Here is a 116693-nt window from a genome sequence, read left to right as displayed (position 1 = left end):
AACTGATCTCCAGGCCACAAAGATCAGTTCCCCTGCAGAAAATGGCTGCTTTCGAGGGTGGACTCTATGGTGGCAGACCATGCTGAGGTCCTTTCCCTCCCCAAACCCTGCCGTCTCCAGGCTTCACCCCTCAAATCTCCAGTAATTTCCCAATTTGGCCCTGGTAACCCTAACCTCGTCCTGTCCCTGAGGAGACCTTTCTTTCGAAAAGAGCAACACCAACCCCACAGTGTAGGACGTCCCAAATCTTCGAGGTTTTAAAGACCAACTTGGTCCGATATCTGGCTGGCTCACTGGGGGATCAGTGGCAGAGGCTGCGAGTGAGCTGGGGCCGTACATCTGAAGGAAGGAGCTGAAAGAAATGCCTACCTTTAAGGTATCATGGCTTGTTTTATTTTGATCATATAGACCAACACAAGTACCCTCTCCTAAGCAGGCAAATCCCAATTTTGGGGCCCATGAGAGGGATGTCACTGATACCCTCTAACATTTATTTATTTTATGTCATTTAGTACAATCAGTATCAAGGACATTTCCATAAACAATGCCGTAGGGTAAATAAATGTTAAGTTTAACAAAAACGTAACAATGTCATCCCCAGAAGTTGATGCTGTTGTTGGATTCTGTCCCATTCCATAGATCCAGAGGAGTTAACCGTGTTAGTCTGTAGTTGCAAATTGTAAAGAGTCCAGTAGCACCTTTAAGACTAACCAACTTGGAGGATGCATGGAGGATCTGACGAAGAGAGCTGTGGTTCTCGAAAGCTTATGCTACAATAAAGTTGATTAGTCTTAAAGGTGCTACTGGTCTCTTTAGTATTTTGTCCCATTCCAGGCTCCCTGCACATGACCTAGTGATCAACGGGCCCCTCGCCCTGATACATTGATACAATGGAAGCGAGGGGTGGGGGAAGTTACCATTTGAAAAGCGCAACCACCACTCAGCTGTGTAGACCTGACCGAGCTCAAAGGCTTGGTTCTTTGGGTTGTTCTATGACTTGGGGTTGTAGATGCTTTTTAAAAAACATACATGCACATACAAATACTGCTCAGACTCATACCCGTTCTTTCTTTAAAAAAAAAAAATCGATCCTATAAAATACAGATATAATAAATTCGGATAAACAAACACACCACCGTCAATAACCTATATGATTAATAAGGCTAAAAATTGCCTATCAGATCTGATTTGCCCAGACTCACACCCGTTCTTTCTCTGCCAGGCAGGTATGTGCCACTGGGCCACAACTGCCCTTTGAAATTTGCTCAGGAAAGTGGGGGTTCATATCTGGGTTTCTCAGATTCCAGTCCTACACGGGAAGGACATCTCAGCCCTTTCCTGGGGGTATTAAACGGGGGGGAAACCTGACAATTTGGACACATTTTCCACTTCTCCGTGAAGTAGAACAATACATTATGTGGACCTGTACAAATGGTAGCGCTGCAGAGAGGCATCTGAAAAAGGCAAGGTCTCTTGACATGTAAAGGGAACATCTATTTCCTAGGAAAAGGGGAGGGCAGAGCCACACCCACAGAAGGCCAGGGTGATTCTGTGTGACTCCCACTCCACGCCAGAGGCCAGCCTCTCTTGAAGACCTCAGGTGGCTGAGGCCCCTCCTCAAAGACAGGAGGGGGCAAAACTTGGGCTCACCTCCTGTGGGTGTAGCGGGGTTAGCCCATGCTGTTGGTGGCTCCCCTCCACTGGGGTAGGAGGGGGAGCCAGGACAGAGGCCTCTCCCCTCAGGTTAGAGGAGCAGGCTGATGGGGGGCTCCCCTCTGCTGAGGTGGGAGGGTAAGCCAGGATGGAGGCCTCTCTCATCTGGAGTTAGAGGAGCAGGCTGACGGGGCTCCCCTCTGCTGGGGTGGGAGGGCAAGCCTAGTTACAGACCATATGGCAGCCCCTTTAGGGTTGTCAGGTCCAGGTTGCGAAATTCCTGGATATTTGGGGGATGGAACCTAGAGGAGGGTGGGGTTTGGGGAGGGGAGGTGCCTGAATGGGGTATAATGCCATAAAGTTTACCCTTCATAGCAGCCACTTTCTCCAGAACTGATCTGTTGCCTGGAGATTGATTGTAATTCCAGGAGCTCTCCAGCTACCACCTGGAGGTTGGCAACTCTAGCCCCTCTCTGCTGACGTTAGGCGAGCAGGCTGGTTGTGGCTCCCCCCACCCCTGGGTGCAGGGGGGCAAGCCGGCTCTTCATACTGGCTGTGTCCCCAGATGTGCGCTACATAAATGTGTCGGGACCACTGTATGGTGTCAGATACCATAATCCTACACATCAGCTTGGTGTAGCGGCTTCCGACGCCACAGGCTTGCAGTACTGGTTTTGGAAAGCAAGCTGCTTCTCAACTCACCAACAAAAGGCTATACCTGAATCTCTGTGAAGAAATTAGGCAAGGAGCAAACGTCATACCCGTCCTCCATCTGAAGCCCTACAGAGTAAGGGTTTGGGCGGGGTCTCCACTTACTCAATTCAAACAGGGACTCAACCAATTTCCTTATTCGTGATAGATCCAGAGGAGTTAGCCGTGTTACTGTAGCTGCAAAATAGTAAAGAGTCCAGTAGCACATTTAAGACTAACCAACTTTATTGTAGCATAAGCTTTTGAGAACCACAGCTCTCTTCATCAGATGCATCTTACGAAGAGAGCTGTGGTTCTCGAAGGCTTATGCTATAATAAAGTTGGTTAGTCTTAAAGGTGCTACTGGACTCCTTACTCATTCAAGTGTGCACTTTTCAAAATTTTCTGGTCTACCCAGACAAGGAGCTCTTTCCTTTGGAGAAGATCGATGAAATGCCCAAATCTCCCAGCGTGCCATCCACTCCGTCTCCATCTTGTGCGGGAGCGATTGCAGCCAACTCTGTATGATGCATATCTTTAGACACGCAAGTGGCAAACTGGGAGGTACTAGCAGCAGCCAAGAGAATAAGCTGTGATCCAGGAGGGAGATTCAAATCTCCCCTCTGTCTCCTATTTCCTGGTGGGAGGAGAGCAGCAATTCTGTTATGCTCCTTTTAGATCCTCTTCTTTCTTGGAACATGCGAAAATCATGCTCTGTTCTGCTCTACACGCAGCAACCCTCACCAGGTCAGCCCAGAAGCTTTTGCGGTTAAGCCTCTTCTCTTTCGGGCTTCTTCTCCCTCTTTCTGTCATTTGTCCCTTTCCCCCACCTTTAAAATGTTAATGCAAAATGGGGGAGATAGTTTTGACCAGGAATGCAAAAGCAGGTTGAAGGAAGGGTTGTCTCAGATGAATTAGGGACCACAGACTTCACCACTATGTTGCCTTACATATTATGTGTGCTTTAAATATGTACTCCTATGTACTACCTGTGTTTCATGTTGTCTAATGTCAGTCCTAGCATTGATTATGTTCTGTTTCAGCATTTATGCAGCTCTGTATTGGATCCTTGCTAATGCTATGTCTTTATAACCTTGTATTTATTTACCCGATGGTACTGCTTACGAAAACGTCCTCGACACTGTATGGAAATGTCCTTGATACTGATTGCACTAATCCGACACTATGTAATCCGCCTTGAGTCCCAGTGAGAAAGGCGGACTATAAACGACATAAATAAATAACAGAATTCCCTTCCCTGCATGCCCCCCAAGGCAAACTGAGGCTTCAGAAATCTGCAAACTGCAATCCAAGATGTGTGAGCCTGTAATCGGTTGGAGCCCCACCACGTGTCACACTAGACTGACAGTTTCTTCAGTGCTTTTGTGCATCAGGAGTCCCAAGAATGGGAGTTCTTCTTCAAACTTGAAAGAGAATTCTTCTTCACACTGCTTCAGCTCGGACTCAAGCCCCGTGTACGTGCGCGCTGCAAGAAAATTCCACAAAATAAGGAGGCCATTGGCATGGTGGCTATAGAAAAAGTGACACTGCTGGTTTATTGGTTTAGAAGCCTCTAGCATTGGTAGTGGGAACATTTAACATACAAAGTAAAAAGGACGAGAAGAGGGACCTGGGTCACTGACGACGTAGAGTCCACAATAGGGAAGCCAGCCCTATCCCTCCACCTGCCAATCTCCCGGGTTTCTGACCCTGAAAACCACAATTGTAACGACAGCCCTATTCGATTTCATTCAGATCAGGAACCACTTCAGATGCGCTCCCTCTTTCGAACATGCTCTGCCATCTTTATTTCTACAGATCTTCTGGGATACCACTGCTTGCATTGAACACCTACTCTGCCTTCCCATCTCCTATTCAGCTGTTTCGCGCACGATTCCCTCCCACCCCTCGTGGCTCCCAGAAAGGTCAATACAGCTGGACAGAAGCTCTCCAGGTCTCTGCTCCTCCTCCAAGGCACCCCTTTCGCCCTCCAAGTCACCCCTTGCAAGACACCCAAACACCGGACAGTCTTTCGAAAGGACTGCTCCAGGACGACCGTATCTGTTTGGGAGCATTTGTGCAGCAGGCAGCATTGTGAGCCATATATGACAGTCCACGTGATTGTCTCTGCGGCAGAGGGTCTACCAGCACCCTCACACTCAACAATGTGTTACTAGCAAAGTCAACAAACTGTACTCGTTCTCTGCGTGTTTCACCTAAAGTCCACTTATGCATAAAATCCTTTAAATAAATCTTTGATTATTAGTTTATCAGAAAAACAAGAGAGGTGGCAATTCCGCCCCCTCCCTCCTACACTGCAGCCCTACGGAGAGTGAGACCAGTGTTAACCTTCTGAAACCGTCCATGGGTCTGGACTGGAATAACTGCACAGGAACGCACTGTCCGATTACCACAAGAGCAGGCACTAGGGACACGTTTCGCTGCTGCTTTTCTCCTTCCACTTCCCCCACATTTGCCCAAAGAAATGATGGACATCAAGGCTGAACTGCAGGAAAGAACAGAACAATAACGTAAAAATTTAAAGTGCCCGGCTAGTGAAACCTTGAACCCTTCTTTCTTGTCTAAATCAATGAAAGGACAAGATTTATAATAAAAAGTCCCGTATCTATATAAAATAAAGCTCATTTACAAAAAGGAAAAAAAACAAAGGGGCTCTGAGCGACAGAAGTCAGCTTTACAGAGGAACGCTCCCTCCCCCTTGATCCCCCCCCCCAGTGATATACAGGAAAGGTGCAAGAAAATAAAGCGAGGGCAATTGTGAATGACACACTTCGCACACAGTGTTAAAGATATGCCTTGTGAAAAGGCAGGCTTAGGAAATGCACAAACCCACGATGCCTCCCACCCCACAGTTTCTGAGCTTGAGGGTGGAATAGATTCAGCCCCTCTCCACTTCACGATAGGAAAACACGTTTCCGCTGCTTCGGAAAATTATATCCACCTCCCTTGGAGAAGGGGCAAAGGGTGAACCCAGCAAGGCAAAGAAAGACGGAATGTTGGGGAAAGAAGGCGGTGCTGCAGAAGGAGCACAGCCAATAGCAGCAGCGGGGAGGGGCCTCCAAAATTGGGGGGTGGGTAAGAGGAAGAGTGGGGGGGGGGCGTGAAGGGGTAGAGCCTCCTTTCCCACGGCCAAGTGTCCAACTGCAACCATCATGAGTCGTCTTCCATGCTGAAGCTGGAACGGCGGCTGCTGCCCTTGGAGGCGCCGGGCGAGACGGACGAGAGCAACGGATCCGAGGCGCCAAGCGGGGACAGAGTCGCCCCCTCATCCATGAGCACGTCCTGCAGGCCTCCCCCGTCCGAGCCCAGCGCAAGACCCAGCCCCAGTTCCTCGGCTGTGAAGGGCAGATCCAGGGACTCTGCAAATGGTGGAGCCAGGTCCGCCCCCAAGGGCTGAGTCAGGAGCCCTTGGGTGGAAGTCAAAGGCAGCCCGTGCATCTGGACCTGGAGTTCCAGCTCCTAGGGAAGAGATCGGAGGCAGGCCCCCGTGAGATCCAGCTGTGCGCTTGAAGCAAGTCTTGCCACCTTCGCCACGCCCACTCCTTAATGCGCAACCCCCCTCCACTCTCGCCTACCTGAACGCGCAGCTGCAAACTGTGATTCGCCTGCTCCAGCTTGCGCTGCCTGATTTCCATTTCTTTCGAGCGCTGCTGCTCCTTCTGCAGCTTCCGGATGTAATCCACCGAAGCCTTGAGGATGGTTCCTTTATTCCAGCGCATCTCCCTGTGAAGACCGGGGCGGGCTGGAGTTAGACGGCCTTTAGGTTTTCTCCACCTACGCACCGGGAAGTGCCTCCCAGGACTGAACCAAGGTTCAGCAATTCCACAGTAGCCAATCAGGCGCCTCTAGGCACTCACAAGCAGGGTAATGGCCTTCTTCTGAACTGGGGTGCGTGTGTGTCAATTTACTTTCACAGACCTGCCCACAGGTTGAAAATCCTGCCCTCAAGTCACAGCTGACTCATGGCGACCCCTGGTGGAGTTTTTCATGGCATGAGACCAACAGAGTTAGTTTGCCATTGCCTGCCTCTGCAACCCTGGTCTTCGTTGGAGGTCTCCCATCCAATTACTAACCAAGGCTGACCCTACTTAGCTTCTGAGATCTGATGAGATCAGGGTCACCTGAGCTGTCCAGGTGAGGGCGACCTTGGGCTAGCCTTGTTTTAAAGAGCCTGTCTAAGGTGCGACTAGAAAGTTCCATCAGTTGAGGTTGTTCCTTCATTTACTCAATGTAATTTGACTTCGGAACTTGTTTCATTTCACATTCAGTTCCAAAGCACCGAGCTACAAGGCACAGGGGGTTGATTCTCATTTATCCACTGAAGAAAGTTTAAAATTGCTCTCTTCTCCTCAGCCCACACACTTCCGTATCACAATCCGTACACTTCTGGTATGTCAAACTGAGTTTCCCAAATATCGGGCATATGCAGAAACCGAGAATTTGAGCCGCAAGTCTCACAAATGTAAACTCGCTAGGTGGCTTTGAGCAAGCCACTGATTCTCAATTTCTTTTACATTTTTAAAATAATTCATTCCCAATTTCAGGCCAGGGCAACATGCAGTAAAAAAGAAAAACAAAATTGAAGTGCAATCCAAACTCGGTACTAAGAAAAGCCGATTAAGCAGGATTTAACTTCATTTTGATATTTTTAAAATTTATTCTGCTAATTTATCCTGTGTTTGCTATTCAGAACAAGGGCAAGGCCACTGGAAGCTATATCCCTAACTAAAACACATATTATTCAGCCAGCTTTCTTCACATTTTATTCCATGCACTTTCAAACATCCCTTTTTAACAACAGGGGCTAGAAACTTGATCTTTTAAAATATAACCTGAGATTCTCAGAAAGTAGGTATTTATGCCTAGCCTACATTCTGGAAGGTTTTGTTATTGTTGTTTGTATGTATGAAGACATACATAGGTTACACTTCAGATGCCAGTAAACCTGAGGCAGGCCCAGTTTATCCCACACATCTCCAGAATTACAGCCCTGCTCTTTGAGATATGCAACATAAATGCTTCCCGATGAATATATTCTACTCAGACCTCGGAATGCACTGACTAAATTGCTAAAGACGGCCTGACGGAAGCAACTCGGGCATTTTGCTTTTCAAACAGGTGAATGTGAGCATTCGGAACATATTAGCAATTTGAAGATTAAAGCCCAGTAGCACCTTCAAAACCAGCAAGATTTCCAGGGGAGAAGCTTTCGAGAGTCAAGGGCACATGACCCTCGAAAGCTTATACCTTGAAAATAATGTTGGTCTTTAAGGAGCTGCTGGACTCCGTTCTTGCTGTTCTACTGCAGACCAACGCAGCTATCCACCTGCAAATATCAGCAATTAGAACACACCTATGAGGTTCTCAAGAGAGGGTGAAAAATATGTTATTATATATTTTACCTAGTAATATTATAAAAACACAGAGTGAACTTTTTAAATATATGGGGATGGCAGCGAGAGCAGTATATGCAGCAAAATGGAAGACAGAATCTTGCCCAAATGTGACCGAGTAGATGAACAAATTGTATGAATATGCATGTATGGCCAAATTAATTTCTTATATACATAATAGACCGATTTTAGAATTTCAGAAAAAATGAAGACTTTTTGGACTACGCAGCTGAAAATTAAGAAAAACTAAGAATCGCTATTATTAAAGTAGACCGACTGTAAAATTGACATTTTAAAATGTTGATTATAAATTTTGAGTGTATGTAAGGGGATGGAGAGGAGAAATAGTTTTGTAGTATAATAGGCTGTTATATAATCTATTTTTGTGTATTGTTATATATCTTGCTTATATTATTTTATCCACTGCTTATTATCTTTGTTTATTGTTTTTCTTTACTTTCAAATAAAAATTCTTAGAGAGGGTGAAAAATTCAGACATCCCTCCCTCCCGCAATAGCACAGGATTTTTTGTCTTGTTCTGGTGAGCCCTGCCAGACTTACGGGTCATTTGATTTTGGGATAAGGGTCCCCAGCTCTTTGATTCGGTCGTTGATGTTGAACCGTCGCCGACGCTCGACTGCAAAGGGAGAGAGAGAATCGTAAATGCCCCTGGGGAGGGTAGATAGAATAGCCTCTTTTCTGATTATAGTCATTTCTGTAGGACTTTGAAAGTTAAATGTTTTACTCTCATCTCATTTGATCTCTCACCCGCACAGGAGGGAAGGATATACCAGCTTTATGGCCAAGCAGGGAATTCCATCGACCTGCCATCCATCCAAAGTCCCAAACTGCTTCCTTCTGGCCCTGGATCTCAGCTATATTTGGATCTGTGAGAATACTGAGAGCTAAACTACAAGAGATGAATTACAGGAGGGCGCTCACGTGAAGGGAGCCGCAATGCTAGCCGGGAAAGTGAGTATTAGAAGAGATCGGAAGGCTTTGTCAATTTCCCCTCTCTACAGAGCTGCAAAGATCATCCTTCAGAGGGTTTATTTCCTCTTCACCTCCTAGAAGGGGAGGTAAAACTATCAGAGCCTTCGGGAGGGAAACTTTTAATTAACAAACCCTTTGAGGAGCCATCTTTGCTGGCTCTGTAGAGAGGGGAAATTGACAAAGCCTTCCGATCTGTCTTTTAAAATTCATCTTCCCGGCTAACATTGCTACTCCCTTCACGTGCGTGTCCTCGTGCAATTCGTCTCTTGTAGCTTAGCTCTAAGATACCACAAAAGCACAAAATATAACACGGAGCATAGCATTCAAGAATCTTTATATTCATTCACATGCATGTGTTTCTAATCCTCATGACCCAAAGATCCGTTTGAAACTGTGTGGGTAATATTTGGAGATATCTCAAAAGCCAAAAGGTTGGTGAGATTTCCAGTAATCAGTCAGTGTGGCTTCAGAATTAAACAAAAAGAATTATAGAATTACACAAACACAGAATTATACAGACACAGAAGGTAACAGAATTATACAAACATAGAAAGTAACAACATATGCCTAAATTTATACAGAAGACCACAGAATTTAGCCATCCTTGGCCCAGAATATGGGTTACCAGTTCAGGCACCTCACCCATACCAGAGTGGCACAAGTAGTTGGTCCAACCAGTTTGACTTTCCTAATTGGAACAACTGATTGCATTATTCTTGCATCTCACCCTTCCTCCCTACATCAGATAAATGGGTTAAGCCATCCGCCCCCAATTTCTTCCTTTGGTTCAGGCCAACAGGCTCAGCTGCTCTGCCATTCCCAACCTCCGGCCAGACACACACCCAAGCTGATAGGATCAGAGCGTCCCAAGTCAACCCGCTGCCCTTAAACTTCCACAATAATATTTATCACCTCGGCAACATTCCTTGGCTGTGACCGCTCTACATTTTTGCACCTCCAGAGAAGTCTTTTGAGGTCACTTGGGCTAGCTCAAGGCCAACCCAACAAGCTTCATTGCTAGACAAGAAGCTAAATCAGGGGTGGACAAGAAGTTAAACCAGGGGTGGCCAGGGGTAATTAGAGGAGCTTTCGGTGGCCAATCCTGTGTGTTTTATTTAATTACGTTTACATACAAATAAAAAGGATGCTTCTGCAGAAAGAACATGCGTTCAGGCTCACACGAGGCCTGCATCTACCTAGCACCCTTTAACCTACTATTACTCAAGGGTAGGATAGAGTGTCCGCCCTTCCCCGTTCTATACTACAATAGTGCTTGTTCATATGTTAAAGTGAATGCATTTACCTCCTGCATGTTAAGAAAGAGCCAATGCGCATTCGCTTCACAATTTGAAGTGGAAAACCATTGGCTGGTTCAACATGGGATTTAAAAATCACATGCTGAACTGGGCCGTTTCCACACGTCTTACCGACCTCCAGAATGTTGTGCAAAACGCTCGGAAGATAGCATCTTCTTGCACGAAATCGGGCCAGGAAGACGCTATCATCCGGGAGTTTTGCGCGACATCGCGTCTTCCTGGCGCAATTTCGTGCAAGAAGACGCTATCTTCCGAGCGTTTTGCACAACATTCTGGAGGCCGGTAAGACGTGTGGAAACAGCCCTGTTACATGTGTTGAATGAAACATGAGAATTACTCGATGGGCATGAAAAATCACAGCTGTGCCCTGAGTAAGGGTAAGAAGAATATGATCTCTATGCTACTTGCGACAACAAGGTTGGCCATAGCCTCTTCTTGGAAAGCCAAGGAAGTGCCAACTTTGGAAGTATGGTTGGATATACTATGGACACAGTTTGAGAGGGGAAAGATCACTGAGGGTCTAAACTTTGAATAGCACTTTTGTATGTACCTGGCTCCCGATTTTGCAACACTTAGCAGAGAATGAAATCATTCCATCTAAGGTACACTGCCAAGACTGGAGTTATATATGAGTGTACGGTTGTTAATAATTTCTCTCATGGGGTTATGGTTAGCCCTAATGCCCTTAACAGTAGGCGCATGGCACTGGTTGGTCTGTCTTTTACCACTTTGGCGTTGTTGATGTGATTTTTTGTTTGTGATTCTCTGTTTGTTCTTAACAAAAATTTAATAAAATCAAAACATATATATATGTTTATATAGAAGAGCCCCGTGGCGCAGAGTGGTAAGCTGCAGTACTGCAGTCCAAGCTCTGCTCACGACCTGAGTTCGATCCTGGCGGAAGCCGGGTTCAGATAGCCGGCTCAAGGTTGACTCAGCCTTCCATCCTTCCGAGGTCGGTAAAATGAGTGTGTGTGTGTATATAGACAGATAAATCGATCGATCAAGTGTACTCTATACACAGATTGTACATGCATTCACTAACGTGAACAGGGCTAGTGTGTGCATCCGCAATGAAAAAGGGAGGGCCGTGGCTTAGTGGCACAGCCTCTGTTTCACATACAGAAGGTCATAGGTTCGATCCCTGGCACCTCCAGTCAGAAGAATTAAATAGTACATGATATGAAAGACCTCTACCTAAAGATTTGGAGAGCTGCTGCTACCCACAGTAAATACTGGCCGTTATGGAGATACAGGACAAGGCAGCTTCATATACACTCTCTTCTAAAATAGCACAGAAGTACCAAAATGAACAAAAGGCTAATTTCCAGCAAAGAATGCTGCAAAACGTGGTCTGATTCGGCCAGGCACTGCCGATTTTCTGAAGCATTAGGGCAGACGCAGGATCACACCACAGATGATTTATTCCAAGAGATTCCACAGCTGCGTTCTTGCTTTTCAATTGAGAAGCAGCAAGCAGAGGGATTCTAATTCATAAAGTCGACCACAACATATTGGGCAGCCCCTCCCCAGCTGGGATAAGCTCAGAACCCTACAGCAGACCTTCCCCTTGGCTTCCGAGGAACTGGGGAGTGGTCAGCCTCTTGACTTGCTCAGGGTCGAAGACCTCTCCCTGCCCTTGGATGGACGGTGATCAGAAAATGAGTCGTAAATCCAATTATCGTTTCTCAGAAGTCACTTCCTCAACCTCTATAGCTGGACAAGGGCCATGTCCACACAAGTTGAATAATGCACTTTCAATGCACTTTAGCAATCCTTTGGAAGTGGATTTTTTGTTCCACACATGGAAAATCAGTTCCAAATGTTCTCTAAAGAGTATTGAAAGTGGATTATCCAACGTGTGTGGAAGCAGCCACAGAAAAACAGTTCCAAATGTTCACTAAAGAGTATTGAAAGTGGATTATCCAACGTGTGTGGAAGCAGCCACAGAAAAACAGTTCCAAATGTTCACTAAAGAGTATTGAAAGTGGATTATCCAACGTGTGTGGAAGCAGCCACAGAAAAACAGTTCCAAATGTTCACTAAAGAGTATTGAAAGTGGATTATCCAACGTGTGTGGAAGCAGCCACAGAAAAACAGTTCCAAATGTTCACTAAAGAGTATTGAAAGTGGATTATCCAACGTGTGTGGAAGCAGCCACAGAAAAACAGTTCCAAATGTTCACTAAAGAGTATTGAAAGTGGATTATCCAACGTGTGTGGAAGCAGCCACAGAAAAACAGTTCCAAATGTTCACTAAAGAGTATTGAAAGTGGATTATCCAACGTGTGTGGAAGCAGCCACAGAAAAACAGTTCCAAATGTTCACTAAAGAGTATTGAAAGTGGATTATCCAACGTGTGTGGAAGCAGCCACAGAAAAACAGTTCCAAATGTTCACTAAAGAGTATTGAAAGTGGATTATCCAACGTGTGTGGAAGCAGCCACAGAAAAACAGTTCCAAATGTTCACTAAAGAGTATTGAAAGTGGATTATCCAACGTGTGTGGAAGCAGCCACAGAAAAACAGTTCCAAATGTTCACTAAAGAGTATTGAAAGTGGATTATCCAACGTGTGTGGAAGCAGCCACAGAAAAACAGTTCCAAATGTTCACTAAAGAGTATTGAAAGTGGATTATCCAATGTGTGTGGAAGCAGCCACAGAAAAACAGTTCCAAATGTTCACTAAAGAGTATTGAAAGTGGATTATCCAACGTGTGTGGAAGCAGCCACAGAAAAACAGTTCCAAATGTTCACTAAAGAGTATTGAAAGTGGATTATCCAACATGTGTGGAAGCAGCCACAGAAAAACAGTTCCAAATGTTCACTAAAGAGTATTGAAAGTGGATTATCCAACGTGTGTGGAAGCAGCCACAGAAAAACAGTTCCAAATGTTCACTAAAGAGTATTGAAAGTGGATTATCCAACATGTGTGGAAGCAGCCACAGAAAAACAGTTCCAAATGTTCACTAAAGAGTATTGAAAGTGGATTATCCAATGTGTGTGGAAGCAGCCAAAGTTAGCTCACAAGTTGGTTGGGCATGGCTTTCCAGCAGGAATCACGCAGAGAGGCCGATGCCTTCGCAACATCACCCTGTGTTTATTTTTCTGTTCGAACAGAGTGCAGCTGCTCGGTTGCTAATGGGAGGTATCAAATTCAGCCACATTACTGAGATTTCGGAACATCCATACTGGCTGCCGGATTGTCTCCAAGTTCAATCCAAAGTGCTAGTTTTCACCCTTTAATGCTCTTAACAGCCCGGGACCCAATACCTGCCGGACTGCCTCTCATGGTATAAGCCCCTGAGAGCACTGCAGAGCTGCTTACAGTCCTAATGACAAATGAGGTTAGGGTGGTTTCAGCTCTCACTCCAGCCTCTTCAGCAGCAGCCTGGTCTTGGCATTGTAGTTCCTGACGTTGCGCCAGCAGCTGTGGCTGGCATCTTCAGAGGTGTAGCACCAAAAGACAGAGATCTCTCAGTGTCACAGTGTGGAGAAGATGTTGGCAGGTAATTTATATCAACTCAGGCAAGTGGGTTTGGGCTGAGTCATCCTGTAGGAGTTTCCCAGGATGCATATCGTTCTCTTTCATTTTTAAAAAAGGAATATAAATCACTGGTTGCCCGCTGTAAGGAAGAACATACCTGAAAACTGTGGGCCAATTTAATTGAAGCAGCTAAGAGCAAAAACTCAGCGGTGTTCTGGAAACTAGTGTCAAACCGCGCCTCCACAGCCGCCTCCTCCTTGGCTTCCTGTATCCCCCAAGATAAATGGACTTCTTTTTTCCAAAAAATGTATGATGATCCTATTCGACCCCTCCCCCTGCCCTAACAATAGAAAATCTGGCCAAATGGCCCCCAGTTCATGCCGAAGAGGTAAAAGCTTATATTAGCCAGTTAAAGAATGCAAAAGCCCCTGGGCTTGATGGATTATCTCCAGAATTACTAGAAGCAAATAAGGACTGGTGGGCAACTTTCCTAGCCTCCCTGTTTACTTATACTGATGAAACCGGCCACATCCCCAAAGATTGGGGAATGGCTATAGTAGTCCCCTTCCATAAGAAGGGAAAGAAGGAGGATCCGTCCAATTATAGTCCATTGTAAGCAAGTTATATACAAAACATCTGCTGGAGAAATTTTTAGACTGGCTAGAACAGGAGGATATAATTGCTGATGAATTTAGTGGAAAACTTAGTTTGGATCCAACCCCTGGTGATCTTCAGAGGTTGAGACATTAAGGCTGTGTGCTGATGGTTTCCATCTACTGGTGCTGGTTTAAACTTTTTGATGCTTATGATATCAGGTGTCTGTTTAGAAACCACCATGAGCGACTGTCAAAAAAGTGGAACATTTTAAATGAACACATTCTGAAGAACGTCCCACCAATTTCAGTTGGATTTACTGTAGGATTCGGGCTTGCAATCTTGAAGAACACACTCCTGTCCCACGTTCTTCCACTCTGTACTGGAGCAAACTGAAAGCCAGTTTGGTGTCGTGGTTAAGAGCAGCAGGACTCTAATCTGGAGAGCCAGGTTTGATTCCCCATTCCTCTGCTTCCCATTGATCAGCGTATATGTATCTGTGGAACCTCAATTGAAGATTGACCACACTATGTTTTACACTGTCCCCTATACCAGGAACCAAGGGGAAAATTTCTCGCGAATATTTTATCTGGTCTCCATCTTCTGTCTGATTTTGATAAACTAAATTTTATACTTTCAGATACAGACCCTTTTATTTCAAACAGGATGACCCTCTATGCCCTGGCTGCTAGAAAAAAAGGGCAAATGTAGCAACCAGGAGAGTAAACATCTGATATAGATTGTCTTATAAGCTGCTAGAAACCATTTGGTTTTAATGTTGTTAACTTTTACATTTTAAGTAAAATGCAATTTATAATAATTTTATTTATATGTATGTAACTATATCTGTATTCTTGTATTTTTTTTGTTTTTAATGGTTTTAGATTGTGAAGGCCTATGGCAATATACAAGAAATTCATTCACTCCTCCACTTGAAGCCAGCTGGGTGATGTTGGGTCAGTCACAGCTCTCTCAGAACTCTCTCAGCCCTACCCACCTCACAGGGTGATTGTCGTAAGGATAATAATAACACACTTTGTAAACCGCTCTGAGTGGGCATTAAGTTGTCCTGAAGGGCAGTACATAAATCAAAAGTTATTATTATATTATTACTATTAATCACTTCCCACTTCACAGAGAAAAATGCCCACCTGCCCCCCATCAAAGTGGAGCACTCACTTAGATTATGGTTGTCTTTCTTCTGTCTCTCCTTCAACATCGCCTTAGCTTCGTTTTCTAGAAAGTGGGGCAGGGAGGCACACAAGATGAGCGTTGACTCCAAAACTGTTACCACCCCCGTTCAGAACAGCATCTTTCAACCCCGAGCCCCCACTGACTGCATCTCTACAGTCTGGTACCTGACATCTCCCTCTTGATGTTCGGCAGGTCAGCCGGGCAGGAGTTGCTCACGGGTATCGCTGGCTCCATCATCCCTTGGTTGTTGTACATGTCCAGCAGGTTTCCAGAGACTGGCAGCTACACAGAACATAAAGGAGTTCAGGCTAGGTTCACCCTAACCCACGACCACCAAGATAGCCCCTGGTAAACAAAGATACTGGGCTGGAAGACAGGACCTTTGAGTTTCACTTGGCCATCTTCTGAACTTTAATGCACAGCCACAACATAAAAACAAAAAACATGCTGTTCTTAAGATGCTGCTATTAAAACTCTCTCCCAAACACTCACTTTGACAAAAAATTTGGAGCTCAAATTTTAATCTCATCAGTTTTTCCACTGCATCAGTTGAGTCACTGGGATTCGTTGTTAATTCAATCAGAATCCACGTCATTAACTGGAGATGTAGATGTGGCTGTTATAGAAACATAGCGTTGGAAGGGACCTCTAGGGTCGTCTAGTTCAACCGCTGCACAATGCAGGAAATTCACAACTACCCCCTAACACACACACACACACACAACACACACACAACACACACACACGCGCGCACCCTCAGGTTAGAAATGCAAAAAACAAGGACAAAAGTCCAACCCAAATAACCACTCACTGTAATTCCTATATTCAATATTACAGTTACAGTGCTAAGTTCTAATGATGTCTTATACAAAGTAACAAGCTAAATGCAATGATCACATATAAGATTTTTAACCTAAGCCGTGCAACCCACTCACTGATGCAAAGTCAGCAGCAACACTCATAACCTGGTGCCGAAACTCAAAATATTCTGAAATGTGCAAAACAACTGCTACAGTGACCACCCCCCCGGGTTACCCCTGCTCCGTGCCCAGATGGCAAAACACCGTTAGGATCCCTGGCCAAATGGGCCTGGGGAAAATTGCTTTCTGACCTCAGAGTGGCAATCGGCATTACCCTGGGCGTGTAAGAAGAGGCCACAGGAACTAAGCACTGAGGTAACCCTTCCTGCCCTCCCTCTCATGATCTGCCCAGTTTCACAGAATCAGCATTGCTGTCAGATGGCCATCTAGCCTCTGCTTAAAAACCTCCAAACAAGGAGATCTGGTCCCCGTTAAGGCTCTGATCCTGATCCGAACAGGCGACAATAGAAGGCCTAACAGGTCCCACAGGAGAAAATGGCAATGCCCCATGGCATGAACGCCAGGCACGAAGTCTCTGACTGGCCACGTCGCCCTTTTCAGTCCAATCACAGCACTTTTCTTCTACCTCCCCGCAAAGGCAGCTCTCAAAACCAAAAACTCACAGTGCTTGGCATCTGCAGGCCTCCGTAGTTCAGGATTTCATCATTGTAGCTGGATTCCAGGCTAATGATCTCATCAATGACGTCATCGATCTAAGGGCAGAGGGAAAGAGAAGGGTCAAACCAGGACAAAACAGCCACAACTGTTAAGTGGGGAAGAAAAAGAGGGATGGTGGTGGCTCTACTCACTTCTTTCTCAGAGCTGGAGCCAATGTTGAGCAGAGCCATGGGGCTATTGGGAGCGCTGCCCGTGCCCCCGGCCACGGCCTGCTGCTGAGTCAAGCTATGCTGGGCTTCAGGAGCTGATGCAGCCTGTGGGGAGCAAGTGGGCGGTGCCCCCGGGCTAGCACCGGCTAAAGTCTGTGTCGCCATCTTGCTGCCCATGGCTGTCGAGAGGTACTGCTTGACCTGTTGCCGCTGGGCCTGCTGGATGTGATACTTGGTGGGGTTTTCCAGGTGAGTTTGAACCTAAGGGTGAAAGGGCGGAGGAGAGAGAGAGAGAGAGAAGGAGGTTGTGAATGAGAGAAATCACGTTGGCTGTAGGTCAGGGGCACACTTCAACCTCTACGCTTACAAAAGACCGAGCGTCACACTTTGAAGAACAGGCATTTCTCTTGGTCTAACATTTGGGCAAACTTAGAATCCTGCAGGCACTCAAGCTTGAAGGCAATATGAACAAAGAGAATGTTTCATCAACAAACTACCACCCAACGACGCTCCCGGCGCATTACAAGAACAAAATCAGCAGAACCATCCTTGAGTTACGCCCTCTGGATCGGAAGGCAATCGCCACCAAGTCGCCGTGCGCTGGCAGAACCCAGAATTAGCCGAGTTGCTCCAGTTCATTTACGCTGATGTAATGGTCTCCATTGTACATGCAGGGAGATGCCAGCACAATAGAGGAAATGAAAAGAAGTGCACCCCACTGAGCTCAAACCCAATAGCCCCTCAAGGGTCACCAACACTTCCTTGTTGAGTGTAATGCGTTGCAACCTATGCAGTATGAGCAGACCTGGACTGCATAAACAGCTATTTTCCTGCCTCCCCTTTCCCTCTCCAGTCTTCTTGGAGCCTCAAAATCATGCCCTTGTGGGTCACTGGACCAGAACACAAGTTGGGGGGAGGGCTGCAGAGAGAGGGAGAAAAATCAACCCAAACACCCTCCCCATCTTTTGTGAGTGGAAATGCCTACTGCAAACAGAAAGTAAATAGTACAAATTGCAGCTCCCGAATTGATCCTGGAGGGAAAAGACCCGTAAGGGTTCTGAGCGCACAAGCAATGTTTGTCTGCCTTTCCGTCATTGCTGTTTTGTCCAAAGTGCTTCCTCTGTGCGGAGCGCCATATGGCCCAGCTCCTGCTTGCGCTCAGGCTTCCACAGGCCTGGGAGACGGAGCTCCTTGCCATGTGAACTGCGCTCCATTCTGTGGCTCCTAATCCTGTGATGGGCTACCAAGCTATACTGGTGGCAGGGTGGCCCTTGAGTCGGCTCCAGCGGAAGTGTGTTCATTCAGGCTGCCTATTTTATAAGCTAAAACTTTCTGCAAGGATAAAACCGTCAAAGGGAGGTCCTTCCAGGAGGAGGATCCAAGCGTGAACAAAATACCTTAATATCTGCATATTTGAAGGTCCGCTTACTCCCTTACAAACCTACCCAGCTGCTACAATCATCTCCCAAGGCCCTGCTTAGGGTGCCACACTTTCTGAGATTAGGCAGGTGGCAACCCGGGACAGGGCCTTCTCGGTCACGGCACTAAAACTCTGCAACTCTCTCGCAACGGAGACTCATCTGTTCCCCTCGATCACTGTTTTCCTGAAGCAGGAGAAGACTTCTCTTGTTTCATCTGGTGTTCCCTTACTGACTTTCCTTTTTGTTTCAGGTGGGTAGCTGTGTTGGTCCGTAGCAGAAGAGCAAGAGCAGAAGAGCAGGACTCGAATCTTGCTCTCCTTTTTGTTTGTTTTTAATTGCACTGTTAAAAACATTTATTTTAATGTCTTTTTTAATTGTTCACCAGCTTGGGGACCCCACTTAGGCAGAAAGGTTGAATGCCCATGTTTTAAATAAAGAAATTTTTAAAAAGGCATTATTTGCATTTTACTTATTGTTGTTTGTTGAACTGTTATCTGTTGATTGTTGTAGTTGATTTTGTTATGAAACATAAAAACCACTTTTATAAATAAAAAGTTTTTTGAAAAAGACATCTCTCCTATGGAAGCGTTCCAAGCTACAGAGCAATCAAGCATCTTTTGCCACCGGTTACTTGCCCCCTGGAATATGGGGAGGAGAGAAAGAAACTGTACTAGCAGCCCTGCCATTAGTCAACTGACTGTCTTCTGTAAGAGAGACAGCTATAAGGTCTAAGGAGGCCTTTTGCATGAAGGGAATCAGAGGCCAACAGATCCACAAAAGGCCAACACGCTCCCATAATGCAAAGGGACAGACAGCCACTTTGGTTGCTGAAACACGAAAACATTCCACCTAACAACAACAACAACATTCGATTTATATACCGCCCTTCAGGACAACTTAATGCCCACTCAGAGCGGTTTACAAAGTATGTTATTATTATCCCCACAACAAAACACCCTGTGAGGTGGGTGGGGCTGAGAGAGCTCTGAGAGAGCTGTGACTGACCCAAGGTCACCCAGCTGGCTTCAAGCGGAGGAGAGGGGAATCAAACCTGGCTCTCCAGATTAAGAGTCCTGCTGTTCTTAAGTGACTTACTCAAGGCCATCCAGCCGGCTTCAAGTGGAGGAGTGGGGAATCAAACCCGGTTCTCCAGATTAGAGTCCTGCTGCTCTTAACCACTACACCAAACTGGCCTACTGGTACTACTCACCAAACAGTCCCAACCTTATTCATTCTTGCAGAATCGAAGAGCTGGAGACAGAATTCCAAAGCCGTTCCCTATAGCAGCCCAGCAGCCATCGCCTTCATGGCGACTGCACGTTTCCGACCACTCAGGTTCACTGGAAGCATCGCTTAAGGGGCAGGAGCTCACAAGCCACGTTTGACTCACGCCCATCTTGGATACCATATAGAACCACCCCGAACCAGCCAGTCCCAAACTACAGACATTGCGATCTCTCCCCACTTAGCCCTCTCGGGCAGGATCGAAGCTGATACTCTTCTCCTTCCTGCACCCCAACCAGGTCTTACCTTTAGTACTTCCACAGGTACCTGGGCAGGCGCGGGGCGTGCCAGGGGGCTCACAGAAATGGCAGGAGTGGAAGGCGCAGAGACGGCGGGACTGAACTGAGCGGCCTGCTGCTGCTCCCGGCGTTCTTGCTCCTGGGTCTGTGCCCGCATCAGCTGTTGCCGCAGAAGGACCCGTGACGACATGGTGGAACCTTGGGCTGGAGCCGCTGGAGGGCTGTGGGAACAAGAGAGAGAGAGATCGGAAGGCCCGGGTTATTGTAACACATCAGGAAGGTGGTGCTTAATTATATTGCTAGATTACAGTGATACAATCTAGGCACAGCCTTGGCCAGGGATGCAAGACAGTTACCAAAAAGCCGGGTAAATATCAAACAGTATTACAACACCGAACAATGCACTTTCAATCCACGTTCAATGCACTTTAATTATCGTTTGCAACTGGATTTTCCCGTTTCACACTGTAAAACCCAGTCACAAAGTGCACTGAAAGTGCATTACCCAGCTTGTGTGAAGGCAGCCAAATTATGTAATGTTTTTTCTCTCCCAGCAAGAAGTATACATGTTTTAAAAATAAGATAAGCCAGGAGAGGAGTTTGCTGAGAAATCTAAGTAAGGGCAGCAGGCCAGGGAGAGGGGGCACAAGGGCAGCTTTTCGTTGGTCCTGTGCCTGCATCCCAGCGCAGCAGGATATGTTCAACCAGCAAAACGGGGGTCACCAGTCTCTCCTTTAAAGAGAGCTACTTCTGAGTAAGGAAAACCATTCTGAGCTACTCTGCTGCTCATCTACCCCAGCACATTATCGAGTTTTGTTCTGTCCTAGAGTGTAGAATAGGAAAAGCACCAGAAATGAGCAGTCCCAAGATCTCTTTGAAATAGATCAAGATGGGTAGCCGTGTTAGTCTTGTCTGTAGCAGTGGAAAAGAGCAAGAGTCCAGTAGCACCTACGAGACTAACAAAATTAGTGGTAGGGTAGAAGCTTCCGTGAGCCACGGCTCACTTCTTCAGATACAACTAGAATTCTAGCTGTGGCTCACAAAAGCTCATACCCTACCACTAATTTTTCAGTCTTATAGGTGCTACTGGACTCTTGCTCTTTTTCAAAGCTCCCTTTGTAAGATATAAAACAATGAAGGGAACTTTGGCTCTCAAAAGCTTATACCCTGGAAACTTTGTTAGTCTTTAAGAGGCTTCTGGATTCGAATCTTGCTGTCCTATGAAATCCAGATAAATTTTTTTAAAAGCCTAGAATAGATTTTTGGGCAATTTTTTCTTGGGCCTTCTGGGGCAGTTAAAAGTGGGCTGTGAAGTTTGAGTCCTGGGCTTTTGTGGTTTTTAAAAAAATTGTGCAGGCTCTTTTCTTTTTTTAAGTGGGTCATCGTTCCAAATAAATAAATAAATTTTTTTAAGTGGGTCACTGTACCAAATACATTTCGACATGGGTCACCATACCGAATAGGTTCAGAACCATTGCTCTAGGGGAAGCACAAGCTACTTTGCAGCAACTGATGAGCTACTGGGTTGTTTAAGAACTACCTGTCTTGAACGAATGAGACAGACAATTGGTGACTCTTTTATAAATGTATTTCTAAATTTCAGGCCGTTTGCATCTAATGTGCCGCCAAGGGAAATGCCTTTGTTTGCCAGCTGTGCAATACCCAATCCCATCTTTCCTCTTTTACTCCTTACTAGCCAAGGAGAGGAAGTTGTGGATTTAGTTTCACTGTACACAGTCCTCCAGCCACCGAAGGAAGAAAAGGGAGTCTTCCCCTAGGGCCAGCCTTTACAGCAGACAGTTTTGCCAAGGGCTAAGCATGATAAGAGCCCCATGGCGCAGAATGGTAAGCGGCAGTACTGCAGCCCAAGCTCTGCTCACAACCTGAGTTCAATCCTGGTGGAAGCCGGGCTCACGTAGCCAGCTCCAGTTTGACTCAGCCTTCCATCCTTCCGAGGTCAGTAAAATGAGTACCCAGTTTCCTGGGGGTAAAGTATAGATGACTGGGGAAGGCAATGGCAAACCACCCCATAAGAAGTCTGCCAAGAAAACGTCGGGATGCGACGTCCCCCCATGGGTCAGTAATAACTCAGTGCTTGCACAGGGGACTACCTTTACCTTTAAGCATAATTTAAGCCCAGGTGATAGCCCAGGTGAGCCTGATCTCATCAGATCTCAGCAGCTAAGCAGGGTCGGCCTTGGTTAGTAACTGGATGGGAGACCTCCAACATAGACCAAGGTTGCAGAGGCAGGCAATGACAAACCACCTCTGTCAGTCTCTTGCCATGAAAACTCCACTGGGGGTGGGGGGTCGCCATAAGTCAGCTATGACGAGGGCCGGATTTCATTTCAAGCATGATTTAAATTGGCTATGGTGCCACCCCTATTGCACAGCACCTGTTCTGAGAGCATTAACAAAGTCAAGCGCAATCTTCAATTTCTCCAGAGATAGGAGACACGGGGAAAGAAGGCTTCTGTCCTATAACCTTAGGAAAAGCCTCTGCAAACCAGAACAGAGAACTCTGAGATGGACTAAGGGCCCAGAGGCACTAACGGCTGCTTCACAGGCTCAAATTCAACAACGGAAGGTGTGGACAGTCTTGTTGTTTAATTCATTGTTGTTACAAACATGGCTATCTTGATTACAGTGAATGGGTTCATCACTGTGGATTTACTTACTAACCAAGTCAGGAGAGAGCAGGGGGCTTTACAAAGGTGCTGAAAGATCCTTAAAGGCTTTCAGAAAGCTGACAGCCATTAGAGTTTGTGGGGGAATAGCTGGAATTCGGACAGAGACAGCAAGAGTGGGACAGAAATGGTGGAAGCAGAAGCCACTTTGGTGCCAGTTGCTTCCTTTGGGAACCCAAGGGAGGCTTAGTGGTTGTGGATCCAGAGGAGGTAGCCGTGTTAGTCTGTAGTAGCAAAATAGAAAAGAGTCCAGTAGCACCTTTAAGACTAACCAACTTTACTGTAGCATAAGCTTTCGAGAACCACAGCTCTCTTCATCAGATGCATAAGCTTTCGAGAACCACGGCTCTGTGAGAACTGTAGCATAAGCTTTCGAGAACCACAGCTCTCTTCATCAGATGCATAAGATTTCAAGAACCACAGCTCTGTGAGAACTGTGATTCTCGAAAGCTTCTGCTACAGTAAAGTTGGTTAGTCTCAAAGGTGCTACTGGACTCTTTTCTATTTGTGGTTGTGTTGTCTGTCTAAGGAGTCTGCTTGCTCCCAAAGAGCTCTGCTTGTTTATTTGTACACATTATAAAGATGCTGTCGGCCTCCAGGGGAACTAAACTCTGTAGCACTAACCCTGGACTTTTCACTGAAGTGGAGAACATTTAAATGTTTTTCATATGGCAGAATAAAACAAAAGTCCAGTGCTGTAGCATAGTGGCTTAGTGGTTGGGTGGAGAATCAGCACTCTGCTGGTTCGACTTCCATTCCTGCCATGAGCTCAGCAGGTGGCCTTGGGTAAACTGCTCCTCTCAACCCCAGCTCCCTAGCTGCATTGTGTGGATAATAACAAAACATTGACTTTGTTCATCACTCTAAGTGGGCACTAAAATGTCTAGAAGAGCGGTACATTATTATTACCCTGAAGACTAACCACATTTATTTCAATACGACTTTATGTGAGTCACCGATCTCTTCTTTAGGGAAGAACTTACAGGTAAGATTTGTATGGGTAAGATTACAGGCCGGGGGGGGGGGGGGCGTGTAGAATTGCTGCAGACGTTTGGTGCTAATCCCATCCATGTGGTGGGGCATTGTTTACATTTAATGACTAGTACGAGTATTAGATTAACATCTGATAAACTGTATTACATGGAATGTGTTCTTGCTTTTGGATTTTCCATGGTACCGACACAGCTACCAACAGCTATTTTCTTTCGCCTGTTCCATAAACTCCTAATCCCTGGCGGGGATAGAATTATACATACATATCAATTATACACTGATATTGGGTGGGGTCGAGGAAGAGTTGAAGAAGAAAGGTTTGGTATGGAAACCAGTCATAAATCTTTCGAACGTTCTCTGTGTAAGGGACTGGAATAACAGTAGTCCTTATACATGGTGGATGATGAGAGAGGTCCGAGATTCCAGCCTCTCTTACTATATAAATAAATTCAACTGATCAGGAAGACACTTTCTGGTGCAATAAAATTAACTGATACCAATACAAGGTTAAAGCTTAATAAAACAGTCAATTAAAGTCTGTAAAATGTGGGTCCTGTAGAACTGTTGGGAATTGTAGGGAAATCCAAGTCTCTGTTTAAGCCAGGATGACAGGCAGCATTGGTCTTCTTGGTAAGTTCCACTAGCAGCCACTTTTTTTTTTTAAAGGAATGCTTGTGGCACCTTGAAAATGAAACAAATTTACAATGGCATCAGTGAGCAGTGAGCTTCCAAGAGCTGGGTACAGGAAGCTGTCCTGAGTTCACAGGGAACGAATGGGAATTTTCCCATGTTATTTGCTTCCCTTCTCACTGTTTACACTGTATCAGAGAACTGGCTGTCTTCGTTCTTTAAGTACAAAGGTTACCATGGGTCAAAGAGCAAACACTGGCCTCTATGGCCAAGGCCACAAACCCCCATTTACACCCCACACCTAGGCCTCTAACCTTCAGCTCCTTGACCCACAATCATAACCAATCCCTCCACTAGGAAAGGCCTCAAACCCATTAATCTGCTGCAGAAGATTCTTTTCAAAGTCCCCAGAGGGTAGAAGTGTTGCAAGAAACACAGTAGAGAAAAGAATGAGAGACGAGGTGCAAATCCCACCGTTGGTTCTAAATGCATCTCGACAATTGCCAGGATTTTGGGGACCTTTATGAAAATTCAGGGCTCACCACTGTAAAAAATGTTTGGGTGTTTGCTCTTCTTAAAGCCTGCACCAACATGTGCAAACACGAAAAAGCAGCGGCCTAGACTTCCCTCTGCTTCCCTTCTGGGCGTAAGTGTTACTGCTGTTCAAAGTTCCCAGCACGGTCAAGAGGGATCCCTCTTTCTTGGGCTGCAAAGACATCAAGAATACCAGTAGCGAAAGTGGCGTCTACCTTGGCAGTTCTTCGAAAGGCACAATATGCAATTTAAAGATGAGAGAGGGAGAGGGAGAGAGGGAGGGGGAGAGGGAGGGAGGAGAGGGAGAGAGGGAGAGGGATTCATAACTGCCCTGGGCCTCCTGCTTACATGTCTCTGACACAGAGCAGTGGAGAATAGGTAAAGGCTGCAGGGTCTAAAAAGGGCGGCAATTAGCCTTTGAATCACACAGCAGTGATAGCTAAGGCCTAGAGGTGTGAAGGCCTGGGAAGAAACACAGACATTTTCAGGAAAAGGAAGTGAGTGTGCTAGAGTTGCCAACTTTGGGTTGGGAAATTCCTGGAGATTTGAGGTGGTGGGACCTGCGGAGGGAAGGGACCGCAGGGGGTAGAATGCCATACAATCCACCCTCTGAAGCTGCCATTTTCTCCAGGGGAACTGATCTCTGTGGTCTGGAGATCAGCTGTCATTCTGGGACATCTCCAGGCCCCACATGGAGGCTGGAAATCCCAGAGAGCCCCTCAATTTTGTTTCTACTTTTCCTGTGAAGAAGTTGAGAAGTTTTAGGGAGTGCTGAAAACAAAACAAAAAACCTCCTATGAAATACGTTGATTTCAGCAAAGCTTTCCACTCTGCGGATCATGCACAGCTATGGATGGTGTTAAAAGAAATGGGTGTGCCACAATATCTGATTGTTTTGATGTACAACCTCTACTCTGGACGAGAGGCTACTGTTAGGGACAGAATATGGGGAAACAGAACGGTTTCCAGTTGGCAAGGGTGTCAGACAAGGATGTATACTATTTCCTTATCTGTTCAACCTACACGCAGAACATGCCATAAGGAAAGTTGGATTAGATTTAGATGAAAGTTGGATTAGATTTACAGCTGAATATTACAAATGTAATGACTACTGAGGAATTACACAAGTTTAAAGTTGACAATAAAGAAATTGGAATTATTAAAAGATTTTCTATTCTGTACCTCGATCATCAACCAAATGGGAGACTTTAACCAAGAAATCAGAAGGAGATAGGGCAGCCGTGAAGGAACTAGAAAAGATCCTTAAGGCTACAGATGAGTCGCTGGAGACCAAGATTAAGATAATCTACACTGTGGTATTCCCCATTATTATGTACATATGTGAAGGTTGGACAATGAAGAAAGCTGACTAGAAGAAAATTGATTCATCTGAAATGTGATGCTGGAGACAAATTTTACAGATACCATGGAAGGCCAAAAAGACAAAAAAGTGGGTTCCAGATCAACTCAAGCCTGAATTCTCCCTAGCAGCTTAAATTATGAAATTGAGGCTATCGTACTTTGGTCACATGAGAAGACCAGATTCTCTGGAAAAGGCAATAATGCTAGGAAAAGTGGAAGGCAGGAGGAAAAGAGGAAGACCCAAAATAAAATGGATGGACTCAAGAAAGCCATGGCCTTCAGTTTGCAAGAGCTGAGCAGGGCTGTTAATTATAGGATGTTTTGGAGGTTGTTAACTTATCGGGGTTCCATAAATCAGAAGCAACTTGAGGGAATATAACACACACACACACACACACACACACACACACACACACACACACACACACACACACACACACACAGAGGGTTTTTTCTGTTTGGACAGAGTGAAATGCTTTTTAAGACAAAGTTTTACTCTTTCAAAACACAAAGCATTCCTACATGTGCTGTAGACTTCAAGGATATGTTTACTGTTTAAATGTGAATAATTCTGGCAACAATTAATACGCTATAATGTGTTTGATCTCAATTTCAGAAGGATCTCAGATGCAGAGGAGTTAGCCGTGTTAGTCTGTGGTAGCAAAATCAAAAAGAGTCCAGTAGCACCTTTAAGACTAACCAATTTTATTGTAGCATAAGCTTTCGAGAATCAAGTTCTCTTCGTCAGATGCATGGATCTCAGTTTCAGGAAGTTTAACCTGATATTTAAATATGCTGATAGTCCGACCTACTTGCAACTGTATGGGACTGTTTCTGTCCCAATGGTACTATTTCTTTTGTTACTACAAAATTTTTCCTACCTCTCATCAAAAATTAACATAAGTCCATTAGAGTGTAGGCCTCCACTCCGGCTACTTGTCTAGAACTATGCTGAATTTCTGGTTTTTATAAATTTTGAAAGATACGTTTTAAATCGTACATATTCATATGTTCCATGTTTTAATGGACGTAAAATATGTATTTTACTTTTTATGATCAATGTATTGGCTAAGTGCTGTAATAATAAAAAAAAATTAACATACACGCACTCAGGTAGCAGAAAGTACAGCATTTTATAGCGCATGCTATCTCTCAAGTATAGGACATATTTGCAATTTTGTTGCAGAAAACAAAGACATTTATATTTACAATTCCATAAACATACAGATTACTACACTTTTACATGGAGCTCTGTGGCGCAGAGTGGTAAGCTGCAGTACTGCAGCCCAAGCTCTGCTCACGACCTGAGTTCGATCCTGGCGGAAGCCGGGTTCAGGAAGCCAGCTCAAGGTTAACTTAGTCTTCCATCCTTCCAAGATCGGTAAAATGAGTACCCAGTTTCCTGGGAGTAAAGTGTAGATGACTGGGGAAGGCAATGGCAAACCACCCCGTAACAAAAGTCTGCCAAGAAAACGTCCTGATGCGACGTCCCCCCATGGGTCAGTAATGACTCGGTGCTTGCACAGGGGGACTACCTTTACCTACTACACTTTTACATACTAAATTATAAATGATACATTTCATGCTTTTAAAGCAACAAAGTAAGTTCAGGTTTTGGAGGAAAGTAAGCATTACATAATGATACAGGAGTCCAGTAGCACCTTAAAGAAGAACAAACATTTATTTCAGTATAAGCTTTTGTCAATCCGAGCTCACTTCCTCAGAGGCTTGGGAGTTTGCATCCATTAGGCTCAATTGCATATCCAACAGAAAAGGGGAGAGGGAATGTTACAAAGGGAAGCTAGCATAAAACAAGATCCAATCAAAGGAGAAAATCATATCACCCAGAGTGGGTGTGAGACACTCCCAGCCACAGCCAACAACAGCAGACCAGAATAAACATGAAACTGAATGCAACAGGAAATGAGATAATAGCAGAAATGTGAGATGAGGAATATGCAAGAAAAAAGTAACGTCTGTAAAGTGTGGGATATGCTGCAGGAAGCGAAGGTCCACGTTAATCCCCAGGGAGCAACATTGTCTTGAATTTGTTAAAGAATTCTAATTCAACACTTTCAGAGTTGGATCCTCCTTGTGAAATCCTTTGGAAGGAGAACAATGAATGTACCCCCGCACAGGGATTAACAGCAGCCTTAGACGCCTAATGCTCTAGAAGTAGGGGTGCCAGGCCCCCGGTGCAGGCAGGGGACCCCCTGCTCCCAGCCTCTGCCCCCCACCTGCCACTCACCTGGCCAGCAGCTGGGGGAAGGTCCGCGGACTGGAACTGGGAGGCAAAAAACCTCCCAGTCTAGTGTACAGCGGGCATGTGCCCACTCTTCACATGGCCCCTGTGAAACACAGGAGCATGCCCTCCACCAGGCGTGATGACATCACTTCCAGAAGTGATGCCATCGCACCTGCTGGGAGAGCACATGTACATGCAAGAAGATAGGGTTGCCAGCCTCCAGGTGGTGGCTGGCGATCTCCTGGAATTACAACTGATCTCCAGGTGGCAAAGATCAGTTCCCCTGGAGAAAATGGCTGCTTTGGATGGTTCAGTCTATGGCATTATCAGGGCCAGCGTGTCCATTGAGGCGTTGGGGGCAGCCGCCACAAGCGCCGAACTTAGAAGGAGGCACCATCCCCACTCGCCTCTCCGCCCCTTCGCAGCTGCTGCCCGCCTCGGTTTGGCTCCCGGTGAGCCGAATGCCCTGGCGGTGCGGCAGCAAGCGGGGAGGCAAGTGGGGAAGCGGGCCGCTCCACTCACCTCTCCGCCCCTTCGCCACTGCTGCCCCCTCAGCTCGGCTCCCAGTGAGCCAGGCGCCCTGGCAGCGTGGCAGCAAGTGGGGAAGCAGGCCACCCTGCTCGCCTCTCTGCCCCTTCGCCACTGCTGCCTGCCTCGCCTCGGCTCCCGGCGAGCTGGGCGGCGCGGCAGCAAGCGCCAGGAAGATGCTCTCGTTCTGTGAGTTTAACGCTATGCCAGGACGTGTGGAAACGGCCTTGTTCTTCTCAACTTGTCCAACAACAGAGGCTAACAGTTGAGGGGAAATTATCTGAGAAGCCACATTTGCTATTGGTGTATTTCGGTCTCCTCAGCCCAAAACTGAGAAGGAAGTAGGTTGATAGATGAAATAGATGATAGATAAAATAGATGGTAGATACATGAAAAAGAGCCTCAGGTGGTGGCTGCTTCAGAATCCAAGGTGGACCCAAAATGGCTTCCTTCTTTTTTCCCTTACCTCACGCCAATGGGCTGACTCTTCAGCTCGTAGAAGCTGTCGCTGTTCAATGAGAGAATGTTCTCCAAGTCAATGTCGGCCACGATCCCAGATTCTGGGAGCAGAGAGTTGAGGCTGTTTGAAGAAATACATTGGTCATGAGTCACAATTCTGTGTTCTTCTTTAAGCATTAATGGTCACAATCTCAGTCTGTAGACTTATACTCGGTCCCTCTGAATCTCTCTCTTTACAGAAGACAAAGCCTCTTTACTTTCCTGGGCACCGTCTTCTCCCACAACGGTCTCCACATTTTAAACGAACGAGAAAAAGTCTGTCCCCACATCTGTGTTTTGTGTCCCACTCCATCTTGCCCTTTCAGAAAATAAGTTAGAGGTGCTCCATATAGCCAAATTGATACTGTGAGGGGGGAAATGTGAGTTAAGCATACCTGGGCCAAATTGTATCCATGGTGAAGAGATCGTGTATCTATGACAGTGAGATCACTGCATGTCACAGCAGTGACAAATACTGCCCCACTGGAGTTGGAAAGGACCCATAAATACAAGTAAATTTCCCAGTAGGCCGTTCCCCTGGAAGGCCACTGCTGGACAAGAGCAAGCCAGGTCCCAGGAGCACTGGCTCAGCCTTCTAGCAGGTAATAGATCCAGAGGGGTTAGCTGTGTTAGTCTGTAGTAGCAAAATAGAAAAGAGTCCAGTAGCACCTTTAAGACTAACCAACTTTACTGTAGCATAAGCTTTCGAGAACCACAGCTCTCTTCATCAGATGCATCTGACGAAGAGAGCTGTGGTTCTCGAAGGCTTATGCTACAGTAAAGTTGGTTCGTCTTAAAGGTGCTACTGGACTCTTTACTATTTTCCTTCTATCAGGTGAATTAGAATAGTTAAAATGAGGTGTGTGAATCTTTTTAGTGCCCCTGATCACGTGCAGACCTCTTCCATTTTTGTTTCTTTCTGCTAAAAAAGGGTAAAAGGTAATTCAGTGTGTACCTCTCGTGTGAAAGGAAGCAGTTATTGAAAGCAATCAATGTCGAGACTGAAAGTCCTCACTCAACCTTGGGAACAATCTTAGAAAAGTGGGAAAATTCGAAAAGAAGTAAAAAATATAGCCCCCTGCCCTCCAGCTACATATGCTTTTCTAAAAAACTGCCAAGGATGAAATACTGGGCTGATCAGTGGAATATTGCAATTGAGAATCCAAAAAATAAAGATGGCTTCTGAGCATAAGCAAAGTACACCTGCCTATTTATCACAATCCGTTAGGGAGGGTCTGGGGTCAGGGGTAGAGAATGTGCTTGGCATGCAAAAGGCCCCAGTTACAAGGATCAGGTTGCAAAGTTATTAAAGACCTCCATCTGAGATCCTAGACAGCCTCTGCCAGTCAAAGGAAACTAAGCTGACCTTGGTAAACAAATGGGTTGACTCAGCGCATGTTTGTCTGGAGAAAGAGCCTCCACTAAAGCATGCAGTGGGCGGATGTTATTTACCAGCAAAACCAAAAGAAGTTGTAAACAAAGGATTCTCACTTCCCCGACCACAACTTTCTACTATTGCAAATCAATCTCTTTTTCATCGGCTCTTTCTGAATTTATTTGCCAGCAAAACCGAAAGAAGTTGTAAACAAAAGTTTCTCGCTTCTCCAACCACAACTTCCTACTGTTGCAAATCAATCTAGTTTTCATACGGCAAACAAGGAGATTCTCTGCTTCCAATTCCATCTTGATGGAACAAGCAGTACTGATCATAGTTTAGATAAGGAGAACAACAGGGCTTTTTTTTCTGGGAAAAGAGGTGGTGGAACTCAGTGGTGGAACTCAGGACCGCACAATGATGTCACTTTGGGTCAGCTGGAACAAGGGGGGAGTTTTTTAAAGTTTAAATCACCCTTGGCGAAAATGGTCACATGGCAGGTGGCTCCGCCCTCTGATCTCCAGGCAGAGGGGAGTTTAGATGGCCCTCTGCACTGCTGCTGCTGCGCGGAGGGCAATCTAAACTCCCCTCTGTCTGGAGATCAGGGGGCGGGGCCACCGGCCACGTGACCATTTTCAAGAGGTGCCGGAACTCCATTCCACCGCGTTCCTGCTGAAAAAAAGCCCTGGAGAACAATAAAACCCAACCCACCATATTGCTGTAGCTGACTCTGTCTCTCTTCTTGCCACGGTTTTGCTTGCATTCAGACAACCCATTACTTCCACACTGCCTTTGATGAGTGCAAAGTTTTCACCAGTACAATCCTGTGCAGCGTTACTCCGTTCTATTTCCACTGAAGTCAATGGGCTTAGATTGGGGTAACTGCATAGGATTATATTGGGCTCCTCAGCCACTCCGCACTTTGGACAAGATGCAAAATCTTTTTTTAAAAAAAATCAAAACTTTGTAATTTACCATGTTAGACTCTTTTACATAAAGGTACACATTAGGTTAAAGGAAAATCCCTATACAAAATAAGGGAAGGTCTCCACTAGCAACAACACAACCAGAGCAAAAGAAGACCAAAAACACTACCTGGTGTTATACAACATACAATTATATTATTTAAAGTGCAAGTGCTCCATATTTTGTGAAAAGTTATAAAGGAATTCATTTCAGTCGATCTAGTTCAGTCCATAGGCTCAAGGTAAGCCCGTAATTACAACCACGAGTCCATATATATAATATTATTACTATTTGGGTTTTCTTCCAGGTGGATGCTGATAAGGTTCTGGTTCCTACTGCGGTAGCCGGAGGCTCCTGTCAGTTGGCAACGAGCCCGCCGGCTTGTGATCTTGCTCGTTTCGATGTCTCTTCTTCCCAGCCAATAATTTCTTTCTAAAAACATAATTATCCGTTCATCAAGCAACCCGCATCCAATTATAAATAAAGCATTTCTTACATATTAAATGTACCAGACTTACAATTTCCCTCAAAGTTGTCCATTTCACACGGCAATATAGCAACCCAATTTCCTCTCGTGTGCGGTCCTCATTAGCTACTCCGTATTTAACAAACTCGCAAGCTGCTCATTACCATTTAAAGGGTGATGTTTACCTTGAGCATATAGACTGAACTAGATCAACTGAAACGAATTCCTTTATAACTTTGCACAAAATATAAAGGAAAATCCCACCGTCATGTATACAGTGATGTAAGTAGATTGCATTACACTTGCAGTGATAAAGCCTGCGTTACCATGTCATGGAGTGTTCATAAACATTCCAACTGCTCATTAACAGTTTTCATAAGTGGGGAGGAGGGATAATGATCAGTTTGGGATTAAAGCCTCCCACGGCCCTAAAGGACAGCTTTGTGGAAGACTGGAAAAGAGATCCCTGGAAGGAGATAGCAAAGCCGACAGAGTTAGTTAAAAAAGAAATAGGATGGAGGAGCATTTACACTACAAAGTTAGGCCTCTTAATTTTCACAGTGTAAGGGTACAAGGGGTTATAACTGAGGTTCACAAGCTAATAAACTTCATGAAGACAAGAACGGGGATACGGCCTTAAAACACCTGGATGTGAGACAAGACACACCCATATGCCAGTCATTCAAAAGACATTTACCGTCATTACACACAGGGCAAAACCAAACAGAAGGTTTTCTTCATTCAAACACGTAATCATCTTCAGGAATTCGTTCTCCCAAAACGATAACGGCAAATGTGCCTTTAAAAACAAATTAGGCTTGCTTTTGGAAAAAAATCTATCTGTTAATGACTATTAGCCATAATTGATCGGAGCCAGGCTGACGTTTCTGCGTATGCATGAACTGCCACCTTTGGAGCACAATCTCCCCTCTCCTATAGAAACCCCCCACCCCCAAAGATCCAGAGGGGTTAGCTGTGTTAGTCTGTAGTTGCAAAATTGTACAGTCCAGTAGAACCTTTAAGATTAACCAATTTTATTGTAGCATAAGCTTTCGAGAACCTCAGATCTCTTCATCAGATGTATCTGACGAAGAAAGCTGAGGTTCTTGAAAGCTTCCCCCCCACACACACACAAAAAAAATCTTGTTCCATGGACATAAGAGACTGCTCATGGAAATGTTAGTTTGGGTCCAAGCCAATAGTAACTAATAAAGCCTCTGCACTGAGGAGCAGTATACCTGAATAACAATTGCTAAGAACATTTTGATTATACTCTGCTTGCAGGCTTTCCAGAAGAAACCTGGCTGATCAAAATCAGGGAAAGGGAGCTTGGCTCGATGAAACTTTGGTCAGATCTACTAGGAAACTCTCTTATGTGTTTAATTCTACCACTTCCCCACCACGCTGCTGCTATAAGATCTGCATATGTTGGAATTAGACTGCCTGAATCTGTCCTAAAGAAGGCCTCATTTTCAGATCAAGCTACTGGAAGAAAGCAAGCAACCACCTGCAGAAATTAAAATGCACATCACAGCCTCCTAAATTTGTCCCTGCATCTCCACAGCATTCAAAGACAGCTGCACAGATCTTGAAGACCCCCTCTCTCTCCAGGACCCAAAGACAGAATCCAGAGACAGCTGAGCTATAGCCACAGATCGTCAAGTTTGAGCAAACAACCATCTGGAATCCATGAAGAGCCTTCTGACCGCACTAAGTGGCACAAAACCTGAGTGGAACTTCATGTTGTATGGAGTCAGCAAGCGGAAGATCTAAGGGAGTGCAAAGGACACTCTGAAGTCAGAGGGAAGGATTGTGCAACCGGCACGGCAGGAGAAGAGCTGAAAACAAAGACACTTTCACTCCCAGGGAGCCAAGCAGAAGGAAGTGGAAACTTTTGCTGCCAGGGGTGGTGCAAAGTGGCACACCAAAAGAGTTGAACCAGTGCCTAAGACTGAAAGAAAGGTGAGAAGATTGCAGAGAGGGAGAAAAAGAAAAGGTGGGAACCCCTCTTCTTTTAGGCCGAATTTTGCAAGATCGCTACCGACCTAAACTTTGATGATAACATCGACGTAATTAATGTTTGCAATAACTACTGAGCATGAAGAGTTCAAGGAGCTTCAGAAATGCTGGCAACCGTTCTGAATTTGGATTTATTTAAAGGTAACTGGCACGGTGGAGCAAACAGTACATTCTCAAAAGGAAGGCACGGAAAAAGAACGGAATACAATGCAATTATAAAGCCAGTTTGTTAACAGCCAAACAGAAATGGAATTACCAGAACACGAGTGGCAATCAGCAGGAATCTTAGGGGCCAATGAGGCAAACATTGGACAACCACCAATACATATATCGTCAGGGCTCTCTTAAGTGCATTAAGGTCCCGGCTGCTAAATACGAAGGCCTGCCCAGCAGTCTCCCGAAGCCCATTAGATGAGAATATTAAAAGATTCCGTGGCAGTTCTTCGTTTTTATTTATGTCGAGAATTTTTAGCATGCTCTTTTCCAAAACCAGTCTCAAAGCATCTTACAGCCATAATTTTTAAAATTTAAAATCAATTAAAAGGAACAGCTCATCTGGACAGGGTCTCCTGCAGGTGCCGGCCTGCACATGGATGAAATCAACAGCAGCCCATACACGGGGCTTTCTCTGTGGTGGCCCCTATGCTATGGAACGGCCTGCCCGAGGAGGTCAGGAGAGCGCCCCCAGTCCTGGCTTTCTGTAAAACTGCATTATTCCAAAAGGACTTTTTCTCAACTAAGAGGGCAGTATTGTAGGAAAGGGATCCCAGATGTTTCGCTAATGAGTTAGGAACCATAGATTCACCATTATGTTGCCTTACATATTATCGGTTGCTTTAAATATGTACTCCTATATCCTACCTGTGCTTTATGTTGTTCAATGTAAGTCCTAGAATTATGTTCTGTTTCAGCAATTCTTCAACCCCATATTGCTTATGCCCCCTTCCTTCTCTCTTTTTCCCCCTCCTCTTCTGTATCTGCCCAGTTTTGATCAGGCATCTGATGAAGAGAACTTGATTCTCGAAAGCTTATGCTATAATAAAATTGGTTAGTCTTAAAGGTGCTACTGGACTCTTTTTGATTTTGCTACTACAGACTAACACGGCTAACTCCTCTGGATCTTGCTAATGCTATGTCTTTGTAAACTTGCATTCATTTACCCTATGACATTGTTTATGGAAATGTTCTTGACACTGTGTGGAAATGCCTGCCCTCGTCCTTGCCACTGATTGTACTAATCCCATGCTATTTAATCCACCTTGAGTCTCAGTGAGAAAGGCGGACTATACATGACATACATACATACATACATACATACATACATACATACATACATACATACATACATACATACATACATACATACATACATACATACATACATACATACATACATACATACATACAACAATGTGACAAGCCCTCCTGGGTTATCCCATCTTGTACAAACTTGCAGCATCTCAACAAAGTGAAAGCTTTTCTAACAAAGTTAGAAAAGTTATTCCATGAAACAGGAGCAGTCTCTGAAAGACTTCAAGTTTTAGTACAGACCTTCCTAACTACCCATAGAAAAGGGGATACACATCTCATGAAGTCAGGTCTATCTCGTGAAAGCTTGCGCTGGAATAAACTTTGTTAGTCTTTGGGGTGCCACAGGACTTCCACTGTATTTTGCTAACACAGCTACCCTAAAAGAGGGAATAACCGAACAATGTTGGTTTGGAGAGTGGAGCTGTCGCGTAGGTTGATACTGGAAGAGGTGGTCTTAACAGAAAATAATTGGGAGAAGTAGAAGGTTATCACCACCTTGCAAATGGGGGAAGGGGATGCTTTGGAAGAAATGTAGCAGGGTGTCAAAGGCCTCCCAGCAAGATTTTAGACTATATTGCAAAAATAGCACAATATAGCATACCACTCAATCCAGAAATCATTTTATTAAACCCCTGGAATAATTATTCAGTTCTACCATTGAGGAGAAATTTAATTTCATTATTATTATTATTTGTAGCCAAGTCTTTCTTAGCACAGAACTGGAAATCAGATAAAATTCCCTCAATTACACAGTGGATACAGAAAATGTGGGATATTGTGGTAACGGATGTCTGAACAGTTAATAACAAATAATAACACTAATTTCTAATCTTGTCTCTTGGAAAAATGGTTTCCCTTTTTTGATCATGTAACGAGTTATGCATCTTCCCGTATCTCTTTGCCAAAAAAATACTCAGATTTTGTACTTTATTAGCACGCTCTATTACAACTCTTCTTAAATACTTCTATTGTTAAGCTGAATTTACTATTAACCTTTTATTGTAATATTAGTTTGTTGATTACGCTGTTGTTTATAAAATATCTGGAAAATAAAATTAAATAAAAAGTTTTTTGTAAAAAAAACCTCCCAGCAAGTTCCATTAAAAAGGCAAGTTTTGAACCTGAGTCTTTCTGGTTTAGCATTCAGCTGCACAGAGGTCTGCTTACAGCCTGTTGGGTCTGTAAATGCAGGCCGCAGCCAAAACAACTATAGTGCACGAGACAGAGGTGCCTCAGGGGTGGAAGAGAAAGAAGACCAGCGGAGTCCCAAGAAACTGCCTTATACCAAATCAGACCATGGCGCTGCATGAAATGAACTTTTGTAACTTGAAATGAGCTTCCATAGGTTGCAGCTTACTTTATCGAGCCATTAAGTATAGCAGCTCTAATAAAGGGACGGCACTGCACACACGGTCACTGCAAAAACACATCCCAACGTTATCCTGAGTCAGCCAGTTTGCCTCCCTAGCTCAAGGGCGTTGGCTCTGATTGACAGTGAGATGTTCTCCCTGAAGAGGCCAGGGATCGAGTTGGACCTACTACACGCAAGGTATATTCTCTACCACTGGAGCCACAATCCCTTCTCCCATCACATCATTACAATAGGCTTTAACTCTGAGCCTCTCTACACGAGACGCCTCAGCATGTGTTCGTCAAGTGTAGGGAGACACAATGTTAGCCAGGAAGGGTAGTTTAAAAAGACAGAGTTGGCGGAGATTGCTCCTCAGGGGGTTTGTTAATTTCAACTTGGCCTCCCTGAAGGCTCTGTCAATTTCACCTCTCCAGTCTAAAACTGTGTGGGATCGCAACTAGAGGGCAGCGAGGAATGGAAATGGGCTGGAGCTGCCTTCCAGAGCTAGGCTTGGACCTGGAGAGGTTCTAATGGGCTGAAGTTTCCTTTCTGGCATTTCACAGCTCCAGTGTATAGCAAAGCCTTTGCCCTGCCGCCAGCTCTATCTTTTTAAACTACCCTTCCCGGATACCATTGCATCTCCTGACCCGTGTTCTTCACGTGTTAGATGTCTCGTGTTGACAGACTCTCTCATTTTAAACTGTACCAGCTCTTGACTCCAATCGCCTCCAGTGGCCTAACAATTAGTAGAAATTTTATTGCTGGGAGGAACCTGGTAGAGTGCCTGCTTTACACGCAGGAGGTGCCAAGTTCAGTTCCCGGCACCTCCAGTTGAATGGGTCAGGTAGTAGGTGATAAGAAAGGCCTTTGCCTAACACCTTGGGGAGCTCAATAGAGCGACAATACCGACCTAGATGGACCAGGGGTCTGATTCGGTATAAAGTCCGCTTCATGCATCTGGGCGTGTATTAAGCAAGAAACAGAATTATGAAACTTCTCTGGGAGGACATAGATGACCCACGAAAGGGGAAAAGAAAAATGCTTTTGAGTGCCACTTAACCATCTGCATAAGACCAGAAAGTCTACGAGGTCCAGAAAGGTCCAGGCACCTGTTTCTCACACTGCTCCCAGAACAGTCAAAGGTCTGAGGGATTACAGAACCCTGCCTGCTGGATTATGGGCCCCTAACAGAACTGCCATTTCTGTTACATCTGGAGTGCATGCACAGAGAACAAGAACGCTGCACCTCCTGTCTCTCTGTGCACACATGCAGAAAGGATCAACAGGGCACTCAATAATGTAGAGGATTGCAACACTGAAGCGGCTTTGGAGACTCTGGCTCCTCCTCTTCCTGTCACATAACTAATGGCAGGAAACATCCCGCCTTGCATTTGCACTTCCTGCTGCTAAAGGTCAGTCTGGGAAGGCTGAACACCACTGAGATAGATCCATTGCAAAAGACATATAATGCCTCTCTAGCACAACAAGCTTTCCATTGATGCGGACAGAATTTTGAACTGGGAAGAGAGCCAAGATGAGATCCTCGTTCAGCCGGAACTCCGCCTGTCCTACCTTACAGGGTTGGCAAAGATTAGGAGTTGACCTCAAGTCTACTCGGAAAGGTGGTTGGAGAACTACTGAAGTCCTCGACTAGCTTCACAAATGCCCTTCCAACAGGCTTGTCGCAGTTCCTTCTCCTCTACACTACCCTCCAGTAACAAGCACGCATATCTAAGGCCTCTACTACACATGCATTGTGAAGTCCAGGCTACTGCAACACAGACTTTAAACAACCTCCCCGCACAGCCAATCGAATTAGTAGTCACCCAATGCAGGAGCGTTTAGATCGATTCCCTATTTACATGTGGAGAAGCACATTTAAAACTGGGTGTTGGTCACGTGTGGGCAGCCACAATATTTTCCACTTGCCTCTGGTTTGAAGGGGCCACTGGCCATTTCACCATTTTCGCTGAGGGCAATTTAAATTTTAAAAAAACTCCCCCCTTGTTCCTGCTGACCCAAAGTGACGTCGTTGCACAGTCCTGGAAGCACGCGCGCACTTTGCACGTGTGCATGTGGTACCAGGGGCACCACCTGCCGCCAGGAGTTGCCCCCTGTGCTGGCAACCCACTGAGTTCTACCACCTCTTTTCCCAGAAAAAAAGCCCTGCTTCTTGGGCTTAAAATATTACAAAGACGGTAAATGTCAACGAGTTACCATTAAGGTTCCAACATTCATAAATACAACATTTTTTATGGTTTCACAGTGTGAGGCAACCCTAAACACCAACAGTGGTCAAGAAATATTTTTAAGGAGCACATGCAAATTGAGTCTAAGAGCATGGATTGTAAACCTGAACTCCCTCGTTCAAAACAACCTCTCTTCACCATCAGACAAGTCACTCTCTCTCCCGCCTCCTCCTGCATGTCATGCTGTAGGGTATAAATGAAGTACATAAAATAAATAAAGAGAGCAACAGCCCACCACCGATGTTGAATCAGTATCGTTCATCTGAACGTGTCTCCTGCAGGTGCCACCCTGCACATGGATGAAATCCACAGCAGCCCATACACGGGCTTTCCTGTGGTGGCCCCTAGTAGGAACGGCCTGCCTGAGGAAGTCAGGAGACCCCCCCCCCCCACTCTCCTAGCTTTCTGCAAGTGATGCAAAACTGAATGTTTAAAAAAAGGCTTTTGTATTGTAGGGAGGGGTCTCAGGGCCAAGCTACAAGTGAGGAATGACACTTGAACGGCAAGTGGATTGAGTGGAGAGCACGTGAAGGGCAAGTGAACAGGGAGGAATACACTTGCCATTCAAGTGTCATTCGTCACTTGTAGTTTGGCCCTCAGATGATCCAGTAATGAGTTAGGGACCATAGACTTCACCCACAGACTCTGTTGCCTTACATACGATCTGTTGCTTTAAATATGTGCTTCTATGCCAGCCCAAGAATTGCATATTATTCCAGCATTTCTTCAACTCTGTATTGGATTCTTGCTAATGTTATGTCTTTGTAAACTTGCGTTCATTTACCCTTTGGCATTGTTTATGAAATTGTCCTTGATACTGACAGTACTAATCTCACACGGTGCAATCCGCCTTGGGTCTCAGTGAGAAAGGCAGACCATAAATGACATCAATAGTAATAGTAATAATGTACCTTGAGCGTGCATTTCGCAGCATCACCTATCACCACATACCTCTAGCACAGCTGTCGAAACATTAATATTCTTCAAAGGTCTATTTTTTAAAAATAAGCAGTCTAATTACACCGACACCCCTTTTAGTTTATCTAGCTATTTTTTTTTGCTTGAGAAAGCGTTTTTCTTCAAAGTGTTTGGCAAATACTATATAAGCAGTTGTGACAGCATACAAAACTAATTCTTAAAGGGAGGCTGGGACAACCGCTACATAATTCAACATCAGCAGTTTAGGTATATCCTAAAACTGACACTTAAAGAAATGCCGATCATTTTCCAATAGTTTATGGTTCATGGGGATTGTCACCACATGTGAAAGGCTTCAAAATATCAGAAATTTATCATGGGGTTATAAATATTAGATATTCTGCTTGGTGACCAATAACACAGATCATACAACTCTCTCTCTTTGGGATACGTTCACAGTAAATGTCAATCTTCTTGTATACAAAAAAATTCCATGATACAGCGTTGAATTGTCAGTCTAGCTCTTTTTGTCTTCTTTTTTGATAACCCTTTTCCTTCTTACACAGTAGGCCTATTAACAAATCATTTAAAGTTTGGCTTTTTTAAAGGCTAATTTTTCAAATTCTGTTAAATCTCTCAGAATGAGAGAATGACCAAATTTTATTTATTTAATTATTTCATTTATTTATGTCATTTATAGTCCGCCTTTCTCACAGAGACTCAAGGCGGATGACATAGCGTGAGATTAGTACAATCAGTATCGAGGACATTTTCATACAGTGCCAAGGGCATTTCCACAACAATGCTATAGGATTTTACAAAAATGCAACATTAACAGGATCCAGTACAGAGTTGAAGAAATGCTAAAACAGAACATAACCAATTCTAGGACTGACATTAGATACCATGAAGCACAGATAGTATATAGGAGTATATATTCGAGCAATAGATAATATGTAAGGCAACATAGTGGTGAAGTCTATGGTCCCAAACTCATTAGCAAAGCATCTGAGACCCCCTCCCTTACAATACTTCCCTCCTATCTGAGTAAAAAGCCTTTTTGAAAAATTCGGTTTTGCATCGTTTGCAGAAAGCCAGGAGAGTGGGGGGGCTCTCCTGACCTCCTCAGGCAGGTCATTCCACAGGGTAGGGGCCACCACAGAGAAAGCCCTGTGTACGGGCTGCTGTTGATTTCGCCCATGTGCAGCCTGGCACCTGCAAGAGACCCTGTTCAGATGAGTGAAGCTGCTGTGTAGGAACATAAGGAGTGAGGCGATCTCATAGATATGCTGGGCCAAGGCTGTGAAGAGCTTTGTATGTAATAACCAATACCTTGAACTGAGCACGGTAAACGATGGGTCGCCAATGGAGCGACTGTAGGATGGGAGTGATGTTCAAGCTCCTGCTCGCTCCTGCTAACAGTCGAGCTGCAGCATTTTGCACCAACTGGAGCCTCCTAGTTAACCTTCACTATTTCTCATAATTTTATTAAAGCTATGACAAAGTAGAGTACATAAACACATTATAGGAGTAACCCTGGTTTTCAAAAAGCTAACTTCTAACCCTAGCCTAACTTCTCCCCAATTTTCACCATTCACTATTGTTTTGAAAAGCTCCATTTAATTGACAGCAGCTATGAAATGAATTCATCCACCACCAGTTTACATTTTAAAAAGCAATGACAAGAATCTCATGAACATTTATTTTGATGTCAAACACTAAAATACTCTGACACAAAATGACAAATAAGCTGTAGGCTCAATCGTGGCCAATTTTGCTCCTTGCTGCTTTTCTCCGTGCACATAAATAGCCTTTTGGAGAGTCAAAGGGTACCACCACACACACTTTTTCAGCAGTGGAAAAACTAGTTGCGTTTGTACTTTGTACTTCCACTGACACTTACTGAAAGATGCTACAATAAAAATGACGCAGAAAATATTCGTTGGCACAATGAAATTTCTAGGTGCCATGGCAACCTGGCGTCTGGGATTTGTCAAGCCCTGCTGTAAGGACTAGAGATGGGCACAAACCAAAACACAAACCAAAATTAAGCACGAACCAGACTGGTTTGTGGTTCGCGAAACGCGGTTCGTCAGATCCCATTTCTGACAAACCGCCACAAACTTTAGGCTGGTTCGTTTGGTTCGTTTTTTGGTTTGTCACTGCAGACAGCCTGGTGCCAATCAATCCGTTTCCTAGGCAACAGGGGGTGGACTTCCTGCAGACTTTCTGCTGACCCGGAAGCGACCTTCTTCTGGCCCGGAAGGGACCTTCTGCTGACCTGGGAATGATGATTTTCTGACCCAGATGTGACGTTTTCACAAACCAAACGAACCGGTTCACGAACCAGGGACAGGTTCGTGAAAGTTCGTGGTTCATGGTTCGTGAAATTTGACGACCCACAAACCACATGGTTCGTTTTTTTTCCCCCAGTTCGTGCCCATCTCTAGTAAGGACTATTGCAATAAGAAGAATCTTTTAAAATACACTGCTATCAATGCACAGTATTTTCATATGCTGTATATGAAGCCTTTAGATGTATTTCTATAGTGTTTTTGTCCTTGGCATTTAGCCAAGTTCCTTGAAAATTGTCATTTTGTTTTAATCCATCCCTGAAAACAGACTGCACATGCCAGCGCTACACAACTCCAATTCCACACACAACCTCTCCTACGCCTACCCAAAACTCCGGCTAAGGGAAATTCACACATCATAAAATAGAGAAGAAGCCAAAAGTTTACTCCCGATGCAAAGTAGAAAAGCCAGAAAGAAGCCTTCAAAGAAATCACCATGGTTACCTCTACCACAGCAATACACAAAAACCATCATCCCACACTAGATAATTCTACAACCGAGCGTAGATTCTTCTTTCCATCTTAACACACACACGCTTACCTAATGTTGTGTCAGTGATTTCGATGTGCTAGCAAGTAGGGAATTGACTTTTGAAACAGGAACTTTATCCAGATTAGATTTTAATAGTAATAAGAAGGGCTGCAAGCTTTAGAAGGGGGGAAAAAATCAACCGACTATAGCTTTAAGTTATTAAGTAGCAGGGCTGAGTTTTAATTAGCATGCTTGAGCAGGAAGGGCCCGCTTTTAAAAGCTATTCTGGTACCGGTGTAATTTAAAACTGCCTTGGTTCTGATGAGATGTCAAGAGGAAATTTTTAAAAAAATAACTATTTTTAAAAGGCAGCCTTCGTTTCCAACAACAATTGGTAATTTTTTTATTTTGTTAAGCTATGAAACTCTTCCTTCAATATCTCTCCAAGGCATTTATATCAAGGTTAAGAGACACACCATTTAATCCATTATAGATGCTTCATCAACTACAATTCTTCAACAACGCATAGCATTTTAGAGCACTCAGAACAAATTTCATAATTTCTCTAAAGCATACAACAGCCCTGTAAGGTAGGACATCGCTGTCGTTCCTTATGTGGCAGTTGAGGAACGAACTGAGTTGCCTAGCTAGTTCCTAACTAAGGTGACATTTGAACCGGAGACTTGCCTGCTCCCTTTCTCCATACCATGCATGGCTGGAGCATCCACTAACTTTAAAAAAATTACCTCTAAAGTACACTCCGAAGCCCTGAGAACTCAACTGAAGAAATCATTGGAAGCTTGATCCAGACATGGAGCTGTTTTGGCCCTACAGTTCATGGACAGCTATTCATAAGGGTTGCCGTTTCTGGGTTGGGAAATTCCTGAAGATTTTGCGTGGGAAGAGTCAGGTAGCAATTTTCCACAGGCCAGTTTGGCTAGGGATCCTGACGGCATTTTGCCATCTTCTGGGCATGGAGCAGGAGTCACTGGGGGCGTGAGGGGGAGGTATGAATTTCCTGCACTGTGCAGGGGGGTGGACTAGATGACCCTGGAGGACCCTTCCAACTCTTATGATTCTATAGTGCAGGGAATGCCATACAGTCCACCATTCAAAGCAGCCATTTTCTCCAGGGATACTGACTCCCTACTGTCTGGAGGTCAGCTGTAATTCCAGGAGATCTCCAGGACCAACCTGGAGGTTGGCAATTCCAGCTATGCACCAAAGAACTACAAAAGTAAGCCATTACACATACCTTTACCCAACATATACAAAGCCTCCAAAGGTGATTAAGGACTTTCTTTCATTTTTAATGGGTTTTTCTCTCTTATCTGTTGGAATAAAGAGCCACAGAAGCTACAATCCTGTCCAAGTTTGACAGAAGCAAGGTCCATTGAAACAAAAGGGATTTATTCCAAGTTTTTTTGGGGGGGGCCATGTTGTTTTCTAGCACTGATGCGCCCGATTCATACAATCTGTATCTTACGAACAACGCTGGCTATCCATTTGTAGTGTAGCTCTTTAATCTGTGGGGAAGACTTTTAAAAAATAAATATTTTATTTAAAACCAAGATAATACAGAAATAAAAAAGGAAAATTATTTAACAGTTATATAAATCAAAGATAACCAAATATAGCATAATACATAAACTTCACAGAATTCTTCCCTCCAATCCCCTTACTTATATTAAACTACATTACATTCAGCATTTTATGTTCAACATTTTAAATTACATATTTGATAGTTAATCCATTTTACTGAGATAAATCAAGATGGGTAGCCATGTTAGTTTCTCTGTAGCAGTAGAAAAGAGCAAGAGTCCAGTAGCACCTAGAAGACGAACAAAATGTGTAGTACTTGGTATCTGAAGAAGTGAGCTGTGACTCCCAAAAGTTCACACCCTACCACAATTTTTTAGTCTTATAGGTGCTACTGGATTCTTGCTCTTTTCTACTGCTATAGACAGACTAACACGCTGACCCCATCTTGATCTATCTCTATGGAAGGCATTAGCTGTACAGAATGGAAATTCATCGGTATCTGAAGAAGGGAGCTGTGACTCCCGAAAGCTCACACCCTTCCCACGAATGTTGTTAGTCTTACAGGCGCTACTGGACTCTTGGTCCATTTGACTGAGAGTTGTTCTTAATGTTCTGCTTAGGGTTGCCAGCTCCAACTTGGGAAATTCCTGGAGATCTGGAGGGAGAAACCTGGAGAAAGTGGGGTTTGGGGAGGAAAAGGACCTTAGCATGGCATAATTCCATAGACTTTACCCCGCAAAGTAGCCATTTTCTCCAGGCGAACTGATCTCTGAGGCCTGGAGACCAGCTGTAATTCCGGGAGATCTCCAGCCACAACCTGGAGGCTGGCAACCCTAGTTCTGCTACATAATCCAAACAGGCTTTCCATTTTTTCCTGCTAGGCTCGGGCAAGGGTGGGGGGAACTCGAAGCAAAAAAGGACGCGCAAAGGGCTTTTCTTTTTTGACAACGCCCCCCCCATCCGCGTGCACGCGCCCGTGCACGCGCCCAGGCTCTTCAAGCCTAGTTAGTTCCCTGTTTTCTCCTTCCTAAACCGCCAGACCCGGGGAAAGTTTCCCCCAGCCCGGGATTGCAGAGCTGGAGCGCGCTCACCTCCTCGTCTTCGTCTCCCTCTCCGGCCGGGCGCTTCCCCGGCTCCCCCCGCGGGTCTCGGGCAGGCTGGAGGAGGGAGGCGGCTTCCCCCTCCGCCCCTGTTGGCGATCTCGGGGCTCCCGGAGCTCCGCAAGCGCCTGCCCCGCGTCAGGCCTGCGCCAAAGGCTGGCCGCGTTTCCAGGCGCGGGCCATTTTGGAGCCGCATTTTAACCCGGCATCGCTAAGTGCGGGGCGGGAAGGGGAAAGGCGTCGAGCCGCTCCGCCCTCCCGCCCTCCGCGCACACGCCCCGAGCTGCTTTCCCGGAGCGAAGAGGCCCCGGCGCTTCCTCCGCCTTCGCCACGGGTCCGCGCGTAATCCGCCGTGGCGCCGCGACGAACGCGCGTCCTGCGCTGCGCTGGGGAGCGAGAGGAGCGGCGGCCCAGGGGGCAGCGCTGAGTGGCCGCCGCGCTTGGAGTCCTTCGGCTGGCTTCGTTCTTGGCCGGGCGGAGGAGGCGCGATTAAGGCGGTTGCGTTACTGGCGCGCCCGCAACGGAGGGCGCGTTTGGAAAGGAAGGCAATGCGCGCGAATGATTGTTAGCGTTAAGATAGATCGAGATGGGTGGCCTGTCTACAGCGGCAGAAAAGAGCAGGAGTCCAGTAGCACCTAGAAGACTAACAAAATTGGTGGTAGGGTATGAGCTTTCGTGAGTCACAGCTCACTTCTTTAGATCTGAAAGAAGTGATCCAGGGTGTAAGCTTGCTAGAGTCTGAGCTCCTATTTTGACGAAGGAAGCACTCACTGTCGAAAACTTACACTCTGAAAATATTATTGGTTTCTGATGTGTCACGACTCAAATCCTGATAAGTCTACACATGTTTACTAATAACACTGACTTTGTTCACGCTCGTGTAAGGAGACATAATGTTAACAGGGAAGCCTAGTTTAAAAAGGGGAGGTGAAACTCACAGTCTTCCAGGAGGTGAAGATGAAATTAATAAATGTTCTCAAGAGCGATCTATGCTGGCCTTCTGCTCTGTCTTTTTAAACTACGCGTCCTGGCTAACATTGCATCTCCCTACGCTCGAGAATCTTTGTGTAAGAATGGGGCACTAATCTGTCTAGAAGAGTGATATATATAAGCACTTACAATTATTGTTATTGTTATTCAGTCCCATTGTATTCAACTTGGTAAGAGTATATAGGGTTGTAGCCTACCATACAAATCCACAAGGCCCCACTTCACTTTTACCATGAACTCAGCAGGTAACCTTAGGCATGGATTGTTAATCTCTAGTCCAGGTGGGGTCTGGAGATCTCCCAGAATTACTACTGATCACTAGACAACGAAGATCAGTTCCCCTGGAGAAAATGGCTGCTTTGGAGGGCAGAGTCTATGTTGTTTCAACTGTGCTGAGATCCCTTTCCAAATTCCACCTTCCCCAGGTTCCACCCCCAAATCTCCAGGGATTTCTCGTCCACGACTTGGCAACCCTACCTTAGGCAAATGACCTAATGGCACCCCCTCCGCTTGCTTAATAATACTGACCTACTTTGCAGAGTTGTTGTAAGGAATACAAAAATGTGATTGTGCAATGCTTCCAGCACTCCAGTGCACTAAAACAATTGTAAAGGTGCTCCTGGGTCTATTTATGACTTATCGTGAGAGCTTGTGTGCGCCCTTTCCTAAAAAAGGACTTGAAACAATCAGTGCTTGGACTGGAAAAGCTTTATGGATTATTAATCAACATACATCTTTGTATACTTGTATCTCTTTAACCTATCTACCAAAACCTATTTAACCTATGGCATTGTTTATGGAAATCTTCTTGACACTGTATGGAAATGCCTGCCGTCCTTGCTACTGATTGTACTAATCTCACACTGTGTAATCCGCCTTGAGTCTCAGTGAGAAAGGCAGACTATAAATGACATAAATAAATAAAAGCAGGGCTTTTTTTCAGCTGGAACGCGGTGGAGCGGAGTTCCGGCACCTCTTGAAAATGGTCACATGGCCCCGCCCCCTGATCCCCAGACAAAAGACCACTGGTGTGGAGGGCAATCGAAACTCCCCTCTGTCTGGAGATCAAGGGGTAGGGCCACCGGCCATGTGACCATTTTCACGCCGAGGGTGATTTAAACTTTAAACCCCCCCCCTTGCTCCAGCTGACCCAAAGTGACATCATTGTGCGGTCCTGAGTTCCACCATATCTTTTCTCAGAAAAAAGCCCTGAATAAAAGTAAATAAATGTAAATTATCGGTAATGTATAGTCCAGTTTAGTTACAATTATAGTATAGTATAGTGTCAGTTATGCAAATGGGCTTTATTATTTACACAATTCATTTATTATTTTACTTATTTATTCACTACATTTTTACCCAGCCTTTTTCCCCAACGGGGACCCAAAGAAACTTGCATCATTCTCTCTTCTATTTTATCCTCACAACAACCTTAAGAGGTAGGTTAGGCTGAGAGTATGACTGGCTGGAGGTCACCCAGTGAGAATCCATGGCAGAGAGGGGAATTAGAACCCAGATCCTTGGCTGGTACTCTAACCCTTAAGCAACACTGGGTCTCCACTGATTCTTTGTTGATCTCATGTTTTGAAATTTGACATATTTGGGCTGTTCAGTTGTAAAAGGTTAAAAAACAGGAATCTCCACCGTAACTGGTAGTGGAGAATCCCCTCACTGCTGACTTATGGCGACCCCTGGTGGGGTTTTCAGAGCAAGAGACTAACAGAGGTGGTTTGCCATTGCCTGCCTCTGCAACCCTGGTCTTCGTTGGAGGTCTCCCATACAAGTACTAACCAAGGCTGACCCTGATTAGTTTCTAAGATCTGACGAGATCAGGCTCACCTGGGCTATCCAGATCAAGGCACAAGAATTAATACAATAGCTTATATCATACAGAAACCATTCCATTATTTTCATTCAGCTTTGCATTCAATTACAGATGTTACAATTCGGCATGAACAATATAAATATCTGAGCATAATGAATACTCTCAATGAAGGTTAAAACACTATAAATAAGCACCATTCATTGACATGAAGTATAGGTAAAGGTAGTCCCCTGTGCAAGCACCGAGTTATTACCCATGGGGGAACGTCGCATCATGTTTTCTTGGCAGACTTTTTTTTTACGGGGTGGTTTGCCATTGCCTTCCCCAGTCATCTACACTTTACCCCCAGGAAACTGGGTACTCATTTTACCGACCTCGGAAGGATGGAAGGCTGAGTCAACCTTGAGCCGGCTACCTGAACCCAACTTCCGCCAGGATCGAACTCAGGTCGTGAGCAGAGCTTGGGCTGCAGTACTGCTGCTTACTACTCTGCGCTACGGGGCTCTTCAACCTAAAGTATAAGTGATAGGTTAATCCAAGAGTCCAATAAAGTGACTAAGTCCAACTTTTTTCTTTTCTTGCTTCCGAGAGAGAAGAAGACGTTTTCCACGGCTCTGTTCGACGTGGAGCCGGCTTGATTGACCACCTCGTTTCAGAAAATTCTTTTTCAAGAACGTGCCGTTTCCAAACTGATTCTCCAATGAAGTGTCTTTAATCCGTCGTCATTTACAAGTCAATAGCGATTCTCCAAATGACTAATCTCGGGTGCAAAGCTGAATGAATATAACTGAATGGTTTCTGTATGATATAAGCTATTGTATTCATTCTTGTGTATATAGCCTCAAATTTAACTAGTTAGTCAGTTACGGTGGGGATTCTTGTTTTTCTAGCTTATTGTCGAAATATCAAATGTCAAATTTCAGAATACGAGATCAACAAAGAATCAGTGGAGGGCCAGTGTTGCCTAGTGGTTAGAGTACCAAACAAGGACCTGGGTTCCAATTCCCCTCCCTGCCAGGGAAGCTCACTGGGTGACTTCCAGCTGGTCACACACTCTCTGCCTAACCTACCTCACAGGGTTGTTGTGAGGATAAATGGAAGAAAGAATGATGTAAGTTGCTTTGGGTCCCTGTTGGGGAGAAAGGCAGGGTAAAAATGAAGTAAATAAATAAATAAAATGTTTGCAGTTGTAAAAGGTTGCAGACACCAGCTTTCTGCATCCATCTACTACATAACTCTGTCGTCTCCATCATCGGCGCTCCTGTGTGAGCCACGTTACTATATAATTGAGATTGCAAGATTCCTAAGGGACGGTCTGTTAGCCCAGGTGGCCCAAAATAAGACCGAGTCTTGAGGCACCTTCAAGACTAACAAACGTCTTGATTGGCACCGAGAATGACTCACCTAAACCACAAAACAGAAATGGCATTCGAACCCAAGACTTCCTTCTGCTCTAACCACCTTCATACGAGGCAGCCAACTTCTGCATTCTAGGCTACAGACATGCTGCACACTACACAGTCCCAGCAGGGTACACTATTTGAGTTTATTTGGATTACAAAACCAAATCTCATTGGAGATATAGTGTAACTCTTTCGGGCTCCCTTACTCTCGTCTCTCTAACCATTAGACACCACTGCCTTCAGACCCACAGTGCATACGAGCTGGCTCCCACGGCCTTAAATCAATGGTAACACATAAGAGGACAAATCCCAGCCATTTCTCCATCAGAACTCTAGTTTCTCAATTAGAACACGGTTGCATCCTGGGAATGGCAGAGTGGACTGTACCATCACAGAGGGGAAATCATGTTTGTGGAGGTTCCCCCATAGAAAGCCGATTGTGTCCAGAATCAGACAAGATTAGAACGTTCTTCCTTGATGTTTTTTTGGGGAGGAGGAGGTTAAATTTTATTTTCAAGCTGTGTTTGAGACGCAGGAACATGCCAAAAGTTGTATCTCAACACACACCAGCAATGTGAAGTGGTACTGTCCATTCTGCCGTTTCAGGACTCTACCATCCCATTCTGCTGTCGCGTATGTAGACCGGGATACAAAGGAGAGGATGAGAACGGAAAAATAAAGATTTGAAAGCCGGTCAGGGGAAGAAAAAAAACAACCACTCGGGGACTGGTACTGAGAGGGGATCGGGTCAAAGCTGAAGTCAGCAGAGAGTTTAAAAAGAAAAACAAGAAGTGAAAAAATGAAGCCTGGAGAGGCAGAGCTGTCAGCAAAATAGAAGGAAAATGAGTCATGGAGTCTCCTTACCCACCCCCTCCCACCCCGCTCCATTGCCACAAGTTTCTTTCTTTCTCTTTCATACGATTTCCTGCAAAAATTCAAAGCACAAGGCTGGGAAATCACCCAGACTGGGTACACAGCGTCCCAGATCCCTGCCAAGCTTGGATTTAGAATCCCTGCAGGAGTGAATTTTCTAGGGTAGGGGAATCCCGAATCCTCTTTCCAGGATTGCATGTTCTCTAAATGGAGTATTGAAAAGGAAAAGGTTGTGCCCTCAAAGTGCAGCTGGGGAGTGTATAAACAAAATGCTCTTGGCACATGCTCAGAGGCACGCTGGCCTTTAGCATTGCTTCATATATCCCAGGAGTGACAATAAGGCCGGGTGATTATTCCAGATTGGTAGCCATGGAGTGGCAAGACTAAACAGAAGTCCAGTGGCCCCGTATTCCAGCGTAAGATTTTGTGAGCCAGAGTTCACTTCAAAAGATGCAGGAACGATATATCTATTCAGCCAATCCCGTTATATACATGATGGACTTCATTGGATGAGCTCTGACTCACCGACACTTGTACTTGGCTAAATTCTGTCGGGGTTTGAGGTGTTGCCAGATTCCAGTTTGGTTAAGCCTCTGCGGTGTTGTGCTCTGTTTTGGGGGGGTAGCTGTGTTGGTCTGCAGTAGAACAGCAAGATCCATGCCCAGTAGCACCTTAAAGACCAACTAGATTTCCAGGCCGCCACTTTCAAGAGTCGACGCTCCCTTTCTCAAGTGGTATTTGATAAAGGCAGCTTTGACTCTCAAAAGCTCTGAGGAAAGGGCAGGATAAAAAAAATATATATATACTAGACAGCTAAAATCAGTTTTCTTAGGGAGACAGTAATTTGAATTTCTTAGGGAAGCTGGAAGCAGAAAATGGGAGGTGCCACTTCCTTGCCTACTCTGTACTAACCCATACCACTGTACTTTCACCGATTTCTGAACTGAACTCTGTTCTTGTTAATCTGCACCCGGCGCTGGTACATTCCAGTGGGTCGTTCCCTCTCCCGGAAACAGAAAACTTTGGCAGGGGCCTAGTTCGAGCTGCAGGGACAGGTGAGGCAAGTATTCTTCGCACCTGAAGCACACACGTGTGAGGACAGAAAACTTAGGTCTGGCCACAGATGACCATGTCCTAAGGCAGATTTTGGGTGTGGGGGCAGAGAAATAACCATGGTGCCAGAATTCCCACAGCACCCTGTACGGGTGATCAACCTGACAGCAAGGCAGTCCTCCCAAAAGCTCCATGTGGCTTGGGATTTCACTCCACAATGAGGGAACAGACCGCCCCCCTCCAGAGGAACGCAGCCCAGCCCCTCCCCTCTTCTTGCACGAGGATCCACACTCGTGCAAATTCCCTGGCACCCCTCCCCTCTTCTCACACAAGGATCCACACTTGTATACATTCCCTTCAACCTCTCTCTTCTTGCACGAGGATCCATATTTGTGCACATTCCCTCGCACCCCTCCCCTCTTACATGAGGATCTACACTCCTGTACATTCCCTTGCACTTCTCTTCTTGCACGAGCATCCACACTCATGCACATTCCCTTGCACTCCTCCCCTCTTCTTGTATGAGGATCCACACTAGTGCAAATTCCATGGTACCCTCCCCTCTTCTTGCACGAGGGTCCACACTCCTGTTTATTCCCTCGCACCTCTCCCCTCTTCTTGCACGAGGATCCACACTCGTGCACATTCCCTTGCACTCCTCCCCTCTTCTTGCACGAGGATCCACACTCGTGCACATTCCCTTGCACTCCTCCCCTCTTCTTGCACGAGGGTCCACACTCCTGTACATTCCCTCGCACCCTCCCCTCTTACTGCACGAGGATCCACATTTGTGCAAATCCCTCACGCCCCTCCCCTCTTCTTGCACGAGGACCCACACTTGCGCCAATTCCCTCGCACCCCCCAAAGGATCTCAGCCCCTGCCACTCCGCTCCGGCTCCGGGCGCGCAGAAGTCGTCTCTCGGGTCCTCTCCTGCAACGCCCACCCGCCCCTCCCCGCGAGGCCACCTCCCTCCAAAGCCCGGGGGGCTCACCTGAGCAGCTGGAGGGCGTCTGTCGAGCGCGGATCCTCCACTAGGACGTAGACAGTGGCAGGCGGCGGGTCAGGGTTGGGGGGCTTCTCGCTCGTGTCATGGGACATCATTCCCCGACCCCCCCCCCCCCGGAGCGCCCCCCCCAATGCAATCTGGGGCTCTCAGCAGCTGATGGGGTCGAAGGGGATCGTAGCTGGTTGCAATTTTTTGCAATGTAGATTTTAAAAGGGGGGGGGGGGGTCCTCGAGAGCTAAGCGTGGAAGAGATCAGCGAGAGACTCGTCTCCTCCCTGAGCGAGAGAAAAACAGCCAGCCGGGGTATTGCTTCATTTTCCGGCTGCAAGGGGGGAGAGGGGGGGAATCTCCACGGGAAATGACATCAGATGGGATCCACCCACTGGTGACGAGGGGAGGGTGGAAAGGAGGTGGAAAGGCACAGAAGGAGGGGGCCGATGTTGTTCTTTTTAAGGTGGGGTGTGTGTGGGGAGGTATTAATTCCACGCAAATGTTTGTGCTTTGCAAAGCAAAACCCTCTTTTACCAGTTCCTGGGACCTGAGGATACCAAGAGTGGTTCTGAGCATGTGCGCAGAGACCCTGATAAAAGCGAAAGTCCAGTGGCGCCTTAAAGACTGCACACCTGGTTCGGCTCCAAGCCTCAATAGCCCTATAAGGGGCAGGGAAGAAGTGGGTGAGCCCAAAGCCTGCCCCGATTTCCCTGTGAATGAAAGTAAGAAGAGAAGACTTTAACTGCCCCCAGAGAAGAAGGGACCTTGGAGAAGAGGACAATTAGAAACCTCTGAAAGACGGGTCCTTTTATGTGATGGCACCTCATGTTTGGGATGACCTCCCCATAAACCTCCAACTGACAGCAAACTCATCAGCTCTCCAGTGCCAGATTAAATTGTTCATTCAAGCAGGCATTTTTAGGGCCCTTCTTAAATTATGCTCCTCTTTTATACTGGATTCTGCTAGTTGCATTCAGATATCACGACAAGAGCTAATCTAATTAAACAAAGGATTGTTGATCCTGATTATTTTTCCTTCCTTCCTTTATTTATTTATTGTTTTTTTAACCCGCACTCCCTGCAAATGGGCTCAGGGTGAGGTACAACATTGATTAAAATACAACATAAAAACAATAATCACAGCATCAAAACTGCAATCAATAAAACCATTCCAAGACAGGACAGTCCTGCACTCCTGCCCGTCAGCATACAAAAAGGGGAGGTAGTAGCGGACAGATAGATTACTGTAACATGGGAGATAAGATTGCGCCCTGCGGAACCCCACAAGGTAGTTCCCGTTCTGGAGACAGCTGATCTCCAACGGCAACCCTTTGAGTCTGCTCCAAGAGAAACGATTTAAACCAGTCCAGGGCACATCCTTTGATGCCCACTTCTGTTTCCAAACGCCTCAACAGGATAGCATGGTCTACTGTATCAAAGGCTGCAGACAGATCCAATAGAAGCAGTAAGGAGGCATGGCCCTTGTCCATATTCAAACGGAGATCATCCACTAATGCTACTAGTGCTGTCTCTGTCCCATGCCCTGGTTTGAAGCCTTATTGGAAAGGGTCCAGAGCGTTAGAATTATACAAGAAGGTCTTCCTCTTTTCCTACTGCCTTCCACTTTTCCTAGCATTGACTTTTCTAGAGAATCTTATCTTTTGTCTTCTTGATGTTCAGCTGTAATCCTGCTTTGGCGCTTTCTCCTTTAACCTTCATCAGTAGTCGTTTCAGTTCTTCACTATTTTCTGCCAGTAATGTGGTATCATCTGCAGACGTAAAAAAAATACCAAATTCAGAATCGGAGTCTTTATTTGTTTGTGAGCTTATTTACATTTTATAGTCCACCTTTCTTACTGAGACTCAAGGTGGAGTACGCAGCATAATTCAATATGATCAACAACAATAAATATACTTAATGAAACAGATGGTACACAGTAGAACGGGATAGAGTCCCCACCTCTTTACCAAATCTAAGTGATAAAAAACAACACACGGGCAACCTTGATGGTGGAGTAGGGATTTGAACCCAAACCTCTTAGATCCTTGTCTGACACTCTCTAGGCCATTTCAACACAGGCCATTTGCCGCATGTTAGATGCTGTTGGGAAATATTCTTTTCCCTTCTGCTTCCCCACAGGATAATAGTACATTCATGTGGCACCTCACAGGAGTTCCCTGGCTTTTGATTTGGAACAAGAAATTGAGTATATGATACAAGGATAGGAGAGAATATTTATTAGAATCAAGTAGAGTAGACTCACAGGAAAACTAGGTCTAGAATAAGGAGAAGAAGATATAAAGAGGAAGGAATTGTAGAGACGGAAAATGAATATAATATATATTTTGTTGTATATTATCTCCTTTGATATCCTATGATGTTATGTTTGATAGCCCAAGATGTTTATGTTTATGTTTATGTATCCTTAGTTTGAAAATTAATAAAAAGTATATGATAAAAAAGGAGTTCTCTGGCTTTTGTCTGATGATCTTTCTCAAACCTCATTTTTTGCAAAGATTTGGGAAAGATCAGCAAAGCTTGCCCAAAGTGGTCATTTCCTCTCTCCACCACTAGGGGGCTTTCTCTTCTTTTTTAAAAAACAAGCAGAGTGTTAAGCTGCAGTGCTGCAGCCCAAGCTCTGCTCATGACCTGAGTTCGATCCTGGCAGAAGCCGGGTTCAGGTAGCCGGCTCAAGGTTGACTCAGCCTTCCATCCTTCTGAGGTTGGTAAAATGAGTGCCCAGTTTCCGGGGGGTAAAGTGTAGATGACTGGGGAAGGCCATGGTAAACCACCCCGTAACAAAAGTCTGCCATGAGAACGTTGGGATGCAACGTCCCTCCATGGGTCAGTAATGACTCGGTGCTTGCACAGGGGACTACCGTTACCTTTTAACTGAATATTACTATAAAATCATTCCCTTCAGCATTACAACATTACAAACATTGGTGTATCGGGTTCTCTGAATTCCCAGTTTTCATTTAAAAGAGTACATTGCTAGCCCATTTCATTGGGGAAGATATAATGGGAAAGGCATATCTCTGCAAGAAAAGCTGCTAGAGGCATACTTGTTTAAAAATGAAAGCTGGGAAAGTGGTTAGAATGAGGAAAGGACCTTGCCAGCTAAGGACAAGTTGGGAATAAGAAATATCTAGATAAACTGATCACATTCAGCAATATTTGTTTTATTTAGTTTTACTTAGCCCACCTTTCTAACAGAGACTCGAGGCAGCTTACAGAATAAAGAGGGGAAATTATCCAGACTTTTGCAGCTGAATGTGTAAACTATCTCCTGGAAGCTATCTTATATCTTTAATAACAACAACAACAATATTCGATTTATATACTAACTGATGGTTTTTCTTTTTATTGATAAGTGGTTTTGTAACATAATTTCTGTATACTGGTCTTGGTAATGTAATAATAAAATGATGATGATGATGATTTATATACTGCCCTTCAGGATGACTTAACACCCATCAGAGTGGTTTACAAAGTATGTTATTATTATCCCCACAACAAAGCATCCTGTGAGGTGGGTGGGGCTGAGAGAGCTAGAAGCTGTGACTGACCCAAGGTCACCCAGCTGGCTTCAAGTGGAGGAGTGGAGAATCAAACCCAGTTCTCCAGATTAGAGTCCCCCGCTCTAAACCACTACACCAAACTGGCTCACCAAACTAACCAAAAGGTTAAGACAAACAACAAAATAAAGTAATGCTTAAAAAGTAGCACAAATCAAAGTAATGCTCAAAATGTAGTACAAATCAATAAGGAACCTGGCTTATCCTGGAGGAAGCTGGGTTCAGATAGCTGGCTCAAGGTTGACTCAGGGCCAAGCTACACATGACGAATGACACTTGAACAGCAAGTGTATTTCTCCCTGTTCACTTGCCCTCCACTCAATCCACTTGCCGTTCAAGTGTCATTCGTCATGTGTAGCTTGGCCCTCAGCCTTCCATCCTTCTGAGGTTGGTAAAATGAGTACTAAGGGCCAAGCTACAAGTGATTAATGACACAGGCTGGACACTTGTCAGCTTCCCTCAAGTTTTGATGGGAAATGTAGGCACCCTGGTCTCGCAGCTTGGCTCTCTGACTGCTGTCCAGTGGACTTTTCAACGGTCACTTGTCCAACATTCCGCCAAGCTGCCTACATTTCCCATCAAAACTTGAGGGAAGCTGACAAGTGTCCAACCTGTGTCAGGCGTCACTTGAAGTTTGGCCCCCAGTTTCCTGGGGGTAAAGAGCAGATGACTGCAGAAGGCAATGGCGAACCACCCCGTAGCAAAAGTCTGCCAAGAAAATGTCGTGACGCGGGAACTAAATAAATGGGCCCCTAGGACCAAAGCGGGTTGCTGGGTCAGGTTTCTGTGGTATGTTTATGTAATTTCAGCAATAAAACTCACATTTTTCTTTCAGGGTTCATGCATTTCTTTGTATGGGGTAGGAGAGGGTGTTGCAGGCATCAAACAATAAAATGTAATTGTGCATTACAGCCACTAGTTGTGAGTTGTCACTGCACAGGCCGCCTCATTTAAGTTCCTGGATATGAACATGTTTTGGTCTGTTACCCTTGTGAGAATGCACGCCATTAAGGATCATTAGCTCTCTGAATGTGCAAAACGTTTGTCTCCTTTGCACTCACAACAAACCTGCAACTCACACCTTCGGATTTCATTTCACTTATTAGGCTTCTAGCCCTCCCTCCCCGCAAGCAGGCTCGGAGCGGGTTACAGCAATTATAAAAACATTTCGAAATTCACAACAAAAACAACATCCTGATTATCACAGAACAACAGCTCCCAAGATAGCCCCTAGTACATCCCATCCCCGCAACTGTGCACAGTGGGGGAGGGAACAGTCATTACTGTCCACATTACAATTCATGAGGGGGGGGGAGATGACTGTGCAGCCCCCCCACAACCGGAGACTGATAAGGAGGCTCATTGGTTGGATTCAAGACCGGCCTCAACCATATGCCTGGTGGAACATCTCAGTCTTACAGGCCTGCCGAAAGGATAGAAGATCTTGGCGTGTCCGAGAATCTACAGATAGAGAGTTCCTCTGGTTGAAGCCAGGACTGAAAAGGCTAGGCTTGCCAGCTCCAACTTAGGAAATTCCTGGAGATCTGGGGGGTGAAACCTGGAGAAAGTGGGGTTTAGGGAGGGAAAGGACCTTGGCATGGCATAATTCCAGAGAGTCCACCCCCCAAATTAGCCATTTTCTCCAGGTGAACTGATCTTTGTGGCCTGGAGATCAGCTGTAATTCCAGGAGATCTCCAGCCGCTACCTGGAGGCTGGCAACCCTAGAAAAGGCCCTGGCTCTGGTCAAGGCCAGTCGAGCCTCCCTGGGGCCAGGTACCCCCAGCAGGTGTTTATTAGCTGATCTAAGCACTCTCCAGGGTAGATACAACGAGAGGTGGTTCCGCAGGTATGCTGGTCCCCATCCGCTCAGGGCTGTATAGGTCAGAACCAAAACCTTGGATCTGATTTTGGATCCCTGGAGATTCCCCAGTTGATCCCATGCATATCTAGAGGCACTCTTGCCGTTAGATTGACTGCATGCCCGCCTGATTGATGGATTGGTTATTACAAAGACATGACCCGACATTCAAAACAGCCTTGGGTCTTCAATTAAAGCCCCTTAGGACAATTATACTTTTTAGAGAAAGACATTTTGAGAGAGGAAATGAGTTGCCTGAGGGGCTGAGAAAGGGGAGGTGGCCTCCCCAGGACCAAGAATATTCAGGGCTGGCTATATTCAGGGGTCATTTCATAGAAAAAGAGCTGGAGGAACTCATCAGCATAACTCATTAGCATATGCCACGCCCCTTGCCATCACTGGAAATGTGTCATTAGCATAACTGATCTGCATATACCACACCCCCTGACATCACCTATCCTGGCTGCTTTGGACCCAATCCTGGCCATTCAGGACCGAAATTGGGCCCAAAATGGCAAAAACGGGCTGAAAATGGCCAAAATGGGGCCCAAACTGGTCAGGATCAGGCCACTGCTGAGCGGGAGAGTGATCCACCACCTGTCAGAGGCGTGATCCGGGCCGTTTCGGTCCCAATCCAGGCCGAAACGGGCCCAAAAGGGCCGAGATTCAGGTGAGTGGGGCCACCTGACATGTGACCTCTTTGGGGAACTACCGGAACTGCGTTCCTGCGCATTCCCCTTCAAAATGAGCCCTGGCTATATTTATGTTTGCTGTTTCTCTGTGCATCTTTGTCTCGCAAGGTATTGAGAATTTTGCTTGGGTGCCCTCCATTATTTCACAGAGAGAAACGGGGACACTCAATATTGGAATGTCCCTATTTTCACACCATGCTTCACTGCCCAAATTTACCATTCTGCAGATTAGTACACATCGCTGACCCATTAGTACACATTGCTGACACAATCTCTGCCTCCTGCCTGCTGCCACTTAGCTCTGCAACGGTCCTATATATATAGGATTTATATCTTGCCCTCTCTGCAAGCGGGCTCAGGGTGGGTCACAATATCATATTATAACAATTATATATTATATGTTGTTATATATATACAATTGTTATATTATAACAATTACAACAATATATAAGTACCATAAAATACTAAAATACTAAAGTATATAAAATATAACTTAAGACCATATAAAACAGCCAAACAATAAAACACAGTTCAACAAGGACCTCTAACATATATATAAAAATAAATAAATAAATAAAAAATTATATATATATATAAATTATATATATATATATATATATATATATATATATATATATATATATATATATATATATATATATATATATATATATATATATAAATAAAGTTATTCTCTCACCCCTGAATCTACCTTGCAGGGTTGTTGTGAGAATCAAATGAAAGAGAGAAGAAAATCACTTTGGGTCCCTAGTGCAGAGAAAAGTGGGGGCGCAGGTTTAATGGGAGTAAATAAATAAATATTTCTGGTGGGAGGAAAAAAGCAAAATAGAAACCCAAAGGGGCATGTGATTTACCAAGGGCAGAGATCACTAAAAAATAAATAGGAACAATAAAAGGCTGTGTGCTTCCGAATGTGTGTTTCCATTGATCCGCGTCTGCATCGGTAACTGCTTTCTTCATCTAAAGAAAGGCCGTTGCCACACGTCTTTACCATTGTGCAAAATCCGCCAAAACTCATGGAATGACAGCGTCTTCGTGGCGCAATTTCCCGTCATAATTCCATCTCATGGTGCGATGATGTCATAAATCGTGCCATGAAGATGTTGACGTTCCATGAGTTTTGCAAAATTTTGCGCAACGGTAAAGATGTGTGGTCAGAGTCTTGGGGTCCCCACCGTTAAGCAAACAGGATTCCAGCATCGACTCTGGTGGACTCCAGCTTGCTTCCCCTGATACGAGCAGCACCTGTTCACCAGGCAGCACTTTTATGTACGGCTATGACACCCGCTTGCCTGGATAGCCCAGAGGAGTCCGATCTCATCAGATCTCAGAAGCTAAGCAGAGTCGGCCTTAGTTAGTAATTGGATGGGAGACTTCCAACAAAGATCAGGCTTGCAGAGGCAGGCAATGGCCATTGTTCGTCTCTTGCCATGAAAACCCCACCAGGGGTCACCATAAACTTTGATGAGAGCGAACTCTCCACCACCACCATAAGAAATAATGGGGACAGCGATTGCCCATAGGGAATATAAATGAGACCACTCTTGCCCATAGGGAATAATCGAGAGATCATGCTTGCCCATAGGGAATAAGGAAGATGATGCTTGCCCTTTGGTAATAATGGATACCATGTTCACCCTCAGGGAATAATGGAGCCTGCACTTGCCCAAAGGGAATGCCCAATTCGTGACCTGCATAGCTCAGCTGAGCCTGATCTCATCAGATCCCAGAAGCTAAGGAGGGTCGGCCTTGATTAGTAATTGGAAGGGAGACCTCCAGCTAGGGTTGCCAGCCTCCAGGTAGTGGCTGGAGATCTCCCGGCATTACAACTGGTCACCAGGCCACAGAGGTTCACCTAGAGAAACTGGCTACTTTGGGGGGTGGACTCTATGGAATTATGCCATGCCAAGGTCCTTTCCCTCCCCAAACCCCATTTTCTCCAGGTTTCACCCTTGAGATCTCCAGGAATTTCCCACCTTGGAGCTGGCAACCCTTTTCAGTCCAGCAAAAAACAGGGTTACAAAGGCAGACAGTGGCAAGCCACCTCTGTTAAGCGTCTTGGCACGAAAACCCCAGCAGGGGTCGCCATCAGCCAGCTATGACTTGCGGGCACTCTCCACGACCACCTTGACACCCCCCTCCCCAAAACAGGTGGGTCAGTAGGCCACAGCCAGGTATCAGCGCGACCTGATGCCGGCACGAACCCTTGCTTCGTTTTAAGGCGCCGCCAGCCTGCGACGGGAAGACGCTTCTTTCCCTTCCGCACTCGCGCACCCGCAGCCTTCCCGTCCGCAACTGAGCGGCGGGGTCTTCCCGGTTGCAGAGGGCGCGGGCGAGCCGGAGGCGGCGGCTTCTCTTTCTCTCTCTCTCTGTCCCTTTCCGTCCAGCGCCCGAAGAGTTAAAGCGCACAGCTGGAGAAGGACGCGCGCACACACATTACAACGCACGCCCCCCCCCCCTACGTGGAGGGGTGTGCAGGCAACAGCCAGAGCACAGCTGGCCTCTGTGCGTGTCTGTGTCGGTGGGAAAGGGGCAGAGGACGAGGAGCCCACCGGGGCTGGGCGCCGGGAGGTAAACAAACAATAAGCCCCCCGCCCTCCCGCCCGGGGTCCTCGGCTGCCCCCCTCCGGCGCGCAATCCTGGCGTTTGCAGCGGACCAAGAGCCCCCCCAGCCCCGCTTGGAAATGGGGGCGAAGGCGGCCGGCTTAGGCGATCGCAAACGGGGTCGGCGCTGGGAGTGAAGACCCCCCCGCGCGCCCCCAGCCCTGCAATCCATGCAGATCTCTCTTTCCCTCCTCCCAGACTCGTCTGCGCTGCCACGCCAGCCCGGATCAAGGGGGGCTCAGCATTGTCTTGGGGGAGAAAAAATGGTGAGAGGCCACAGCCGTGGGGAATTGGGGGGGGGAGGTCGTGGGGGGCGCGTTTTGGTTTTTTGCAGTTCCTCCTCCATCCACCTGAAAAGTTTGGGGGGTGTATAATGTCTAGTAGTCCATTGATCAGTAGGATCAATGTAGGAAGGTGGAAATCAGGCCTTGTTGGCTGGGGGGGGGCATTGGTTGGGGGCCAGTCCCATACCTGTGTTGGAAGCTGGGGGGGGAGAGCAATCGCACAAAGGGATAGATCTGGAACGTGCATCTTTCCCCCCCTCCCCCATAGGAATTCCATAGCTGGCGCAAGCTGTTTGTGTGTGTGAATTAATGAATGGGATAACGGATTAAATTCGTAGCGTCCTTAGTATTTGAACCCAGCGTTCTAGCCAGTGGGCTGGAGTGCTGTGGGAGATACTTTTGATCTGGGTCAAGGTATGGGGTGGGGGGGAAGGAAGCAGAGTCAGGATCTGGTCCGAGGAAGTAGACCCCGTTTCTTTCCTCTGTGCACAAATCCCTCTAAAGAAAACCCAGTCGTGTCCCAGTATGTCTAGACTGCTTCCAGCAACTGGCTGTGCGCATGAATTGGTGGGCTTGTGATTGAAGAAAAGGCAGCGACGTTATGGGGATATTTGGGGAGACAGCAGAGACGGGGAGCGTTTTCTTCTCGGAGTCAACAGAGGGGGCAAAGACCCCATTAGACAGACAGATGACATGTTTGACTTTGAGTGATCTCTCCGTGATGCTGTAACCTTCCCTCCCTGCCTGAGCGATGACTTGCTATGGGCTGGGAGAAAAAATCTGTGGCATAAATTGTTCTGATGCAGCGACAGCCGAAACCTCAGTGCTTAGGTGAAAGATCACTGCATAAACCGCTTCTCAGCAGTACCCTAGAAGCTCATGGAAGAAGCCCCCCAGAAGCAACAACTGCCCAGCCCTTCCTGAGAGGTGGACGCATCAGCCACCTCTGGCAAACTTGTATTTCCAGTTTGTTTGGGTCACACGGGAGCTGTTTTGGAAGAGAGAAGTCCCTTGTGCATTGATGTTCTGCCTGAACGTCCCCTGGCTGGAGCCGGCTGTTGCGCATAACTGCGCACACACAACCCCTGTCTTGTATCATGCTGTGAATGAGCTACGGGGGAGGCAGTTCAAAGGTTGAATGTGTGAAATAGGGCAGAAAGGGAAACGGCCCAACCCGATCTGGAGCAAATATGGGGAGGGGGGGCGCTAAAGTCTGGAAGTAACAACAGGAACCCAAAAAGGTAGCTCTTGGGAGTGAAACTTCTGGGTTGGGTTGTTAATTGGGAAACAGCAATAGTTAGCCCGGTGCAGGGAGATTCTGAGAAGCTCTGCGGCAGGCTGACCTAGTTTAATTTGACTGGGCTGGCGATGAATTTGACTCACCCCTTCCCTCTACCCAAGGAAAGAATCTGTAGTCTGTTAAAGCCAAAAAAAGGACTTAAAGACAGATAAGCTTTTGTGGGCCAAAGCCCACTTTGTGTACTGGAAAGCAAATGTAATCTCCTAACCCATGGCTGGTGGGAGTTCAGGTTTGAGAGAAGGGTGCAAGCCAAACTCTTTAGCCACAAGGACTGAGCAAGCACTGTTTGTTTTAAGATTTGCACCTTGGATAAAATTAAGCTCAGGGTTTGTACCTCAGTCCAGGAACCCCAACATCCGAGGGCCGTGGGTGGGCCCAAATTTGACCGGGTCGGGTTGAATGGCTTTTGTACCCCAACTCCACTGCTTTCTGGGCTGCTTTGTTCTTCCAGAAAAGAAAGGAAGGAAGCAATTGGTCGTCGCCTAGCAACTATCTGACAATACTCCCCTTTAGAAGCCTGGGATGAATTAATTGTGAGGCTGGGGTGAGGTTAAATTGAGAGCCGTTGCATGTCACGTGGCCTGCGGCACCTAAAATGTGTTGGTTGAACATTTATGGTTAGGATAAATGGTAACTGTGTGTGTAAAGAGGGTTGTGGCAACAGAGAATATATGTAAATATCATTTTACTTCATTTATCATTCTCCCCAGCAGGCCATGCTAATCTTCTCTGTATCATTCCCATTTTAGTTTATGTACTTGAGTACCCAAGACAGCTTACGTTGTTCCCCTCGCCTCCATTTTATCCACACAACAACCCTGTGAGGTAGGTTAGGATGAGAGTGTGCGACTGGCCCAAGGTCACAGAGCACTCCACGGTGGGCTTCTGCCCTGTAAACAGAGAGGGCAGTGTTGCCCAAAGAGATTGTGAACAACTGAGAGCCAAGCTACAAGTGATGCCTTACACTGGTTGGACATTTGTCAGCTTCCCTCAAGTTTTGATGGGAATTGTAGGCGTCCTGGTTTTACAGCTTGGCTCTCCATTACAGCTGCAAGACCGGGATGCCTACATTTCCCATCAAAACTTGAGGGAAGCTGACAAGCGTCCAACCTGTGTCAGGCGTCACTTGTAGCTTGGCTCTCAGGAGAGGCAAGGCTAAGAAGAACCACTATGTTTGGGGACTCCCTCACACCTTCCAGACCCATATGGAAGTAAATACCGTGGCTTGCCAGGTTCTATAGAGCCCTACTGTGACTAGAGTCTCCTAAATGTTATCCCTTAGAGATCCCCCCTTCTCGGCTCTGAACCTAAAGCTTGGAAACTCCAGTTTCAAGGTGTCGCCCTCCAAACAGCTTTGCTGCGTGTGATACACACCACACCCAGGTTTTCTTATGAACTAGAGGCCCCTGGTCAAAATCCGACATTCCTTTTTTCCAGCTTCCCATACGAAAGGTCTTCTGGGTTAGAAGAGGGTGGGACAGAGAGCCAGGAATTCTGGATTCTTGCCCTGGCAGAGAAAGAAGACCTATTGTGGTGGAATGGAACAGGAAACCGAGACCCGAGACTTCTGCCCTCCCTGTGGTGTGTTGTGTGTATGTGTGTGAAAGGATTTTAAAAAGGCAAGCCCTTCAGACGTATTGGCAAGGAGGGTTTTTGGACTCCTGAGGGAACGGGGCGTTAAGTGGGAAGGAAGAAGGAGAATGATTATTACAGCGTCTCTCCCTGGCTTCTCCTCTCTTAAGCCGATTTAAAGTCAGGTGACGGCTTCTTCTCCCGCAAATTTTCTAATCCCAACTTCAGTGAAAGACGACTGAGTGGGAGGCAGACAGATTGAGGAGAAATGGAGAACGCACTTAACTGCCTAAGGCCCATTGCCCTCTTCGAAGGGAGGAACAAGGCAGAAATCCCCTAGATTTATGCTATTTAATTTAAATATATATCCCCTGCTTTTCTCCCCAATGGGAATCCAAAGCGATGTAATTCATTCTGTCCCATCCCATTTTGTCCTGTAAAGTAGGTTAGGCTGTGAAAGCAAGACTGGCCAAGGTCACTCAGTAAGGTTCTGTGGGAGAGCGGGGGATTGAACCTGGGTGTCCCCAGTCCTAACCTGGCATTCTAACCCTCTGCACCATGGGTGGCTCTCGACAGTTCTTGCATGCTTTTCCAGGGTCAGTGTCTGTCTGTCTGAGAATCAGAGTTGGAAGAGACCTCTAGGGTCATCTAGACCAACCCCTGCTCAATGCAATAAATTCACAACTACCTCCTCCCCCCACACTCCTAGTGACCCATAGAATCATAGAATCACGGAGTTGGAAGGGGCCATAGAGACCATCTAGTCCAACCCCCTGCCCAGTGCAGGATCAGCCTAAAGCATTTCTGACAAGTATTCATCCAGCCTCTTCTTGAAAACTGCCAGTGAGGGGGAGCTCACCACCTCCCTAGGCAGCTGATTCCACATTTGAACTACTCGGACCGTGAAAAAGGTCTTCCTAATATCCAGCCGGTACCTTTGTGCATGTAATTTAAGCCTGTTGCTTCGAGTCCTATCCTCTGCTGCCAACTGGAACAGCTCCTTGCCCTCCTCCAAATGACAGCCTTTCAGATATTTAAAGAGAGCAATCATGTCCCCCCTCGACCTCTTCTCCAAACTAACCATTCCCAAGGCCCTCAGCCTTTCCTTGTAGGGCTCAGTCTCCAGACCCCTGATCATCCTCGCCGCTCTCCTCTGCACCATCTCAATTTTGGCCACATCCTTTTGGAAGTGAGGCCTCCAGAACTGCACACAGTACTCCAGGTGTGGCCTGACCAAGGCAGTATAGAGAGGGGCTATGACCTCCTGCGATTTCGAAGCTATGGCCCCTTTGATACAACCCAGGATTGAATTGGCCTTTTTTGCCACCGCATCACACTGACTGCTCATGTTTAGTTTACAGTCCACTCTTACCCCAAGATCCCTTTCACATATACTACTGCCCAGAAGTGTATCCCCCATCCAGTATTTGTGCTTCCCATTTTTGTGGCCCAGATGTAATACTGTGCACTTGTCTTCCTTTCCTTCCTTTCCATCCTTCCTTCTTGCAGAAGAGAGGCAAATAGCAATACAGGCATCATAAATATATTCTGTACAGAGCAATAATCCTGCCTTGGAAATCAGCTGGAAGGAGGAATTCCTTGATGAGAAAGCATTCGAAAAGTATTGTCAAGCTCTGCTCCCTGCTGTGAGAAGTCTCCCCCTTGAGGACCTGAGCTGGCAATCTTATGTCAGATCATATTTTTTTAAAAAAAAATAGTTCCCCCTCCCCTTATCGTAATCTTGTATTTACCAAAATCGCAAAGATTTCTAACTGTCGTGGAAGTCCCCTTCAAGTGCAACTGGTGACCACCAGCAGTGGCTTCATATTGGGGAGTATGGGGTGTTGCTTTGCTCGGTAAGGTGTCCTCAGGGCTCCGTTTCGTTGTTGTCTTTGCTACCTGTTTCCTGCTCCCGTTAAAGCACAACAAGAAAGTAGGAAAGGGGCGGGGGAAGATGGCACTTGCCAAGGAGCTAGAGGCCCTCAGTCATAGTGTGGGCCTTTGGAAGTGCCCAACCGTGCCTGCCCTTGCCGAACATCCAGATGCCAGTCAGGTCTGACATTATAAAATATCATCTGGATAGCCTAGGGTGGAATTGTGAATTGTACACCCCAGGACAATCCCCAATGCGACCTGTGGCACTTTAAAAACAGAATAATAATATTCGATTTATATTCCGCCCTTCAGGACAACTTAATGCCCACTCAGTAGGGTTGCCAGCCTCCAGGTGGTAGCTGGAGATCTCCCGGAATTACAACTGATCTCCAGGCAACAGAGACCAGTTCCCCTGGAGAAAATGGCTTCTCTGAAGGGGGAACTCTATGGACTTATACTCCACAGAGGCCCCTCCCCTCCCCAAACTCTGCCATCTTCAGGCTCCACCCCCAAAATTTCCAGGAATTTCCCAGCCTGGACCTGGCAACCCTACCACTCAGAGCGGTTTACAAAGTATGTTGTTATTAACCTCACAACAATCACCCTGTGAGGTGGGTGGGGCGGAGAGAGCTCTAAGAAGCTTTGACTGAGCCAAGGTCACCCGGCTGGCTTCAAGTGGAGGAGTGGGGAATCAAACCTGGCTCTCCAGATTACAGCCCTGCCACTCTTAACCACTGCACGAAACTGGCTCTCAAAAATAATAACATTCAATTTATATCCCGCCCTTCAGGACAACTTAACACTCACTCAGAGAGGTTTACAAAGATTATCCCCACAACGGTCACCCTGTGAGGTGGGTGGGGCTGAGAGAGCTCTGAGAGAGCTGTGACTGACCCAAGGTCACCCAGCTGGCTTCAAGTGGAGGAGTGAGGAATCAAACCTGGCTCTCCAGATTAGAGTCCTGCCGCTCTTAACAACTACACCAAATTGGCTCTCTTTCACAATGAATTATTGTACCAGTGTCAGTTCGGGACAATGAGAATGACAGTGCAATCTTGTGCAGAGATACTGCAGTCGAAGCCCTCTCAGACTGAAGTAATACTGTGCAGGATTACACTATGACTCACCAGCAGCATATTATAGCATCAGCCTGTTCCCCCTTCTCTGCTGCTCATCTTAAATCAGAAGCAGGGCTCATTTCGAGATGGAACGCACAGGAACGCAGTTCCGGCAGTTCCCCAAAGAGGTCACATGTCAGGTGGCCCCGCCCACCTGACTCTTGGCCATTTTGGGCCCGTTTCAGCCTGGATTGGGGCCGAAATGGCCTGGATCGGGCCTCTTACGGGTGGTGGATCACTCTCCCACTCAGCAGCAGCCCAGTCCAGACCATTTTGGGCTCCTTTTTGGCCATTTTCAGCCCCTTTTTGCCATTTTGGGCCCAATTTTGGCACTGAATGGCCAGGATTGGGTCCAAAGCAGCCAGGATAGGTCATATCAGGGGGTGTGGCATATGCAGATCAGTTATACTAATGACACACTTCCAGTGATGGCAAGAGGCGTGGCATATGCTAATGAGTTATGCTAATGAGTTTCTCCAGCTCTTTTTCTACGAAATGACCCCTGATCAGAAGTAAGTTTCATAGAGCAGGTTAAGACTCAGGGCCAAGCTCCAAGTGACGCCTGACACACGTTGGACACCTGTCAGCTTCCCTCAAGTTTTGATGGGAAATGTAGGCAGCTTGGCGGAATGTTGGACAAGTGACAGTTGAAAAGTCACAAGCTGCAAGACCAGGATGCCTACATTTCCCATCAAAACTTGAGGGAAGCTGACAAGTGTCCAACCTGTGTCATTCGTCACTTGTAGCTTGGCCCTCCGAGGGTCTTTGTACTGCTAGAGGTAAATTCATACAGACTTCTTTAGTGAAGAAACCGTGACAGCTGCAGCTCCTCCTCTGTTGGCTCTTGGACCTAAGTTTGATACCCCTCCTGCAATAGATGCAGGGGTCAGAGTTCCACTTTAGCCCACACAAGAAGGCCATTCCTCAGCTGCTAGTTCAGCTTTTACTTCTCCTTAGCCCTGAGGTTGGAATCAGTCTCTGGGAATATTTAGGGTGGGCGTGGGAGGTTGGTTCATGTTGGTTCTTGTTTCATGCGTGGAATTTCAAGAACAGATTCTCTCTACACGAGACATCTGACACGTGAAGAACACACGTTGGGAAATGCAGTGTTAGCCGGGAAGGGTAGTTTAAAAAGATAGAGCCAGTGGCAGGGCAAAGACTTTGCTATACACTGGTGCTGTGTGAAGGGGCTGTAAAATGCCAGAAGGGAAGCTTTAGCCCATTAGAACCTCTCCGGGTCAACGTCTGTCTATGGAAGGCAGCTCCAGCCCATTTCCATTCCTCACTGCCCTCTGATTGTGGTCCCACACAGTTTCAGACTGGAGAGATGAAACTGACAGAGCCTTCGGGGAGGCGAAGACAAAATTAACAAACCCTCTGAGGAGCGATCTCCGCTGGCTCTGTCTTTTTAAACTACCCTTCCCAGGTAACATTGCTTTTCCCTACACTCGGTGAACCAATGCCGAGGTGTCTCATGTAGAGAAATTCTGATATCAAAATGTATTTTAACCACAATAAGGCCATTTAGTTAGATCAGGCCCTGGTTGTGAGTAGAGCAAATGAAAGAGAGAGACCAGAATATTGATAACAATCTTGTTTGTATAGAGGCGGAATAAAGAGCATGTGATGTGAAATGTTCTTATCAGAACCTCCATATTCAAAAGTAGTACATCTCTGGGCACCAGATGTATGCCTAGCTTGAGCCATTCCCAGAGACATTTGACTTGCCACTGTTGGAAACCAAATTCTGAACTAAATGGGCATTGGTCAGACTCAATAAAGCGATTCTTAGCAAAAAATCTTGTGGGGTATCATTTTTGTTGGCCCTGTATACATTCATTGATTGATTGATTTCGAAATTCTTATACCTCCACTTTTCCCTGTGGCTCAAGGTGACTTACAATACACAATTAAAAAATCCAAATAATAATAATAATAAAAAACTAATTCACCCCCAGCCTGCCCTGCCCTGGATAGCCCAGGTGAGCCTGATCTCGTCAGATCTCAGAAGCTAAGCAGGGTCGGCCTTGGTTAGTAATTGGATGGGAGACCTCCAAGGAAGACCAGAGTTCAGAGGCAGGCAATGGCAAACCACCCTGTTAGTCTCTTGCCATAAAACCCCCTACCAGGGGTCGCCATCAGTCAGCTATGACTTGAGGGCACTCTCCTCCACCACCTAATGAAATGCCTGGAATATATACCCCATTAACAGCTCTGGTGAATCAAATAGCCTTGTGTTACCTCCTGAAAGTTTCCAAGGATGGTGCCCCTCACTTCAAAGAAACCCGTTCATTAAGTGAGGGCAGATGGCCCTTGTCAATGCCAGCCAGGCCCCCTTTAATGGGGGGACACCCAGAGGGTGGACGTAGCTGATGCATGGGGACATGTGAGGAGAGGCATTCCTTTAGACACGTGATTCCAAGGCTATGAAGCGCTTTTAAGGTCATAAGCAGCACCTTGAATTGAGTTCTGGAATAAACTGGCAGCCAACAAAAGTTGTTTTAAAATCAGCTGCCATGGCCAAACACTATTGAGATAATTGAGTGCTACTAATTGAGTAGGTATACATACATTTATTTATATGTTGCATAATGAAATACAGTGACACTACAATCTTGTTAGAGGGGTCAACCACACCCATGGTGCATGGCTGTGTAGCTAATACCTTTTGTTTGGTTGTGGACTTTGGAAAAACATGGGGGCTCAAGCCTGAATTAACTGGATTTCCTGCCTCCAAGGAGCTGTGGGGGGTTAGGGTTAATTAATTACCCACAGTTGTTCCCAGGGTTTATTTGCATTTCAACAAAGAGCTGCTGATTACGTTTATTTGCATGGATTGGAAGAGCAAAAGATGTGTAGGAAGTATTCATGCATACGACAGTCAAGCTAAAGAGTTCATACCTGAAGGCAGGGCTTTTTTTCTGGGAAAAGAGGTGGTGGAACGCAGTGGTGGAACTCAAGACTGCACAATGAAGTCACTTTGGGTCAGCTGGAACAAGGGGGGAGTTTTTTGAAGTTTAAATTGCCCTTGGCGAAAATGGTCACATGGCTGGTGGCCCCACCCCCTGATCTCCAGACAGAGGGGAGTTTAGATTTAGATGCAATCTAAACTCCCCTCTGTCTAGAGATCAGGGGGCGGGGCCACCGGCCATGTGACTATTTTAAGAGGTGCCGGAACTCTGTTCCACCGCGTTCCTGCTGAAAAAAAGCCCTGCCTGAAGGTACCACAGGATTTGTTTCACAGTGACAAGTGCTGGAATTGATTTAGCCACTCGGTCAGTGTGTGTATGTGGGGAGGGGGTGTGGATTCCATCCGGCATGACAAACCTGGATGGATTTCATGGCTGCCAGTCTAGAAATACAGATACATTAATGTCAGGTGGCCAGGAGGACAGTTGCCCCAGATAGGATGGCCAAGGGAGGTAAAGTAAGCCATACTGGGTGAACCTGTATTCATTCAAGAGGCGAGTATTTCAGATGGAGGAGCCTGAGCTCAGAATCTGAGGTTGTATAGGGCCTGATGAAACCACATTGGTCCCTTGTGTCTCTGGACAACTGCTGACTTTGTAGATGCAGTACCATCTTCTGGCCATCTCTCATGGTGGCGCCCAAGCACAGGGATCTGAATATAGCCCAGATCGCTTGCCACGAACGCTAATGAGGTTGGGGAGGCTGGAGAAACTAGCGTGGTCCGAAACTCAGCTGTATCCGCTGGAGTTGAGGGCTTTGGCTGCTGTGTTTGTTTATATTTGTTATGAGTGACCTCCCTGCTCCCAACCTGGAGAAGGAATCAGTGATCGCCACCCTGGAGTGGTCCAGGGATGAGAACATCCTAGCTGGGTCCCCCCTAAACCAGACCTCTCTGGTAGTTTCTTCCAGTATAGAGACTTTTGGTGGCTGGCAAAGATTTGTTGTAAGGTGTAGATATTTTCTTGGCAGGTAGGAGTGGTATCCCATGGGGGTATTACTGGTGCAGTGGGAAGAGCGTCCGTTAGCCGTGATACGATTTTGCTCAGCTTTAGTTTTTCCTTCAGTTCTAGTCTTCCTTTCTTGCTGAGAGCCAAGCTACAAGTGACGACTGACACAGGTTGGATGCTTGTCAGCTTCTCTCAAGTTTTGATGGGAAATGTAGGCATCCTGGTCTTGCAGCTGTAATGGAGAGCCAAGCTGGAAAACCAGGACGCCTACATTTCCCATCAAAACTTGAGGGAAGCTGACAAGTGTCCAACCTGTGTCAGGCGTCACTTGTAGCTTGGCTCTAAGACTCAGGGCAGAATCCAGCTAAATGCAATACAGTGAGAACACTATACTATGTGCAACCGGCGAAATTAACATTGTACCAAAAACATACAAATACCGGCAGCTTCCCTTCTACACTTTCCCAAACCCTATTCAGGTACGATCTTCTAGGAAAGCAGGTTTGGGAAAAATTGCAGCAGGGCCAGGGAAATCCAGGAAGGTTCTCAGAAGCATAATTGTGTTATGTGTAGCCACAATTAACTCTGCGGCAGTTTGGTTGCAAGGGTGTGTGTGTGTGTGTGGAACGAGAGCTCCGTGCGGAAGTGAGCAAAGTTGGCCATCATATCTAGACCGACTTGAATTCCGTGTTGTTTTCCGAGTTCATACTGGCAGAAACTGATGTATCCTTTTGTTGCTGTTGCTTGGTTCAGTTCCAGTTTCTTCCTTTGAATGATGTCAACAAGTTGCTTGATGCTTGGAAAGCTACTGCTTGTAAATTGGATCCTTCTCACTTACGTTGGCAGGTAAAATCTAACCAACAGGAGTTGGTACATGTTATGATCAAGATTATCGATGGCTGTCTGCGAGGGAGGAAAATCTCCCCTCGGTGCTGAAAGAAGCTGTTCTTATTCTTTTACTGGAACCAAAATCTTTAAATAAGGATGACTCGATCGATTTTGGATCTTTATCAGACTTCCCCCTTGGGGCAAGCTGATCCAGACAAGCCAGGTGGTGTTGATGGAGTATTCATTCATTCATTCATTCATTCATTCATTCATTCATTCATTCATTCATTCATTCATTACCGTCATTTGACCAATCGTATAGCACAGTTACACTAAAAACAAAGTTCAAGGCATACAATGAAACAAAACAATTTGAAATTAAGATCTAGTTACAGTACAATTTCTGAGACTTGAATATCACCAAACAGCATCTGGCTACTGGATAATCTTGGTATTTTTATCAGATAGAAGATAATCAAGTCTAGCTTTTTCTGTAAGACCAGAGATTTTACCTAATAACAGTGTGATCATCTCATCCCGTGTTTTCTTATAATATGGGCAACTAAAAAAAACGTGTTCTGTGATTTCCAGTAAGGATGATATACCCATAACAAATATGTTCAGGTGAAAATCTTAGAGGTAAACCATTTCCTTCTCTGTAGACATTCCTGACTGTGCTATACTGATCCACATTGCAGTAACTTCCTGGTTTGACTACTGTTAAATGCTGTACATGTGCTGCCCTTGAAGACAATTCAGATGCTTAAACTGGTGTGGCAGTCAGCTGCCCATTTGTTAACTGGTGCTAGACCTTATGAACACATTCAACTGGGATGGTAGCCAGTTTATTTCCAAATTAAATTCAAGGTGCTGGAATCGACCTGGTGGCCAGCTCCAATTAAGATCAAGCTAGTAAATAATACCAGAAGTGTAGGGTTGCCAGCTTCCAGGTAGTGGCTGGAGATCTCCCGGAATTACAACTGGTCTCCAGGCCACAGAGACCAGTTCGCCTGGAGAAAATGGCTACTTTTGGTGGTGGACTCTATGGAATTATGTCATGCCAAGGTCTTTTCCCTCCCCAAACCCCACTTTCTCCAGGTTTCACCCCCCAGATCTCCAGAAATTTCCCAACTTGGAGCTGGCAGCCCTACAGAAGTGTCTCTCTCCGTTCTTTTGGGTGAGGTCAGGGGGAGCCAGAAATGAGACCCCTGCCTTCTGGACCCTAAGGAAGGGAGCAAAGAAAACTTCCTCATGCCTTGGACCGGAGGGTTATAAAATGTTTCTCTTTAGCCTAGTTTGTTGCTGAAGAGAGGGAAGATGATTTACAGAGAAACAAAGAGGTATGTGAAGTATTTCTGATTTATTGATTTGCACGGCTATTCCCACGCCCCCGAGCCATTACGTGACAATCTTATTATATATCACTGTACACTTCATTCAACCCTGGACAGGAGGCGTATGCTTCTTTTTAATTAAATGTAAACAAAGCAGCACCTCCTTTGCATGCCCTAGGAGCGTACACTGGCTAAGCATGAGAAACTGAGCAGGTTTTTTAAAACTTTGGGTGCAAGGATGGGGTGTTTGTGCTGGGCCTGTGGCTGGTTCTAGGACGGAGCAGTTCTAGTGCAGTTGTCAGAGGCAGCTGGTTCAGGTTAGATACAGGCATGCATTTCCCAGAGGAGAATTACGGCAGCTTCGGGAACTTGCTTGTACTTACGTAGGAGGATCCAGAATGCCTTTGTTCTTCCACCCGCAACTAGCAAAGCTGGCTTCCTGTGGCAGGAAACCCCAAAGACTGCAGTGCACTAGGAAGAGAATTGATCAGGAAAGGTTTATTTCACATGGACTGTCCTTGTTTTTGTCTTCTCCCCTCCGGAGCTGAGCAGATCTCATTTGTGCCTTTTATACTCTCCAGCAAAATACAGGACGCAGAGCGGCACAGACTGGTATCTTCAGCTGTAACGACCTGAGCCCGTTGACTTCAATGGATTTCGAAGGGTGTAACGCTGCTCAGAACTGTGCTGACACTGTGCTTTTCCTGTACTGGGAATTGGTCGATTCTGCACTAAAAAGCTGGCTGGGGGCATATCTTCCTCGGGCAAGCGATGCTGGCTAAAAGCGGTCCACCCTGTGCTTAGAATTACATTGCAAGAATCTTCTGCAGCTTGAAAGTTTGCACATTCTCAATATTGTTACATGTTTTTGTGTTCTCCTTTCCTCATTTGTCGGGGCTGGCTTTGGTGACGGGAAAGCAGTCCACATATTAGAGGTTTTCTCTCCAGCTACCGTGCAAGCACAGAGAAATACAATTGGCAACGAGATGGACAGTGGTCAAATTTCGTGTATCTAAAGGAGATTCCTGATTGGCTTATCGGGCTGCAAAAACAGAGGTTTTCTTCCACTTTGGCATTCCAGACTGGATTTTTTGCAAGCATCCACACACCCCATATCATCCATTTTCATGTCCACTTTCCATGTTTTCCCCTTCTTCACTGTCCGCTTTTCCATACCTGGTTTCATAGTTGTTCTTGGATGATCACAGTCAAGGTGTGTTTGTATGCTATGTGAACAGGAAGAGGTGCATTTTTGCAGATAACTGACATATCACTGTAGTGTTATAATAATTCATCTGCTAGTTCCTCTGAATTCCCAGCTTTAATTTTTTTTAAAAAAAACTGTCTCTAGCTCTTTTCGTTATGGAGACATGCCTTTCCCCTTATATCTCTGCAATGAAAGGTGCTAGAGACTTTCAAAAAGAAAACAGAGCTGGAAATTCAGAGGATCTGGTAGACAGATTGGTATCGCTTTGGCGGTACAATATTATACATCAGTTGTCAATCTTTTAAAAAGCTCTGTAGTGGTACAGGAGGCTGTGGGGGCTGAGGCAAAGAAATACAGGGAAATCTGTGTGAATGCTCGATTGCATTCTCAGTGGCAGCGAAAGCTACATGGAGAATCTATCCTCTCTGTCTCCACGTCTCTGTTTAATCCAAGGTTTGTTGCACAAGCAGGATTCGAACCCAGATTGTCTGCAAGAACTTGGTTCCCTGTGGTCTTAAAAGCGAAACAAACTACAGAGAGGGCTTGACTCCACACCACTTCTCAGAAATATCTCTGTATCCCTTTATTTATTTCTTTTGCATCTAATCCCAGGAAGAAATATAGGCAGATCACATCCTTTCATAACTCCGTGAACCCATTAGTTAGTTCTAATGAAAGAGTTACTGACAGCCAAAGCTAATGAAAGACAGGAGAGGTGTCTAGAGAAGAAACTACCTCTGCCCATTCTAGCTGTAAAAATAACAGAACCATGTCAGCTGGAGCCAGTTGGTAGATGTGTTTGGTTCACCAGGGGCAGGGAATACGTAGGCTGTAATTCTATATTCTTTAGCATCCCTGCAAAATAGGTTGGCCTAGGAAACATACCATTGGTCACATCATGAGAAAACAAGATTCTCTGGAAAAGTCAATCATGCTAGGAATAGTGGAAGGCAGTAGGAAAAGAGGAAGACCTAAAATAAGATGGTTTGACTCAATCAAAGAAGCTGCGTCCTTCAGTTTGCAAGATCTCAGCAAGCGTGTTAATGACAGGACGTTTTGGAGGTCTCTCATTCATAGGATCGCCATAGGTTGGAGGCAACTTGATGGCACATAACACACAGAGCAAGAATCACAGATGATGCCTGCCTCACTGTATCCCCAGTGCCCTGTATCTAGTACCATCCTTAGGATGTTTAAGACTAGCCAACTTTATTATAGCATAAGCTTTCGAGAACCACAGCTCTCTTTGTCAGATACAGAGAGCTGCGGTTCTCGAAAGCTTATGCTACAACAAAGTTGGTTAGTCTTAAAGGTGCTATGGGACTCTTTACTATTTTGCAACTACAGACTAACATGGCTAACTCCTCTGGATCTACATCCTTCAGATGTATCTCTTGGGGAAAAACCCAAGGAATGGATTTCATAAAGCCACGGACAATTTGCTTTTGTTTCAGCTTATTAGGTTTCTCCTTCTGAGCAACCAGCACCCTTTCTTTTGCCCGCCTGTTCTTGGGAGGGACGTTGTTATCCTCCCCTTCTTTCATACCCTGCAGCTGCATCTCAGACCGGTCATTTCAAATTAGTATGCATGCTTTTCTCACCTCTGCATTTCCTGGCCAAGAGCAGCTCTTCATTTCTCCAGTTTTCCATCCTCCTTTAGGTTTTCTCCACTGCTTCTCAATTCTTTGGCCCACTTTGTCTCCCAAGCTTCCTTTCCAAGGTTCTTGTCCCTAAACTGATATCACACACTTGGGGGTTGGTCCCTTTCCCTAAGAGAACAGAGGTGCATCTAAGGTTGCCTGTTCCAGGTTGGGAAATTCCAGGATATTTGGGGGGTGGAGCCTGGAGAGGGCAAGGGAGGAGTCTCAGTAGGATATAATGCCATAGAGTCCACCCTAGAGCAGCCATTTTCTCCAGGGGAACTGATCTCTTTAGCCTGGAGATCAGTTGTGATTCCAGGAGATCTGAGACATATTTTCGAATCTGCCCCCCTCCTCGTCGCCAGTGTTCTTCTCCAGCTCTGTGTATGCCTTCTCTCTCTCTCCAGGATCCAAGCATCTCAGCCAAAGCCGTTCAAAGACCCTTGCACCTTGCCTGATATTGGAGGCAGCACAGAGCGTCAGGAGCTTTGCCAGCATAAAATCCCTTAAAGCATTATAATATAAAACAGTTTCAGTAGGAATTCAGCATTGTAAAATATCAGAGAGAGAACAGGGAACAGTTGGGGGAAAAAAGTCTTTCCCCCTCCAAGCTAGCAGCAGGCCAACGTCTCCCCCCCCTTCCCGTGTGTTATGTGCTTTATCTCTTACAGGAATGTTCACATTTGCAACTTATGTTAAAACTAGCAACAGACCCTGTTTTTAAAAAAACAGGCCCTAGAAAACAGAGTGCAGGAATACTGGGCTTGCCGCCATGGCGGTGGCCTCCGGAGGGACGGGACGGCTCGCCTGGCCTTCTTGTGGCGGGGGCGCTCTCTGGAGGGAACAAGAGTTCTAGTCCAGTATGGTAGTCTGTTTCAACAAAGACTGCTTGAAAATGAAAAGTTTGTGTCGTAGGGTTTTGTGGGCCGGAGTCCAGTCTGCACAGCTGATGAAGAGCTGCAGAAGCGTCTGATCAGGTGGGCCTTGGCCCAAGAAAACTTGTATCACAATAAACTCCGCTGGTGTAGTGTAGCGGCAAGAGCATCCGGGAAGTCCAAATTCAAATCTGTGTTCTGCCATCCAAGCTCACTGGGTGATCTTGGGCTAGTCAACCTACCCTACCCTACAGGGTTGTTGTGAGAAAAGGAGGACACTGTTATACCTGCTTTTGGTTCCCATCGGGCAAGAAAGCACACTATAAATATCCAAATAAATAAATAAACTTATTAGTCATTTAAGCAGCGGTCCCCAACCTTTTCGGCACCAGGGACTGGTTTCGTGGAAGACAAATTTTTCCACGGACCGGGGGGGGGGGGGTTGTTTCGGGATGATACAATTGTGCACTTTATTTCTATTATTGTATTATAATATATGAAATAATTATACAACTCACTACAATGCAGAATCAGTGAGAGCCCTGAGCTTTTCCCCCTGCAACTAGACGGTCCCATCTGGGGGTGATAGGCGACCGGCTACCTCGCCTGCTCCCTGGAGCCGGCTTTGCGCTCGCCCGGCACTCACCTCCTGTGCGGCCCAGTTGCTAACAGGCCACGGACCGGGGGTTGGGGACCCCTGATTTAAGATGCCCCAAACCTCCTTGTTTTAATGGACAGACCGATCTTTTAACGCTCTGTTTTAAGATTACATGTCTAATGCTTTTAAAAACTTGCCCTTCCCCTAGGGAGCTCAGGACAGTGTGCGTTGTTCTCCCCTCCTCCAAGTTTATCTTTACAACAACCCTTTGAGGTGGGCTAGGCTGAGCGAGCGTGTGACTGGCCCAAGATCACCCAGCAAACTTGCATGGCAAAATGGGGATGTGAACGTGTGTCTCCCATTTCCCAGTCCGGCATTACCATTCTGGTTCATGCAGTATAATTCTCACTGTTCTAATTCTGCTATAGGAAATGGCCTGACTTCGAAGTCTCGGTCGTGAAGGAAACGGAATAGCCACAAGGTGGCACTGGAAGATGAAGGGGACACACTGGAGGCCGGTAGCCTGGCTTTCTCTCTCTTTTACCTGCAGGGCAGGGAGCCAGGAATGTGCGGAATCTGATCTCATCCCAGCCGAAGACAAACACACCACAGTAGCACTTAGGGCTGGGCCATACCGTCTGCCTAGGACAGGGGGTGGGAGGAAGCAAGGCCCAGCTGGGAGAATTAACCTGTGCGTTGCTAGACATTCTTTGTCCTTGGCTTCTTAGGAGAAATAGTGTCTTTGCGCAATCTGGTTTGCATGGTGTGTTTGTGCAACCCTGTATTTTTAATTATTGGTCCACATGTTACATAGCTTTAATGTTGTACGGTGTGTGTGTGTTATATGCTGTTAAGTCACTCCCCCCCCCCCGACCTATGGCGACCCTATGAATGAAATGACCTCCAAAACGTCCCATCGTTAAGAGAATTGCTCTGATCCTGCAAACTGGAGGACGTGGCTTCTTCGATTGAGTCCAGCCATCTCGTTTTTAGGTCTTCCTCTTTTCCTACTGCCTTCCACTTTTCCTGGCATTATTGACTTTAATGTTGCACGGCATGGATGCAATATGCGGGAGTCACACGTGACGATCCGAAAATATAAAGTCACACTCAGCGCAGTTCACAGAATGCAAAGTGATGGTAGAGTCCTGAAATGGTGGAATGGATTTCCCTTTAGACTGCAGGAAGAGGGAATTGCACTTTTATTGGTTCTGCGTGTTCTCTATCTTGCAAGTAGAAAACTAGCCCTGCAGGGACTAGATCAGGCTGGAACCTTTTGTGCTTGATATGCTACTTTTCTTCTTGTTACAATTTTCAAAAAATCAAGGAAGCACCAACAAATGGTAGCTGCCTGCAGCTGGAAATGGTACAGCCCATTCTAAGACTTCGGGAAACATTTTGTTGTTTGTGTATTCCAGGACTGAGAGAATGAGGAGACATACTTTTGGGCTATACCACTTCAGACTACATTGTAGGGGAGTCCTTTAAAAAAAAATTCTTCTACAAGTAATACAATTCCATACCTGCTGAAAACAAGTATATCAAGGTAGTAGCCCTCTCTCTGGTGTGGTATATCCTGGTACTACTTTATGTGGAGGAGCCTCCCCAAATATCTCCACGCCTGCAGTTTGAAATGGTACAATCCAGAATTCTAACCCCCCACCCCACCCTTAATAGCAGCCAAAGATAAGCAATCTCAGGGAGATGTTAAATTGTGGCATCCCTAAATGTTGTTAAAAAGTAGCTTCCGTGTTGCACAAAGAAAAAATCTTGAGATTTTTAATCTGTGAACTGGATTTTTACACACCATTGCTTTAGGTTGGAGTGTATGTGTGTGTGCTTGTTTTTGGTGTGGTTTTGTATATGGTGTGTTTGCATTTGTTACTCTGTGCACAATAATGAGACCGGGTGCTACAGTATATGTGTAATTTCCGTGTGCCATATTGGAGCATGTGTGATTCAGTATCTGTGCGCAGGTACGACTCATTGTTTGGGTTTAGTGTGCATAGATTATTAATAACACGTCTTTCTCTCCCTTGCCTGTGGGAGGGGTAGAGCTGCTGCTCTTCCTTGCTGAAGGAAAGGGTGACCTCTAGCTGGAGGGGGGAGGCGGTTGCCAGGTTGAAAGGATTGCAGAGCTCTGAACATGCAGGGGGGAAGCTCGGATCCGGAACATGAGGATATGAGCGTCTCTCTGAGCATATGCAGAGTACTTTGTCACCTGTGATGAAAGCAGGCCTGAGATTAATGTGGAATCTACTCAGTTCGTTTTTTAACAGAACCTTTCCTCCAAGGAGCTTGGAGTGGCATTCATGGTTCTGCCTTCCCCATGTTGTCCTCACACTAATCCTGTGAGATAGGTTAGGCTGTGTGTGTGACTAGCAAAAGGTCGCCCAGGGCAAAGTGGGCACCTGACCTCTGGCCTCCCAGACCCTTGTTGGACCCATTTTACCATGCGCCTTCCAGGACAAAGGGTGCAGGGCCCTCCTCCCCTCTCCTTCTGCGATTGCCACGTCAAAGAATGAGGTGGTGGAATATTGAGGTTGTTGTATGGAGTGTGCCTGCATGCAGGTGATGGAGTCCAGCTTGGCCTGTTCCCTTAAACACTGAACACCTTGCAAACTGAAAGCTAGCACAGCCAGGAAAAAAGCTTTTGCCCTGTTGCTGCACTTAGTTTTCTATTTGCAGGGAGGAGCATTTGGGTGTGTGTGTGTGTGAGAGAGAGAGAGAGACAGACAGACAGACAGACAGACATTTCTGCTTCCTAGGGTTGCCAACTTCCCAGGAGGATGGTGGCTGGAGATCTATTCCCCTGGAGAAAATTTCTCCTTTGAAGGGTGGGCTTTAATGGCATCATACCCTCCCCAACCCCACCCTCTCCAGGCTCCACCCCCCAAATCTCCGTGAATTTCCCTCCCTGGAGGTGGCAACTGTACTCGAGGCGCTGCACCGCGTGCAAATCCTGCCCCTCGTGACGTCGGGCGACCGGACCTTTTGCCAGCCCGCGGCGAGGCGGGGGTTAAAAGGGGCGGCCCCTCCCCGGGGCTGGCTCGCCTCTCCGGCACTTCGCTTTCGCCCAGCGCCGGAGTGGGCCGGTTCGAGTCCGCCCGCCCGCGGTCGCGCTGCTCCCCGGAGAGGCAGGTGAGCGGGCGCTGCGGGTCTTGCAGGGCGGGCGGGCGGGCCGGGCAGGGGGCGCCGCCGACGAGCCCCCCGAAGTTGGGGGGAGTTTGCAGAAGGTCCCAGGAGCGGGGGGCGGTGGGGTGGGCTTCCCGATCGAGGGCCTTTGCAGCGGGGCCGGGAGAGGGGAAACTCCCCAGCCTGGCCGGCTCCCCTTGGGGGCGGCTTTGTTTCCTGGGGGCGTCCCGGGGCGGCTGGACCCCCAAGCCCCCGTCTCCGATTCGGAAGAGAAGTTTCAGACGGGGAGCCCGCCTGGTCCGCGCGGGGAGCAAGAGATTCGGGTCCGGCCGCGCCTTCGAGACCGGCTCGCTTTCCGGACCCGAATCTCCCCGTTCGAAAGAAGCTGCTTCGGAGTCGAACTGCGCTCTTCGTCGCCTTTGCGAAGGTGTCCCAAGGGTGGGAGTGAAGCTGGGACAAAGTTGATGGGTTTGGGGGGGGGGAAGCGGCTGGTTTCCCGAGCGGGGGGTCTTGGGCAGCTTCTCACACCCCTTGTGTTCTTGAGTGGGCTTGGGGGGGGATCCCCTACCTGCTATGTAGATATACCTTGCTTGAATTTGGGCCACTGTGTTCTGTCCCTTTAAGAAGAATTGGGGCAGTGGGGGGAACTTGGGCTGGGCTGCTTCTCAGAACCCTGGTGTGGGGAGTGGGCTTGGGGGGGGGGTCCCCTGCCTACTCTATAGATGCACCTTGCTTGAATTTGGGCCGCTGCGTTCTGTCCCTTTAAGAACAATTGGGGCCGTGGGGTTAACCTATGATCGAATATTTCAGCCTCTCCAAGCTGGGCGAGGTGAAGGAAGGCGGAATACAGAGGAGGAGAGAGGACCCACCTCTAGATTTATTAACAGGCTAAAAATAACGACCCAGGCTCCTAAAATGCCTGCTTTCTAATCCAGACCTGTTGATTAATTTCATGTATTCTTGGGACAGAACAGCAGCTAAGAGAGTGAGTCCCGGGTTTGAATCCTGCTTTCTGCCAGGTACTCATAGGCAAGCCCTTCTCTCTCATTATGGGAATAATAATGCTGATCCACTTTACAAGGCTGTGAAATATAATTAATATACACGTATGCTTCTTTCTTTACTAGCCTGGGTTTTCACAAAAGCCCTTGGAGGGCAGGTAGTGTCCTTGACCACAAGTTGCAAAGTAGTAGAGTCCAGTAGCACCTTTAAGACTAACCAACTTAATTGTAGCATAAGCTCTCGAGAACCACAGCTCTCTTCATCAGATGCATCTGACGAAGAGAGCTGTGGTTCTCGAAAGTGTATGCTACAATTAAGTTGGTTAGTCTTAAAGGTGCTACTGGACTACTATTTTGCAACCACAGAGTAACACAGATAACTCCTCTGGATCTATGAATAACACAAGGTCCCTTGGTCTACCATGTTCGGTATTATCTTCTCACTCTCCAGGGTCTGGGGGTGGGGACGTCTATTCACATCACCGACCATCTGATCCTTTGGACAAGGATTGAATGTGGAACCTTTTGTATACAAAGCCGAGGCTTTGCCACTGAGCCACTAAACTTCCCATTTTACAGATGGGGAAAACTGAGGCTAAAAGATCCCCTCTTCCCACAGCCACTCTGTGGCCACTTAAAAGGAGACTTGAAACTCAGGTTCATCTCTCTGCTGGATCGCGCTGGCAGAATCTGTTGCAGGATAAAAGATTTATCTGCCTCCTGCATAAAAAAGGAAGTTGATCATGTTGTGGGTGGGTGAATATCTGAGTGTCTAGATGTAAAGTTGCAAAGAAAAAATCTGTTTAAATATCCCTGCTCTCTAACGCTTGCTAGAACTGTAGGTTTTTTTCCTCCTCTCCGCTCAAAACAAAAGGAGAAATTGTTGGGGGGGGGGGGTTGGTGAGTGCATGTTGATTTTTTTATAGATTTTATTTAAGAAGTAGAAAAAAAACAATTGATAGTGCATAGAACCTTATACAGAAAGCTATTAAATAAATCTAACAGATTATATATGCTGCAAATACATTGAATAATAATAACAATACATTGTAGTACCTACAAAATATGAGTAAAATATATGAACTATTTTTTTCTTTCACACCCCTTCCTCAGTTCCAAGCAGATAGACCACAGCAATATAGATTATACTTCCACCTATCCTGCATAAATGAGACTATAAGCAGCTATATAGTATTTATCAACATTAGATTTATATTTGTTCAAAACAAAGCAAAACTTCACAATCAAATTTATAGACAACTAAGGAAAAAAAACAATAAAAAATTCCCCCTGTCAACAATGAGTTAATTTATTTTTATGGTACTTTATCTACAATTAGCAAACTAATCTTCAGTAAAAGAATGAGTTGTTATTTATAACTTTTTATTTTTATTAAAAGCGTGTAACTTACAAAACAGTACATTTCCAAACTTCAACTGATGCTTGTTACAGATTTGTCATTATCTATGTAAATAACCATTAGCTTGTATTTAAAAATATAAGACAAACAAAACAGTATTTGCGGCAGAAACACTATTAATATAATCTTCTACTAAGTAAATTCACCACAGTCCCGACATTTCCATATCAATAGCTTCTTGATAAGGTAGTTTTGTTAACAAAAGTTCATTTTTAGAAAGAAATTCCAGAAATGATTCCCATTTAGCATAAAAGTTCGAAATACCTGTGGGATTAGCCTAGGGTTACCAACCTCCAGGTAGTGGCTGGAGATCTCCTGGAATTACAACTGGTCTCCAGGCCACAGAGATCAGTTCACCTGGAAAAAAGGGCTACTTTGGCGGGTGGACTCTATGGAATTATGCCATGCCAAGGTCCTTTCCCTCCCTAAACCCCACTTTCTCCAGGTTTCACCCCCCAGATCTCCAGGAATTTCCCAACTTGGAGCTGGCAACCCTAGATTAGCCTGTAGATACAGCTTTTCAGTTATTTTCTCCATTAACAAAAAATCCCATACCTTATTAAACCATGTGTTAGTTGTAAGTATTGCGTGTGATTTCCAATATAATGCCAATGATGTTTTAGCTGCGTGGAATAATGTGGTTATTAGGTCTTTTCTAATGGAAGGTATATTCTGATCTTTTCAAATATCCAAACAAAATAATTTCTGGTTTCAGAGGTATCTTTGGTTTTTCAGCTTCACTTCTGCTTTTGAGTGACATTAAAAGTTTATTTTGGTGTATTTAGTAACTCCATTTTCACCATTTTGGTACTCAGAGAACAGTGGGTTGATGGGAACTGGAACAGCTTGATTTTTTAAAAAAACCCTCCCCAGAAAAAGAGAGCCTAGGAGTTAGAGTCAGGATTTGAAATAAGTGTGTCATTTCTGACTGGCAAAGGGCTGGGTCCCTAAACCAAATGTCATTACAGGTGTGCGGAGGCTGGTTGTGTTTCGTGGGGGGGGGCGGTTTGAAAGGCTGTCCCTATATGTTCAGAGGCACTTTCTTTGCTGAGTGCTTCAGCTATTCAGGAGCAAGTCCAAGAACATTGAAAATATATTCAAAGGGAAATTGTTTTGCCCAAACACTCCCTATTCTAGAGATTAGATATTTGCTGTTATTGCTGCATAGTTGAATGTGTTTAGATTCCATCAGTTTAAATCTACCCCAGTTCTAGTTACTATATATTGCTATGGTTATGTTGGTTGTTTAAACTGTTGTTTTCTTCTTTATTGTTGGAAAAAAATAAATAATAAGTAAAAAAAAAGAAAATACATTCAAGGGTTTGCAAAACAGTAAAGAGTCCAGTAGCACCTTTAAAACTAACCAACTTTATTGTAGCATAAGCTTTCGAGAATCACAGCTGTCTTTGTCAGATGCATCGGATGAAGAGAGCTGTGGTTCTTGAAAGCTTATGCTACAATAAAGTTAGTCTTAAAGGTGTTACTGGACTCTACTGTTTTGCAACTACAGACTAACACGGCCAACTTCTCTGATTCGAGGGTTTGAAGAGTTTCGACTCTTTAATGAAATCCTTCCTAGAAGCCTGGATTCCTGGGGTGTAAACTTTTTGGGAGAGGAATCTGCTTCGGAAATGAATGGTTGCTGAGACAAGGGGAAGGGAGGGGGTAGGAAATTGCTACCTTGGGTCTCCAGGAGGAGGACGTGTTGAGTCCTGCCCAGTTTGACTCCTGTCTGGGGATTAGGTGAACTTTTGCCTTGGGCTGCCAGCGAGGATGACGTGACCAGGTGTCGCAAGGATTTCCGGGGAAGGGCCCCACCTGTTGAACTCTGCCCAGGCATTACAGTCCCAGCTCATAAAAATACCATCTCGTCCTGCCAACCTGGCTCTCACCTCCAGATTGGCCCTGTTGTCTTTCTCGCAGTCCCAAACGCCCACATACTCCCGTAAGAATAAGCCAGTGGTGGAGTCTGCTGGACCCAGCAGGCATACGTTCACATTCCAACGTATGCTGTCTCAGTTTTCTCCATCTGTAGAATGGGAACAATAGCAATTTAGTAGTGTGAGGATCTAACCAACTACATCGCTCAGTCTCACCTAATTTCTCTCCTTACTACTGCCCCTGCCTCTTATGGCTTGTGTCTAGGCAGGTCATACGATCCTAAGCATAGGCTTTTTGGGTGGTCAAAGGACCCCCCCCCCTCTTTTTCACCGTGGAAACGCAGGTTGGAGTCAGCTCAGAAAAGATGGAGCTATTTAGCTACCTGATTCCAACCCTGTGTGCATTTCTGTGTGGCTGGTGGCCTACGCTTAGATTATTCCGTGTCTCCATTTCATGCAAACACAGTGTGCGATACTGAGCATGGAATTTGGCATTCCAAATTATATTATATGTTAACCTATTTATGGAATTTAACAATTTAGTAGTGAAATCCTAAGCAGAGTTACTGTGGTCTAAGCCCATTGATTTTAGTGGGCTTGTGTGTGTTATGTGCCGTCAGGTTGCCTCCGACCTATGGCGACTCTATGAATGAAAGACCTTCAGAACGTCTTATCATTAACAGACTTGCTCAGATCCTGCAAACGAGAGGACATGGCTTCTTTGATTGAGTCCAGCCATCTCGTTTTAGGTCTTCCTCTTTTCCTACTGCCTTCCACTTTTCCTAGCATTATTGACTTTATTCCAGAGAGTCTTGACTTCTCATGATGTGACCAAAGTACGATAGCCTTAGTTTTGTCATTTTAGCTTTTAGGGAGAATTCAGGCTTGATTTGATCTAGTACCCACTTATTTGTCTTTTTGGTATCCACAAAACTCTCCTCCAGCGCCACATTTCAAATGAATCAATTTTCTTCCTGTCAGCTAGACTGGAGTAACTCTGCCTAGGATTTCACTGTAAATGCTTTAGTTTTCCAAAAACAGAGAGAATACGAACTGCAAACTGCTGTACTCTTTGTTACCTTAGTGCGCGTTTCTTAGTTCTTGGCATCTGAAAGGTAGAGAAAAATAAAAGTTGAAAACAGAACGTAAATTCTATAGTAAACGAAACGAAGTGTGATATTTGGACCGAGACAGTCTCGTTTGGTCACAAGAGAACTAGCCGCATATTTGAACATTAGGTTAAACTCCGTAACATTGAACAGATCAACATCTTCAAATGCCACACACATTATAGCGTGCTAATTGTGGTCCCAAGTGAGTCACGGTTAAATGAAAAATAGATCCGTGGAAATATTGTGTATGTCTATCGTGCACACAGCAACGATCACTCTCTAATGTAGTGGATTGTATTACATTTAAAAAAAAATCTCATACTCTTTTTAGTGACTGAAACCTTAATCTTAAAAACATGTTTCACTCATTCCTCCTTTGGAATGAAATATTCCTCCTTTGGATTTCATAAGGTTTTTTCGTTCAGTGTTCTCCCAAATTTCCAATGCTTTTGCTGGAAAAAATGGGGGGGGGGAGGTTGGAAAGAGGGGAACGGGCCTCTCCACTAATTTTTCTTGCTTTTTTCTAAACCCTCATATCCTTATTTCTGAGGCCCATAATGGCATCTTCTCGCCTCCACCTCCAATCCCAGATTTGCCGTCTAGAGCCTTAAGCCTCCACCCCGACATTTTGTTTTTGGTAAACAACTTTAGCAGGGCAGTCGGAAGCACTCGGGTTGACTTTGTTTGTGCAGATCTGCCAGGCGCACGTTGTTATTACCGATGGCCACACGCAGCTTTGCCTTCTGCTGCTGCGGCACCTCCGTGATCCACTCCCTGAGAACAGGCAGGCAGCCGAGGCTGGGAGCGGTGAGGAGGAAGGTGTTGACACAAAACAGTCATGGAAAAGGAATTGGCTGCTATAGTTTCAAGAGCCTGCAAAAAGAAAATAAGCCAGAGGCAGAGGCAAAAAAATGTGTCCTGCCCCCTCCCTTCTAGTTCCCGCACTGCAGGGCTAATAATGTTCGTGGAGGGACAGAAATGGTGTGCGTGCGGCTTTTTGCTGTCTGGGTTCACCTTTGGTTTGGCCTTCTTTGCCAGCATCCCAGGTATTCGGTTCTGCGGGGGGAAAGAGTCTTAAGTCCAAAGGCGGCGGAGGCATTCTGGTTCACGGAACTGTGCTGACACGTGGCTGCCCTACCTGAAAGGGACGTCGTTTGTGGTGTGATTCACAGAGAGCCACACTGATCTCCGCCGTGCCTGGGATTAGTTATGTAACTTGGGCCGTTTCCTAGCTGCGCTTTTCTCCGGACTCCCAGCTGGCCTTGGCCCTGGCTGTGGTCTCAGGGAAGCAGCTGTGGGCCTTGGCCCCGGACCAGAAAGAGAGGGAGGTAATCAGCTGCCCCCGGACTTCCCACTGTGCCTTGTTTATGGGGGTTATTTGCTGGCTTGGAGCAGAAAGGAAAGCTAGGGAAAGAGATCCTCGGCCTTCTTTTCCGGTAAGGCTACGAGCGAGCCTCAGGTAAAGAAGACAGGCAATTGCTGAATAGGGAGCCAGTGCAGTGAGAATGTTGGAGTCGGACCAGGGAGATGCAGGTTCAAATCTCCACTCCACCATGAAGCTCGCCTAGGGTTGCCAGGTCCAGGTTGAGAAATTCCTGGAGATTTGGGGGTGGAGCCTAGAGAGGGTGGGGTTTGGGGAATGGGAGGGGCCTCCGTGGGGTAGAATGCCTTAGAGTTCCCCCTTCAGAGCAGCCATTTTCTCCAGGGGAACGGGTCTCTGTGGCCTGGAGATCAGTTGTAATTCCGGGAGATCTCCGGCTACCACCTGGAGGCTGGCAACCCTACCAGCAAACCTTGGTCCACTCATTCTTTTGGTCTGCGCTACCTCACAAGGTAGTTGTGAGGATAAAATGGAGGAGGAAGAACCATTTTTAAAAATCACTTTCTATTCCACTTTTCTGCCATACACTCAAAGCAGACAGTAATGTGATAGGTGCTTCCCCACCCCCCTTTCAGGTTGCTCTTTCCTTCGGAGTAGGACGGCCCTCTATTAAGGAAGCAGTAAATGGGAGCAATCAACTTAATATATGCAAATGCTTGTTTAAATGTAGAGTGCTCCGTCGCAAGGGCTCAGCAAACTGCACACTTGAAAACATGTATATGAAACAGCCAATTAGAATCCAGTTGACTGTAATTGCTAAATGCAACCTCCATGTTCAGAGACAGCATACCTGCAATTAGTTAGACGCCTGGGGCAAGCAATATGTGTGAGCGCTTGTGTATGTGCATGCGCGCATGCGCATGTGTGCGCACCTGCCTCTGCCCCGCCTCACTTAGCTTTGCTGGGTATCAGCCAATCACTAATAAACACACACGATGCTTTAATCTAATGGACTCCCAACTTTTCAAGGCCCTGATACCGACTTTAACAGTTCCCTGTGGCCCCCCCATTAGAATGACAAGCGTGTGACATCAGAAATGACATCACAATCACATGGCAGGAATTGGAGGGGCCAGAGTGTCTCAACCTGCCTGTGCTAAAAAAGAATGCTCTCCACTGCTGGCAGTTTTGTAGCCCCTCTCTGTGTAATAATAATAATAACAACATTCAATTTATATACCGCCCTTCAGGACAACTTAATGCCCACTCACAGTGGTTTACAAAGCATGTTACTATTATCCCCACAACAAAACACCCTGTGAGGTGGGTGGGGCTGAGAGAGCTCTGAGAGAGCTGTGACTGGCCCAAGGTCACCCAGCTGGCTTCAAGTGGAGGAGTGGGGAATCAAACCCGGCTCTCCAGATTAGAGTCCCACGCTCTTTAACCACTACACCAGACTGGCTCTCTGTGTATGCGCGAAAAGAGACGGGCGTTCTTCCTGTCTGTGCATGCGCAGTAGCAGCCGGTTTTTCTAAAATGCAGCCCCACAATGGCAGCTTTGCTCAGCAGCTGCATGCCTCTAGGACCCACCTAAGGACCCCAACCCGCACATTGAAGACCACTGCGTGGTCTGATCCTGGCCTGAGCTATTCACGTGGTTCTTAATCAAAGGTGGCTGCAGCAGCCAGGAGTGAGCCAAGTCCCAATGTCGGTAAGACGCTGCCGAAGAACACCTTGCAGGCTGAAGGTTTGGTGATGGCCTCCATCCTGGGTCCTCCAAATTGTCTACGGGGAGTAGCGTGAGTGGCCAGTTGGGGGCATCGGTGATGGGAGAAGCAGTCTGCAAGACATCCGTTGAGCTTTTGGTTCAGGAGCGACAAGCCCAGCAGATGGCCCCGATCCTTCTGAGCTCACCCTCTTGACTTTGGCTGAGGGCCAAGCTACAAGTGACGAATGACGCTTGAACAGCAAGTGAATTGAGTGGAGCGCAAGTGAACAGGGAGAAATACGCTTGCCGTTCAAGTGTCATTCGTCACTTGTAGCTTCGCCTTGAGTTACTCCAAGTTCAACCAAACAAAGTGGGAAGCAGGCACTTAAACGAGAGAGAATCATCGCTGTCTGGTTAGCTAGCTCTCAGCCATTGCAGTCCTTGCTCAGTGACGGATAGGAAAAGGGCCAGGCTTCCACAAGCCAACTGGGATCTCCCCACCAAGCAGAAAGTCAGCTGCATTAATTACTATTTATACTCCGCCTTCTCCCAGGGAGGACCCAAAGCAGCTTCCATCATTCTCTCCTCCGTTTTCTCCTCTCCTCTGTTTTATCCTCACAACAACCCTGTGAGGTAGGTTAGGCTGAGGGAGTGTGACTGGCCCAAGGTCACATATGGTTGAGGCCAGTATTAGGACCATCATTGAGCCTCCCGTCTCCTTCTCCTATCCCATGACATCCCGTCCGTCCGGGTGTCTCCCTCTTTGTATTTGAGGGCAGGAATCTGCAATAGGCCTCCTGAGTCATGATTTTATGATATGATTTTAATTGTATATATATAATTATGTATTTTCTGACTGTTGTACCCCGTCCTGAGCCCGCTTGTGGGGAGGGCGGGCTAAATACCAAATAAAGTAAAAGTAAAGTAAGTCACCCAACAAGCTTCCGTGGCAGAGCGGGGATTTGAACCGGGCTTTCTCAGATCCTAGTCCGGCATTGTAGCCACTGCACCACTCTGTTTCCCCAACATTGAAGGATCGTGAAAGACTTCTGAAAACCCAGATAGGCTCAATCCGGGGCTGCTTCCTTTATCAATGTTTCGTTGAAAGTTGCCAACCAAGGCCACAAAGTGCAGTCTCGGTACCACACCTGGGGCTGGGCTGGCACGGCTTGGGCAAAACGCTACCAAGCCCTTTGTTGCCGCAATCTGCCGGTTTGCACGTGCGCACACGCCCTGGGTGATGAGTTCTTTTTGTTCTTGCTTTTCTGCTGAGCTCCTTTACCCTCCACTTTGGGAAGGCACTCGGGTGCCCTTGTTGACGGCTTCTCCTTTCTCCCCGTGGCAGTAACCCACGGAGACATCCTCCATCCCGGAGTTTCTGATGACCTGATGAGCCGTGGTGCAAGGTGATCTCCCCTTGGAAGCTGAGCTGTCCCTCCCAGCGATGGAGGTGAAGGGGCAGCTGATCAACTCCTCCAGCTACAGCTCTTCTGGTAACTAACTTTCCTTCCTTCTTTTATTCTCACCTGCGTCCAGCAGGTATCTGGTCACTCCCCTTCCTCTCACATCTGCATTCGGTGAGATTTGAACCCATGACCCTTCATGTATCGTGGGGCCCGCAGTGATTCTTAACAGCCCGTTCTGTGCTTTTTCTCTGCAGAGGCTTTGCAGCGGGAGCTTTGCCCCCGAATCCGACTGGAGCGGGTTCAAGAGCTACTGGAGAAGCAGCGGGCGCTTCAGCAGGTGCTGAGCCTACGCCTGAAGGAGCTGCGCCGCGTTTGTATGCAGGAAGCGGTGAGTCCTGGGTGAGGGGCTAGACAAGGGGTGGGCAACTGGGAAAGTGTGGCTTCTAGTCCCGTGAGTAGCCATTGCAGAGTCTAGAGAACTTCAGTCGAGCTGGGTCAAAATAATAATGTTTCGTTTAGACTGCCGTGTGTTCAAAATGTTACCTTGCTGTAAGGTCAGTATTCTTGTCCCCATTTTAATAATAATAACATTCGATTTATATACCGCCCTTCAGGACAACTTGACACCCATTCAGAGCGGTTTACAAAGTGTGTTATGATTATCCTCATGACAATCACCCTGTGAGGTGGGTGGGGCTGAGAGAGCTCTGAAAGAGCTGTGACTGACCTAAGGCGGCTTCAAGTGGAGGAGTGGGAAATCAAACCTGGCTCTCCAGATTAGAGTCCTGCCGCTCTTAATCACTACACCAAAGTGGCTCTCAAATTTTGCAGATGATGTGGGTGGAAGGGGATGAGACTAAGAGAAGGTGGCTTTGGGTCACTTTCTTGCTTTATGGCTTCGAATCTGGGATTTCCTGGATGAACAACACATCCGTTAGCTGCTAAGCTACACTACTTTGTAAATCCAGACATTCCTTCTTTTATTAGGCAAGTTTCTTGCATTAATTCACAATCTTGATTTCCACCCCTCCTCCAAGGAGATTAAGGTGAGTCCTGAGCTCAGCTGAGTCCCATTTTCTCCTTCACAACAATCCTGTGAGGTTGGTTATGCTGGAACAGAACAAATGCCTCACAGTCTCGTTTGTGAGTTTCATGGCCTGAATGGTGAACTGAGCCCAGGTCTCCACAATTCAAGTTTCTGTATCATAACTACTACACCCTACTGGTTCTTGCGCTTATATATATAGAGGAGAGTAAAAATCTGGCAGTGAATAGGCAGCTAGAATCCAAATGGGGGAAAGGTTTGGAAACCCAGTAATTGTTCATCCTTTAATGAAACACAAGGAGCAGAAGGAACCTGTGAAATGCCTTGGAAAGAATCTTCTGTAATGTGGGTGCCATAACTGAGAAGGCCCTGATCTTTTGCCCGATAAAGTATGGCACAGGAAGCTGAAAATTTAGGGAGTGATATATGAGAGGAGGTCCTCCTTGAACTATTCAGGGCCTAATCCACTTTGGGTTTTGATGATGCTCGCGAACTGGTCATGAGATCGCAATGCGGAGAATATTGTGCGAAGCACACAAAGCTAGGGACCCATTCCTAATGTGTGTGTAGGCTGCAAAATTTCCACCATTCTTGGTGCAGACCTTTTAAATGGAATCACAGATTATGGGTGCCTCTCTTCAACTTGTCAGGATTAAGTAATGCCCTTTGCTTCACCCTCCTGTTGCCAGGAACTGACCGGAAAGTTGCCCCCGGAGTACCCCCTGGAGCCAGGCGAAAGACCTCAGCCTGTGCGGAGGAGGAGGCCAGCCCCTACCTATCGGATCACTGCTGCCCTAAAGAATGAGGTGAGTGGCCAGCAGAGAGAGAGAGGGTAGGAGCCTGGAGGGTTTGGAAGGCGGTGCTGACGGGCCCTCCTCTCTCACAGGAAGCGCCCTCCCTGGAGGAGCTGGCCCGCGACTTGGCACTGCAGCAGCAAGTGGTCGAGGCCGCTCGGCGCCTGGCCGTTGCCCCGGAGCTGACAGCCGAGCAGCGTCGCCGTCGGAGGCAGGTCCAGGCGGATGCCGCCCAGCGCCTCCGGGAGCTTGAGGTCCAGGTAGTCGAGTGCCGGGTGCGGCTAAGCAAAGGGCCCCCTCAGAGGGGTAGCCACGGTGAGTTGAGGCATGACTGTTCTCCCCAGGGCTTTTTTTTCCTGGGAAAAGAGGCGGTGGAACTCAAGACCACACAATGACGTCACTTTGGGTCAGCTGGAACAAGGGGGGAGTTTTTAAAAGTTTAAATCGCCCTCGGTGAAAATGGTCACATGGCTGGTGGCCCCGCCCCCTGATCTCCAGACAGAGGGGAGTTTGGATTGCCCTCCACGCCGCTTGACGGCGCGGAGGGCAGTCTAAACTCCCCTCTGTCTGGAGATCAGGGGGCGGGGCCACCAGCCATGTGACCATTTTTAAGAGGTGCCGGACCTCTGTTCCACCGCGTTCCAGCTGAAAAAAAGCCCTGGTTCTCTCTAAAGGTGGTCTCTTTGCTCTAAACCTCCATCTGGTTTTATTCATCACTCCCCCCAAATAGGACGAGAATAGTCTTTAGTTCCCCTCTCCTCTGAACTCCCATTTTCTTCTGTCTCTCCCCTTCCCCTTTTCACATATTGGATGACTCATTAAAACTTCAAATGTGTGTGTATGTGCCCTCAAGTCACAGTCCATTTATGGCAACCCCCAGCAAGGGGCTTTCAGGGCAAGTGTGAAGCAGAGGTGCCTTCCTTTTCAGAACCTTCTTTGGTGGTGGCTGTCCATCAAAGAACTGACCCTGCTTAGCTTCCGAGGGTTGACGAGGCCGGGCTATATCATGCCACTGTCCCTCCTCAAACTTTAAATACATGTGTATAGGATCCAGGACTGCTGAGGGAATCCCTGCTTCCTGGAAATATAAAGCTGGCTTATAGAATCCTTTTTTATATGTGGCGTGGGAATTTGCAGCACTGCCCGCCATGCCTTTCTAGTGTTTTATGTATCTAATCACCCGGTCGTGGTTTTTCATCTGCGTGTTCTCTTTCTCCCTCTCTTCCTCTCATCTGCACCCTCAATTTTTTTAAAAAAAGACGAAGCTTTTCATTCGGAGAGCAGCTCTCTTTCAGAATCAGCCAGTCACGAAAACGGTAAGCGTGTCCAGAATCTTGTGTTTCATTTCTTAGAGCAAAGAGGCTCCTTAACACTGGTCTTGAAAAATGTTTACTTTCCTCCCCAGCGAGTGAAGAAGTCAACTGTGGCTGTTTCCACACACGTTGAATAATGCACTTTTAATGCACTTTAGCAGTCCTTTGGAAGTGGATTTTTTGTTCCATGCATGGAAAAGCAGTTCCAAACGTCCACTAAAGTGTATTGAAAGTGGATTATCCAACGTGTGTGGAAGCAGCCCATGTGTGGAACAAAAAATCCACTTCCAAAGGATTGCTAAATTGCATTGAAAGTGCATTATTCAACGTGTGTGGAAATGGCCTCACACATGAAAACCCAATTCCAAATGATCACTAAAGAGCATTGAAAGTGCATTATCCAGTGTGTGTGGAAGCAGCCTATCACCCTCTGGGATCAGTTTGACAACCGCATGCTGTATTTGACTCGCAGATATTTATTTTATGTCATTTATGATCCGCCTTTCTCATTGAGACTCAATGAGTGTGAAAGTAGTACAGTTAGTATCGAGGACAATTTCATAAACAATGCCATAGGGTAAATAAATGCAAGTTTACAAAGACATAGCATTAGCAAGAATCCAATACAGAGCTGAAGAAATGCTGAATAGAGATGGGCATGAACCATCGTGAAAACGTCACTTCCAGTCCAGCAAATCACCACTTCCAAGTCTGCAGAAAGCCCATCCCCCATTGCTTAGGAAACTGCTCGGCGCCAAGCTGTCTGCAGTGATGAACTAAAAATCAAACCAAACGAACCAGCCTAAGGTTCGTGACAGTTCGTCAGAAACGGGCTCTGATGAACTGCCAGTTCGTGAACCACAAACCAGCCCGGTTGGTGCCAAACTTTGGTTCGTATTTTGGTTCGTGCCCATCTCTAATGCTGAAACAGAACAAAAGCAATTCTAGGGCTGACGTAGAAGCACGTATTTAAAGCAACAGATAGTACGTAAGGCAACATAGTGGTGAATATCTATGGTGAATATTTTTGCAGGCAATTTTAATGCATGTTCTGGTACTGCCCTAGAAGTCTTTCATTCTGCGTCTCCGGGAAAATTAATGAAAGAAGCAAGTTGTTTTAATCCTCCTTATAGATCATCTAAGAATAAGATCAATCCATCTGGTAAACTAATGGCTGAAAGTAGAGAGAGAAGAAAATTGATTATTTTAAATGGCCTTAAGGAGAGAGTGAATTGCTGTGAGTTTACCTGTTTGAACAACTTTGGGGCGTTATTCTTATCTCTGCTGATTCTTAGAGCAAGAAATTATGGGAGTGCAGAGGACAGTGAGGGGTAGTGGGGAGGGATGTGGCCATGGACTAGGTCAGTATCTATATAAAATGAGAATTGCTGAAGATTAAAACTTGCCTAGGAACCTAAATTTGAGTCCATACTGAGAGAGGGTGAGGCAGAACCACTCTGTATGTGCTCAGAGGCAATATCCTCTGCAGCCAGCTTCAAACGTTGAAGGGCTTTAGGCCGGTGTGGGTTTTTGATCTGTGTAAAACCCAGCTGTGGAAAGCCGAATCTGAAAACAGAGTCCTGGTCCAAATTAAACGTGGATCTTATTTGATTTATATTCCGCCCTCCCCACACCAGCAGATTCAGGGCGGATTACAACCATATACAATTAAAATACATTAAATAATTGATACCAGTTAGAACCATAAAACAGTCAAAGTTACACAGTTAGAAATACATATATATACACAGGGGTCATTTCGTAGAAAAAGCTAGAGGAATGTATTAGCATAACTCATTAGCTACGCCCTTGCCATCACCAAAAGTGTGTCATTAGCATAACTGATTTGCATATGCCACACCCCCTGGCCTCACCTATCCTGGCTGTTTTGGACCCAATCCTGGCTATTCAGGGCCGAAATTGGGCCCAAAATGGCAAAAAGGGGCTGAAAATGGGCCCAAAACGGTCAAGACTGGGCCACTGCTGAGTGGGAGAGTGATCCACCACCCGTCAGAGACCTGATCCTGACCGTTTTGGCCCCAATCCAGGCTGAAACGAACCCAAAACGGCCGAGAGTCAGGTGGGCGGGGCCACCAGACGTGTGACCTCTTTGGGGAACTGCCGGAACTGCGCTCCTGTGACTTCCCCCTTGAAATGAGCCCTGTATATACATAATCTGAGGCAATGGAATCCCTTTGGGTTGTAAGAGAATTCCAGAATGGTGTAATGACTAAAGTGTTGGACTAGAATCTGGGAGATGCAGGTTCGAATCACCACTCTACCGTGGGTAGCTTTCTGGGTGATCTTGGGCCAGTTATACCCTTTCAGCCTAATCTACTTCGCAAGGTTGTTGTGAGGATAATTTGTAGGAGAGAATAACGTAAGCTGCCTTGGATCCCGATTGCGGAGAAAGGTAAAGTATAAGTGAAGAAAGTAAATAAATAAATTGCAGCATCCTTTAAAGTCCCTACAGGAGATAATGTTGGGAGGAGGAAAAGGTGTGGCCTGGAGGTGCTGTCAATCAGCTCAGAGGGTGGGAACACAGAGCCTGCATTTGCTTTGTAGGGGCAGGATCCGCCTCCTGGCTCAGCCAGTGACTAAGCAACTTTATTGTAGCATAAGCTTTCGAGAACCACAGCTCTCTTTGTCAGATCTGACGAAGAGCGCTGTGGTTCTCGAAAGCTTATGTTACAATAAAGTTGCTTAGTCTTAAAGGTGGACTCTTTACTATTTTGCAACTAGAGACTAACATGACTAACTCCTCTGGATCTATTAAAAATCTAAAGCATTCTTCATCCTTCCCTTCCCCTCCTGCCATCTGGAGTGGTACAATCCAGGAAGAGTTGTAACTTGTAAGTTTTGAGACTGGTGGAACCACCAGTTGTTTGTAGTGGTGTGTGTGTTCGTATTTTTTTGCCAAAGATGTGGATGCTTCTTTCTTATGCATTGTGCTCTCTCCTCAGACGACCCTCACGGCTTCCATCCTTCCAAAGCCTCCAATCACCACGGACCGTTCCCTGACCGACCTTCACCCCCGAAGGCCCGCGATCATTTACGGGCCATCTCCAGCAGCCCCGACCGACGCCCCGGATGGCGGCTTCTGCAGTCCGATCTCTACAATGACGTGAAGGACCGCAGGAACTCTGTTGCCAGCCCTACCAGGTAAACAAAAAGTTACAACTGGACCACGCTGTGAACGTTAGAAGTACCAAGTAAACATTGTGCTATGGACCAGTGCAACACCGTACAAAGTTTACTGGTGCAGATTTCTGGTGTTATCGATTGTGCCGTGTGAAAGGAGAGGAGAGGCTAAACAGCTCTAAACAATTTACAAACAGGCTAAGAAGTCGTAGGTTTGCTGTGTGCAGGCAACTTGTGGAACGCGACTCTGAGGAAGGCATTGAAATGCATGGCAGAACCTATGGCAATGCATAGGTTGTGCTTTCATCGACACAAGGACTAAAGACTGATAGTATGGAGAGAGATTGTGGACTGAATTGTGGAGAAAATATTTTCTGTATATTTTGTATTGGTTCGTGGTTATGTCTGTTCATCAACACAAGGACTGAAGATTGAAGACGGATATTGTGGAGAGATATTGTGGACTGAATTGTGGAGAGAATATTTACTGTATGCTTTGCATTATTTTGGTTTGTGGTTATGTCTTCCTGCACATCTGTATTTTATGTATTATACAATCGAGCACTGTTACAAGTAAACTTTGTATTGTTTCATTGGTCCATAGCCCTACTAGGTGGAGCTGGGAACTTCTCCTCTTTGCTGCTGAGGGCAGAGGTTTGCAGCTTGCTTCTCGGTCACCAAAGATTTGGCTGAGAGATCCGAGCCAGAGCGAAGGCGTGGTTTGCACACGCAGTAGAATGAGCTGTTTGAATCCTGAGATGGTAGAGAGAATGTGCCATATTTATTTGTGGAAATGTGTGTGCAACTCGGAACACCAGCGCAGTGCCCTGGAAGCAGTGTTTCAGGGGACATTTTGGGCAGTAAGGAGAGGGGGAGGCGAGAAAGTCGCGTCCTGTGAGTGGAAATCCTTCCATCCAGGAAAGACTCTGTTGGATCCAACCTATAACATATCCCAGCAATTTTTGAGAAGGGAGAAGCAAGAGAGCATTCGCTGCTTGAGATAAAAACAAAAACTGCAAAATCTTGGCCGGCCTGCACTTCTTTCCTTCTCACATGAAGATGCTCAGCTAAGGGTGAATCTAAGAGTCTCTCTACACAAGACATCTTACATGGGGACGCTCAAGTATAGGGAGACACGTTGTTAACTGGGAAACGTAGTTTAATTTCACCTCTCTGCAGGAGGGTAATTTAAAAAGGCAGAGCTGGCGGAGATCATTCTTCAGAGGGTTTGTTAATTTCATCTTCACCTCCTGGAAGGCTCTGTCAATTTCACTTCCCCTTCCCAAGGCGAAGGTGAAATTAATAAACCCTCTGAGAAGTAAATCTCCGCCAGTTCCATCTTTGTAAACTACCCTCCTCTAGAGAGGTGAAATTGACAGCCTTTTTAAACTATGCTTCCCAGTTAACATTGCGTCTTCCTATACTTGAGCATCCCCATGTAAGATGCCTCATGTAGAGAGACTTCAAGATGGCTTTCCCTTCCAAGGTGTACGGGGTGGGGAGAAGAAGGCTTAAGCATCTCTAGCTGACTCTTCCTACAGGGATGGCTTGTGAGTGGAGCACCAAGCAATGCTTGATTTTTGTAGCGTTCAGTTTTTAGGCATCTGACCTTGTTCACCGTGAAGCAGGTTCTTTGAAATTCAGCTGGACGTGGGAGACACGTAACACCTACCAAGTGCCATGTGATCGCCAGAGGGACTTGAGGCTATACGATGGCTGCACATTCCTTATGGGGACTCAGTTTAGAAGCACTGCAAGGGTCTAATCCTGGTTGGGACTGTAGTACAGGGGGAGGAAGGACTCCTGCCTTCCCCCTGCACCACTTTCCCAACCAGGATTGGGCCTCTGTGGTGCTTCTAAATGGAATTGAACTTGCAACTGATATTTAGTTGTGGTAGATGCAGCATGCAGCTTGGACCTTAACCCAGGCAAGCGCAAATATGACCCCTTAATGTGCACAAGGAATGTTTCTCCTTAACTACAGACTTAAGCCTGTTCTTCTGATCCTTTTTTCCTCTGTTACTTATGCAGCCCAAACCGCACCCTCCCCAGGAGCGTGTCCAGCTTTGAGGGCCGGAGTGTCCCAGCTACTCCAGTCCTGGCGAGAAATGCCTGCAGTGGAAACCACCAGTTCAGGTAAGAATAGTTGGTTTAGGGTTGCCTGTTGGTGTAGGGTTGCCTGGCCATAGAGTTTCTGCCAATTCCTAGAGCTACCCGACATCACTTTTGATTTTCCCAGGAAGTGATGTTGTCACGCCTTTGATGCTACTAGGTTTTTAAATTTCCCGCTTGGAGTGGTGGTGGACAATGGGAGATCGGGGCGGGGAATCGTCTGCCCCCACCAAGAGCTCGGCAGCCCTATTTTGGTGTGTGCCCTGCCAAAGAAAGGTTTGTTGAACCACTCTGGAGCTGGATATAAAAGCTGGTTTGGGGGCACACAGGGATTCGAGAGAGCACCGAAAGTTAATGATTATATTATTTACGGTTTAGGCATGATGCATGCAAATGTTTCAGTTCAGCAGAACTCTGTATCTGTCTGCACAAAGAGAGAGAGAGAGAGAGAGGCTTTCGCAAACAGTCAGATTTACATGTGTGTGTGTCATGCCCTCAGGTCATAGCTGACTTATGGCGACCCCTGGTGGGGTTTTTATGGTAAGAGACTATCAGAGGTGGCTTGCCAGTGCCTGCCTCTGTGACCCTGGTCTTCGTTGGAAGTCTCCCATCCAAACACTAACCAAGGCCGACCCTGCTTAGCTTCTGAGATCTGACAAGATCAGGCTCACCTGGGCTATCCAGATCAGGGCCAGATTTACATAGGACAGTTAAAAATTGAAATCTGTGTGGAGATGGTAGAGAACCACTAAAAGGTAGTGGTAGGGTTCGCCGACATGGCTCTTGTGGGTGCCATGCTGTTCAACCAACACCTTTCCTGGTGCTTGCCATACGTTTTTAGAAAGTGGGCCGGGCCAGACAGGGCTTTTCTCCAGCAAATCTTCTGATTGGCCATTGGAAATCTGATTGGTTGTGTAGATTTTAAAAGGTTTATCCTCTTAAGCAGAGCTTCTCTATGAAATGTTGAAGATTGACTATTAGAGTAATGTATAACTTTGCTCCCTGATAGTTTGCGGCCGGCTCCGCCTCCTGCGGCAGCCATTTTGTGGCTGGCTCCGCCTCCTGCAGCAGCCATTTTGTGGTAGTGAAAACCACTTTGTTTCAGAATTCCAGCAGTGCTCAGAAAGGTTGGGGACCCCAGGGTTAGAGTGTTAGATTAAAGTATAGACGGTCCAAGTTCAAAGCGTACTCTGCTATGAAGTTGACTGGGCTGACCTTGGGCCAGATACGTGCGCTAAGCTTGTTCTGCCTCACAAGGTTGTTGTGATGATTAAAAAAGGAGGAAGGAGGGATGATGACTGTTACCATGAGGTCCTTGGAGAAAGGGTGGCATAAGAATCATAGAATCATAGGATTGGAAGGTATCTCCAGGGTCATCTAGTCCAACCCCCTGCGAAATGCAGGAAATTCACAAATACCTTTCTCTCCCCCCCCACACACACACACCCAGTGACCCTTGCTGCATGCCCAGAAGATGATAAAATACTGTCAAGATCTCTAACCAAACTGGCCAGGGGAAAATTGCTTCCTGACCCCGAAGTGGCAACTGGCATTACCCTGGGCATGTAAGAAGGGGCCACAGGAACTAAGCACTGATGTACCCCTTCCTGCCCTCCCTCTCATGATCTGCCCAGGTTCACAGGATCAGCATTGCTGTCAGGTGGCCATCTAGCCTCTGCTTGAAAACCTCCAAAGAAGGAGAGCCCACCACCTCCCAAGGAAGCCTGTTCCACTGAGGGACTGCTCTGTCAGGAAGTTCTTCCTAAAGTCTTTTGATTTAATTTCAGCCCGTTGGTTCTGGTCTGACATGGGCCAATTCCGCACATGTTGGATCATGCACTTTCAATGCACTTTATCAATCGTTTGAGGTGGATTTTCCAAATGATCTATAAAGAGGATTGGAAGTGCATTATCCAATGTGTGCAGAAGAGGAGAGAGGAGATCCACAAAGATGTTTGGGAAAGCTGTGAGTAGTGGGGGAGAGACAGCTGGTTTTGACAAGTCATAAACTCTGTGTTGAGGAGGTGGGATGCTTACAGTCTAAGTAACCCAGTGGTTTCTCAAATCCCTGATGATTGAGGCATGTTTCTTTCCTGCCCTGAATTAAAATTGGAGGTACAACCTTGCTAAAAAGGTTGACTTTTAGAGAGCATGTAAGAATTATCTGCCCTCAGAGGAACCTACGGCCAGCATGTTTGAATACTGACTGCCCCGGATCAGAGAGGTGAGCAAGTAGAGCTACCGTGGTCAGCCTCTTCTATGGATGGTACTTTGAACTCTCAGAAACTTTGACTGAATAGTTTATGGTAGCCTAACAGTTTCTTTCCAGAACACAGTTTGGGAATTAGTCGTCTTAACTTCTCCCCCTCACTCCTTCAGGTCTGAGGCCCCGGCACTCCACCCCCGGCAGTGGTCAGGCAGCCACGATTCTCAGCTTGGCCCTCCAAGCCGCGACACCAGCGCTGACCGGGCTTCCCTTTTTGCTGCTCGGACCCGCCGTAGTAATAGCTCCGAGGCCTTGATCGAGCGAGCCCCTTCCGAAGACCCTCTGTTGCCCTCTGCCCCCCCTTTCAAGAGCACGGAGGCCCTGACCCCTTCTGTTTCAGGCAGGAATCCTCGCCCGCCCTATAACGATCTTCTCCTGGACTATTACCTTGAACGCCGGTGCTGGGGGGGCGGCGAACATCTGTCCCGCCGGGATGAGCCCCCCCAGCCAGAGTGGACTGCCTTTCCGGAGAGCCCTCTACAGCGCCGAGCCCGCCCGGCTGCCCGCACGAAGTCCTGTGGGCCGCTGCTGCCCCCCCAGTCCCGAGAGGTTGGCTACGGCCCCCCGTTGCCCCCTCACCATAACTTCCATAAAGCCCTAGCCCTGGAGGGACTCAGGGACTGGTACTTGCGCAATGCTGGAGTCAGCCAGAGGGGAGCGCCGGAAAGACGGGGACCTGCTCAGTCCGTACATCAGCCGCTGCGCAGCTACTGTGAACCAGTGGCCCCTAACCCGGAGATGGGCTACTACGGGGGGCCAGGAGGCCTTCCCCACTCACTGAGCTATGCTGGGCAGCCCCTCTATGGCAGGTATGGTGCCCACTTCCGTCCCCTGCCCCGATAACCCCATCATCTTCCATGCTCCCCATGCCATCGTCCCTCCTACCCTTTCTGACTTCGCCTTTTGCTAATCACTTGCTTTTCCGGGGCTGTTTCCGTCTTGGCGTTCTGTTGCTGCCAGCTTGAAAATTCTTTGATTTCCCGGGACGACTCCTTATTTTAAAAGGGCATTATTGGGAGGTGGGAAGGGGTTCTCCAGTGTAGTCACACTTCTTCAGCCAGTTGTTTTTTTAAAGGCCGGAATGATTGTGGCAATCCAAGGCTTGGAAGTGTTGTGGGATGGAAAGTATACGGGAAAGGGAGAAGTCCTTCAATGAGGTCTTGTGGTTTTCCTTCCTGACTCTAATTCTCTCTTTCTCTCTCTCTCTCTTTCATTCTTCGTTCCTCTGCCATGCTCTCCCCAGGCCCTTTGGGGAACTGCTTTACCTGGATGAGCCTGCTGGCCCCTACACCTTGGACTCCACCGAGCATCCGCCCCCAGGGACTTTGGTCTGATACCTGTTCTTTCCCCCAAGGGGAACTGCAGTTCTGTTTCTTTTGATCTCGCTGGTGCCTCTTTTTTTCTTTCCTTCTGTGTCCCATACCATGTTTCGTGTGGGACTCCCTGCTGGCAGGGTTTGTGTGTGTGTGCACGTGTGTGCGCGTGTGAGTGAGGACGAGCAAGAAAGGATTGTTGCATGTTACACTAGAGACACAACGAGGGGAGGAACGTGTCTCGAATTCCTATACATTATTGTCCCTCCCCCCCAGATATTGGGGTATGTATCTGCTGTACCACCCGCTCCCCAAAAGGGTTTGAATACTGTTTGGATTCTCTCTTACGGTCACGTGGAAGTTGGTGAGGTGTGGCATTTTAAGACCTTGGAATTTATAGTCAGAGGGGGCGTGTGTGTTTTGTGTATGCATGTGCTTCGGTTTTTGCCTTGTCAAATGTCAAATAGCACAGAGCGTCAACTTGCTAACGAACATCAGTCCTGTAAAGCAAAAGTCTCCCATATCTCATTTTGCCCAAAATGTGTTGCTCCTACCAATGCGCCTCCCCAACTTGGGGAGAGGAATATGGAGAGAGCCCCTGACACCCCCCCCTTGTTATTTCCCCACATTTCGTTCTTGGCCTGTTAGCTGAGTGTTGAGGACAGAGTTCTTGGCTTTGATTCAGTTAAATTATTATTAGTAGGCGGGTAATGGGCAAGCCCTACCTGCTGAACTGCCCATTTACTTCAGGCAGCTCCCCTCATTCCATCCTCTCTGGGGAACCCAACAGTTACTGTGGCAACATACGGAAGGTGGACTTCGCATACAAGGGAATGCATGTGCTTAAAACATCTGTGCGCACAAGATCTCGGGGACCAACATGCGTGGGGTCTCCATGCTGTCTGATCTGTCAGTCTAATGCAGATGTTTACAGGGCAACATGCAAGGTTGCCTTTTAAACTCCTAAAAGCACAGTTCCAAACCCTTCATACCTTCCCAAAGTGTTTGGTATACATTAATGTACAGATTGTATAAGGGAGTCTGAATGTAAAATTGAGCACTGTGCATATGGAAAGGGGGTTTCTATAATAAAGATTGTTAAAGTGAATACAGCTGTGATGTGTGTATCTTATAAGCCATCAACAGGGACTGTTAAAGTGGGGGGGGTCATGGGTTTCTTCATTCTCCCTCCCCCTGGTTACAATTCCAGCCAGGGCCCCAACCTGCAAAAGATGGCTTATGGGGGGCTCCATTCACAGCAAGCTTGACCCACCGACAGGATAGTTCTGTTGTGTTCTGCTCTAACCAGGAAATCAAACTAGAGGGCCACCTGCCCCCCCCCCCTCTATCCCATTAATTACAGTAAGTGGGGCCACAAAGGTTAGAGCTTAAGCCCTGGAGATTGACGGTCATAATTTTAGCCTTGGTATCACGACGTCCTGGGAATGCTGTTGGATTGATTGATGGACAGTTTTAGATAAGCATTCCCAGTTATGCTCAGGCAGGGGTTATTTGCTGGAAAAGAACACCCGGAATTTCTGGGGCGGATGCAGAACAAGAGGCTGAGTGAACCACCTGGTAAGCAAAGAGACCAGTGTGTGTGTGAAGAGGGACGCATAAAGCAAGATGGAATCATAACCCAGGAATCTCACCTCTGAGTTTACTCACAGGATTTAGGTAATCCATTCTGTCATACATATCCTCCCTGATCTGTAATACGAGTATCACAGGAGGAAACGCTTTGCCCCTGCAGTCCCCTTAGGCCAAGAAGAGACTGAAGAAAAGACTTTGCCCCTCCCAAGGTGATTGGGGGAGGGATAAATGGGCTCCCGAGGCAGCTGTGAGCCCAAGTTTCCCCTCCCCAAACACATCTCCACCAGAAAGGAGGGTTACATCTTCATTTATTTATTTAACACAATTTCTCTCCCACAAGCAAAAGACAGCTTATGGGTCAAATTTGAAACAATACAAATAGCAGTATTAAATGCCTAACTAAACATGGATTTTTTGCAGAGGGGGAAGGCACACGAAACACTGAAAAATAAAATCCAGCAATAAGAAATTTTAAAATGCGGTCAATTGAAACAATTACAAACGGTGAAGAAGCTTTTTTTTTTTTTAACCCCGCATTGGAATCTACCAAGGATACCCTGCAGATGGTTGTATTGATGGATGCACAGAGAAAGGCCTGACTTGAAAAGGCAGGTATGTATCGGACTAAGAAAAACGTTCATCTTAAACGTTCAAAAGGTAATACACCAGCACTTGTGCTTGGAAGTGAACAGGCAGCTGGTGAGGTTCAGGCAAAAAGATGTCTAATATCTCACACCAGTCAGCAATCTCCCTGCTGTCTGGCGTACCAATTTAAACTATTGAACAATCTTCAAGGGCAGCTCCAAGCAAACCACCTTGTAGTAGTCTAATCTCGATGTGATTGGAGCATGGATAACTGTAGCAAGATCTCATGTTGTGAAGGAAGGCCATGCTACGTGTCACTGGAGAGAACTAAACATCTGGTCTGGATGGAGCTTCAGATTCAGGTTTCCAGTATGTCAGCCACAGAGCAGACCCATTTTACTAAACACGGTGGCCTACATTACAGGCTGTTGTGAGGACTATGGAGGCAATGCATGCGCGTCAAAAAAATGTGACATTCTACAAAAATGCTAAGTAGCAGTTCTATTTGTGGAAGTTAGGTCCATCCATGGCTGCTGGCCACGGTGTCTAAAGGGAACTTCTGTATGCAGAGGCAGCAACCCTCTAAACACCAGTGATGGAAGGAAACATCAGAGGAAGGCCTTGGCCTCTGTGCCGTGTTTGTTGGCTTTCCAGGACAATTGGTTGGTGCTGGACTAGATAGACCACCGGTCCAATCCAGCAGGCCTCGTGTTCTTACTCTATAGCACAGATATAGAGAGAGCTTTCGGGGTCCACAGATAAAGGGATCTGTACCTGATCAGATCGAGGGAGATGGAAGGAGGGTTCCAGTGCAATTAGGGTTGCCAGGTCCCCCTAACCCCCTGGGGCGGGAGATTGGAGGCCCAGCATCTACCTTTTGATGCCCCTCTCTTGTGTGCGCAGAGTGCACGCACTCCCGGCCTGCACAATGATGTCATTTTTGGGAAGTGACACCATCGTGCGGGTCACATGCTGCCCTGACAGCGCTCCTACACCCCACAGGGGGCTGAATCAGGCCAAATTTGGCCCCGAATCAGCCCCCTGTGGAGCGTGGGAGCGCTGCTGCACTCCACAGGGGGCTGAATCGGGCCCAGATTGGCCCGAATCCAGCCACTGTGGAGTGCGGGAGCTGTCATATATGTCTACGTATCTGCCATGAGTATTTTTCTGCATTCTGTGCTCTGTACTGATCCTCTGAGAGTATATGAAGTTGCATATCAGTGGCCTGTTTGGCTGGAAGTTGCTTATCTTGCAGGTGCCTACTGTGGTGTCAACTTACATTTTCGCAGCTGCTCGAGAATGTGTCCTTGAGCACCAGCTCGAACCTGGGAACTAAAAATGACTTCATTTTTTGCTTCTCTCCTCCAGTTCTTCTTGCCTCCTATCTCAACCCCCCCCCCTTTTCCTGGCTCTTTCGCGCCAGAATCCTAACCGTCCATATCCTACAGGCAGGAACTTGCCCTGTAAGTAACCCCTCCAAACCTCTACACATCACTTCTGCCAATACCCTTGTCTGTGTATGCTGATACTGATGGATCTCATACACTGGAGTGTGTGCAATGGAGTATTATGGGGATCTAACTGCCAGAACCTGATCGGAGCACTCCCACGCTCCGCAGCAGCCTGATTCGGCCCGAATCCAGCTCGATTCGGCCAGCTGCAGCGCACAGGAGGATGGCGTGCCGCCCAGGAGGTGTGTTCCCCCTCAACCAGGCAGGTAAGTGGGAATAGCGGTGGAGGGTGGGAGCAGGAGATGCCCTGCCCCCACCGGGGGGCTGGCAACCCTAAATGCAATAGTCTAAGCCCACTGTTTAACACTTGATCTCTGTGGGCTTGGAGTGGAGTAACTCCACATGGCATTGCAGTGTTGAGCCTAGCAAGAAAATAATTCTGAACGGGCAGCAGTTCATGCAACCTGCAGTAAGGCCATTTTGCTTCCTCCTTCCTCATTCATTCATCTACACACACAAGTCAAGTACAGAGAGGCCCATTCCCCCTAAAGCATAAGCCGAAAAAGAAAAAGACCCAACCTTCGACGGCAAGTCTTTGCCAAGCCATCACACTTTTTGTAACACAAAATAGTACACAGGGGTTTTTTATTACCAGTTCCATCCCCTACCCTTGTCAAACAGATACTAGTTGGGTATTTAAAGATAAGGAGGGGTGCCGTATTTCCACCCCGTCTTTTTGGCAATGCATCTGGACCCTTGAGGAAACGTAGCGGCGTCGTCTTTGCTGCTCAGAGCTACGTATTCTGTCGGTTCATTCTTGAAAAGTTTTGCGTAAGACCCAACTGATCGTGGACTGGCTTGGACAAGCATGCATTGTGACAGAGCATGTTCTGGACTTTGCCTCTTGGAATGGGTGAGGCTCTCACAATCTCCTAAAAATGCTATGCAAAACGGAAATTACCTAGGGCACCTCCCCTCCCGGGCAACTGGGGACTGCACAAGCTGCATGTGGCTTCAGCCTTTTGGAATTTCACCTCCACGCTAAGCATAAAGGAAGAGAAACCTATGGAGGGATGAGAATGCTGGCCTTCACAGCTCATAAGAACACTTAGCTCAGTCATCTTTTAAATGACTCCACCTTCCCTCAACCTTACCTAACTTCCTCCGATAGGAAATCTCTCGATAAAACTTAAGAGGCCAAAAGCCAGAAGGCCAGGTGCAGCACGGGGGGCTGAAACTGAACCATACCTTGTCCCGGCAGAAAACCACTAGATGGATTTAGGCCAGCCACCGCCTCTCATTCCTTCCTCCGCAAAATACAGGGATAATACCACTTCTGCCCTCCCTTACAGGGCTGTTGCCAGGATTACAACATGACAATGCATGTGAAGTGCGTCCAAATATTTGACTATCTAAATGCTAGGAATAATTATTCTAGAGATGAGCCTTCATTGGAACAGCCAAAACTAGCCCGCTTTCCTAGCTGACTACTCTTTACACTAGGACCAAGTCTTGATTCATCACGAATAAAATCAAGTGTCAAGAGTCCCACAGGCTAACATTTAAAAAAATACTGCCTTTCATTTCAATATTCTCTTTTGCTGCTTCTTCCTTTCTCTAGGATATGTGAGAGGTTTCCTAAGATCAGACAGGGAACAGTCCCGATAGTCAATACTTACAGTCAATACTTACAAGAATACAGTCTTGATTTTACCGCCCTCACCCCTACCCTTTTGCTCTGCTATTAATCCTCATCTTCTGCACCTGGAGTCTGGGAGCGCCACTGGTTATTCACAATAATCCAGGGAAAGTGCCTCATTTACTCAAGCTCATAGCCAAGCCACTAGATTGGGTTAAGTGAACAGACAGCAACAGAGTGGGGGATGTTGACAGTCAACGAAAGGAAGGCGACATATCCAGAGGAAGGGAGAAATGGGGTGACTGCACTTAGGATCCGGCTTCTTGTTCCTGCCCAAGAGCTTCTAGGAGCAGCCCCATGGGCGTCCGCTTCAATCCGATGCTTTCGATTTTGTTCTCGATCTTGTTTTTGAGATTGCGGAGACGCAGGGAAGCGTGGATGAGAATCACTGCAGAGAAGGCGGAAAGACAAGGTGGAGATAGAGAGAGCAAAATGAAACCCTCCTACATCTTCCTGCTACACACTCTGTCCCCTGGAGGGTGGAGGTAGAGGAACATGAGAATTGACGTCCATGCTAACTGTTGCTTCTATTCCCGCTGAGTTATCTGCAATCTGTTAATCCCTCCGGCCCTGAGATACAGAGCTGGTATGCTCCGTCTCTGTTCCCTCCAACTTGAGTAGAACAGATACAAAGCAATGAGTGATACAACCAGCCTCCTCTAGAACAGTGGTCTTGAAGTCATGAATTGGGGCCCTCAGATGGGGGCCACAGCCCCCATGTGCTAGCTTGTGAAACACTGCGGAGGTGCCAATCTTATTTGCTGCCCTTCGGAAGGAAAGACCTGGAGCACAGAGAACAGGCGGACTGGGAGTTCCAAGTTCAAATCCCTGTTCAGCCATGAAGATTTGTGGGTAGCCTCATCCAACTCACTCTTTCTCAGCCTAACCTTCCTTACAAGGTTGTTGCAAAGATAACACCCAGTAGCTGCTGGCACAGCCCCTTCCCCCCCTTCTCCACCAGCTCCCAGTTTGGGACTCACATGCTATGGGTGCAGCAACGAAACACAGGAAGACGGCAGAACCATCAAAGAGAGACACCAGGAAGTACGCAGAGCCCAAGACGGCGAGGAGGCAGGTGCCAGGATAGTTCCGCCGGAAGCGCCGCACGGGGGCCTTGTTCTCCGCCGCCCAGACAAAGCCCACAAAGATCAGAGTGACCAGTGCCCCACTCAGCAGAGTCAGGAGGAGACGGAAGTATCTGCAGGAGACGGGCCAGAGGTAGGGTTGCCAAGCTCCAGGTGGTGCCTGGAAATCTCCCAGAATCACAACTGATCTCCCATGGGGAGAATGGCTGCTCTAGAGGGTGGAATCTATGGTATTGTGTATCATTGAGGTCCCTCCCCACCCAAACCCCACCTCCCTAGACTCCATCCCCAAATCTCAAGTAATTTCCCACCTCGGAGTTGATAACTCTAGCAAGCAGGGACCGACCCAGGAATCCATTTTCAGTTTAGATTAGAGGACAATATATCTTGTTGACATGCCAAGAAGATATATAACCATGGCCAAACAGGGGGACAGATCTCCCAAGGATCCATTAGGAGTGTTAGTGCAGAAAGATCCAGAGGGGTTAGCCGTGTTAATCTGCAGTAGCAAAATAGCAAAGAGTCCAGTAGCACCTTTAAGACTAACCAACTTTACTGCAGCATAAGCTTTCAAGAGCCACAGCTCTCTTTGTCAGATGCATACCTTCACTAACTGACGGTGAATTTCATCTCCCATTGTGGCCTGCTCCAATGTTTTTAAGCAGCGTGGTGTAATGGTTAGGACTGGGAGATCCGGATTCGAATCCTCAGTGCGCTATAGGTGACCTTGGGCCCAGTCACACCCACTCTACCTAACCTACCTCACAGGGTGGTTGGCATGAGGCTAAAATGGGAGAAGGGGTTAAGGATGCTCTAAAGTACTGCAGGGAGAGAAAAGCAGCTTCTAAATATCGAAACAAACCACTTTGAGGTGTGGAACTCCAGCCGGGGACCTTTCCCATGGGTGGAAGAAGAGAAGTAACAGCAAACTGGCAGCTCTGTTGCCCTATGGCTGGCAGCTCTTCAAAGCAAAGGGGCAGGGCCAGTGGGAAAAGGGGAATTTTGTTGCTCTTTAAAGACCTACTGGGCTTGAATTTGGTTGCCCAAGGGGGACAACCTTACCTGACCCATGCCCTCTCTTCCCTCCCATTGGGGTTTGCTGAAGCATTCAGGTCCCACCCCAAAAGAGCAATATTTGGGTCCAGTAGCACCTTAAAGATTAACTAGATTTCCAGGGCATGAGGTTTCAAGAGACAAAACTCCCTTTGTCAGATACATGGAGGGGAAACGAGCTTTGATTCTCTAGGGATCTAATTGGTGCTGGACTCTTAACCTTTCTCTTCTACTGCAGACCAACCTGGTTACCCATCCCAGAAGGTTAACTGCTCCATGGAAAGAACGCAGATCCCATAAGATTTCCCTCCTCCCGTTGTCCCTCCCGGATCCCCCGGAATGCCTGCCCAGTTCCCCTTCTTTCTTCCAGCTTGAACGCATTAGGGTTGCCAACTGATCTCCAAGCAGTAGGTCCGGTAGCACCTATAAGACTAAGAAAATTAGTGGTAGGGTATGAGCTTCCGTGAGTCGCAGCTCGCTTCTTCCACAAATTGTGTTAGTCTTATAGGTGCTACTGGACTCTTGCTCTTTTCCACTGCTACCAACAGACTAACACAGCTACCCATCCAGATCTGAAGAAGTGAGCTGTGACTCCCAAAAGTTCACACCCTACCACCAATTCTGTTAGTCTTAGAGGTGCTATGGGACTTTTGCTCATTTCCACTGCTACAAACAGAATAACACGGCTACCCATCTAGATCTGAAGGGAGCTGTGACTCCCAAAAGCTCACACCCTATCACCAATTCTGTTAGTCTTATAGATGCTACAGGACTCTTGCTCTTTTCCACTGCTACCGACAAACACAGCTACCCATCTAGATCTGAAGAATCGAGCTGTGACTCACAAAAGTTCACATCCTACCACCAATTTTGTTATTTTTACAGGCGCTAGTGGACTCTTGCCCTTTTCCACTGCTACAGACTAACACTTGATCTCTAAAAGATAGAGATCAGGCCACCTGGAGAAAGCAGCTCTTTTGATTTTTTTTTAATATTTTCAAAATAAAAGGGGTACAGAAAGAAAAGGGGGAGATATAGGGTCAAAGGAGGGGTAAGATTTTGCACTACAAGTTATTTAAATACAGAGTACTCAAAACGTATCTTATTCAGAGTGAATCAATATTAAAATAAAGAATACATATACTATTCCAGCGACTGTATATCTTCACATTTACCTTCCCAAACTAAATATATCATGCAATCTACCTCGTCGTTAATATTTGCCCATTTGAGAAAGCGGCTCTTTTGGAGGGGGGGGGCGGACTCTGGCATGATGCCCTGGCTGAGGTCCCTCCCCACTGCAATCCCTGCCCCATGCAGGCTCCGTCCCCAAATCTCCAGGAATGTCCCGCCCCAGAGTTGGCACCGCTCGCGGGCACGGCGCCCTGGTCCCCCAGCGCTCTGCCTCCGTGGCGCACGGCGCCGACTCACCCGCCCAGCAGCAGCCCCGCGCCCAGCACCAGCAGGTAATTGCTCTGGTAGTACAGGAGGTTGTTGATGACCCGGTTGTGCCACCGCTGCAGGTCCCGCAGGTCCGGCGGAGCCAGCCGGGTGGAGCCCAGCAAGAAGTCGTCCAGCGGCCGCACCGGCGGGAGCCGCACCTCGGACATCTTCGCTCGTTTAGGGGATGGGGCGGGCGGAGAGGCGGGTGGGGACGGGAGGACTACAATCCCCACAATGCACCGCCGCAAGGAAAGATGGGAAACCGAGTCCCAAGCAGACAGGAATGTCACGGCCCTTGCAAGATTCGCGAGATTTGAATCCAGAGGCATCGCCTTGAGGGCGCTGCAGCAGAGGTTGCCAACTCCAGGTTGAGAAATTCCTGGGATTTCCGGTTTTTTTTAAAAAAAATCCACGATCATTATTCAGTGCTGCTGTGTTAGGGTTGCCAGCTCCAAGTCAGGAAATCCCTGGAGATCTGGGGAGTGAAACCTGTAGAAATCTGGAAAAAGAGGGGTTTGGGGAGCGAAAGGATCTTGGCCTGGTATAATTCCATAGAGTCCAACCCCACCCCACCCCAAAGTAGCCATTTTCTCCAGGTGAACTGATCTCTGGCCTGGAGACAAGTTGTAATTCCGGGAGATCTCCAGCCACTACCTGGAGGCTGGCAACCGTATGCTGTGTGCATTATTTTGAATTTGAGCTGGAAGCTGCAAGGGAGAAATTGTGTTAAAAAATAAACTGGAACTGACTTTTCTTCTGGAAATGTGTTCGGGGAGGGGCAACTTTATAACAACACTTGTGCTCTTAACCAGACAGCTGTGCTCTTAAAAGCTTTGCTTTTTAAATGCTTTTTAAAGTGTTTGGATAGGTGTGTGACTGGCTTTTCAGGTATGTTAGTCCACAAACTGGCAGTTCTCGTTTGAATAGCAACATTTCATTTATATACTGCTCTTCGGGACAACTTAACGTCCACTCAGAGCGGTTTACAAAGTATGTTGTTATTAGCCCCCTGTGAGGTGGGTGGGGCTGAGAGAGCTCCAGAGAGCCGTGACTAGCCCAAGGTCACCCAGCTGGCTTCAAGTGGAGGAGTGGGGAATCAAACCTGGCTCTCCAGATTAGAGTCCTGCTGTTCTTCACCACTTCACCAAAGTGCCTCTGAGCACATTTATCCTTCCCCAATCACCTTGGAGAAGGGCAAAGTCTCTTCCTTCAGTCTCTTTGCAGAGACAAAGCATTTCCGCCTCTGGTCCTCATATTACACATCAGGGTGTGTGATGTGGATGACAGAGTAGATTACCGAAGTCCTATGAGTAAACTCATAAGAGGTGAGATTCTCGAACAGTTTATAATTCCATCTTGTTGGACATGATCACCCAAGCACAAACAGACACACTTGTCTCTTTGCTTATCAGGTTCTTCATCCCGCCTCTTGTTCTGCACCCCCCCACCCGTAATTCCTGGCATTATGTTCCAGCAAATTATCCTTGCCTGAGCGTAACGGGGACTGCTTCTCTAAAACTGCCCGTCAATTGGTTAACAGCTCTCTTGGGGATGCAGCAGATCCGGCTCAACAATTTAAGCAGGAATGACAAAGAGAAAATTACGACCATCAATCTCCAAGGCCTCTACCTTTTATGGCCCTACTTGCTATATTTAATGAGATGGCGGTGGGGGGATGTCTGGAAAAAATTAAGAATGCTATTTTCAAAAACCTTGAGCGGGATAGTAGAATAAAATTGGGATTTTTGAAAATGTTGACAACCTCTAAAGTACGTTCTCACAATTTGCCAAAGTGGATTGCAGCAGCAAAATCTTTCCTCCTGTGACCCTCATGTTACCGATCTGGGTGTGTGATGTGGGTAATAGAGTGGATTACTTAAGATCCCCTGTGAGCTTCCCAGTTTATGATTCTATCTTGTTTTCCAGAAGGACATCCCTCCCCCACTTGTCTCTCTGCTTACCACGTTCTTTATCCAACCACTTGTTCAGCATCTGCCCCAGAAATCTGTGGCATTATATTCTAGCAAACTATTCCTGGTGGTGGTGGAAAGTGCCATCAAGTCAAAGCTGACTTATGGCGATCCCTCTTGGGCAAGAGACTAACCTAGGTGGGTTTGCCATTGGCAGCCTCTGCAACCTTGGTTTTCTTCGGAGGTTTTCCATCCAGTTGCTAAGCAAGGCCAGCCCTGCTTAGCTCCCAAGAGCTGACGAGATTGGGCTTGTCTGGGCTATACAGGTCAGGGCAAATTATCTGTATGTGAACATAATTGGGAAAGCTTATCTAGAGCTGTCTATCAGTTGAGTAACAGCTCTCTTGGGGATGAAATAGATCTCTCTCAACAATTTGCCTGGGAATGCCAAAGCTAAATTTATGGCCTGCAATCTCCTAGGCTTATACTCTGCCCTTTGTTCCCTTATTCACTGTATTTAATGAGATGCAGAGGAGTTAGCCGTGTTAGTCTGTAGTAGCAAAATCAAAAAGAGTCCAGTAGCACCTTTAAGACTAACCAATTTTATTATAGCACAAGCTTTCGAGAATCAAGTTCTCTTCGTCAGATGCCTGATCAAAACTGTTTTCAGTTTTACATTTCCAAGCAAAGGAATGTTTTGATTGCCTCTATGCTAATTGCATTCTGCCTTCTTGTGATTTATGCTCCCCTCCTTCCCCCTCCTCTTCTGTATCTGCCCAGTTTTGATCAGGCATCTGACGAAGAGAACTTGATTCTCGAAAGCTTATGCTATAATAAAATTGGTTAGTCTTAAAGGTGCTACTGGACTCTTTTTGATTTTAATGAGATGGGAGAGGAAGTTTGGGAACGGTAATCAAGAATGCTATTTTCAAAAGCTGGAGTGGGGTAGGAGAGTAAAATTGTGATTTTTGAAAACACTGACGTCTCTGAATTACTTTCTCTCAATTCCAGGAAGAGTAGCCACGGTAGGCTGCAGCTGTAGCTTGAACCAGGAGTTTGGTGGCATCTTATAGGCTTACACATTTATTGCAGCAGAAGCATGTGTGAGTCAGCGATCATAGCACTGAAGTGTGCGTGCATGGTTAGTATTCACAGCGAGTTACTAGCAACCCTCCAGCGCATCTGACAAACTGATCTCTGACTCACGCAAGCTTCTGCTCCAATAAATATTTGGGAAGTCTTTATGGTGTCACTGGACTCCTGTTTCATTGTATGGGCACATTCCAGGGGAAGTGGATCATGGCATCCTAGTTTTGCATGTGAGCAAACTCTGTGGACGGTGTCGTTCTTTGAGACAGAGTGGAAGTTCTTTCTGTCACAGCGTGTCCTTGCAAAGAAAAGGGTTTTCTTAGAACCAAGGCCTGAATCCTCTTGTAGTCTGAGATGCTACACTCACTACCTGGACAAACAGCTTTGCCAGGGAACTGATGCACATTGGGGATAGGATCTTTAAAAATACGCCCTCACCTAGCAGTTCCAGTCCAAATCTGCCATCAGCCCAGACCATGGCTGCTGTTTTTATTTATTTTTTTATTTACGTCATTTATAGTCCGCCTTTCTCACTGAGACTCAAGGCGGATTACACAGTATGAGGTCAATACAATCAGTATCAAGTAAGCACGTTTCAATACAATACCATAAGGTAAACAGATACAAGTATAAAGACAGAGCATTAGCAAGGATCCAAGACATAGCAGAAAATACTGAAGCATAATCAATTCTAGGACTAACATTAGACAACATGGAGACAACATAGGAGTACATATTTAAAGCAGCAGATAATACATAAGGCAAAAATGGTGATGAAGTCTATGATCCCCAACTTGTTAGTGAAGCACCCGAGACCCCATCCCTACAATGCAGCCCTCCCATTTGAGTAAAAAGCCTTTTTGAATAGTTCGGTTTTGCATCGTTTACGGAAATCCACGAGAGTTAATTCAATGATCTGCCCTGCAAACCTCTCTCAATTTCATCCCCCTTTAACTCTCAGCTGTCCCTTCAGAGAATCCTGGGAATTGTAGTTTGGAAAAGATGCTGCAAAGTGGCCTCATCTCACGTGGCGGGTCAGATTTTTTTAACCCTTTACCTACCGACCCATTTTATTTTCTCCTCTATACAGTTTGTTCTTTGGGGTTGTCAGCAACAGAACAACAATAACAAACAAACAACCACAGAGCAAGAGTCCAGTTGCACTGGCAAAATTTGTGATAGGGTGTGAGCTTTCGGGAGTCACAGCTCACTTCTTAAGATCAAGATGGGTAGCTGTGTTAGTCTGTCTGTAGAAACAGAAAAGAGTACAAATAGAAAATAGGCCAGTAGCATCGTTTATGGGAAGTCAGGCAGGTCATTGCACAGGATAGGGGCCACCACAGAGAAAGCCCGTGTACGGGCTGCTGCTGACTTCACCTGTGTGCAGCCTGGCACCTGCAGGAGACTGTTCAGATGAGTAAAGCTGCCGTGGAGGGGAGGGAGGCGGTCCCTTAGGTATGCTGGACCAAAGCCGTGAAGACCTTTGTATGTAGTAACTAATACCTTGAACTGAGCACGGTAAACGATGGGTAGCCAGTGGAGCGACTGTAGGATGGGAGTGATGTTCATGCTCCTGCTCACTCCTGATAACAATCGAGCTGCAGGATTTTGCAATAATTGGAGCCTCCTGGTTAATTTAGATGGGAGGCCAGTATACAGGGCATTACAATAGTCAAGCCTTGATGTTACCATAGCATGGATCCAGGTGGCCAGGTCAGCCGTGTCAAGATAAGAAATCATCGGAGATCTCCAGCATCTAATCTAGTCACACCCTCTAATACAACGCTTGTAGGTGCAATATGACCA

The 116693-nt window shown here is 46.5% G+C and overlaps 3 protein-coding genes and 1 pseudogene across 5 annotated transcripts; 1 reads left to right on the top strand and 3 right to left on the bottom strand.

The window, feature by feature from the left end:
* Positions 1-5425: 5425 nt before the first annotated feature.
* On the bottom strand, positions 5426-53032 carry TFE3 (transcription factor binding to IGHM enhancer 3). Its single transcript, XM_055003407.1, has 10 exons — positions 52705-53032; positions 29414-29527; positions 19976-20189; positions 17007-17285; positions 16821-16910; positions 15502-15619; positions 15323-15379; positions 8319-8394; positions 5940-6087; positions 5426-5823 (listed from the first exon to the last, which is right to left on the bottom strand). Exons 1-10 carry the CDS (start codon positions 52812-52814, stop codon positions 5515-5517), a joined length of 1515 nt encoding a protein of 504 aa, XP_054859382.1. The 5' UTR covers positions 52815-53032; the 3' UTR covers positions 5426-5514.
* An 8320-nt stretch (positions 53033-61352) lies between these two features.
* On the top strand, positions 61353-104081 carry CCDC120 (coiled-coil domain containing 120). 3 transcript variants are annotated; one of them, XM_055003931.1, is made up of 10 exons: positions 61353-61730; positions 90935-91082; positions 91250-91383; positions 92730-92846; positions 92927-93149; positions 94094-94154; positions 97070-97309; positions 99320-99424; positions 101780-102475; positions 102910-104081. In XM_055003931.1, the coding sequence occupies exons 2-10, from the start codon at positions 91034-91036 to the stop codon at positions 102998-103000; spliced, it is 1716 nt and encodes a 571-aa protein (XP_054859906.1). In that variant the 5' UTR covers positions 61353-61730; positions 90935-91033; the 3' UTR covers positions 103001-104081. The 3 variants fall into 3 exon arrangements, with proteins under 3 accessions (XP_054859906.1, XP_054859904.1, XP_054859905.1); XM_055003929.1 differs by having other exon boundaries at positions 94094-94150; positions 97111-97309; positions 101780-104081; XM_055003930.1 differs by lacking the exon at positions 61353-61730 and adding an exon at positions 81063-81153 and having other exon boundaries at positions 94094-94150; positions 97111-97309; positions 101780-104081.
* LOC129346648 (U6 spliceosomal RNA) lies at positions 63715-63814 on the bottom strand (annotated as a pseudogene).
* A 3155-nt stretch (positions 104082-107236) lies between the features above and the next one.
* On the bottom strand, positions 107237-112072 carry PRAF2 (PRA1 domain family member 2). The gene is made up of 3 exons (XM_055003875.1): positions 111877-112072; positions 109288-109505; positions 107237-108695 (listed from the first exon to the last, which is right to left on the bottom strand). The coding sequence occupies exons 1-3, from the start codon at positions 112053-112055 to the stop codon at positions 108556-108558; spliced, it is 537 nt and encodes a 178-aa protein (XP_054859850.1). The 5' UTR covers positions 112056-112072; the 3' UTR covers positions 107237-108555.
* Between the last annotated feature and the right edge of the window lie 4621 nt (positions 112073-116693).

Source organism: Eublepharis macularius, chromosome 19 (assembly GCF_028583425.1).
Source record: "Eublepharis macularius isolate TG4126 chromosome 19, MPM_Emac_v1.0, whole genome shotgun sequence".
Lineage (NCBI taxonomy): Eukaryota > Metazoa > Chordata > Lepidosauria > Squamata > Eublepharidae > Eublepharis > Eublepharis macularius.
The sequence above is the reverse complement of the archived record's forward strand: the minus strand, read 5'-3'. Positions and strand labels throughout refer to the sequence as shown.

What these genes read in the sequence shown, in the direction of transcription:
- TFE3 (XM_055003407.1), bottom strand. Translation starts at nt 52,814, where the DNA reads ATGATGTCCCATGACACGAGCGAGAAGCCCCCCAACCCTGACCCGCCG. An exon ending in GAAAGACAACCATAATCTAA is followed by an intron (nt 8,395 to 15,322) that starts GTGAGTGCTCCA and finishes CTCCCTTTGCAG; the next exon opens with TCGAGCGTCGGCGACGGTTC. An exon ending in ATCCCAAAATCAAATGACCC is followed by an intron (nt 6,088 to 8,318) that starts GTAAGTCTGGCA and finishes CGGTCTTCACAG; the next exon opens with GGAGATGCGCTGGAATAAAG.
- CCDC120 (XM_055003931.1), top strand. Translation starts at nt 91,034, where the DNA reads ATGGAGGTGAAGGGGCAGCTGATCAACTCCTCCAGCTACAGCTCTTCT. An exon ending in GCGTTTGTATGCAGGAAGCG is followed by an intron (nt 91,384 to 92,729) that starts GTGAGTCCTGGG and finishes TCCTGTTGCCAG; the next exon opens with GAACTGACCGGAAAGTTGCC. An exon ending in CTGCTGCCCTAAAGAATGAG is followed by an intron (nt 92,847 to 92,926) that starts GTGAGTGGCCAG and finishes CCTCTCTCACAG; the next exon opens with GAAGCGCCCTCCCTGGAGGA.
- PRAF2 (XM_055003875.1), bottom strand. Translation starts at nt 112,055, where the DNA reads ATGTCCGAGGTGCGGCTCCCGCCGGTGCGGCCGCTGGACGACTTCTTG. An exon ending in GCGGGGCTGCTGCTGGGCGG is followed by an intron (nt 109,506 to 111,876) that starts GTGAGTCGGCGC and finishes CGTCTCCTGCAG; the next exon opens with ATACTTCCGTCTCCTCCTGA. An exon ending in CGTTGCTGCACCCATAGCAT is followed by an intron (nt 108,696 to 109,287) that starts GTGAGTCCCAAA and finishes CCTTCTCTGCAG; the next exon opens with TGATTCTCATCCACGCTTCC.